Here is a 128,517-nt window from a genome sequence, read left to right on the forward strand (position 1 = left end):
CAGTGTAGTATGCAGAGATGGATTGCTGGCTTTGGCAGCATTCTGCAATTTCTTGTCGTATCTAATAGATCCTTAAGTCATCTCCTTGGGAAAATTTATCCTTGAGGTCGCTCCACACCACAACTGTTGTATCGAAAAATATCACGCTACTGGCAATGTCAAGATGGATCGAATGAAGGATTCAAGTCAACACCATGTCGTTGCAGTGTTGCCACATGGGGAATTTGGCATCAATGGATGATGGAGGTTGGATAGTCCCATTTATCAGCCTAAGTTTATTTTTGGCGCTAAGGCTGAGACACATTGAGCGGCTCCATTATCTGTAATTGTGTCCATCGAGTGGTGTCGTAACCAAGGTGAGTCCTAGTGTGTCGGAGTGATATAAGGTGTAATACCCAAGAATGATTTGAGGTCATAAATAATATTTAATGAAGGGCATAAATGGAATTTTTGAAAAAATGAGACTATAAGGTACACTATCGCAGCTTTGGACGACCAAATTAGTCGGAGGGAGTACCCCGGACCCTAGATAGCCAAATAAAATGGTATAGCGTCAACAAGTGATTCGAATTATGATTTTTAGTGATGAAAGAAATTGGATTGGGAATAGTTTTTGGTACAGCTATCGACCAGGTTGAGGAAACCGAATTGACGTAGGAGACATCCGAAAAGTCAACGAAGCGTGTCAAGGACCTATATTTTATGTATAGAATAACTCTTAAGTGATTTCGAGTTGAAAACAAATGGATTTAAGGTCAAAACGATCAATCGGGCCTAAGTGTAATTTTCTAAATTTGCCTAAAGGAGGTCAAAAAGATAATTTTTCAGGAATTTTAAGGGTCAAATGAGATGTACTAAACTTGAGGGACGTGGTGGTATATTTCGATTTATCAGGGGTGTTGTAAAAAGGGTAGAAGTGTTATTTGAAGAAAATTGGAGGTGAAAGTGCAATTTATCAAAAATTGCAATGTGAACACAGTAGAGAGAATTCGGCCGCCGTCTTCACTGCACGTGGCCGTCGTTTTCAGGCGATGGGACGGCCAAGGGTGGCTCGGGGAAGGTGGTATCCGGCAGTAGGAAGGCTTGGGGGCCAAGCTTGGCCGCTGATTGGCCGGATTTTGGCTGAGTTTTGGCTATAAAAGAGGGCCGAAACTTCAAGGATTTTGCGCGTCAAATTGATCGATTTTGGGAGAGAATCGAAGGTAATAGATAGAGGGCTTTTGCTCCTTGGTGTGTGGGCATCGTTTCTGGAGCATTTGGGAGGCAAAGGAGTGCGTTTGATGGCCGTATGAAGCTTGGCCGAAAAACCCTAGGCGGTCTGCCACCGCGACCTGCAACTGCCGATTTGGACCTCTTTCCGGTGGCCTTTCGGCCTGAGATTGGTGCCTCTAGGATCGACTTGACGAGGGCTTGAAGAGGGTACCCTCAAATCTTCTATCAGACTCGTCGTTGGCGGCCGAAAAATTGGAGAAAAATGTGGTGCGTGCAGCCAAGCGCCACACACCAACTGCACCCACGCGCTAGGCGCGTGAGAGCGCGTGAACAAGCCTATTTTGGTAATTTTTATTTCTGTATTTTCTATATTTATTTTAGGAATTATTGTGTTGAAATATTTGGAAAAATATTTGAGGAGATAATTATTTTGGAATTATCAAGGTGAAAAATGGGAGAAAAATTGAGGAAATTATGGAAAAATTGAGGAAAATGGATTTTAATACTTCCTTAATTAAATATGATGTCTAGGAAGTGTTGTGGCTCGAGGTTGAGTGTAAACTCAAATGATTACGACTTGGCACGCAAATCGAGGCAATACACAAGTATCGAGGTGATTCGAATTCGTTCGAGGTGAGTGGTTTGACTCTAGTTTTACCTTGTTTGGATATGTCTTGGTGTGAATGGGGTGAGTTCAGGTGAACTAGTGACACGGTAAGGCACTCGAGACCAGAACTCGGAATGTTATGCTTATGCGTTTTATTCATGTATATATGGCATCATTTACATATTGATCTTATGGTATATTACATCAACTGTTTTTACTTGCAAAAGAGTCGGTGCATGGCGTGTGATTTTCATATCATCGGGTATTGATTTTCGTGTCGTTATTGGGTCTATATGGGACGTGATTGGGTTTTCTTGAGAATGGGACAAGGTTAATCCTGGTGAACGAGTGACACGGTAGGGCACTCGAGAGATTAAGTATGTTGCGGCAAGGTCAACCCCATCGGTGTGTGGAATGGATTTTCCACGGGAGGTTGAGTATGTCAGGGAGATTTCTAAAGTTAGATGTGTTTGCATTTGTCGTTTTGTCTGTGTATGCCATGCTCGTATGTTTGTTCATGCATTATGTAAACTGTTTCATGCCATCACTTAGATGTTTTGTCATCTAACCTGGGTTATGCCCCTGGAACGTTCAATGTTCCAGTCAGGGACTGCTGCGAGGGCAAGGACATGGTCGGTTGAAGGTCAACGGTGCTTAGATTGATAGTCGTTGTAAACTTTGGGGTTTTGGTATGTATGTATTCCAACGTGTGTATAAGTAGTTGTACAATAACATTGTTATCATTTGGTTATCTGTATTACGTATTTCGTTATGGAAATGCTATGTAAGAATCACGGTGTTTGATATTAATGTATCCGCTGCATTATGATATCTCTCGTTTAGTTGTTAAGATTATTGATCTTGTTAAGTTAAACGGGCAAGACTGGGGTTTTCGGGGTCTTGTGTTTGCATGTGAATGTTGTTCATGAAGCACCGCGCGTGATGATGTTATTTAAAAAAAAAAAAGATTCCCGAAAATACCCTTATAGTGACACGTTCGGCGAGGCGAGGTGTTACATAAGGCCAGTGGATCAGGTAGTTTTGTTTCTTCCATGGTTGTGGATGCAGAGTTAGTCTTAGTTTCAACCATAGTGCTTGGTGTAGTGTTTCTGATCTATTTGTGGTGGAAGTCAGTGGGTTTCTAAAGACACCAAAATTGATGCTCTGATACCATATCAAAAAATGTGTATATATGTATGTATATTATAAATTATAATTGTACAAGAGGTTGGATTATATACATGCATCAATGTATTATTCTATGAAAGCTTTAAATACATATAATAAAGATCCTACAATCATTCCTAAATTGATGATAGAAGATTATTGATCCAACAATCACTCCAATTATGTGAATGAAGATCATTTACTTATTTATTTCCTTTAACATTTATTGCCACTATTTGACATTGTAGATCTATTGCTTAACATTTTCATCCTCTTAAGCAAAGCCCTGTTGCCACCATCATGCCCATAGTTGCGAGCCTTACAATGTCGAATAAGCACTACTTTGAGCATCTCTAGATCTGCCACTATGCTTTGTAACTTAGCCTTAATCTTTCCATTGTCTTTTTTATTTCATCCTTGAAGAAAATCATTGATATGGCGGTTTGGGTAATTTTTATTTTTTTTTTATATCGTAATCAGATACATGCAGTGGAATATAACATACATTCCATACACTACTTGGGTATTTAAGTAACATGCATATTTATCACGTAAATATAAATAAATACATACCTATTGTCCGATGTAAGGATAGAGTATAGAAACTGTTTCTGTACTGAGATAGATTCCACCTCAAGTTGTAATGGTCCAGGTCTATCTACACCTAGTATGCAATCTGGTACTATTCTAGTCACATCTTCCCGTGTTACACACAAAGGTTCCATGTATCACTGACACCTGCATCTCAAAATTATACGCATGACCTTCACATGTATTATTTTTCTGATAACATAATATTTTCAAATAAAGCAGAGGAAAAACAAGAAGCCAACATAAGAGAAGAATAATAATTAATTGAAACAAAAGGTCATATGCTTCTTTTTAATAATTATCTCTCTCTCCAATAATTAAACTATTCCCTTTTATATTAATTAAACTATTTCAATTTTCAATTACAATTATTAAATTCTTCCACTTTCTCAAATTCTTTAATCTTCCTCCTCTATAATTATTTCCCCTCCATATTAAGTTCAATGGTAAGTAAATATAATTTTAATGATAACAAAAATATTTTTTTATGATATCAATGTATTTTATTAGCCTCTTGTGAAGTAAAAATCTTATTTTTGTGTCTATGTATCTTAGGTCGACTAAGATTATAGCATAAGTTGACTGAAGTAAGGCAAAATGTTTGAATCTTATCGTATGCCTTTTAGGTTGATTGAAATTTTATTTTAGTCGTCCGAAGTTGGCTAGAGAGTTTGGTCTCATGTTTTAGGTCGACCTAATATTTGACCGAAGTTATGACTTTGTCTTAGGATACTAGACAACTTTGATAGGCCAAAATCGTCCCTTAGTCAACCGAAGTAGGCCAGAATGTTAGCTTCTTGCTTAGGTCGATCGATCCTTCGACTGATGTTGGGCATTAGCCTACTAGATGACTTAGGTTGACTGAAATGAAATTTCAGTTGATCGAATTTCAACAGTTGTTTCTATATGTATGTTGCTTTTGTGTCTTTTTTCGTTACACACCAATTATACAATTTTACTATGTGCTTTTATCGTGTACCTCAAAATCAAGGCTTGATTTTCCAATGCAAATAGTTAAATATCTTTTTGAGAAAATGTGCTTTTGACTTTTCTTTTACAGATTTTGATTTGGTTGTCTCTAACTCTCCTACTTTTTCGTTATTGAAAAATTTATGATTAATCTTGTTATCAGGTTGTCTTCTTAACTTTCTCAAGTTGAGTTTATTTTGCACAAATTTATTTTTTCTGATATGTTTGTATGCCTTGATCCCAACAAATGTTGAATTGTTCTAGTTGTAACTTGGAAAAGCTAAAGAGTTTTTTAAATCTTAAAAATGCTCAACATTCCTCTTTATAACAATTAGTTGTCTGAAGATGCTTGTTTAAATATGAGCTAAGTATGAAGTCCAAAGACACACAAAAAACAAACCATTCAAGAGCAGTCAAACAAAAGTGAAAGTTTAAGTGCTGGAAGTGTTGTTAGCTAATGGAACTCTCAAATTGTGACTTGTTTGTTTTTGCCTCTTGATTGTAAGTTTGTTATTTTTACTCATTTATTGTGTGAGGGATTTTTTGCTAACTACGTGCTAGTGGTTGTTCTTGCTTATACAAGAGATTGTATATTTGGTTATACCTCTAACTAAAAGGTAGTGTTATCTTTTTCCTAGTGATACCCTAAAGCTTAGTCTTGGGAGAGATGAGTAGGGTCGTAAGAGTTCGAACCTCTATAAAAATTTTCTTGCGTTCTTGTGGTTGCTTGATCTTTTTATTCATATTATTGTTGCAATCACCATTAACTAAGATCAAAATTTAAGAACAAATATTAATTTTCAAAAACCCTAATTCACACCTTCTTGAGTGTTTATCTGGGTAACACTCCCCAATTCTAATTCAAATTCACGTTCGCCACCCACCCTTACTAGTCTCTCCAATTTTGTGCCATATGATAGCCTAATTATTGGTAGTTGGAGGGCTAAAGGTCAACTTTTGACCAACAACTTTCAAAGATATTTTGGGCACATGATATTGATACTAAAAGAAACATTATATGGTGTATAACTTTCTGGGTTCATTACTCACTAGCAATCAGATAATACTGAAACTCTTTTCAATACCAACCAACCTCTTAATCCATCACCGGAATGTCTCAAAATCCCAACGATAATCCAAGAGTTATTGAATAACACTTAGCAGCGGTTTATGATAGTATAGGTGGCAATGAAGTCTCACTTCAAGTGAACTTATTATAGTTAACAATTATAGTGTGCTATAATCATTCCATCACTTAACGTCCCGACTAAGCAAGAGTCATGGAGTGACAAACTCACAAACTCAGTAATTATGTATTCGACCTTATTGATGTGACTAGATGACACATTAGGAAACATCTTTCCTGACTTTTAATCTGTCCTGGTTATGGACTGTCCCGTCACACTGATAATAGATCATATATGATGTTCACTTCATCAAATACCAACGATGGCGATAAATCATATTACCAACACATGTATTCATATACCAGAAATACGAAACCATATAGATGAACGTTTCCACATCCCAATCAGATGGTTTGACTTATTAGTAAATCTCGCATACCGATATATAAAATAACCGTGCCGGTTCAAGTCTAAAGATCAACATACCATCGCAACCTAATGACTCAACCATTATCCACCAAGCTATGTGGTCAGTCATCGACGTCACATTCGGTTGATCGTTCCCCAACGACCATCCACAGATCTACTAGCAACATCTCATGTCATATGGCACGTGACACACCATCTTTCCACATGTATCCCCATACCGAATAAGGTAATAACCCTTATGTTAGTCCATACACGATTAATCAGAGTCCATATCCAAATAATCTAAGGATTAGAAATAATTTAAGAAGTTTTGTTATCAGAAAATTCTATCACATAGTCTTAACACATTGAGAATAAGATTATCATACAGAAACTCTATGGACTAATTCATATAATTGATTTGATAAAATATGAATGAAGAAAATCTTGTCTTTTATTGATTTATATAAATATACAATGAATGCATAAAACAAGTCTACTAAATGTCATCCAAATATAGCATTAGGGAACATAACATTAACAATTCTTACCACCAATCTAAATCCTAAACCCAAATAGAAACTGGGTAATTTAGTTTTGAGTAAAAAGCTATATGATTTTCATTTTGATAAAGATAAGATGAGATGAGATAAAAGACGAAAAAGAGGTGAGAAGACAGAGAAAGATACAATGATTAGTTTAGTAATAATCATCTCCATTGTTAAGCAAATAATTTTACAAGAGATAAGAAATAGAGATTGAAAAAAAAAAAAAGAGATAAAAAAGAAATAGATATTAATTGGTTGGGCAACAATTGCCGTCTATTATCAAGCAAACAACTTGCAAACAACTTTACAAGAAATGGAAGAGAGAGATTTAGGGAAGATGAATATGAGATAGAAATAGATAAAAAAAATAATTTAAGTATATGTATAAATGGACAATTATGAAAATTTTATACAGTCAAGAGAAGTCTCTGCTAATTTTAAAAGCACAATAATAATTAGTATAATTTAGAAAAAAAATAGTAATAATACTTAAAATTTATCCTAAATTTAAAAAAGAAAAGAGAGCTTTTTGCTTTTATTTTCCTTTTTTCTATTTTTGGGGGTGAAAACGTCATTCTACTGGCACTCTGTCCAAGTCCAAGTTTTTGTAGCCGTGCTCGATCATCTTTAATCTCAGAGACGTGGCACTTCCAGTAGAGCAGCTTCAGCCGGAAGAGAACATCGCCGAGAAAATGGCCTTTTCGACGGGCTCAATTGTAAGCAAATTCGAACTCAATTTTACTTACCAGAATTAAACGATTCCATCTTTCGAGTTCTCTTTACTTGTTTACACTCACATACGCACCTGATTGGCTTATTTGTATTCGGTCAAAGACAATTTAAAATGATGTAAAAACTAAACCTAAGTCATAATCGCGTAAATAAGCTTGTGTTGGGTGGATTATTTATATATAGTCATTTTCATGTGATTGGATTTACAAATTGTGGTGATCGGTGACATTTCTGATTTGTGCAATGCCAGTACTTTCAGTGATAGTTCTTTCCAAGTAATTTTTGTTTTTGTTTCGTTAGACTCTAATCTATACGATAGAGTTCAATTTTAGTCAAGATCCACAATCAATGGCCAAATAAAAGCATGATCCACTTTGAGGGAATCAAATTTTTACTTGGGAGAGCTGAGCTCAATATCTGAACAGTTAATTGAACCACTTGGGCATTGGCAATTTAAACTATTTAAAAGGAATAAAAAATAAACATTTTTGGTGCTATGTACACATTGACATTGCTGAATTTCTCACACAACTAAGAGCACATTTATTTTCTAAATTTTGATGGATGCATGACATATTTAGACATTTTTCTGTTCTTCCGCGTAACATTGCTTGTGCATATTTTTAGTTGTTTCACCCTAGACGTTGCTTTTTATTTTCTCATATCTGATACTTGATTTCAGGAAGGAAAAGAATCCCATGATGAAATCAATATCCGTAGTTATGCCATCACACGGGTTAATTTACTTTTTTTTTGGGTCATTTTTTTGGATCTATTTCACATGCCACCAAAAAACAAGTAATGAAAGAACTTTGCATGCTGATTTTCAGAGGGTAAGTCCTCAAAGGCGAAGGGAACAGGTTTACATCGGTTGTGGAGCTGGGTTTGGTGGTGATAGACCTTTGGCAGCTCTCAAGTTGCTTCAGAGAGTGGACCTGAACTATATTGTCCTTGAATGCCTGGCAGAACGGACCCTTGCAGATAGGTGCCATGCATGGGAGAATGGTGGAGAGGGTTATGATCCTCGCAGTATGTTTTCATACTCTTCTTTCATTCAAATTCCATTAGTGCATGGTTCAGCATGTTGGAATGCTTCACCTGAAAACTGAACTGACTTTGCCAAAAACATGCTGCTCTCCTTTTTGGAAACCTAGGCTTAAACGTCTTGACATAAAAAAAAAAAAAAACATTTCATGTCAAACATTCCCCGAGTTTTACATAGTTTGAGTTTTTCTGGACATCTTATAGATGAGGGGATATTTATAATTTTGTTTCTCTTTTCACTTTTGAAAAGAGCGGACTTGTCAATATACTACAGACACCGAATTTTAACTTAATCCTTTTTTGCTTCCAACTTGTAATGTTTTCCAAGAATTTTACTTTGTTATCTGATGTTCTCAAATTCCAATGGTTGTGCAGTTGCAGAGTGGATGTCGTTGCTCTTGCCTTTGGCTGTAGCAAAAGGAACTTGCATAATTACCAACATGGGTGCAAGTAAGAAGGCATTTAAGAAAAGTTCAGTAAGCTTTTAATTGTTGATCCCCTGTCGATATGTTCTTTTGCTTGTCTAACCTAGTGTGCATGTTTCTTTTCTTCAATTGGAGTGAGTTCACTTGGTGCTCAGGAAAAAGTTTTAGAAATAGCAGCCAGCATGGGTATTAGTATTACTGTTGGTGTAGCACATCAATTTTCTATCACTAAATCAGGTATTTATTGACATCCATCTTTCACAAGTTGCATAATTATTATTCAATCTGATAACTGACTATTTCTGATTGGGATATTTTGCAGCTCCTTTTTTCTATGTCTTTTTCAAGGTCAAATGTTTCGCTGATTCACATTCATCTTCCTTTCTTTCTTTCTTTCTTTTTTTTTTGGGTCTTATTCAGGTGTAGACCCTTGCTTAAGAGATTCTGATGGGGTAAGAACTCCATACTCTTTAACTTTGTTTTTCAATTAAGTTGTGTCAGCGTCCATATCTGTGTTAGCTATGTATGTTCCTCTTCTTTTTGGTATTGCCATTGTATCTCATTAGCATCTTGTGTTGTGGTTGCTGTTAATTCCTCCACACTCCCCTCTCCCTTTATTTTATAAGAATTTTGGCTTTGCTTTTTACTATAATTTATGTAGTATATTAGCATCTATCTGGGAGCTGCTCCAATTGTTGAATGTCTTGAGAGGTATAAACCAGATGTTGTTATCACATCTCGAGTTGCTGATGCTGCCTTATTCTTAGCGCCAATGGTATGACTTTTTCCCCCCATGTCTCTTTCTGTTTTCTTTCAAATAATCTATGTGCTTTGTTTGAGTTTTTTGATATCAACACAATATTCTAAACTTTGTTAGTTAATTGGTATTTTCCTGCTGTGCATGTGCAGCAGTTTCATGCATGTTATTTGTCTACACAGATAGGTTTCATGGATTTGTCTACTTTTGACCAGTTATTAATATGTCTGACTTTAAGTTTGATTATATGCTAAGGTGACATTAGGCACAATAGGATGACCGCTAAAGCAACATGAGATTATGTGACACTGAAAGTTCATTCCCAAAACTGTTGATATTGCAAACTTAATGTCCATTGGATTTACTATATTGTACCATGCAAAAATTTTATCCAAAGATTATCCACAAATTGTCCTTTAATTTTTATATGGTTGACATTTTTGTTGCATAGGAAGTAATACAATTGTACTTTTACTTTTGTAGGAATAGGCTTTGGTACTCCATACTTTACATGATGAAATCTAAAAATGGTGTACCCCAGTTTCAAACAGACTTAAGACCCTGATACTCCCATTTTGTTGTGTTGTTACTTGCATTGGAAGTGAACCTCAAATATCTCATCAGTGTATGATTAGGTTTATGAACTAGGTTGGGACTGGGATGATTTCAACCTTCTCGCCCAAGGGTCTTTGGCTGGCCACTTGTTAGAGTGTGGTTGTCAACTTACAGGAGGATATTTCATGCATCCAGGTGTCCCATTATACTAGTTTGTCTGTGCAGGGTTTCCTTGCGATTCCTTTTGACTCCTATGGATCTCATCATATCACATTAACAATTTTTTTATGTGTTTTTCCTACCATAGGAGATAAATACCGAGACATATCTTTCCCAAGTCTCTTTGATTTGTCACTTCCTTTTGTTGAAGTGAGTTTTGATGGGAAAGTATGTGTTGCAAAGGCAGATGGCAGTGGTGGGGCTTTAAATTTTAGCACTTGTGCCCAACAACTCCTTTATGAAGTTGGGGATCCTGGTGCTTACATTACTCCTGATGTAGTAAGTTATATCTGCTTTTGCATGCAGTATTTGGCAGTGAAAAAGAAAAGAAAATCAGAGCTAATTTGAAAACTTCTGATTGAAGCAGATAGTAGATTTTCGGAATGTTTCATTTCAACAATTATCAAGCAGTAAGGTTCTATGTTCTGGAGCAAAACCCTCTCCTTCATTAGTACCTGAAAAACTGTTGCTGTTGGTTCCAAAGGTAATTTATGAATTTTTGTTAGTGAAACATTAGTAATTAGCTTCTGAGCTTCTGGACTGTATGCGAATATTGTTTATATTTGGTTCCTTGTTAAATATGAATGAAGAATGGGTGACATTTAACATTTCAACAAAGGTACCAATGGAACACAGCTGGGTGAAATTGGATTTCTATTTAAATATGAATCGTTTATCAAATGCAACAGTCGTATTTCATACCTAACAGGCTTGTTTTTGCCCAGCTTTAGCCAATTCCTTGGTGATCTAGTCTGATAGGAAACTATACTCTGGATTTTCGAGCCAATGAAACCATTGTCTTTTGCTCTAGAACTCTTCACAGTCACCATTCCATTTATATTTATTTATCTGACAGACCTTTCTGCGCAATTTTTCTTCCATAGCTGAGAACGAACATATTTGGGCTGAATATTGAGAATAGCTTCTTGTTTTATGATATTTTGTTTGTTAAATTGCAATTTTTCCATTGCAGTGCTTATCAAACTAATTAGTTTATATATGTTTTGAATGAGGCTGTTTGTTCTCAGGAAGTTTCTTTCATTGCTAATGTACTAATTCTTCTACTTTTCAGGACTGTGGATGGAGGGGCTGGGGTGAGATATCTTATGGGGGATATCAATGTATAAAACGTGCTGAAGCTGCTGAATTTCTGGTATGTAGTGTTATGGCTTCCATCCTGTTCCTAGATTTCCTTGGTAATGTATATTCTATAACATTTGTGACAATGATCATTTACATGAATGACTATTGAGATTTGCCTTAGAGGTGGCTTGTAGGGTAGGCCATTGCTTTCAGTATATGAATGTGAAGATGAAGATTGGCTGTTGAAGAAAGCGAGAAAAAGTATTTATTTAATAGGATTTATAAAGCGTCTACAGGACAAATTAGTTGATTCTATAGAATATGGGATTTGAAGTGGGGCCTGGAAGAAATATTGATTGTGGGCATATCTCTCTGTAGAAACTTTTTTTGCGGTTGTTCTGAATCATGATAATCGAGGAGATATGGTGGTGGATTACTTTGTTTAAAACACTAGGACTATCTGAATCGTACTTCTGTTAAGCCATCTCAAATGTTGGAAGTTTGAGGTGGTTATTAATCTTCTGGACAAGTCTTCTAGCACCAAATCCTTTTGATGTGAAGATGCCTAGCTATCTTTTGAAAGGGTCTCAAATTCTTGTTTTTTGTTCTTTTCTACAATAAGTTAATTACAGGCATGGAAAACTTAATTTACCATCTAATGCAGTTATATACTTGTGTGCTTCTAAGATGTCAAACTTTGCCCATTAACTATGGAATGGGAAATCTGTTATCAGTAGAATTTTCTAGCAGGCATAGGACTTGCATACTTTCTCCATTGTAAGATAGAGCAAGGAAAATTTCATATTTTTCTGTGTAAAGAGAGGATGCATTTATACAAGTTTTGGTTTCCTAAACTTAAACCAATCCAGATCCTACAATCAAGCTTCTTGATTGATGCTTGATATCTTACAGCTACGGCTACAGCTACTGCTTTATATTATTTTACAGCTTTAATCTTTCCATATTTACAACATCCAGTAAAGCGTGTTTTTAAACCATAAAAAAAAGTAAAATGGGGTTATTATGTAATATAGATCATAAAGAGTAGCTCTTTACTATCCATAATGCTTAGGTTATACCCACCCTACTGGATATGTTGAATGTGTATGCCCCTTCCATTTTTGACTGCTTCATGCTTCACTTAGGAATGTCTAGAAATTTGAACTGCCAGTATTAGGTAGATTCTTTTAGTCAAAAGAGGATCCTGTTACTGTTTGGCATCCAGGGAATGTTCAGCCTTATGCTTCATTTGTCTTTCTTTGTGGTGAATGGATTAAACCTAGATCCATCTCCAACATATTGTTATGTTTGGTGTCCCAAGGTGGGACCAAGGACTATTTTTATGATTATTTGGTAGGCTGCCCCTAAAAATTGGATTAGATGTAATATGAAGGGCTGCTTGATTATAAAAAATAAGCTGCGTAGGCCTTGAATCTCCGAATCTTGATTCCTTAAGAAGTTGTTTGAGCCAAACCAACTCATGTGTAGCTAAAGCGATGGCCCAATACTCTGCTTTTCTTACTTTTCCAAGGCACCAAATTACCTTCAACTAGATACATTAGCCTGAGGCAAAGTGCCTATCTATAGGACAACCAACCCAATTTGCGTTAGTATATCCAACAACCTATTTGTGTCCTTTGGTCTCAAACAAGAAGTTTCTACTAGGAGCACTCTTAATGTACCTCAAGATACTCACTATAGCATGCCATTGACTATCACAAGGGGTGCCCAAGAACTGACTCACCACATTAATAAGAAAAGAGATGTATGGTCATGTAATGGTGAGGTAATTAAGCTTCCCAACCAGTCTCCTATACTGCCAAGAATCCTCTAATGGCTCCCCTTGTCCTGGTATAAGTTTAACATTAGGATCCATAGGAGTATCTATAGGTTAAGAATCAAGTATGCCAGTCTTCTCCAAAATATTAAAGGCATACTTTTGTTGAGAGATGCACACACCATGTACAGACTGAGCTACCTCAATACCAAGGAAATACTTCAACCTGCCCAAATCCTTAGTCTAAAAATGAGAGAGCAAATGAGCCTTCAATTGTCCAATATTGATCTTATCGTCACTTGTAATAACGATGTCATCTACATACACCACCAAGAGTATTATTGCACTAGTGGAATGGCAATAGAAAAAATAATGATCAGCTTTAGTTTTAGTCATTCCAAAAGATTGGATGACAAAATTGAAGTGACTAAACTAACACCGAGGAAACTGAGTCAAGACATCTAAGGAGTTCTTCAGGGAACATACTAGGTTAGACTCCCCCTGAGTAATAAATTCAGGAGGTTGCTCCATAAACATCTCTTCTTGAAGATTGCCATGAAGAAAGGCATTCGTAATATCCAATTGGTAAAGAGGTTGCTGCTAATTAGCTGCCATAGCAAGAAAGACACGAACAAAAGCAATCTTAGCCATTGGAGAGAAGGTATCACCATAATCCAATCCAAAAATTGAGTATAACTCTTTGCAACCAACCAGGCTTTTGGATGATCAACAATGCCATCTAGACCAACCTTAATAGTAAATACCCACCAAGAACTAACCATGGACTTCCCTGTAGGGAGAGGAACAAGATCCCATGTCTCATTAGCTAACAAGGTAGACATCTCCACATCCATAGAAAGATTGCTAGCCAGGGTGAGAAAGAGCCTCTGCATTTGTCTTAGGAATAGAAACAAGAAAGTGCATATACAAAAGTAGAATAAGTAGGTGAATCGATGATAGCTCACAAAAGTAAAAATGGGATGAGTGTTTTGAGTGGAATGTGTACCTCGGTGAACAGGAGCATGGGCAGAATCGAAGGGAGACTGAAGAATGGCACCATTTGGAGGAAGACATAGATCTAAAGGAACATCATCATCTGCAATAGGTGGTGTTGGAGTTACTACAAGAGGCACAAATGGTTGCTTAGAACAACATTGGTAAGTTTGAAAAGGAGTAGAAATAGTAGGAACAAGAATAGGGATTAGGACTAGGAAAGGAAAGGATAAGTCAAGAAGAACCTCATGAAGAGAGGAAGAAGAAGCATCTGATGGTAAAGAGAAAAAGGGAGTAAACTTAAAGAATGTGACATCAAAAGAGAGAAAGTATATATCAATATCAGGTCAGTATCTCTTATATCCCTTTTGATGACAAGAGTAGCCTAGAAATAAAAATTTGATCCAACGAGGAGACAATTTATCATGACATGGGGAAAGAAGATGGACAAAACAAGTTAATTCAAAGACACGCTCGGTGGGGGGGGGGGGGGGGGGGGTTAATAGGATGGATGGGATCACAAGGAAAAAGTAAAGTATGTGAAATGTCCCCATTCAAGACAAGAGGATGGCATACAGTTGATCATATAACTAGAGGTGAGAATAACTGGATCCTAGAAAGAAATAGGAAAAGCGTTCGAGCAATCTTAATGAGATGACAATTTTCACATTCTGCCACCCCATTTTGTTGTGGAGTATAAGAGCAAGAGAACAACTGAATAATCCCCGAGATGGGTGAAAAGTCTAAAATACAGTAGGACAATATTCTTTAGAACTATCACTCTTGAAGAATCCAAATTGGATGATCAAATTGAGTGGAAATTTCATTTCAAGAATAAGTGAACAAAGATTGCAATTTAGTACGATATTTCATTAAATAGAGCCAAGTATAATGAGAATGATCATCAATGAATGTAACAAAATAGGAAAGACCCCATTTAGACTTGACTCTGCTAGGACCCCAAATGTTGGAGTGTACAAGATCAAAAGGAGCATTAGCTTGTTTATTAAAATGACTAGAATAGGAAGAATGGACATGCTTGCCTAATTGACAAGTCTCACATTCTAAAATAGTCAATCACAATGTAGGAACCATCGGTCAAAGAGTGGGTAAGTGAGGATGACCAAGTCAGGAATGAATCTAGTGAGGAGAGGACCTTGTAGTAGCATAAGCAAACACCATAGAGGATGGCAAGGCAAGATGGTAAAGTCAATTAAGCTCATGCCTGATGCCAATTATTTTTCCTGTACCTCAATCCTACACAAGAACAGAATCAAAATCAAAGATGACATGACAATTCAAAGATCAAGTGAGACGAGTAATAGAGATGAGACTATATAGACAACTAGAAACATGTAAAACAAAATTAAGAGAAATAAATAGAAGTGGATAAACCCTACCTATACCTAGGAGAATGGTTTTAGAATCGTCAGCCACAATGATAGGAGGAAGGGAAATAGATGAATCAAATTGAGAAAATAAAGTTTTATTACCAGAAATAAAGTTTTAAGCATCATAAATAGTTTGTCTCTTTCTTTCTCCTACTCAGTAAGATCGACTGTAACAAGGAGCATTGCATTAAAATTTGTCACAACGAACGAATATGATCCAAGTAAGTAGCCACATTAGAGTCTCCTATCTGAAGATAGAATAGATTTCTAATGATATTGTATAAGTGCACAATATCATTAGTGTACAGTTGCTGAGCATGAGACCAAATATCAAAACAATTCTCATATGCAGGAAATAAGGGATCAAATCAACATCTATTGACTGCCATAACAGTGCAACCAACTATGCATTCATGCGATCTTATATGTTCCTGTTAGTTTCAGGGATGTCAGTGAGCTTCGTAGTCAAGTGGTCAATCACACCATGTCCTTGAAAGCACATTCTTACAGAGGCTGACCCTGATAGATAATTATTGCCATTAAATTTGTCAGTTGTAATGGCAGGAATACCAGAAAAAGACATTACAGTCAAAGGTACAATCATAGTAGAAGAGAAACTCTCCACTCTAGGATTTGATGATGCCATATCTCAAGACCCAAACACTGAAATCTGAAGCAACAGAAATATCAAACCCAAACCAGCATCTGCAAGGAGGTTCTGCAAACCAGATGAACCAGATCCAAAGGTGTCACAGAATCTGGAGGAGGTGTCGCCAGAGCTGGAGAAGGTGTCGTGGGATCTGGGGGCATTGTGAAGGAGGTCACCAGATCTGGAGATGTCAAAAACTGAAATTGTGAACTGAAACCTCAGGTCCTGAAGTGTCTGATCTGAAACATCACACTATGTACAATACTAAAAAGCTATATCCTTCTAACAAAGGTAACTTTGTTGGGAGTTAAGTTCTTCCATTTCTGGGCTAAAATCTTTCATGCCTTTTCCTCTGGTAGTCTCTTTTGTTTCCCTGTGTTATATGCTCCACCAGAAGCATTCTTGATATATATATTTTTTTAATACTGTAGCAATGTCAATAATGTAAATCTTGTGTACTGGACCTTATCCTATCTCTATATTCAGTGTAATTTTTACTTATCAAAGATAATGAAGACATTTTTTCTACTGGAATTTAAAAGAGATTCCTTTTAACTATTTTGTCTCATAGATTTTTTTTCTTGTAATATAATTCTTAATCTTATTAGGTAAGATCATGGATGGAAGAAGTGTATCCGGGTATTAGCAGCCGGATAGTTTCTTACATAATTGGGTTGGATAGCCTTAAGGCAACCAGCATTGGTAACAGCACCACTATGCAGATGGCTAGTGAAGATATTAGGCTACATATGGATGGGATATTTGAGCAGAAGGAACATGCAGTTCAATTTACAAAAGAGTTTATTGCTTTGTACACAAATGGACCTGCTGGAGGTGGCGGCATCAGGTCTTTACTTTTAACTGTTTTTCCTTTTTCTTTTTGCTAATGTTTTGCCCTCTTTTTAGTAGCTTAAACCACATCATTTCATTCTTTCTTTCTTTCTTCCTTCCTTTTATTTGTTTTAATAGGTTAAGCCAATAATATTTTCTTGGTTGTGGTTCAAAATAGGAACCTTCTTAAGAGAATTTCAATGGACAATCATTTTAGTTTGTGGATTAACCAATTTGAACTGCAAGCAAATAATTTGTTGAACCAGGATAAATTCTTGTTTTTTTTTTTTCTTTTTTTTCCTTTTCTTCTTTGGCTATAAAATCACTGTGAATCTATGATTGTATTTGGTTGTTGTCCAGGTTTATATTAATCTGGCTCTCCTTTCTGTCCTCCTGAAACCAGGATTAAGCAATGTTGGATTGTTAGACCATTGACGTGAAATCTGCCAAGCTCACAAACCTTAATTTGACACAATATCCAAAAAGCATAGATAAATAAGCCTGAACACTGAGAGTAGTTCAACATGAGCACTCATGATACTTCTCAAAACTACATGGTAAACAGCTCAGAAATGCTTCACTGTGGTGTCCGAGCCTTGTGTCACTCTGTATTTGTCTAGCAAATTGGGTAAAGATCAGTTCATGTTGGCAGTTCCCAGACCATTGTTGGGCTAAGCTTGAGATGGATATTTAGTTATTAATTCTATCACAATAATTCTCCTCCAATGTTGAGTGTGGTGCCCATTTGTTTGCTAGTTTCAGGGTATTTTGATAGGCGTAGCAGTAAACGAGAGGCTGTGTAGGCTTAAATTTGAGCCATAAATGCAGGTTCTATCCTTATCAGAACTCATGATCTGCTGGTCTTTATGTCAAGCATCATATATTTACAAATTGTTCTTATTTGTCATCTTACTTTCTGTCAAATATTTTTTTCTCATTTGCCAAAGCATTTGTCTACTTCTCTGCATTCTAGATACTGATTCTCCAGTTCTCAAAAGCTAGAATTGTGGTTTGATGTTGTGCTGATATTATCTAACAACGATGATTTCAAATTTTCAAAATGAACAAATTGATTACTTATTTATTTTAACAGTTTGCCGTGCCAGTTATTAGATATTTGTTATGTGGATTTCTTTTTCTTATTTGAACTGTTAATGCTGTTTCTGTTTGTGTTAAAAAATGCAGCACTGGACACAAGAAAGAGATAATTCTTGAAAAAGGATTTGTATGTCTCTCTCTCTCTCTCTCTCCCCCCCCCCCCCCTCCCATTCAATGAACACGTATGTGAAATTATAAATTAATTTAATTTCACTCAAAGGATATGATCAGTCAACAACAACATATCAAGTTTTTATCTTGCTATGTGGGGTTGCCTATATGAATTCTAGGTTGCAAATCATTTCAATCTATCTTCTATCAGGACATTATGACTGATCATATTTAAGTGTCTCACACCAAGTTTTTCTTGGTCTACCTTTTTCTCTTTTGCTAGAGACTTATTCCAGTCAATCCACTCATCTTACAGAAGCATATGTTGGTCTTCCTCTGCCATGACAAAATTATCTCAATCATATCTCACACATGTTTTCTTCACATGTACTTAGTTAGTCCCAGTAAATGGATCATTATTAGTTGCCTCTTATCCCCATCCTTTCCATTCAACTAGTATCTATTTTCAATCTTTTTTTAGGACTTCGGACTTAAGACTTTGATCTGCCCCTAGTCATTGTTAGTTTTATGATTGCAATGTCAACTTCCTATAGTTTGTTATTGGAAATATCAGTGTCTAACAGAAGTTTGATCGTGCAGGTAGCTCGTGAACATGTTCATGTGAACATTTGTTCAAAGCGAAATGAAGTAGCAAACTCAGATAATCAGGGAATCAATCTTCAGGGTGATGTATCAAGATCCCGTTCACTGCCTGAGCCAGTTGCACCAGCAATCAGGCTGGAAACCACACAAAATTCCTGCTCACTGTTCACATTACCAGACTGCTCTGCTGCTGGGGCTGGTGAAAGGATTCCTCTGTATAAAGTAGCCCATAGCAGAGCTGGTGACAAAGGAAATGACTTAAACTTTTCCCTTATCCCATATTTTCCCCCAGATGTCAAGAGGCTGAAGGTGATCATCACGCCACAATGGGTAAAAGAAGTTCTCTCACCTCTCCTGAATCCTTGTTCATTTCCCAACTCAGATGCTATTAGTGAGCGAGATAGATGGATTAACGAACATGTTAAGGTGGAAATATACGAAGTCAGAGGAATTCACTCTTTGAATGTCGTGGTCCGGAACATTTTAGATGGCGGCGTGAACTGCTCTCGGAGAATTGACCGGCACGGGAAGTCGATATCTGATCTCATATTGTCCCAACAAGTTGTATTGCCTCCATCAATATTATAGGATTAGGGCGTGACTGATGGGTGATGGCTTGCGAACCTCTCAACTTTTTGACTGTGTTCTTACTTGCCCAGTCATGTATTTACCTGTCAAATTAGCTGTGTGAACTTACAGTGATTGGAAGTATGTTTGATTGGAGCAGGTTCAGCTCTTTTGTATGATTTCGATCAACTCATTTAAGTTATAGAATGGGCAGCTCTTGCCTTAACTCTGTTTCTTTATTCAATATTAGGGAAGCAACGTCCAATAGTTTATATAGTTCAAGGGATTATGATCAACCATGTCCAATAGTTTGTATGTATGATTTAAAGGATTATGGTTAACTATAGGAGACTTTTAGCTATAAGGGCTCTGCTGAAGATATAATTATAAGTAAAATTGATTGATGAGATAGAATTTGACAAATATAGTTGATCTAACCTAGTCAAATTAAGGTTCGTTATGTTCTAATTTTAATTAAGTGTGCAAGTGATCTTAAGTTTAGCACAATAGTATCATGATAGGTAGGTTTGACTAACTATTTTCATATGTTGTGTTGGTTCTGACATAAGTTACGTTACGTTATATGTATAATAAAATATGAATATAATATTTAAAAATTTCAAAAAATAATAATACATCGGAAATCCTTTTATAAGCCACGCATGTAGTGTCAATTGACCATTTGTAAATGAGTGTAATAATAATAATAATAATAATTAAAAGAAGAATTAGAAAATTCTGCTTCAGTCCCTTAACTTTTAGGAATTGCAATTTGGTCCATGCCACATGGTATACACAAATAAATAAGAAAGGATAAACTAGTCCAAGTTCTATGTTAGCCAGGACCATTAAACAGCCCAAGGCTTGAAGAATCCAAATTCTATTCATCTGCGGACCATTTGAACGGGGAAAGAATGCATTTCAGACTATATAACTAATAATAATAATCTTAAAAGAAATGCTTCTTAACTAACATAACTACCAGTATAGCAATAGCTACATTGTCTATCTAATTTTGGGTCCAAAAATTTCCTTGAATGGGTCAAGACGTGAGCCTTCTTTCACTCCATTCCAATCAGATATCTACGAAATTATGCTCCTGCAACTTTCCATTTTAATCTCATAATACTGGGATCTCCAATCACGTGTCCGATGTCCATCCATGCCATCCCATTTTAGCTTAGTCCATTGCAAGAGAAGCTCAAATTCTATTTCATCTGATATATATCAGTTTTCTTTATACAAAACAAAGTCTTTGTTTTGTCTCAGTTACCCGAGGCAAAGGGAGGAAGCTCCTCCAGCACCCTTCTCATCGAACAACACTTTGATCCTCAAAAACGCAATCGATCTGTTGGGCTTCTTTATAAACTTATAATCGAAAAAAGAAGAAGAAGAAGAAGAAACTGTTGTAAGAACTTTTTTCCTTAGAGAGGAAAAGAAAAACTTGTTCAAATTTTCAAGTAATTTGTGAATAAGAGGAGGAAATGGAGTTCACAGGGACTTTGGATAAATGCAAGGCTTGTGATAAGACTGTTTATTTTGTTGATCTGTTGTCCGCTGATGGAGTTACTTATCACAAATCCTGCTTCAAATGCAGCCACTGCAAAGGAACTCTTGTCGTAAGCGATTCTCTTGGTTTAATTCCCTTTTCATTCTCTTCTCTCTTTTTTGGGTTTTTGTGTGAGCAACGGATCATAGAAGTCCAGTTATATAGCCAGCCCTTTTCGGTTAACAGATGAGCAACTACTCCTCCATGGATGGAGTCCTCTACTGCAAACCTCATTTCGAGCAACTCTTCAAGGAGTCCGGCAATTTCAGCAAGAATTTCCAGACTTGTGAGTCTCCTTTCATGGCAAACTCACATTCAAGTTTCTTAAATCTTTTTTATTTCTACTCATTTCCTCGGCTTCTTGCTTTCTGTTGTTCGATGAATTTTTCAGCAGCCAAGCCTGATAAGGATTCACAGGTATGCCTCCTTAAAAATGGTCTCAGTTTTCTCTTCTCAACCATCTGAATCCATTATCCAGCCAGCTTTTTGAGTCCTGCTCACCACTTGGAATGTTTATCATTGCCGGTTTGCTCAGAAGTTGCCCTTTTTCTAATCCCGTTTTACACTCTACTGAGTCATGAATGATAATTGTTCGTGACATCGATATTCAATCAATCCATCTTTTGCAGGCAAGGGGCCCGAGCAAAGTCTCTTCAATGTTCTCCGGAACACAAGACAAGTGTGCAGCTTGTAACAAAACTGTGTACCCACTTGAGAAGGTTAATTTGCACTGTTGTTTGTATCAAGCATTCCTACTTTTCACAACCCATGCCCCTCCTACCCGAATGGCGTCCCCATTTTTCTTTCCAAAACTCTCCTGTGAAAGAGATGGACTAACAATTTGTGTATTGGATATGCAAAACAGGTGACAATGGAAGGGGAGTCTTACCATAAGTCCTGCTTCAAGTGTGCTCATGGTGGCTGCCCTCTTACACACTCTTCCTATGCAGCCCTCGACGGGGTTCTCTACTGCAAGCACCATTTCCAGCGGCTCTTCATGGAGAAAGGAACCTACAGCCATATCCTGGAGGCGTCCAACCAAAAGAAGAGTGCTTCCGCGCTGGCTGCGGCAGAAGCAGAGGAGGCAGCAGAGGACGAGGCAAAGCCCGAGGCCGAGCCAGCTGATCAGACACAAGAGGACTAGTCCTAGTCCCAGTCCTAGCTAATTAACTGCTATATTTCTGTTCCATTTCCTGTTTCAAGGGATTATCTTTTTCCCAATACTTAAAAAAAGATTCCTGACCAAATTTCATGTCAGTCTGACTCTTCAATTTTTTTTTTGTTTCATGTTTGTTTCAAGTCCTCAAGAGATCATGTATGTGATCTATAGATATGTAGCTGATACATTCAATAATCTTTTTGGTACTGTTGGCCACAACTTGATGCAATTAGATTATTATCTATGTCTCGGGCGATGGTTTTATACGTAATTGTCTTCTATATTTCTCATATGTATCTGTTAATTAAGGATATTCATGATATAGTTTGGTCGGGTTTAACCCTTTTTAATACGTCAAATTATAAGTGTAATTTTTTTATTATTTCAAATCATACGATCTGATTTGGTCTCCATAAATCACACCAGACCACACTAAAAATATAATGCAGTTTGATGCAATTTTTGTGATTTGTTCGAGTGAACTTTTTATTGAGATTGATAAATTAACAAATTGGGCCAAAAGTTTTTTTGGTCGATAATTTTAACATATTTTGAGTTTTTCACTTCAAAATTAACTTTTTTACAAGAAAAAAAAGAGAAACTATACTAATAAATAATTTAAACAAACTACAACATATTATGGGTTTTATTTTTTAACTTTCATATTGTTAGACTAGTTAGACGGTTTCATTAAAAATCAAAAATATTTTTATTAAATAGTAAATAACACGATTTATGAATTTTTCAAACCATCTCAAATCATTCTCCTAAAAGAATCTCGTGATACGATACAATGTGATGCGGACGATTTTTACAGTTGAACGATTATTTGAACACCCCTACTGTCAGTCTACTTCTCTTTCCCATCACTGCCTCTCTGGTTCTGGCTTGCCTCCATTTTCCCCAGAAAATGTTTAGCCACGAAACAGGTGAAAAATAAGAATGCAGCTAACCATTCTATATTTTAGAGTGTAGGCATAGAAATAAGAAATTTGATGGATTGTGATGCTTAACTGGTGGATGTGGATGGCCTTTCTCTTGCTTGAAACTATAGGCAGATAACCACTCTATATTTTAGTAAAGTGGTTAAACCATATGAATACTTTAATTCAACTTGTCAATAAATTTAATTAATTATTTTATTAACATTCGTATAGCACAAAAAAGATTGACCGTAACACTTAGTTTTATTAAACGACGAATATCAATAAATTAAATCCACTATTTTATATCAAATTCTTATTATTCATATGAATTAATTCTATAAAAGTACTTGTATTTTAAAATTCAATGCAAAATAAAAAAATAAGAAATTATCTATAAGGCATATTTGAAAAAAAAAAATAGTCATTTTATTTTTAGTAAATTGTCCACACATTCATAATTTGAGTTTCTCGTTCTCGTTCTGACATTCTTCAAAATAGAAGTATAGTCCATGATATGTCCGTATAAATAAAAAATAAAATATATTAAATACAAATTTATTAAGTGACAATTGATAATTATAGTCTAATGTTTATATTTTTAAGACAAAATTTAAACAAAAATTAAAATTAACACGTAATAAAATTAAATACTCTATCTTTACAAGGTCATAAGATTGAATGATTAATTATTATTTTTTAAATATAAATAGTATTTTAAAAATTCCCTTTATTGAATTATTATTTTATATTTTACTTAATTTTTTTTATTTCAAAATGAAAAATTCCAGTTATTACCAGGCATGTTTGATTTTGGTTTTCTTTTTTATACGTGCCTTTTGTTTATTTTGTTTTCTTTTCCGTTTTTATTAAAAAATACGAATTGAAAATTGCATTTGATAATATTGTTTTTTCAAATAAAAAAAATCATTGATGATAAATGTTGTGCACTCATCATATAATTAAACATATATACAAATATATTGATAAAAGAAATGGCCACTTACAAAAATGATTAGTTGGGTCATGAAACAACGTGACTAGCCAGTTGATCATTAATGGAAAAAATAAGTATTATTTTGGTGTTTTATTATTATTTTTAAAAAAATAAAAAATGAGACCACTTTTTAAATAATAAAAAACTAATAAAATATATATATTTTTTATCTTTTTAAAGAAAACCACATCAAATAATAAGATAAATGAGCAGAATAATAATTTTTTGTAAGTAAAAAGATAGGAAATCAATTGAAAGAGGAGTGCGACTTTGTTCACTCCTTCAACTGGGGTGAACATGACCCACGGTTAATGTTTTGGGGCTCATAATAATTTTGAATATTTCTTCCTCATTTTCTTTTCTCTTATTTCTCTTTCAATTTTTTTTTTTGACAAGTCTCTCATCATCTTTCTATCATCGTAGCAACTCGTGCGACAACCAGTGCCGGCCTTGAGCGAAGGCGATCAGTGCAATCACCCTGGGCCCATTATTCAGGGGGCCCAAAATGATTTTAGTAAATATTATATTATTATAATTATTAATTAATTTAATATTTTTAAAAAAACTCTGAACACCCAACCATACTAGGCGAACTTCAAGTCCGCTGAAAGCCAACGAAGATGAAGTTCGCTTAGTGCTAGCTTGAAGTTTGCCTTCAGCGGACTTCAAAGTCCGCCCAACACTCAAGTTCGCTGAAGGCCAGCGGACTTGAAGTTCGCTTAGTGCTTTTGGGACCCTGAATAATATATTAAAGTTTAATATATTGAAGTTTAAATCCACTCAAAGTCTAAAGTATTTCTAAATTTTAATATATTGAAGTTTGAATCGAGACAATTTATTTGACTTGAATGTTAAATTTTTAATTAATTTAGACAAGATAAATATTAATTGAAAAATAAAAATGAGTTTATCACTAAGTTTAAATATATATGGGGTCTAATTTTTATTTTTACTGTGGGACCTAAATAATTTAGGACTAGTATTGGCAACAACTACCGCTGTATCAATTCTCACTGCGAAGAGGCAGCGAGACGCCAAGCACTAAGTGATGAGACACCAAATGCAAGATGAGGCGTCAAGGTAGTGGCGATGAAAGGGTCGAGGACAAGAGGCAATTGCTTAAAAAAGGAAGAGGGAAGAGGAGAGAGAAAAATATGTTGAATTTGACAAATAATTATCTTCAAAAATTAATTTTTTATCCTTATACCAACCGGGATGTCATTCAATCCAATTAAAGGGGGGTACAAAATGGCACTCTCGGAGCGGAGGTAAGGGAGACTGAGAGTCCGCAATGTATTGGCTGTGCGTCTGATATGCTTATGATGAATCTCATATCCCGCTAAATTTGTAGAGCATTGGAATAACAGTTCAGTGTCGGTGTAATTGTAAAATGTTAAAATGAAAATGGTGAATTTGAATTTAATTTCAAAGGCAAAGCAGAGGGAGAGGAGAACTAGGAATTGAAAAGGGGGAGAGTTAGAAGAAATGGTCGTGGTTTGTTTTGCTTGTTCGAACTTGAACTGAAAGCTACGTCGATCTCTTTCTAGGCTCTGTCATTTTCCGGCCTCCCCGATATTCCCGAGAAAGTTCTCCCGTCCATTTTCTCGGCTTCCTCCTGCAAAGTGCAAAGTTCGCTTCTGAATAGTCGTGATCGGTCAGTCCCACTCTTCTCTGACGTCGCCATTCGGTCAATATACTTACATACATACATGTTGACATACACGTAACTATAGATATAGCTACTGTTACGCTTATGTTTGCCATTGCATACATGCACAAAGATATTGTATGTATTAATTCAAAGCTGTTTATTCTGCTGAAGGATCGATTTCGAGATGCGATTAGCGATTTTCGGTTCAGCTGTTGTCGATTTGATTCAGTTAGCTAGTTGCTTTTAGATATCTAATCTGGCTGAAATTGCTGTTTTGGCCAGGTGCTTGATTCGAGGCCGACAAGAGTGAGGAAATCCACAGTGGCACTTGTCGCTGGAAAACGGTGCATTTTATCGGTTAGAAGAGTTGTGAGATATGGATTTTGCTTCTACTTTTCAGCAGTCATATTTGTTTCCTAGCAGTGAAGTTACGACTTGCAGGACTTCAGATTGTTTGCATTCACATTTGAAGTTCGGACATAGAGGCGTTCCTTATAAATTTCTTGGTAATCCAAGGCTTATTTCAAGATTCTACGAAAATAACAAGTTAAGGAAAATAACTGTGTCTAATAACAGGAGTATCCATTCAAGTACAATTGCTAAAGGAGAGTTTGATAACCATTTTTGGGGTAATAATCCCTGTCGATCTTTCTCTTGTAATTTTCTTGATGTCTCTAAGAGATCAAGGAGAGTAGTTAGGCTGCTCTGCCAAGGCAGTGATTCGTTAGCTTGTATTGATGGCAATGGTCAAAATGTGGAATTTGGTGAAAGCCGTGAAGAAGAGACTAATGTCAGTCCCGAGTTGAATGGTTTAGGGGTGGAGGTAAGGGAACAGGAAGACAAGGGCGGGCCTACGTTGGATGAATCAAAGGATTTGTTAGAGAAGGCACTGAAGGAATTGGAGGTTGCAAGGATTAAGAGCACAATATTTGAGGAAAAGGCCCAGAGAGTATCAGAAGCTGCAATATGTTTGAAGGATGAAGCAGCTAAGGCTTGGGAAAACTTTAATTCTACTCTTATTACTATTCAAGCTATTGTGCATGAAGAAGCCATTGCTACAGAAGCTGTTCAGAAAGCAACAATGGCCCTTTCTTTGGCTGAAGCAAGGTGTCAGTCGGCAGTAGATTCATTTGAAACTGCAAAAGGAAGAAACAAGTTTCTGGAAGCCTCTAGAGAGAGTGGTTCAGAATATGAAAGTGGAGGGGAAGAATCAGATATTTTAAGGAAAGAAGAGGAAGCATTTTTGGACGCTGAGGAAGATATTAAAGAATATCAAGCTACTTTGTCAAATTTTGAGGCAGAGGTCAGACAGTTGAAAAGAAGAAAAGAAGAGTTGCAAAAAGAAGTGAACAGGCTAAATGAGGTTGTAGAGAAGGCTCAAATGAATGCTTTCGAAGCAGAGGAAGATGTGGCAAATGTGATGCTTTTAGCAGAGCAAGCTGTTTCTTTTGAACTTGAGGCAGCAAAATGTGTAAATGATGCGGAGATTGCCCTACAAAGAGCAGAAAAAGATTCTTCTATATCTCACATTGATAGCCTGGAAACTACAGTACAACAAAATGGATCTTCATCCCAACTGCAGGTTTTGGGTGAGGAAGAACTAGTTGAAAAGGGAAAAGTAAGTCAGGGAAATTCAGGTGAACATGTTGTTGAAAGCGATGGAGATGCACCAATTGCAAGCGCTTCCTTTGTTACTGAACTTTTACCGAGTAGCCAGTTTGATGGACCTGACCACAGTTTTGATGAGACATGTTTATCTAATAACAGTGATCAAGAAAATGGTGAAGTAAGTTTAGAATCATCAAAAGATGCTGGAATAGATTTGGAAAAGTCAAAGAACTTTGTTCAAACAAAAAAGCAGGAACTACAGAAGGATTTGGCAAAGGACAGTTTGCCACTTAATAGTTCAAAAGCATTATTGAAAAAATCTTCTCGTTTCTTCTCTGCATCATTTTTCTCTTTAGATGGGTCTGAGTTCACACCTGCATCCCTTTTCTACGGTCTTATTGAATCTTTAAGGAAGCAATTGCCTAAACTGGTCATTGGGTCTATGCTCCTTGGGGCTGGGTATGCAACCCTTTCAAAGATGGAATTTTTGCATGCTCCTTCTCTGACTAATATATTACAACATGACCCCATTTTTTACTATTTGGTATCAGTTTATATTCTTGAAATGAACTATTTCTGGAACAGTGTGTTAATGAATTTTTGATGGTCATAACTGACATAAAGGTTGCATTTCTGATATATTGCAGCATTGCCTTTCATGCCTGCCAGTCTGAGAGAATTAATCAGCTAGTTCTACAATCGAATATTATTACCACTAGTATTGATGAAGTCTGTACAAATGCAAAGCCTCTGGTCTGTCAAATACAAAAATTGCCCCAGAGTGTTAAGAAACTAATGGAGATGTTTCCTAATCAAGAGGCATGTTCTTGAAATCCCCTAATTTAATTGCTTTGTGCTTGAAACCTAGTAATTTATTTAGCCCTTTTTTGGTTTTCGTTTCTAGTCTGTGATCTGGTATTCATTGTTTTTATAGGTGAGTGAGGAGGAAGCTTCTCTTCTTGACATGCTGTGGTTGCTTTTTGCAAGTGTCATTTTTGTGCCCTTATTCCAGAAAATTCCTGGAGGTAATCAAATCTCCTGGTCTACTGTTGCAGTTATGGAATTATAGTTCTTTCATCCTTTTTTTTTTTTTAATAAGTGGAAGATTGGTGCATTATATAGCACGATTTCATCCCTGGATAATTTGCTAAGCATAGTTCATGACTGCAACTTATGCCATTTTTCATTTTGTGATTGTCAAATGGTTGCTTTTGTTAATTTATTCTACAAGTAGAAATCTGCAATTTTATCTATACCATTTAATTAATTTCATAGCAAGAACCATGTTTTTCTTGAACTGAAGACATATTTGTGTCTATTTTTTTGGTCTTTTCTCTAGTGTGTGTCTGAAGCTTTAATGTTGTTTCATTAATAGCATATCTTTTATCTGCTGAATGTTTAGGCAGTCCTGTTCTTGGGTATTTGGCGGCTGGCATTTTGATTGGACCTTATGGTCTCTCTATCATTCGTAATGTACATGGAACCAAGGCAATAGCTGAATTCGGTGTTGTTTTCTTGCTATTTAATATTGGCCTAGAGGTACGGTCTACAAAATCTTGAATTTAATTGCTAAGGCTGCCAGCTATTTACCTTGAAAATTGATCTGATTACAAATAGAAGAACTGAGCATTTCATCATCATTTTGCAGCTCTCTGTTGAAAGACTAAGTTCTATGAAGAAATATGTTTTTGGATTGGGTTCTGCTCAGGTGACTGGAAAATTGTTTCCAACCATTACCATCTGTGTTTTGCTCCAGCTTGCGGTTTATTTGTGTAATTGATATGTGTGTGTGTGTGTATATATATATGCCATAGTATTTCTCTCTTTTTGAAGTACACAAGCAATGTAGGTCTTGATGACTGCAGTAGTGGTTGGCTTAGTTGCTCACTTCATTGCTGGGCTGCCTTGTCCTTCTGCACTGGTCATTGGGAATGGTCTGGCATTATCTTCCACTGCTGTTGTTCTTCAGGTAACCATTGATAAGCAGCTATTGCTTTAAGTAAATTTACTCTGGTTGGTAGTGATGGTAGAATTGTCACCTATAAAAAGGCTGCTTTGAAGTGGTAGTTGACCTAATACAACATTGTGGCACCAAACTACTTCACTCCTCAAGGGGTTGGTTGTTTGAGTTGAGAGGGAATGACATGACCCATAAAAATGTGGATTTGTGACCAGCATCAATTCCAATGTTAAGATGAACCTACCACTAGAACTGACAAGCCTCATATACTTTATTAATCAAATATTCACATTTTGACAAAGATCACATGGCAAAAACAAATAACTTTATTCACTAAGAATGACTAGTCAAAAGTGCTGACCATTATGCGAAAATGGTTTTCCTCCTTGGGGCAAGATAAATCATCTGTTTCGAATATCAAAAATGTTAATTTAGTGACAAATGTATGGCTATATAAGAAAAGATAGAATTAGAAATGAGGTTATTTGTAATAATGTCAAATTGACTCCTATGGAGATAAGATGCGTGATACATAATTAAAATAGTTTGGTCATGTGAGTAGAAGACTAATAGAGGCTATTGAGAGGAGAGTGGTTGGAATGGAACAAATATTTAGCAAAAGAGATGGATGAAGACCAAGAAAACTTGGTGCTATGCTCTTAAGTATGATATGAGTTACAGGAGATAAAACTCAGGAGATAAGGAGATAGATACAATTGGAGAGCTAGAATTCATTTAGCTGGCCCCACAGTGACATTAAGATTTGGTGCGTTGTTGTAGTCATTTTTTCTTACTTTGATGGTATATGGCTTTGATTCTTTTCTTCCTCAAATTTTCTTTCATTCCTTTTTGAGCAAGTATGTTCATTTGGCTAAACAGAAATATTTTTCATATTGTCCTCCCCTGCAATGATTCACAACCATATGTTCTGTACATGCTATGTCAATGGGATCACACAACCTTTGCTCATATGATAATACACATTAAGAATTGATCTTTTTTTCTTTTCTTTGCTGATTTTTGTGAATAGAATTTTCCATGTTGCACTAGGTTATTTTTCAATCAATAGGATTTTATCTGCTGCAATGAAAACTTACCAAAGAAATAAACAACAACAACAACAACAACAACATATCCAGCCTTTATCCCACTATGTGGGGTCGGTTACATGAATTCTAGATTTCCATATATTTCTATCTTTTGTCATATCTTCATTGAGATCCATACACTTCATATCAAACTTTAATGTCTCCCTCAAAGTCTTCTTAGGTCTGCATCTACCTCTTTTTTTGATTAATTGTTCCATTTCATCAACTCTCCTCACAAGAGCATCTCTTGGTCTCCTTCTCACATGACCAAACTATCTTAGTCTAGTCTCTCTCATCTTCTCCTCTATTGGCACTACTCTTATCTTATTACGAATAACTTCATTTCTAATTTTATCTTTTCTTGTATGGCTGCACATCCATCTTAACATCCTCATCTCCGCTACACGTCTTTTGCTCATGTTGGTATTTGACTGCCCAACATTCTGAGCCGTACAACAAAAATGGTCTTATAGCTGTCCTATAGAATTTTCCTTTCAATTTTAATGGGATTTTACCATCACATAACACCCTCGATGCATTTCTCCATTTTAGCCAACTTGCCTTAATTCTATGTGTGACATCCTCGTGAATTTCTCCATCTTTTTGAATCACTGATCCCAAATATCGAAATTGGTCTTTTCTTTGTAAGATTTGGTCTTCTAATTTTATTATAACATCCTCCACTCTTGCATTCTTACTAAATTTACATTCCATATATTCTGTTTTCTTTCTGCTTAATTTAAATCCCTTAGATTCTAAATTGTTTCTCCATAATTCAAGCTTAGTGTTCACTCCTTCTTTTGTTTCATCCACCAACACTATGTCGTCTGCAAATAGCATACACCATGGCATCTCTGTCTAAATATCTTTAGTGAGTTCATCCATTACTAAAGCAAATAAGTATGGACTTAGTGCAGAACCTTGATGCAATCCTATTGTAATTTTAAACGGTTCAGTATCCCTTCCACATGTTCTGACCCTTGTCTCTGCACCATGATACATGTCTTTAAGGGCTTGTATATAGGCTATTCGGACTCCTTTCTTCTCTAAAATCCTCCATAATACTTCTCTAGGGACTCTATTATAGGCCTTTTCTAGATCTATAAACACCATATGTAGGTTCTTCTGATGATCCCGATACCTTTCTATTAGGTGCCTCAGTAGGTATATAACTTCTATTGTTGACCTACCGGACATGAAACCAAACTGATTTTCTGAGACCTCTGTTTTTTTTCTGAGCCTCTGCTCTATTACTTTCTCCCAGAGTTTCATGGTATGGCTCATTAACTTAATTCCTCTATAATTTTCACAGTTTTGAACATCTCCTTTGTTCTTATATGTAGGGACCAAAGTACTCTTCCTCCACTTATCTGGCATCTTTTTTGATTCAAGAATCGCGTTAAATAATTTCGTTAGCCAGAAGAAACCCTCTTCTCCCATGCATTTCCATGCTTCTATTGGTATATTATCCGGTCCCACCGCCTTATGATTTTTCATCTTTTTTAATACTTGCCTTATTTCATTTGGACTTATGCGTCGATAAAATGTATAGCTCACGTTCCCTTCGGAGTTACTAAGATGTCCCAACCTAACTCTTGTGTCGCTATCATTATTGAATAATTTTGTGAAATACTCCTTCCATCTCTCCTTAATCGCTCCTTCATTCACTAATACATTTTGATTTTCATCTTTTATGCATTTCACTTGATTTAAATCCCTTGTTTTTCTTTCTCTTGCTTTAGCTAATTTATATATATCCCTTTCTCTATCTTTTGTATCAAGTCGTTTATATAGATTCTCGTATGCTTTTGACCTTGCTTCACTAACAGCTTTTTTTGCTGCCTTTTTTGATTTTTTATAATTTTTTTTTGATTTTCTTCATTGTTGCATTGATATACAGCCTTATAGTAATTTTTCTTATTTTTAATTTTCAATTGCACTTCTTCATTCCACCACCAAGACTCCTTAAGGTTAGGGGCTCTACCATTTGTCTCTCCAAGCACTACCTTTGCTGTGTTTCTCAAGGCATTAGCCATTTCTCTTCACATTTGGTTTGTCCGTCCTTTTTCATTCCATTCTCTTCTACCCCTTAATTTTTCTTTGAAGTTTAGTTGTTTCTCCCCTTTTAAATCCCACCACCTGATTCTTGGATTTTGTTTTATGTGATTTTTTCTCTTCCAATTTCTTACTTGGACGTCAAGTACTAGAAGTCTATGTTAAGTAGTCAAACACTCTCCCGGTATCACCTTACAATCCCTACAACATACCTGGTTCTCTTGTCTCATGAGGAAGTAATCTATTTGGGTGCTTGATGTGACATTCTTATATGTGATTAAGTGTTCGTCCCTTTTTTGAACCTAGTATTGGTTATGATGAGCCCATATGCCATTGCAAAATCTAGAATAGACTTACCCTCATTATTAATTTCCCCGAATCCATACCCTCCATGTACCTCTCTATAGCCGTTTCCGTCTCTACCCACGTGACCATTTAAGTCACCTCCTATAATCACTTTCTCTCCTCTTGGTATCATTTGTATGAGTCCCTCTAGATCCTCCTAGAATTTTGCTTTTATCTCCTCACCTAACCCCGCTTGTGGTGCATATGTACTAAATATATTCATAGTCATTCTTCCTAGAATAACCTTCACCATAATAATCCTATCCCCTATTCTCTTTACATCCACTACCACATCTACTAAACTTTTATCTATAATGATCCCCACTCCATTTTTTGCTCGATCATTTCCTGTGTATCATATTTTATATCCATTTTCTGACAAAGTTTTTGTTTTTTTCCCTACCCATCTCGTCTTTTGAAGGCACATAATATTAATCTTTCTCCTAATCCTCACATCTACCACTTCCATAGCTTTGCCTGTTAATGTTCCTATGTTCCATGACCCAATCCTTAATCTATGATTTTGTTTTTGGCTTTGACTTTGAATTTGATTTTGTTTTTGTTTTTGGTTTTGGTTTTGATTTTGATTTTGTTTTTGATTTTGATTTTGGTTTTGATTTTGATTTTGATTTTGATGTTGGACTAACTTCTTTACTCACATCCGTCCAAGCAAATGCGGGAACCCTTGCTCATTTGTCACTACATCTGGGCGCCGATGCGAAGAACCTGCTTTTTGGCTGAACTTAACACTTCACATCTGTCTTTGATTTCCAAATTCCCGGCATCCCATCCGATGAACAATAAGAAACCCATATATTAGTTACCACTAGAAAACCATATTCATACTTCCTGCAGTCTCATTTGTGCTGGTGTAAGGTTATGAAGAGACTTCAGGCTTAGAGTTTAGTATTGGTTTGTAGATGGAATAAAGGGGGAGTTGATTTGATTCTCTATACATAATGATTTTTGAAGTTGGTTTGCTGGAAAATTTTGGTAGCATCTATTTGTGCAGTTCATTATCAAAGTAAAGGCAAAGAAAGGAGGAAGTGTTGGAGGCTGACCAGTATTTTGTGAGTGGAGTTTCTGGGGATTGAATAATGGTCACAAGGTCTGCTAGTGTGCTATAAGTTAGAGATTAAGAAATAAATTAAGGCTGATAAGGGAATAACTTGCATCAATATTCATAAAATAATTGAATTTTCTGTTCCAGGCAGTTATTCCTAGTAAGAGTGCTACACTGCTCTATTTTTTTCACAGAGAGAGAGAGAGAGAGAGAGAGAGAGAGAGAGAGAGAGAGGACTGGTGGAGGGAGATATGTACCAGAGTCATGTGAGTTTGAACTATGCTCACATTAGTTGTGTTGGACCCAGTCATAATCATTTCTGAAGTTTATTTGATTGTTTTAAAGCTGTCAATTTTAGATTCCTTTTCCTCAGTTTAAGTAGTGGATGTTAGTAATGATCCTGACCTAAGGGGTGCTGGATGGGAGACACGTTAATTACAAGGGGTGGTTGTTTAAGACTTGAACTCCAGCTCTCATAGTGTAATTATTCTCATAAAGGAATCATCGCCTTATGATGAAACTATATACTAGCACTATAATAAGATACATATTCAAATTTATTCTATATCTTTTTTTTTTTGAATAGCTGTATTGAAAATTATAGGCTTCATCAGTGAACTACCACAATGAATTTTGAAACTGCTAAAATATGATTTTGATTAGTAGGTTACTTCATTTTATTTGAGATCATTTAGTCATGATTTAATAAGTTTTGGTTGATACTGTTTCCATTGGAAGGTGAACTAATTAGTATTTGGGAAATTCTATATGCCCCCACCCTTTTTGCTCTCTACACCCACATTGAAAAACAACTAAGGAAAAAAAGTCATGTTTACCCTTGCTTGTAGCCACCCATCATTGCTGGCGATCGCCCATCATTGCCGGCTGCCCAAACTCTCACCGGCAACAGCGACGAACATGGCCTCCATCAGCTCCCACCTTTCACCCATCATCGCACCCACTTCTCTCTCTCTCTCTTGCCAGCGCCACTCCCACCGATGGCTGTGATGAATGTGGCCACCATCATCACACCCGAACCCCAGGGTTCGGGGTGCGTTCAAAGCCCCCGAACCCCAAGGTTCAGGTGCAATGATGGTGGCTACGTTCGTCGTGGCTGCCAGTGGGAGCGACACCGGCGAGAGAGAGAGAGGAAAGTGGGTGTGATGATGGGTGGGAAGTGGGAGTTGATGGCGGCTGCGTTCGTCACAGCCGCCGATGGGAGCTTGGGCTACCGACGATGATGGGTGGTTGCAAGCAAGGGTAAAAATGACTTTTTCCCTTAGGTGTTTTTCAGTGTGGTTGTAGAGAGAAAAAAGGGTGAGTGCATTTAGAATTTCCCTTAGTATTTTATTTTCATCTTTCTATTCTTCCTTTACCCTTTGGATTTCTTCTACAGGTACTACAAGAACGAGGTGAGAGTACCTCACGCCATGGACGTGCTACATTTTCTGTTTTACTTTTTCAGGTATTTGTCTTCTTGAATATTACAAGAATGAAGCAAATAGGTAGTCAAAAAACTTGCTGTTGCATACTGATTGTATTTGATTTAATAGCTTGTTATCAAATGCGTCAGGAATCAAGGCAGGAGATAGGATGTAATTAGTCAATATTCAGTAGGGAATTAAGGCTGTAATTAAGTTGTGATTATGTTTATATTACTGTAAATAGATGATTACCCCAATTAGGAGATTTGTTTCCATATCTATGTAAGCATTTATTGTGTATATTCCTACTGATTCAATGAATAGAGGATAGAAAATTCTACCATAATTTTCCACATGGTATCAAAACCTAGATTAGAAACCCAGGGCTTTCTTTCTTGGGCCTTCATTGCCGACGGATCTGTTGTCGTCGATAGCCTCTATTGCCACTGTCTACAACCCATCACTGTTAGCATTCATTGCTGTGATAGAGTCCATTGCTGTCGTACGTGTTCTCCCCTCATTCTCCCCTTATTCCTTTCCTTTAACCAGATATGTCTACCACCACAGGCGAGGGTAGTTCCCATGGCATAAGAGAAACACCAGCAGTCTTAGGGATTCTATCGTCGGGAGAACTACAACAAATCAATGTTGCCTACTGATTGAATGAGAAGAATTACCTAAAATGGTCTCAATTGATTCGTACCATTTTGAAAGGGAAAGGGAAGATTAGTCATATCATGGGGACCGAATCGAAGAAGGAAGATCCAACCTATGCAGCATAGGATGAAGAAGATTCCATGATAATTACATGGCTTTGGAGTTCTATGGCACCTAAAATCAATGACACCTGCATGTTTTTATTGACGACAAAAGATGTTTGGGAGTCTATCCAACAGACCTACTCGAAGGTTAAGCATGTAACCCATATCTTCGAGTTGAAGATCAAAATAATTTAAAACAAAACAGGGGAATAAGACTGTTACAGAGTATGCCAATCTCCTAAAAGGATTGTGGCAGGAGATGGATCACTATTGGATCATTGAGATGAAAAATAGTGATGATGCAGCAATGTTGAAGGCTTTCATAGAGAAAGATTGAACCTATGACTTCGTAGTAGGCCTCAACATGGAATACGATCAGATGAGGGTTCAAATCTTAGGCAAAGATGATTTACCTTCACTAAATGAAGTTGTTTCAATTATACTAGTTGAGGAAAGTAGGTGGAGTGTAATGCTAGAACCTAAACCAGTTGAAGTCTTAACAATGGTGGCTAATGGAGGACGCCATGGATATAAGAAGGACCAACTAAATAGGGAGAATGGGAAAATAGTCTCCAAATTTGTAGGTAGTGACAACCATGATAACCTGTGGTGCGCCTTCTGCAAGAAACTGCTGGAGGCTAAATGGTAAATCACCAAGCAAGGAGTGGGGAAATAGAGGCAGACAATAGCAACAGAGCAAGGGGCAAGGCAATGAACCAAAGGAGTTCAATAAGGAAGAGATTGAGAGGTTGGGACATCTCTTAAGTACTCTTGAAAAACTGTCATCTTCAAGTAACTGCTCATTGATGCATTCAGGTAAACCTCTAATTTCTCATGCTTTAAGTGCCTTGGATACATCCTTTAAAGACTCATGGATTATCAATTCTGGAACCATTGACTATGTGACTCATTCCTCTCGTTTTTTCCACTTGTACTCACTCTGCTCCAGCAAAAGGAAAATTGCTACTGCTAGTGGTTCCTTGATCACAGTAGCCAGGAAGGAGAGATCAAAATGAGTCCTACTTTAAAGAATGTCCTTTATGTGCCTAAACTGTCCACCAATCTTTTATCAGTATCCAAATTGTCCTATGATGTGAATTGCAAAGTGATTTTTCTGCCATATTGCTGTTTGTTTTAGGACTAGGATTCGGGAATGATGATTAGATGTGCTAAGGAATTGGATGGTTTGTACTATCTTGAGGAATCTGAGAAACCAATAGTTGGCAAGTGGAACCAGCCCTTAACCTATCTTTCTGAACTACATCTACCCAATAAAGACACAGTTTGGCTGCTTATAGGCTAGGACACCCTTCTTTTTTAACTGTTAAGATTATGTTCCCTTCTTTGTTTAGAAAACTAGATACTAGATAGTTTCTTTATGAGGTCTGTGAACTTGCAAAACATGGATGTGCTGTTTTTCCTGTCAATAATAAAAGAACTCATTTCCCTTTTTAGTCGTTTTATAGTGATATATGGGGTACATCAACCATTCCAAATGTTTATGGGGCACGTTGGCTTGTTTTGTTATTAATGCTTGTACAAGGGTTATCTAGGCATTTCTTCTCAAAAGCCAAATCTGATGTGAGTGACCTTCTCCCCAATTTCTTTTCCATGAAACAAAACCAATTTAGGGAAGAAATCAAAAGGTTTAGGTTGGATAATGCAAAGGATTATTTCAACCAAATCCTTTCCACAAATTTCCATAAATGGGGGGTTATTCAAGAGTCATCTTGTGTTTCCACTCCCTAACAAAATGAAGTTGTAGAAAGAAAAAATAGCCATCTTCTAGATACTACTCGAGCATTGTTGTTTCAGAAAAATGTGCCAAAACATTTTTTGGGGGGAAGCAGTCCTTACAGCCACACATGTTATAAACTGGTTATAATCCTGAATGTTAAATTTTCAAATTCCTATGGCAGTATTGTCCCAGTTTTATCTAGGTCTTCATACAACAAACCATTTTACCCTTAGAGTATTCGGGTGTTTTCATTTGTTCATGTTCATAGTCTAAATAGAGGGAAATTGGATCCTAGAGCTACTAAGTGTGTCTTTGTGGGATACTTTTCAACACAGAAAGGGTACAAATGCCATCATCCACCAAGAAAAAAACTCCTTATGTTACCTTTGTTGAAACTAAACCCTATTTTACCCAACCTATCTTTAGAGGGAGACATTAATTGTAGAAGATAAGGATGATTTTTTCCTTCTTGACTTACCATCATCATCCCCTAAATCTACACTCAAACTTGAACTTCAACCTTCTTCACAAACCCATGAACATGAGCCCTTCCTACAACTTGGTTCACAAACAGAAGGGGGAAAGGCCATTATTGACCATCGGTTTTCATAGATTTACTCAAGGACAAATCTAGAACCCGAACCAAGGTTGGGCTAATCACTAGACCCAACTTTTGAAAATGAGGTAATATCTCTTAGCTCTCCTTCTAACATTGATCCCTTGATTGACATTGATTTGCCCGTAGTACTCAAGAAAGGAACCTAAGAATGCATAAAACATCCCTTATACCCAATATCTCACCTTGTATCTTTTAAAAGATGCTCTCCATCTCATAAAAGTTTCCTTGCAAACATAAACATAGCATCCATTCCCACAACATCATCAGAGGCTTTAAATTGTGAGAATTGGAAGAATGCTGTGAACGTTCAAATGCAGGCCCTGGAGAAGAAAAATACTTTGGAGATTGTGGATTTACCAAAATAAAAGAAACCGGTGGGATGCAAGTGGGTCTTCACAGTCAAGTATAGAGCAGATGGGACACTTGAAAGGTACGAAGCTAGGCTGGTAGCTAAAGGATACACCCAAACGTATGGGATAGACTACCAAGAAACCTTTGCCCTGGTAGCCAAGATGAACGTGGTGAGAATTCTTTTGTTCCTAGTAGCTAACTTTGACTGGCTTTTACAACAGTTTGATGTGAAGAATGCATTGTTGCACGAAGAGCTTGAGGAGGAAATTTACATGGAAATACCCCCAGGGTTTAATAGGAAAATAGCTAGAAACAAGGTTTGCAGGCTCAAGAAGGCACTAAATAGCCTAAAATAGTCACCAATAGCTTGGTTCGGGAGATTTTCCAAGGTAATGTTGGCCATGGGGTACACCCTATTCATAAAACACTCGGGTTCAAGTTCAGTTACTGCTCTTGTTGTTTATATTGATGACATTATAGTAACAGGAAATGATGAAAAGGAGAGGCAGAACTTGGGAAGATGTTCGGCTAAGGCGTTTGAGATCAAGGAACTAGGGAATTTGAAATATTTCTTAGATATTGACACGGCACAGTTTGGACAGGGGATATTTATATCCCAACATAAGTATATCCTTGATCTTTTGAGACATAGGAAAATAGGCATACAACCATCCAACATCCCAGTTGATTCTAATCACAAACTTGGTGACATAGAGGGAGAAAGGGCCATAGACAAAGAAGCATATCATAGATTGGTTGGCAGGGTAATTTACCTATCTCACACACAACTGAACCTAGCCTATGTAGCTAGCGTGGCGAGCCAATTCATGCACAAACCAAGGAACTTCACCTGTAAGCAGTCTACAGAATTCTGCATTACCTCAAGGGAACCCTAGGAAAGGGAATTTTATTCAAGAAAAATGACAAACTCACCCTAGAGGTCTACACCGATGCTGATTTCACAAGCTCAATGATTGATAGGAGGTCCACCACTGAATACTGCACTTTCTTGTGAGGAAACTTAGTTACTTAGAGGAGCAAAAAGCAGAATATCGTGGCAAGATCAAGTGCAAAATCAGAATTTGGGGCAATGGAACAGGGTATATGTGAGCTGCTATGGTTGAAGATTATTTTGGAAGATCTAAGACTCAAGTGGGATGGTTTTATGAAGCTTTATTGCGACAATCAGTTGGCAATCAGTATTACACACAATCTTGTGCAGTATGACCGAACAAAATACATTGAGGTTGACCAACATTTTATTAAGGAGAGGCTAGACAATGCTCTTATTTGCACGCTTTATGTACTGGGTGAATCACAATTGACAGATGTCCTAACCTAGGGACTCAATAGTTCGGTCTTTCACAAGATTATAGTTAAGTTGGGAATGAACAATGTTATTCCCTAACTTGAGAGGGAGCATTAGGAATCAAGGCAGGAGATATGATGTACATAGTCAATATTCTGTAGGGAATTAAGGCTGTAATTAAGCTGTGATTATGTCTATATTACTGTAAATAGATAATTACCCCAATTAGGAGATTTGTTTCCATATCTATTTAAGCATCTATTGTGTATATATTCCTACTGATTCAATGAACAGAGGACAGAAAATTCTACCATAATTTTCCACAAAATGATTTTCATATTCTTGCTTTTTGATGGAATTTTATGCTGTCTTTTGATACTGTGTTATTGTGTTCTGCCATAATAATGTGTCCTCAAGGTGAAAATTTCTGGATCTAAAATACATCCTAGTTGTAGATTATTAATCTAATATGTTTGCACCATTTCCACTTGTTAGGTATTATAATCCAATCCCTATACCTAATGACTAATGACTTGAAGTAGCAGAAAGATGATGCACGAAAAGTGATCCTTTTTTTTTTTTTTGTTTCTTTTCAACTTGATTTTGTTGTACTTTGTTAGCTGTTCATCTTTTTTTAATTTCCATTGCCTTCAGGATTTGGCTGTTGTGGTTTTGCTGATACTCATACCTCTTATTTCACCGAATTCATCCAAAAGAGGGGTAAAGTTATACTATTCCTCGCACTTTTTTTGTTTTGGTTCTGTACCATGTACGTTAATGAACAGCAGGCTGTCATACCATCTTTTTTACTCCCTTGTCTCATAGCATGTAAATATAATCTTCTTTATTCCCAGCTGGAAATGTAAAATAAAATTATTTTTGCTTCAGTTTTAGTTTCCACATGCTTAGGTCCTTAGGGTAGCTTTAATAGTGCAGCAGTTTTCACCAGTGGTATTATTTGTGCTTCTGCCTTTGTAATGATTCTGACATTTTTAGGTTGGTTTCCAAGCAATTGCTGAAGCTCTTGGGCTGGCTGCTGTGAAGGCAATTTCTGCAATTGCTGCTATAATTGCTGGAGGACACTTGGTGAGCTCTATACTTAGTTGAGTGTAGCCATAAGATCAGGAGTGATAAAACCACACTGTTTTGCTGCTGCTCTGCATCTTGTATAATTATTTCCATAGCAAGTAGCTTCTTGCTAGAAGTAAGAGCATTTTGTGATGCATCCTTTTTTGTGTTCTATTGAGATTCAAGTCATGATATCATCTTCTCAAGTTTTTACAGAGCTATTTTGTTGCTTTTGACAACATACAAGCCAGTAAATTTGAATTTCTCTGCCTTAAAGTTCATTCTTGTGCTAATTTTCAGCTGCTTCGGCCTCTTTATAAGCAAATTGCAGAGAATCAAAATGCTGAGATATTCTCTGCAAATACACTCCTTGTTATTCTAGGGACAAGTCTCCTTACGGCTAGGGTATGGTGACACATTATTAAGTTTACTTTTTATATTGTTTGTCAAAGAAAAAAAAAAAAGGTTACTTTTCCATATTTTCATAATGTTTATTGTATGCATTTCGTAAGTGGAACAGGCTGGCCTTTCAATGGCATTGGGAGCATTTTTGGCTGGTCTGCTTCTTGCCGAAACAGAATTTTCTTTACAGGTTGAATCAGATATTGCTCCGTATCGTGGCCTGTTATTAGGTCTCTTCTTCATGACGGTAGGCCCTTACATTTATCTACTCAAACCATTTATTATCTAATCTGATTCATGAATCTTCTTTTATGGAGATTTATTTATCTGGCTAGAAGATAATTCTAGCTTACATCTTATAAAGAAGAACATTTTTATTTCTTCTTATAGTCTTGTAAAATTGATCTTCTTACTTGGCATTGTGAAAATGGAACTTGTTCATCGGAGTAATATATTCAATTTTAGCATTTTATATGACCATCGTTTGATATTGTTGGAGAGTCCTAGCTGCTAAGGAGTTATCAGAAAAGAAGAAGTTGTAGCTGATATACAGCAAGAGGAAGCTAATCCAGCGAAGATAAGGGATCAAGTGCAGTAAAGATAAAACTCCTAAAAATCAGGATAAATAATAGGAGAAGATAGGAGTAAAAAAAATAGCAATTATCTTGATTAATTTGTACTCTAAAATTTGTTGTTTTTTATCTCTTAAATAGTAGGACTAGATAGCATAGAAACTTGTATAAGTAGAGTTCCTATCTTTGAATGAAAGTATCGAGACTTTTCATCTCATTGCTCGATCCAAATCTTAGGTTCCTGGTTTAGGAACCGATTGTGTTCATGGTATCAGATCTCGGTTATCATAACCAAGTCTCTTGATCAACATGGTTGGTTCCAATCCAGCAACCCCAGCTCCTACGATAGAAGAATCCTCTCGTAGCTCAGTTCCTCAACCACCGATTACACAGACAACCATAACTCCTGCCAACATTCTCACTATGGATAGCTAGACGTTGCAGATTATACAACACAAGTTAAACGGAAGAAACTTTAGGAAATGGTTTCAGTCCGTGACCCTGGTGATCAAAGGCAAAGGGAAGTTCGGTTACCTCACCGGGGCGATCCCAACTCCTCCAGAAGAGTCAACAGAATACCAACGATGGGAAGTAGAAAACTCTATTCTTATGGCATGGTTGATCAACTCAATGGAATTAAAGATAGGCCGAACCGATTTGTTTTACAAGACTGCAAAAGAGGTGTGAGATGCAACCTAATAATTATACTCTGATCTTGAAAACATAGCCCAGTGTTTTGAGATCAGAGCAGCCATTAGGACTGCAAAACAAGGTGGTCTTGGGGTCACCGAATACTACGACAACCTAGTAGAGCTTTAGCAAGAGATGGATTTGTTCTATGATCCAAAGTGGGAGTGCTTGGGTGACAGTCAGAAGTACAACAAAATGTTGGAGAAAGAGTGGGTGTTTGACTTCCTCCAAGGCCTAAATTCAGACTTGGATGAAGTAAGAGGTCGACTTCCTAGCATCAAGCCATTGCCAACTCTCAGAGAAGTTTTTGCTGAAGTTAGAAGAGAGGAAGGAGACAAGTTATGCTGACTCAAACAGAACTAAATACCGGTTCTGCACTTGCTGCATCCAAGAGGGAAGAAGTTTCTAAGGCCAAACAGTGGTGTGAATACTGTAACAAACCCTATCATATGAAGCAAATATGCTGGAAGCTTCATGGAAAGCCACCCAATTGGCAACCAAGGGGCAAGAAGGAGAAGGAAAGACCAGCATATGCAGCTACAAGTATTCAGAATGCAGCAACAGCAGGTGCTTAGACAGCAGAAAAGGGTATGGGGTTAAATCTTACAGCTGATCAGGTGGAGTTCTTACAAAAATTGTTGAATGACACCCATATTTCAAAGGAATTAGATGGATTTACAGCCAACACATCAATGCCTGTAGCACAAAGAGGTGATTTAGTGATGTCCTTAACTACTAGAAGATGAGTGAGTGTTATTGGGTTGTAGATACCGGAGCATCTGATCATATGACTAGATCTACTACCATACTTGAAAATTTTCAGGTGAAAGAGAAGGAACTAACGGTTTTAATGGCAGATGGAACCGTATCCTCAGTTAAGGGAAGAAGAAGAGTGTGTGTGGCTAGTTTAACTCTTGATTCTGTTTTGTATATGCCAAATTTAAAATGTAGCTTGCTATCAGTGAGTAAACTCACTAAGGATTTGGATTGCATTGTAACTTTCTTTCCTTCATGTTGTATTTTTCAGGACCAATCCACGGAGAAGATGATTGGCAGTGTTGAGGAAAATGATGGTCTTTATTGGATATTGGACAACAAGGCTCTTCCTAGTTAGTTAGCTCCTAGTTTTTCTCTTTCAGTTAGCTTGAATTTTGAAATTTTGTTATGGCATAGATGTCTTGGTCATCCTAGTTTTCAATATTTGAAACACCTATACCCTGATTTATTCATCAATAAAAACAACTTGGTACTCAATTGTGATCATTGTATTTTTGCCAAACAAACTCATGGTTCTCATTAACCAAAACCATATACTCATTCCAAACTGTTTTACTTGATCCATAGTGATATTTGGGGACCAGTTAGGGTTCCAAACTTGAGTGGTGCTAGATGGTTTGTGTCCTTCATAGATAACCACACGAGTATGTTGGGTATACTTAATGAAGGAAAAATATGAGGTTTGTGCAATTTTTCAGAACTTCCACAAGTTGATTCTAAGCATATTTCAGTCCTCTATTTGCATTCTTAGGACTAATAATGGCCGGGAATATTTTTCATACCCTTTCACTCAATACCTCACCACAAATGGAATCTTACATCAAAGCACATGCCCTTATACACCCCAACAAAACAGGTGCTTTCGTGATCAAGAGAGATCTGCCTCTCAGTTGGCTCATTAGATTCATTGCGTTGTGAGGGCTCACTTGACGACTCTCCGATTCAGACCGTCTATTTAGAGTTATGCTCTTCGTCATGTTTGGTGGCTTTTGAGGGACTAGGTTTTCCCTCCCCATTGAGTTGCTGCTTGCTTGTTGTTGGGAGTTGGCTTCTGTGATCTTAGAGTCTCTTGTTCAGTGCTAGTCCCTTTGGTGCCTTGTGTTCGATGTAGCCTCTCCAGTTGGGGCTCGCTTCGTTTTCAGTTTTCCTGCTCGTGATCAGCACAACAGGCTTGTTCTTCCGAGATGGATTGTTGCTTTCGATCACACCCAGGCTTTTGTTTATTTTATGTACATAATGTCTTTTATTTTTGTTCTTCCTATGTTTTTCTTATCTTAGTTTATTTTTTCTTCTTTTGACCCAGAGGGTGATCGTTGTTGTGTTCTTGCCCCTTGTTTTTTTGGTTGGTCTGGGGTCTGCCTTAGTCTTGGTTTGTAGTCGATTCGGGATTGGTTTTTTGTTCTATGAATATCTCACTTACAAAAAAAAAGACAAAAACAACCGGATCCTCAAATCAGCCAATCGTTAGAACCAAGGACAAGTCCACCAAGTGAAGAAAACAACGATTTGAATCTGCCAATTGTCATCAAGAAAGGGGTAAGGTCTTGTGCAAAACATCCAATATCAAATTACCTAACCTATTCCAAGTTATCTCCTCAGTTTAAAGCTTTAACTACAACCATGGATGGAGTGTCTATCCCAGGCAGTATACAAGAAGCTTTGAGAGATCCAAATTGGAAAAAAGTTGTGATGGAGGAGATGAAGGCATTGGAGAGCAATCAAACATGAGAACTAGTTGATATACCAAAAACCAAGAAGATAATAGGCTGCAAATGGGTTTTTACCATCAAATACAAATCAAATGGAAGTATAGACCGCTATAAAGCAAGGTTAGTTGCCCAACGGTACTCTCAAACCCATGAGATAGATTATGAGGAAACCTTTGCTCCGGTGGCAAAACTAAATTCAATTAGGGTGCTTCTATCTATTGCTATAAATTTAGATTGGGAGCTGTTCCAATTCGACATCAAGAATGCATTCCTAAATGGTGAGTTGGAAGAGGAAGTATACATGAAGATTCCACTCGGTTTTGAGGATCAAGGAGAAATTGGCAAGGTATGCAAATTACATAAATCTCTTTATGGTTTGAAACAATCCCCTAGAGCATGGTTTAAGAGGTTCAACTCCACTTTGAAACAATTTGGCTATAAGCAAGGTGAGGCCGACCATACTCTATTCATTAAAACTAGAGATGGAAAAAGATGCATCTTAATAGTATATGTGGATGACATTATCATTATAGGGGATGATATTGATGAAATGGCAGCCCTAAAACAGAGACTAAAAGAAGAGTTTGAGGTAAAAAACTTGGGAAAAATGAAAAACTTTCTAGCGATGGAAGTAGCAAGGAGCAAAGAAGGCATGATAATATCCCAGAGAAAGTATACACTTGATCTTCTAAAAGAGACATGAATGTTTGGGTGCAAATCAAGATGTACTCCACTAGAAAGAAATTGGAAGTATGAAAGAAAGGATGATGATCCACTAGTTGACAAGGGAAAGTATCAACGGCTAGTTGGAAGATTAATTTATTTCTCCTTGACACGACCAGACATAGCTTATTTAGTGAGCATCATAAGCTAGTTTATGCATGCTCCAACTCAACAACATTTGACGGCTGTTTATCACATTTTGAGATACCTAAAAGGCACATCGGGGAAGGGATTGATGTTCCAAAAGACTAATGAAAGAGGTGCTGAAGGTTTTTCCAATGCAGATTGGGCAAATTCGGTTACTGATAGTCGGTCTACTTCAGGCTTCTGTACAAAGTTATGGGGAAACTTAGTCACATGGAAAAGTAAGAAGCAAACAGTTGTGGCAAGAAGTAGTGCGGAAGCAAAATTTAGGGCAGTTGCCCAAGGGATTTGTGAACTAATTTGGGTAGTGAGACTAATGGAGGATCTACAAATGCCTCTAACCAAACCAACGAGGCTATATTGTGATAGTCGACCATAAGTATTGTCAACAAGCCGATGCAACATGATAGAATGAAGCATGTTTGGATTGATCGAAGTTTCATCCAATGAGAGATTGAAGAGGGAGATATAAGGCTGATATATATTTCCATAGCAGATTAAGTAGCAGATGTTCTCACCAAATCCATGGCGCAAGACCAGGTTTCAAGACTCTCATTGACAAGCTAGGAATGAGAGATATCTATTCCTAGGCTTGAGGGGGGGGGGGGGGGGGTGTTGGAGAGTCCTAGCTGCTAAGGAGTTATCAGAAAAGAAGAAGCCATAGCTGATATACAGCAAGAGGAAACTAATCCAGCAAAGATAAGGGATCAAGTGCAGTGAAGATAAAACTCCTAAAAATCAGGATAAATAATAGGAGAAGATAGGAGTAAAAAAAATAGCAATTATCTTGATTAATTTGTACTCTAAAATCTGTTGTATTTTATCTCCTAAGTAGTAGGACTAGATAGCATAGAAACTTGTATAGGTAGAGTTCTTATCTTTGAATGAAAGTATCGAGACTTTTCATCTCTTTGCTTGATCCAAATCTTAGGTTCCTGGTTTAGGAACTGATTGTGTTCAGATATGAATGTTAGTCTGGTAACTCCAGTTAACAGATATTGCTCTTGGCGTTTCAGGTTGGGATATGTATTGATCAAACTTAATGTTATTCAATTTTAGCAGTTTATGTGACTGCTATGTTTGAAATGAATGTTGGTCTGGTAACTCCAGCTAATGGTTGTTCTTTGGATTTCACTTTCAGGTTGGAATGTCTATTGAACCAAAACTTCTTATTTCAAACTTTCCAGCTATTATGGGGACATTGGCTCTTTTAATTGGCGGCAAGACTATATTGGTTGCTCTAGTTGGTAGACTTTTTGGTGTTTCAGTTATATCTGCTATAAGAGTTGGTCTTCTACTTGCTCCTGGAGGAGAATTTGCATTTGTGGCTTTTGGTGAAGCTGTTAATCAGGTTTGGCTCTCTATACATTAGGTACTTTGCCTGAACATTTTGTGCTTTGTAGTCAATACTGATGTGGCTTTACTTTGCTGCATTATTTTGGGATTAATTCCTGTTTACTGGATTTGAAATGTTGCTTTATCATATCATGGGCCCTGATAGTAAAGACTTGATTTAATTTTACCTAATTCAGTTAATAGTGGTTGGAAAAAGTGTTTGGTTTCTAACAAGTCTAACAAAAAAGACAGATGCTTAAGAGTATAGTTCTGTCAAAGTGGGGGCTGCACATGAAAACTAGAACATTCTGTGCTGTAAAGAGCTGTTTGGGTTTATGAAATGGAGATAAAACATCATTATCATCATCATCTTTATCACAAGTCTTATTCTTACTAGGTGGGGTTGGCTACATGAATCGTAGCTCTTCAATCACCTTTATCCATAGCCACCTCTTCTATTATGCTATTATATCTCATGTCATGTCTAAGGGGTTTTCACCATGTTTTATTTGGTCTTCCTTTACCTCTTTAGTTGCAAACTTCTTACACTCTATTCACTTCATTGCTGCATTTGGTCTTCTTCACACATGGGGAAAACATGTTAATCTTGCCTTGCTCATCTTGTTTTCATAGTCATTCCTTCTATTATCCTATTATATCTCATGTCATGTCTAAGGGTTTTTCACCAAGTTTTATTTGGTCTTCCTTTACCTCTTTGGCTGCAAACTTCTTACACTCTATTCACTTCACTGCTGCGTTGGTCTTCTCCTCACATGGGGAAAACATCTTAACTGTGCCTTGCTCATCTTATTTTCAATAAGCATCATTTCAAACTTATTATGGATAATCTCATTTCTGATTACGTTGTCGTCTTTTTTTTTGTATGGTTGCACATTTACTATAATATCCTCATCTCAATTGCATTCATACTTTGCACATATGGTACTTAATTTCTCTACTTTAATCATCTTGTATGGATTCTGTGAGTAATATCTTTAATAATCTTCCATTATTTTTGGACAATTGACCAAAGATATCTCAATTGATTTGGCATGTTGTGAGAAACTGTGACTTTGGTATCATATATGATATTGGGTTACTGTGAGAAATTGATTTGGCATGGCACGATTATGTGCAAATGGATGAAATTGATAAAAATAAGGCAAAGAGAGTGGACAGACAGCTGGAGACTTGAGTTTAGGGTTGCCTGGACCTAGGAGCAGCTGATTGACCGAGAGTCAATTGTTAGGTCGACTATGGAGAACATGGAAGGCAGGACAAGTGACAAATTGAGGAAGAGTTGACTGTGATTTTCCAAAATATTAATCTAAATAGATCAACTGCTGAGGGAAGAATGGACTGTCGGTGAACTGTTTTGGCAGATTGACTGATTTTGGGGTTTATCTTGAAGATGATTTTGGAGATCCATTTTTGGCGATCTTAATGAATGAGGTTATGCTCCCTATTTTAATATGTTGTATTCCATGTTATGAAGAGTGAGTGATGATGATCAACACCCATTTTGACAGGCCAATGGCTGATTTAATATATGAGCAAATGTGGCTGCCAAGAAGAGTAAGGGCCTGATTGCCATGCTTTATCCAGTGGCTTCCATGAGTAAATTGGCCAAGCAAAAAGCATGTAGAAGAGGCTGTAATAGGATGAAAGAGAGATGGTTTTTATAATGCTATTGGCTGACATAAAGTGGTATTTTGTGCGTTGGTATGTGTTTGAAAGGCCAGGCATACCAATTGAGTTGAAATGACAAAGAGACCTCAGCATATGTACAGTTAATATGTGTGCTATGTGTAGGCTGATGTGGCTGCAAAATGTGCTGAAGTGAGAAAATTTGATTGGCCAGTGGAAGGTGAGTTGTGTATATGTTTATGTGACTAGGAATTCTTGGGCATGGCTGAATGCATGCTAGAGTATATACAAGTTGAGGTGGCTGATTTGAGCTTTAAGGCGAAGCTTGTAATTGGTAAGGGAAAATAAGCTTGCTGGAAAATGCTGGTAGGGACTGCTCAAAGCTGAGAAATTCAGGGATTTGCTGAGAGAGACTGAACTGTGCATGCAAATGCAAAAGGGAACATGCCAGCGGCATGTGTGCATATGCATATATGTTCATATGGCTACTTAAGACTAAGAGAGGGGACAAAGACAAAAATGGTGGTCCCTGCCGAAAAGAGTTGCTAAAGACCAGAAAGGGCTAAAAAGAAAGAAGATATGCTGAATCGTGGGGAGAACAAATCCTGATGCATGCTGTATAAAGTTGCAAAGGACTGTGGGAGCTAATTTTCTGTGGATAGAAGGAAGCACCTGAATATAGCCAAATTAAAGCTGTTGTGGGCTGCTAAGGCTGATTGATACACGCAAAAGCTGAAGTGAAAGTTGCAGCCAATGGAATGCATGGATTTCTACCTATCATTTGCATCCCACTTGCCTATATAGATGGTTGCGTTGGGAAGAGTGTACATTTCTCCCAACATTTTGTGCTTTTGTTTTAAGGAGCCTGTGTATTGTGCTGAGGTGTGAGGAGTTGTGCAGTGAGTTCTAGGTGAGCAGTGCTTGTGCATGCATGAGAGGGTGTTCTGGGTTGCTTTGTGCTTGATTATTGTGGGTATGTGTCGTGTGTATCTGTCAAGGCTAGGTGTTGCTGAGCTGTGTTAGTTGATTGAGGACGGGTTGAGGGAGCTTGCTATTAGGTTGCTGTGCCTGGACTTGCTTTAGGGAGCAAGTTGTGAGGGATTTGGCCTGTTGCTGTGTATTTCAGCTTCATATTACTCATCTTGTGGACAGATCAATCATCCTTATAGGTGCATAGAATGAGCATGTTGGTAGTTTGCATGAGATGTGATGTGTGTTGACTTGTGATGCGTGAGTATTCATATGTTCGTTGTTATGAGTATGCAATCTGTTTTGGCTATTTACATGGGACCAAGGTTTGACATGAATACTAAGTGCCTCTATAGGTGTTGGACATTTAGGCATATGCTGCCTGGGGATGGGGGCTTTTCAACCATAAAAAGGAGAGAATGTCACCTTGTGGACTGTGAGCAGTACTTGGCGTCATCAGAAATGGTTTTATTCCCTTGGCCCTGCTCCTGGGTGCACGTGATCTTAGTGTTCTCGTGTAGCTGATTCTTGCATGATTTACTCTTGTCACATTTGGACCATGGGTTAGAGACCAAGCTTGTGACGTCTAGAGGCTCACCCTTGCGAAGGTGTAAAACTATCCTAGAAGCATGCATAATTATTTTGAGATCCACAGCTGTATTGTTAAATAGCACGTTATATGTGGAGGAAGCTATGACCACTGATTTTGAATATTTTATTTGGCTCGTGATGTATATAAGGCCTATGATGAGTTCAAGATGAGAGCATTTGTTTTGAGGTTTGTAATTGCGTTCATACACTGTTACGTGAGTTATGATGCATGGCTAATGATTTTTGGTTGCATATGCTTTGGATGAGGTTGTGTTTGGGAGGCATGTGGTTGAGAGCTTAGGAATGAGCCAAGAGAGCCATTTAATAAACAAGCCTAATGAAAGATAAATGAACCTCAAAATGGTTATATGGACCAAATGAAGTCATGAGAAGCAAGAATGGGCCAAGTGAGTGAATCACTGAAGTGATAGTGAAGGACAGCTGGGGTGAACAATTGACTCAGGTGTTGACTGTGTTATCTAGGTTGAAAGCTCGACTGCAAGTCTGGTAGTCAACTGTGGGCTCAACTGAGGAGTCCCAGCTGCTGTGTAAGTCGACTGAGGTGAGAAGTGGTCACTGCATCATTGATTAATGGGCATGTGAGGGAGGGTGACGGGGGATTTTAAGTCACATTTTCCGTTATACCATCATCCGAGGAGGAGGATATCTGGCCATGGTGTTAGAAGGTCAACATGGGGGCAATGAGGAGTTAATGGCATCAAAGTACTAATTGAGGAAGTCAAATAAAGAAAGTTTTTACCGTGGATTAATTAAAAGGAATAAAATGGCTTAAAATTAGGGTTGGGCTGTTACAGGACTGACTGGTGTTGCCAACTTTCCATACTAGACAAATAACATAAAGCAATATAAATTGCTGCTGTTACCTTTATCATTATTATTGACACAACTAATTCTTTTTCTAATTATACTTCCTTGCAGGGTATAATGTCTTCTCAGCTGTCATCTTTGCTGTTTCTTCTGGTAGGGATTTCGATGGCCCTCACACCTTGGTTAGCTGCTGGAGGCCAGTTAATTGCCTCTCGTTTTGAGCTACATGATGTGCGGAATTTGTTACCTCTGGAGAGTGAGGTAGAATTCATAATTTGAAGTTTTTCTTGTGTTTGATGATATATGAGCTAGTATTTATATTGTGACTGGGAGAAATTATCTCTTTCAAACAATAACAAAATTGTTTTTTGTGAGTACTATTTCAGTTATGGTTTAACTTGTTAATCAGGATCGCCTGAACGATAGATGAAAATGGTGAAAGCTGCTGCCTAAGGTTCTCAGCAGTAAATCAATTCTTGCAATAGGTCTAAGAGATATGATTAGTCATCAAGTTGATAAGCATGGACCAATGAGAGGTAGAGTGATGATAGAGCTTCATAAGAATCAACCCATAATAGCTTTACCAGGAAATCAAAAAATGAATGTTAAGAAAATAAAATATGTCACGCTTCATTCTACTGTTCTTGCATTAGTGCTTCTGACCATCATGGGGTGATCTAAAATCAGGTGATTACTAATATGATTTTCCAATATTGGACTTTTTTAGAGGCTTAGTGGTGTATGCTAGCTGTTTAATGCCAACTCCTAGTATTTCCAATTTTACCTATGTTTGACTTGTTTTTATTCAATGCTTTCTAATTGTGTTTATAGGTAGCATATTTATGTCTTCCATATGAATTATCTATTCGTAGTTAGGTTGGAATGGCTGTAAAACTGTAATATCTACTTACACTATTGATTGTTGATTACCTTTGGCTTGTGCTGTTTCCAGACAGATGATTTGCAGGATCATATCATTATTTGTGGGTTTGGACGTGTTGGTCAGGTGCTTTTACTACTTGCAGATTTTCTTTGACGAATTAGGATAAAATTGAATAGATGGAGTTATTAAGTAAGTTTATGTGTGGATGCATGTACCTAAGAGGAGTAGCTTTTTTGTACTTCTCTCAGATCATTGCCCAACTTCTTTCAGAACGGCTTATTCCCTTTGTTGCTCTTGACATGAGGAGGTATTCTTACTTTACTTTGAACATAAATTACTCAAATGGAGAATTTTTGGATTGATAGAGAGAAATGGCTTATCACTCAATATCCATAGAAAAGTTTAGGGCCTGTTCAGTTGTAGAAAACATTTTCTTTTTTCCAACTCCAATTTTCTATTGAATAATTGAATCTCCCATTAGAAAATAGAAAACTCAAATTTCTTATTTTTCAACTTTATATTGTGAATTAGAAGATGTCATTTTTTATGTTTTCTAAATTTTCTGAAAATGAATGATACAGGTTTTTGAAACATAAAATGTTAGGCATCTTTAGTTGTAAAATTGGAGCTGAAAACTAAAAAATGTTTCCTAAAACTGAATGGGGCCTTAATTTTCTTCATCGTTTCTGCATGTGATGTCCACACTTCATGATAATATCAAGTGAAAGTGAAAGAACAAGGGGTATCAATCGCCTGGTTGATTTTTTCTATGATGTAACTATCCAAAATTATCATCCTTTTTTTCTGTTTTTTTTTTGAATTTATTCCTGAAGCATATCTGTAAGCCTTTTAATATCAATTCAACATACTGAGAATGATAAGGTAAAATGTAAAATTCTTAGCCATAGTATTTTTTACTGAGAATGTATTAAATTCTTAAGATAAGGATGAATTTAAGAATATTTTGTAGCAGCGTCCAGATAACTGATTCTGGATGTTCCATCATTTCAGTGACCGAGTAGCGGTTGGCCGTGCTGTTGATCTTCCTGTGTATTTTGGAGATGCTGGTAGTCGAGAGGTATAGTGTATTGTGCTCAAACTTAAAATATGTATTACATGTATTTTTCTGTATTTCTAGTATAGCTGGAAGTAGTAGTTTATTATTGTGCTGGTTAGTTTGTTAGCTTAGCTTTACTGTTTACTATTTAAACTCTGACTTTTGGCCGATTATTACGTAATGAGAATTGAAGGCATTCTTCCTCACTTTCCTTCTCAATAATATGCTTCTTGCAAGTTCACAATCTGACACACTTGTATTCCTGGACACCAGGTGCTCCATAAAGTTGGTGCTGAAAGAGCTTGCGCAGCAGCAATTACTTTGGACACTCCTGGTGCAAACTATAGAGCTGTTTGGGCTTTGAGCAAGTATTTCCCTAATGTCAAGACATTTGTCCGTGCTCATGATGTGGATCACGGCCTCAATTTGGAAAAGGCGGGGGCAACAGCGGTATCTATCTGTTGCCGTGCCCTTTTTGTTTTTTCTCAGTTCTCCAATTCCCAATATAAGTAACTTTCACTTTCATCAGCACTGTTCTATTACTCTATCTTGCATCATTTATGCAAAGACTTGTTTTCAAATTTGAGAAGCTCCTCTGGAACTGAGTTGAAACTTTTACAGGTTGTCCCCGAGAGCTTGGAACCAAGTCTCCAGCTAGCAGCTGCCGTTCTTGCACAGGTAAAAAGCAGAATGACACTCAATTTTGTGAGATTAGCATTATGTATACAAATGAAACTCAAGCTTCTCTGGTTAGAATTGATAGTTGGTCAAATGTGGTGCGCAGTCATAAAGAGAGGTTTTTAAGGAAGCTCAAGATAATGGGCTACTGATCTTATCATTTACATTATTATTGCTCAGAATAAAAGATCTTTTGTAAAAAAAAAAAATTGTGTATAGGTGATCAATTTTTTTGATTAATGGTACAAAAAACCTCTCCAAATTAGTGTTTTTACTGTAAACTCAATGGTCAGTTTCCATGATGGTTGGATATCTTATTGGTCCCAATGAAACTATAAATTGAATAAGTAACTTATTAACCAGGAAGAGAGGATACAGACGTGTGTTATGGGTGTGACACAAGGTGGACTTGTTGACATGATAATTTTGAAAAAATTTGGGTGATGACATTGGGGTTACATTGTAATGAATAAAATATATTTAATTTCTTTTATGTATACATGAAAAACTAAAATTTCTTCCTTTTATTACAAATACATTTTAAAATAAAAAATAGTAAATTTTTTTTTCTTGTCTTTTAGAAATTGTTGAGGGAGAGAGTGGAAAGAAAAAGAAGCATATCTCTTTTAGTAATATCTATTCATGAGCAAAATTAGAATTTTTTGTTTCACATTTCTTGAAGTAGAAATTAGCAGTATAATCTATATTTCATACTTTTAACTAGAAATTTAGATTCCCCAAACTTAAATCTGTTTAATTTGTGTATCAAGTAAAGGATATGTGTGTCTTCCAAGCGTCCAAAAGGCATCCAATCATAGGTAAATCATAAAATAGTGGGCCATGGTTAGGTGAGCGATGAACATGGATATATTCATGTGATTGGAACTGTTCAGGCTTCTTAGCTTATTACCTTCTTGCTTTTCTGTCTTTGTTAACTGTATATGTTTAACCATGGTTAGAAAACTGTTTCATTTCCGTTTTGGTTCTTTGATTGTAAAGAACTGGTTGTCGCTTCCCCATAAACTTACGCTTATGCACTTTAATTGATATAATTCATTTGGATGTATACAAGCATATGCGTAAACCATATAATATCTACTTGAAGAACGGGAAAAAAAGCCATCTGAGTTGGTTAACATATGAAAAAGTGCATGCCATTGGATTTGATCATGTGGATCTGCCAGATGCAATGTACTCAAATCTCTGGTTATTGTTTATCCTTGCTTGTGGAATTGTTAGCTTGCATTATGTTAAAAGGCTAGTAATTTAGTTAGATTGGCTTGTGTTCTTTCCTTTTTTTTTTTCCCCTTAGGCTAAACTGCCGATGTCAGAAATAGCAGCCACAATCAATGAATTCAGGTCTCGCCATCTTGCTGAGCTCACGGAGGTACTCACCATGTACTCTCTTAGAACGGATTTCATATTGGTCTTCTTTTGCTAAATGTTTAGTATAGCACCAATAGCTATTTTCTTTCTCGGATATCCATCCCTGGTTTTGGACTGAGTTACCACAATCCATTATTGCATTCAGCTCTGTGAAGCAAGTGGAAGTTCTCTTGGCTATGGATACTCTCGGGTCATCAGTAAACCCAAATCTCAACCCTTGGATTCTTCAGACGAGAATCAAGTCACCCAAGGAACACTCGCAATATAACCCATCGCCCACAGACGAAGACACAAATCGGAAATAAAGAAAAAACTGGCGAAGAAGTATGCAGTTTACTCGAACTTCCGGAATATATTGTACAGGTAGAAGGGGTTGAATTAGTGGCAGTTGCACACACATTTGTTCATCACTCAAAGAAACCTTTTTGTTTGATAAATCTTACTAGGCTAAGGCAGCCGGCCTCGAATTTTGTTTAGTTGCAGTTGAAATACCGACCAAATTGCATTTGAGAGTATTGCAGGAAGTTCTTACCAGCTTTGGGCTGTGACTCTGGATGATGTCGTACAATGCAAGTTGTCCTAAAATAATGCTTCGTGTGGCGGACGGTTTTCTTCTTGCTTGGAGCTGAGAGAAAAATGGACCCACACTTAGTTTTGCTCTCGGTTTTTTCTTTTTCTCCTTTTTTGATAACAAGAAATTCAAAGTCACTATTTGAGAGGTTTGATCCCTAACCCACTTGATTGTTTTTATCTTGCACGTTCATGATTTTTTTTTAGTCATAATAACAAAACAATCTTACTATTGTTACAAACAATAAGCTGCACTTAAATAAGAAGATTGATATTTTTATTCAATTTTAGAACCGTATTGATATTTTTATTATTAAAAAATATAATAATCTATCGGTGGTGAATGGATGTGTAAGCATTACATTTTTCTGATTGTTTGTTTGTCTAGTAATATATAGTTTCAAAATATGTAGGTGAAGGGTTTGATTGCAATCAGATTTTTTTTTTCTTCTGGTTCATTTTGAAAAGAATGTTTGCTAGTAATCTGAATAATTTTTTATTTAAAAATTGTAATGATACCCTTAAAATATTTGCTTAAATATGAAAAAGTATGTAATATATTTACTATTAAAAATGGTTTAGTTTAATTTAAAATATAGTCAAATAAAAAATTTATAATTTATTTTTATATATTCTTTTAAATCGAACCAAACTGGATGGTCGTCTTTTTAGTGAGGAAAAAAATTATTTTTTTTTTTGTAAAAATCAAGTGGCTTTTAACATTTTCAAAATTCAAGTGAAATAAATAAGCTGGTGTCTGACGAACTGGGCACGACTGAAAAGCAGGCTGCGCTCGTTCACAGCAACGTTGCTGCTTGTATTTGCAGCAGCGCTCTCTGCTGCCATTTCCCTTCTCTCTGTGCCCCCCCTCCCTCTCTCCACATACATACATATATATATATATATTTGTGAAGGCTGCGAAACAGTGCACACTCTTTAAAGAACAAAGCAATAGGGTTTGTGAGACGCCGACTTTTTAAAATGGCTTCGACGCTATTCACCGACTGCTGGTGTTCGTCGTCGTCGTCGTCGGCAACTGCCAATCGATTTGTGCCTTTTCACAAATTCGAAGACGGCCTCCTCCGTTCTCGCCATATCCGATTTGCAACCACGACCAATCCTTGCCGTCTCAGAATCGACGCCTCCGCCTCCGCCGCCGCCGCCGCCTCAGGTTCTCCATCTGGTAATCCTCTTTATTCCTTTATAAGAATCCGAGCTCTGGTATTTTCTTTGGTTTCGATTAAATCTCTGACGGCGTGTTTTCTTGTAATTGCTGCATTCTTTCCATTGGCCTCATATTAGTATACTATTTATTCTTTTTGTACCGTATATGTGTTTTCTTTCTTTTCTTTCTTTTTTTGGTTCGGAGCTTCTTTAGATGAAACCTCGTTTATGAATTTGAAACTTAGAGGCTAACCATTGGCTGAGTTGCGTGAGTGCGTGATTGGTGTGGGCTGTTCAAGCTTGCTCTTTAACTTGACAAGACTCAAGGCGTATTGGTTGGATTGTCCTCTGTGCTGGTCTGGAAAGGGCGTGAATTGGACAAGCTTGAGTAGCAACTCTTGCAATGGTGGTAGCATGTCAACTGTGGGTCAGAATATTAGCATGTTTCGTAATGTGTCAGACCTGACTGGTTTAATTGCAAAATTTCATTAGTGAAATCCAGTATTGGTTATGCGCTGCTGTGTTTAGGTATTTAATTGGTTAGAAAATTGAAAAGTTCATTTTAATTAATAAGTTTTAATTAGGGCCAGCAATGCTATGTAACAAGCTCTCAGCAAGCTAGACCTAAGTTGGAGTAAGTCTAGTTCTATAACTCTAGTGAATTTGGATGAATTATTAGACAGTTAAAATATATAAGTGAGAGAAGATTGTAAATGTAGATGTGAGAAGCACACTGATCTGAGTTTGAGCGCTGAGATTACTTGTCTAACATGTTATGCTTTGGGGATTGAAAATGAGCATGAAGGAAATTGATCACTGCTATTGACTAGGATTCTTTGTGATTGATAGTTTGTACTCTAGCTAAAGTAAAAGAAAGAAAAACAATAGATTTGAGCTAAATGAAATGCATGAAAATGAAAATCAGAAGGTATTAATAAATTAGAGTCCAACCATTGAAAAATGGAAAGAATATTTCTAGATGTTATTCAATCAAAGTAGAGAAATGGGTTTTATGTTGGCTCATTTTAGTAACTTTGAAATAGGAATTACATTTTCTAGATATTTATTTGTCCACTTGAAATAGAGCAACAATATACCAATCCTTTATCCTACTATGTGGGATTGATTGCTGTCTTGATATAAATCATAAACAAGGGAATAAGACATGCTAGTGGCAGGCTGTCACATGCACGGTTAGGAAGTTGGGTAGCTAATTCTAGAAGGGGGCACTAATGTAAATAAAATTTCCCTTTGGCGGGAATGGAAATGCGGGATCCTCTCTATATAAAGGACCACTCAAATGTATTGATGCTATGTTGAAATTTGAATCAAAGTCATTCTAATTCTTCCCCCTATTATTTCTCTCTCTCTCTTTCCCTTTCTTTTATGAATTATATCTCCCTAATTCTAGAGAATTCTTTGGAGTTCCTTGTTAGATTCGTCAAGATATGACAAATTTGGTATCAGAGCTCGTTTTGAGCCAAAGAAGTAAAGATGGTAGAAGGAACTCGGATGAAGAATTTTGAGTCGTAGGTGCAACAATTCCATGCGACGGTGACGGACTTGCAAGCTCGGGTAGAATTGCTGGAGATTAGATCCAATCGCAACCATGAAGTGATCACGGCGATGGGTCGAAAGGTGGATGCCTCTCTTGGCAATTTGGAAAGGAGGTTGGATGGGATCTGAGATGAGGTGGGGAATCATATTCACAAGCAGTTGCAGAGCTTCATGGTAATGCTTACGTGCCAGAATCAGGTAAGTTTATCACTTGATTTTCCACCAAGAGAAAGGATTGAACCGGTCCTTACCGGTGTCGGAGGAAGGAATGGGAATGCTGGGGCCTTTGAAATCGAGATAGCCCTGAGAGAGGAAGAGGATGTAGAAATAGAACTCAGGCGAGAGGGATTGGTTGTCCATAATCAACTGGGGTTCCTTATGCCTAAGATGGAGATTCCCATGTTTGGTGGGAGTAACCCGAGGTGGTGGGTGAGAAGGTGTGAAAGAATGTTCGAATGGTACAATATACCAGAGGGACGTAGGGTAGCCCTGATAGCCGCATACCTCAATGATGCGGGGGATGCTTGGTACCAAGGTTGGTCACATAATAGGAGAGAGTGTCCTTGGGGGGAATTTGCAGACAAATTATGTGAAAGATTTGGAGACAAAAATAGAAATGATGTAGTAGAAGAATTCAATAAATTGCGACAAGAAGGGGGCGTGCAGGCTTATCAAGCACAATTTGAGTTAAGATCCATTATGGTCACCTTGAACCCCCAACTCTCATAAGCATATTTTTTCTCTAACTTCTTGAGCGGCTTGAATGAAGAGTTTCGACCTATAGTCAAGATGCTCAGGCCAAAGACCGTGGAGGCGGCAACAAAGAATGCAAGGTTACAAGAGATCATGGTAGAAGCGATCATGAAGAAACAGAGGCAACAGAACAAGGGGTATTAATGGGGGAACCGTTGTGCCGATGACGAGAGGGTATGGAAGGGAGTTGGTAAGGGTAAACCCCGAGGTGAGAGGAGTGGCAATGACTGCACCTGGTAGCCATTCGACAGGCTAGGGTGGCAACTTGATAGATCAGTGGAGGCAGGCTGGGCTATGTTTCAAATGTGGTGACCGATATCATCTCGGACACCAATGCAGGAGGCAATTACACTTGCTAGAAGGCGAAGAAGAAGCTGTGGAAAAAGAAGAGGAGATTGTAGAAGAAGAGGAGTTATAAGAGGAAGATAATGGAGAAATCTCGTTGCATGTACTCAAGGGGTTAACCAACAACAAGATTATGAAAGTGGAAGGTAGGGTACCGGAGGGTAGTCTAATGATTTTAATCGATAGTGAAAGTACCCACAGTTTCTTGGACGAGAACACTGCCAAGAGGCTTCATTGCAGGATGATAGGAACCCAACCCTTGTCGGTGACCGTTGCCAATGGTCACAAGGTGCTAAGCAAATCAGCTTGCACCGGGTTTTGTTGGGAAATGCAGGGTTAGTTGTTTGAGGTGGATTTGAGGTTACTCAAGCTAGGGGGCTCTGATGTGGTGTTGGGAGTGGATTGGATGAAACTAGTTGGTCCTATCTATTTCAATTTTAACCGAATGGAAGTGACTTTTGAGAAGGGGAGCAAGAAGATGACTCTCACGGGCAGTAAAGAAATTGGGGCTTGTAAGATGATTACGGGAAGGAAGCTACAGAAGCTACTCAAAAGCAAGTGGGCTCAAGTAACCCAATTGTTTTCGATCCAAGCTTATAAAGGAGGCAGATGAAGGAAGCAAATTGCAAGGAGAATCTTACCTAACAACCCTTAGTTGAGACCAAAATCAGTTAGAGGTACATCAACTAGATTGTCTTAATATGCTTTTGGCTGAGTATGAGGAATTGTTTGTAGAACCTAACTCCCTGCCACCCCAAAGATCCTTCGACCACTCAATCAACCTAAAACCCAACTCAGAACCTGTTAACATCAGATCTTATTGATACCCCCCTCACCAGAAAATTGAAATTGAAAAAATGGTGAAACAGATGTTGCAGCAATCCTTAATCCGACCAAGCCAAAGCTCATACGTATCCCCTGTCCTACTTGTCAAGAAGAAGGATGGCTCATGGCGCTTCTGTGTTGAATATCGTCAACTTAATGCTTTGACCATCAAGGATAAGTTCTCAATCCCTATAATTGAAGACTTACTTGATGAACTAAAGAGTGTTTTCATCTTTTCTAAATTGGATGTACGCTCAGGGTACCATAAACAGATGTTGCAGCAATCCTTAATCCGACCAAGCCAAAGCTCATACGTATCCCCTGTCCTACTTGTCAAGAAGAAGGATGGCTCATGGCGCTTCTGTGTTGAATATCGTCAACTTAATGCTTTGACCATCAAGGATAAGTTCTCAATCCCTATAATTGAAGACTTACTTGATGAACTAAAGAGTGTTTTCATCTTTTCTAAATTGGATGTACGCTCAGGGTACCATAGATTCGCACGAAACCTGATGATATCCATAAGACAGCCTTTCGAACCCACCATGGTCACTATGAGTTTGATGCCATTTGGGCTCACCAATGCCCCCACGACTTTTCAATCACTCATGAACTAAGTCTTTGAGCCCTTCCTGCGTAAATTCATCCTAGTTTTTTTTTTATAACATCCTAATTTATAGCCATAGCCAAACTTACACCCAACATTTACAACACCTATGGACTACATTCGATAGCCTCAAGTCCAACCAATTGTATATTAAACGGTCTAAATGTGCCTTTGGTCGAAAGCAGGTAGAATACTTGGGCCATGTTATTTCAGGGGTTGAGGTGAGTACGGATTTGTGGAAAGTAACAACCATGATGAATTAGCCTAAGCCTACCAACTTGAAGGCTTTGAGAGGCTTCTTGGGGCTGACAGGCTATTACAAGCACTTTATAAGAAATTATGGCCTCATAAGTTGACATTAACAGAATTTTTGAAGATGGGTTCAAGTGGGGATCAAAGGTAGAAAAGGCATTTGGACAGTTGAAGGATGCCATGTCTAAGGCGCCGGTGTGGGGATTATCGGATTTTAGTAGACCTTTCACCCTTGAGACGGATGCTTGTGGCACAGGGAGAGGGGCGGTGTTAATGCAAGAAGGAAGGCCCTTGGCTTATCTCAACTGGGCCTTATCTTCCAGACATGAAGGGCTGAGCATATATGAGGAGGAGGAGTTGGCGGTGGTGATGGCCGTGGAAAGATGGAGGCATTATTTAGAAGGAGGTCAGTTTATCATATGCACTGATCACGAAAGTTTGAAGTTTCTTCTCCATCATAAATTGCACACACATCTTCAGAGGAAAGGGATGGCCAAACTCATGGGTTTGGACTACACCATACAATATAAGAAGGGGAGGGAGAATGTGGCTGCTGATGCCCTTTCTAGGTGCTATGAAGAAGTGCAAACTGCTGCACTCACAGTGGTAACTCTGGATTGGTACAAAGAGGTGGGCGAGAGTTATGAAAGAGATAACAAGATGAAAGAATTAAAGGAGCAGTTGATCCTAAGCCCCAACAAGACTGGATATACCTTGAATCAAGGGATAGTGAGATATAGAGGACGACTAGTGATTGGGATAGTGAGGTTCTAAAGAAGAAGATATTGAGCTCCCTACATGAGTCACCCATGGGGGGCCACTCAGGCATCCAGAACACCTATCATAAGGTGAAGCAAATCTTGTATTGGCCCCAGCTAAAAAGGTATGTGACTGAATTCGTCATGGCCTATGATACTTGCAATCGTTGTAAACATGGAACAGGAGTCCTTCCAGGTCTATTACAACCCCTACCTATCCCTGCTCAAGCATGGGCTTTATAGAGGGTTTGCCTAAATCAGAAGGGAAAGGTTGTATTATGGTAGTAGTGGACAGGTTCACGAAGTTAGCACACCTTGTCTCCTCCTTTGTTGGTCAGAATCCTACCCAGCTTGATCGGTTGATACTTTCGATCGGGGTGGTCTTCAATTCGTTAGCCCGGACTACTTGGTTCACCGCCTTCGATTCTACCCTCCTTTGTTGCGGAATCCTACCCAACTCAATCGATCAATACTCCCGATCAGGGTGGTGTCCAATTTGCTCGCCCAAAATTCTGTCTCAGGTTGATGACCGCCTTGCTTTGATACTAGTTGTCAGCGTCTCAGAGTTGACAAGGGGTATTTTAGGATTCTTATGGCTTTGGTGAAGATAGAAGACAATTTGTTAGGACCCTCGTTATTCATACCTATCAGAGGCGTAAAAGGAGGGGGGGAAATCAAGGGTAGCCAAAGAAATTGAGTAAGGGACAGAAGAGTCCAAAGTGGTTAGGGGTAGAATATTCCTTAACCTAGCTGCAACATAATGAAGATAAGGTATATAAGGCGAGGGGAAGGGAGAGAAAAGGAGAGAAAAATTTGGACAACTATCATGGAGAGAGAGAAGGCCCTCTCAAATAGGCCGATTGGTTGTTTTTAGCTTATACACATCCTAGCAATTGCTGTAATTCTTGTAAACATTGATTTTTCTACTGTTTTAGTATTGAATTCAATCCAAAAAGAGTGAGTTTTTATTATTATGGTATCGAGCATTAATCCATGGGGATATCTGTTTTTGAGAGAGTGGGGGAGTTGGAGGGAAGATTGGAGACTTATCAACAACAGATAGAAGGGTGAATGGAGGGATTGCAAGTCGGGTTGGATTCTATGAGCAATGAATTCCAGAAGGTGCATAACATAAAGAAGAACATGACAATGATGTTGGACCAATTCAACTTATTGATAGAGAGGTGGGAGGCGCAGGAGAAGGATAGGAAGGGGAAACGAGGTGAGGACAACGTACCATGGGTTCCTCTTTTACAGTGGACGAGACGTCGGGGGTGGGAGAAAAAGGGAGAGACGAAGGCGGTGTGACCGAGGGCTTCAGAAGACTGGAGACTAGAGGTCGACGCTTGGAGATGCCACTATTTGAGGGAGACGACCCTGATGGGTGGGTTTTTAGGGTAGAGCGCTACTTCATCGTGAACCGATTGATTGACGCAGAGAAGTTGGATTCAACGACTCTGTTTTGAAGGGGTTGCTCTCGCCTGGTTTCAATGGAAGCAATGACGACGTCATGTGAGGAGTTGGGAGGAGCTCAAGGCAATGCTGGTCAATCGATTCCGATCGACTCAAGAAGGCACCACAGAGGAGAAGTTCCTCGCGCTTAGGCAATCGGGGTTTGTTAAGGACTACTGCCTTTGTTTTGAGACTCTGGCCTCATCACTTGAAGGACTGCCAAAAGCATTTCTAGAGGGTCGTTTTATAAATAGCCTGAGGTCGGATATCTGGGTAGAGATGAGGGTACTGCGACTAATCAGACTGGAACAGATGATGGAGCTGGCCCAAAGGATTGAGGAGAGGAATCAGGTGGTCCATGGAGATTATTTTAGATCAGGCCCAACTCGGTTATTGGCCCCTTCCACCCCAACAACAAACACTCAGCCGGTGGTGATTTGTCCCCCTCCACTAGCACCACCGAAGTTGGCGACACCCAGCCCTGCCTTCTCACATCGACCACTAGTCGTCGGTAAGTGGAGCAACCCTTCTTTTAATGGTTGAGTGAGAGTAAGTTGCAAGCCAAACGAGCAAAGGGTCTCTGTTTTCGTTGCAATGAGAAGTACTCAGTGGGCACAAGTGCAAGAACAGAGAGTTGCAGGTGATGGTAATCTTTGAAGAGGAAAGGGAAGAGGGAGAAGAAGAAACAATGGATGCTGAAACATGGGAGAATTCAAGGGAAACAGAAAACATAGTCAAAATGGGAGAAGTGGTGGAGCTATCTCTAAATTCTTTAGTGGGGTTAACACCTCCACAAACCATGAAGATCAAGGGAGAAATTGATGGCCAAGAAGTAGTGGTCTTAATTGATAGTGGGGCTTCCCACAACTTCATAGCTACGGAATTGGTGCAAAAGTTGGGGCTGTTTTGAACTCAAACGAGAGATTATGGAGTGATCATGAGGTCAGGCATGGTTGTTCAAGGGCTGGAGTGTGTAAGGGGGTTACTCTAATGCTGCAAAATGTTGAGGTAGTTGAGGATTTCCTACCATTAGAGCTGGGAAACTTAGATGTAATTCTTGGAACGAAGTGGTTAGCCACGCTTGGGGAGACCCAAGTAGATTGGGGCGCATTAGTTATGAAGTTTAGATCGGGGGGTATGACGATAACATTGCATGGAGACCCTAGCCTCAGCAAAACATTGGTAACCTTGAAGTCGATGATGAAGGTGTTCCAAGAAAACGAAGGAGTGCTGTTAGAGTCGGGAAGTTTGATAGCTGAGGACGAAAGGGCGGAAGAGGTGGTTCTTGGGGATTTGCAGGAGCTATTGGTAGATTTTAAGGAGGTGTTTAAGGAGCCTTGTGGGCTGCCCCCGCACTGGAGGAGGGATCTCATGATTACGTTGCAATCCGGAGTCCCTTTGGTAAGCGTATGGCCTTATCGTTACCCCCATCTCCAGAAAAATGAGATTGAGAAGCTGGTTCGAAAAATATTGGTAGTACGTCTTTTTAGGTCGAGTATCAGTCCATTTTCTAGCCCTGTGTTGCTAGTCAAGAAGAAGGATGGTGGCTAGAGATTTTGTGTGGACTAGCTTTAAACAAGGTAACAATTCTCGAGAAATTTTCCATTCTCGTCATTGAAGAGTTATTGGACGAACCACATGGGGCTTGCTGTTTTTTCTAAGCTGGACTTGAAATCGGGATATCATCATATACAAATCGCACGTAATGACATTCCGAAGATTGTTTTTCACACCCATGAGGGTCATTATGAATTCTTAGTCATGTCGTTTGGCTTAACAAATGCACTTGCCACTTTTCTTTCCCTGATGAATTAGATTTTTAAGGAGCACTTGAGACAATTCGTTTTGGCGTTTTTTGATGACATTCTGGTCTACAGTAAGAATATGAGTGAACACAAGGAACATCTGAGGTGTGTATTAGGGGTCCTAACTGCTCACCAGTTGTACGCTAATGTTAAGAAGTGTATGTTCAGACAACAGGAAATTGGGTATTTAGGGCACGTCATCTCCCAAGAAGGTGTGTTTGCTAATAATGCTAAAGTGCAAGCGGTCTTGGAATGGCCCAACCCCAAGTCATTGCGAGAACTCCGAGGATTTTTAGGCCTTATGAGGTATTATTGGAGGTTTGTAAGGAATTACGGCAAACTTGCGTGGCCATTAACAAATCGCCTACGGAAGGATAATTTCTCTTAGGATGAGGAGACGAAGTAGGCTTTCCAATCTCTTAAAAGGGCGATGATAGAATTGCCGGTGTTGGTTTTACTGGACTTTTCTAAGGAATTCATCGTGGAGACAGATGCGTTGGGGCATGGATTGGGGGCAGTCCTGATGCAGGGGCAACAACCTATCGCTTTCTTCAGTCACGCCCTAAATCCCAATGGTCAAAACAAATCAGCGTATGAGAGGGAGTTGATGGCAATAGTTATCATTGTGAGGAAGTGGAGACATTATTTATTGGGTCGAAGGTTTGTTATAAGAACTGATCAACGAAGCCTTAAATTCTTGATAGAATAGTGGGTAGTCAATCCAGAGTGTCAAAAGTGGGTTGTGAAACTGATGGGCTACGACTTTGAGATCCAATATCGCTCGGGGATGGGGAATTGAGTTGCGGATGCCCTCTCCCGCCTCCATTCACTTGCCACACTCATGACCCTTATCATTCCCCGAGTATTGCAGCTGGACCAGCTCAAAAAGGAGGTTAATGAAGATGAGACACTTCAGGAAATTATTAGGGAGGTGCTGGAAAATCCTACGAACAGACCCGAGTTTATATGGGTGGATGGGCAGTTGCTGTACAAAGGGAAATTGTATCTCCCTAAGGGCTCCACGCTCATTCCTCTGATGTTAAAGGAAGGACATGATGGACAGATTGGGGGCCATTCCGGGTTTCTCAAGACTTATAAGAGGATATCAGCTAATGTGTATTGAACAGGGATGAAGCGGGACATTTAGCGATATGTTAGACATTGCCCTGTGTGTCAGCAAAATAAATATGTGGCGCTGTCACTGGGAGGGTTGCTACAGCCCCTTCCAGTCCCTCGTCAAATATGGGAAGTATCCATGGATTTCATCGAAGGGTTACCCAATTCAGTGGGGAGGGATTCTAGCTTAGTGGTGGTGGATCGACTCAGTAAATATGGGCATTTTATTGCTCTAAGGCACCCGTTTACAGTAGCGAGCATAGCAGGGGTCTTCGTGAAGGAGATTGTCCAGTTGCATGGAGTTCCAAACTCGATCGTTTTTGATAGAGAGAAAATATTTGTCAGCCATTTTTGGGAAGAAATATTTAGGTTGCAAGGCACTCAGTTGAACAGAAGCACCTCATACCACCCTCAGTCTAATGGTCAAACTGAGATCCTAAACCGCACTTCGGAGATGTATCTCCGATGTTTTTCCTCCTCCAAACCCAAGGCATGGTGCAGTTGGCTTCCTTGGGCAGAATATTGGTATAATACCTCTTATCATGTTTGCTCAAAACTAACTCTGTTTCATATAGTCTATGGGTGTGAACCTCCCCCGTTGCTATGTTATGAGAAAAGGACCATGACAGTTTCAGCAATCGAGCAACAGTTGTTGGGGCGGGATGTAGTTTTGGAGGAGCTGCAGGCCCAATTGCAACGAGCGCAGGCAAGAATGAAGAATTTAGTAGATAAAAGGCGACGATAAGTGCACTTTGAGGTCGGCGAATTGGTTTATGTGAAAATCCGCCCCTACCGACGAAAGACGTTGGATGCTAGGGTGAACAAGAAACTGTCACCAAAATTTTTTGGGCCCTTTGCTATGGAGAAGAAGATCGGAAAGGTGGCGTACAGGCTGTCCTTACCACCTTCCTGTGCGATCCACCCCATCTTCCATGTCTCCCAGCTTCGCAAGGCGGAAGGAGCAATGCAAGAGATGGAAAAAATTCCATACCAGCTCATTGCCGAGCTGGAGATGAAGGTTGAACCGGAATTCTTGTTGGGAGTAAGGCCGGGCACGGGGAAGAATTTGAGAAACCTTGATGTTCTAGTCCAATGGAAGGAGCTGCCACCCCTAGAGACAACTTGGGAGCCCTACCATCAGATACAACAACAATTTCTTGAATTCCATCTTGAGGACAGGGTGTGTCTCTTTGGCGGGGGTAATGTTAGGACTCCTGTTATTCATACCTATTAGAGGCGTAAAAGGAGGGGGGAAATCAAGGGTAGCCAAGGAAATTGAGTAAGAGGCAGAAGAGTCCAAAGTGGTTAGGGGAAGAATATTCTTTCACGTGGTTGCAACGGAATGAAGAGAAGATATATAAGGTGAGGGGAAAGGAGAGAGAAGGAGAGAAAAATCTGGACAACTATTGTGGGGAGAGAGAAGGCCCTCTCGAATAAGCCGATTGGTTGTTTTTAGCTTATACTCATCCTAGCAATTGCTGTAATCCTTGTATACACTGATTTTTCTACTGTTCTAGTATTGAATTCAATCCAAAAAGAGTGAGTTTCTATCACAATTGCCAATAATACATAGCCTCTATCCTCAAAAATGGTCTTTTATAGACATCAATTTTTTTATTCAAATGCTTCTTTACGACTTTGAATTTGCCAAACACTACTAACAACTTTGTTTCAGTATTGAACATATGATGAATGGATGACTTTAAAGAAGATTGCAGTTGCACAGGAACACAAGATGTCACTTTGGACCCCATCTGTGTTTAAGTGTGCTGTTGTGCAATTGCAGGATTTGGTGAGATTTTGACTTAAAAGATTTATTAATGTTAGTTGATATTAGCTTTCCCATTTCTAGAAATTGGCTACTTACCACCACTACATTGTTAAGTGAAGATTTTACGAGCATTCTGTTAGCAGGCATGCATCTTAACTGCTTAGCTCTGTAAATTCTTGGAATTCCAGCCCTTAACGGACTCGGCCAAATTTGCTTATCAGCAACAAGGTCGTACAATTGAGTAGTTTTTCTTAACAGATTTGCTGCAGAACTAATGGTTTAAGACAACTTTTTAACTTTCTTTGTGGGGGCAACTCTTGAGGGTGCATCGGACTGTAAGTTTGGTGGAATGGTGGTATTTTCCCCTAATATATCTTCACTTAGAAAACAAAGGGAATAAAAAAAAGGAAACAAAACAAGTGTAGTGGACAAGTACCTCTGTTGCCATATTCTATTTTATCACATCCAATATGGGATGTCTGCAATATTGAAATACCATGTGGACTTTGGTTGTCCAATTCTGTAACTATTGGGTACTTCATAATAAGGTCTAGATTGTAAATAAGTGAAATAGGAGTTTTATTTTGATACATCTAGGCTCTGGTGGATGGTTATTGGAGAATAGCGTGTATATATATATATATATTTCAGTTTGTACTGATATGTGGCCTTTATTTTAATAACAATATTGTTGTTTGATTTAATTGATCTCTCAGCTGCAGTGGCTGCTGAAACAACTGCAAAAATCATTGATGGAAAATCTATTGCAAAGCAAATCAAAGATGAGATAGCTGCTGAGATATCAAGGATGAAGGATGCTATTGGTGTTGTTCCAGGATTAGCTGTTGTATTAGTTGGTGATAGGAAAGATTCTGCAACATATGTACGCAACAAGAAAAAATCTTGTGAGCTTGTGGGGATCAATTCTTATGAAGTGCATTTGCCAGAGGATTCCACCGAACAGGAAGTGCTCAAGTATATCTCAGGTTTCAATGATGATCCTGCAGTGCACGGCATTCTTGTTCAGTTACCTCTGCCTGCTGTATGTTTCTACTTCTGTGTGCTAGATTTTATGCACAAAACTTTGCTATTATTAAAAATTTAACAGAACCAAGTGCTTATGAAAAAAAAATGTTTCAAATATTGAAGTACTGGAAAATTCTAACAAATCATCGTATGTAGACAGATATTGTCGTTGAAAATTTGTTGGGATTGAGTCTGGCTTAAAAAGTGAAAAAATAAAAAACAATAGATATAATTTGCTAATTATTTCAGATTTGTCATGAAGAAATAATTATTGCAAATAGATATTTTCTTTAAGTCTTTATGGTTCAAATGTTCTTTATGCATATGCTTTTATATGCATGTGTGCTTATTTTGCTAATGTTGTTTCTCTAAGCAATGCATGTATCAGGGAAACTGGAACTTATAGGTCATCATTTGTTTAGCAATGGTTCTTATAGTGCTAACATAGCTTGCATGTCTCAGCTTTGACTTTTTTTTTTACACAATATATGCATGGAACCTGTAGCTCATTTCATTTACCATATTATAAAGTGTAAAATCTTTACCCTAGACTATTTTATCATCTTTATGTGGTTTCAAATGATCACATTCACATAAGAATCAATCATATCATATGCCTATATTGCTGTAGTAAGAGTTGATTGGTATGTAATATATATACAAAGTGATTCCAGAATCCTTACCCAAGGCACTGCTATAACTTAGTCGGTTTCGGGTACATGTACCCTTTTTTTTTTATATACTAACTCAGTTGTGTTATTTGATGGGGGAATGTGTTAAAAGATTAAGTAATCTCTTTTCATCCATTCCGCTCATGTTGAATTGAATGTACGTTTACACAATTGTACAAGGAGAAAGGTGAGCTGAGAGGTTATCCTTCCCCTCCCATGTTTCTGTTTGCTTCTCCTTTACTTGTTAAGGGAATTTATTGACTGTAACAACATATCGACCCTTGCTTCCACTAAGTGGGGCTAGCTATATGAATTTTAGCTTGTCAGTCATCTCTATGGCTATCTCTTCTGAAAGGCCATTAAAATACATATCATGCCTAAGAGTTTTCCACCAAGTTTTATGTAGTTCAATTTCTCTTTTGCTAAAAACTATTCAATTCCATCCATTATCCTAATAAGAGCATCTATTGGTATTGTCTTCACGCATGACCAAGCTATTTTAATCATGTCTTACCCATCACCCCATTTCTAGTTCTATCCTTTCTTATATGACCACACATCCTTAGTAACATTGTTATATCTATTACACTCATATTTTTATGTATTGGTGTTTTATTGCTCAATAGTTAGTGTCATACAACAAACTAGTCTTATAGTCATTTGGTAACATTTTTATTTTAGCTTTAATGGGATTTTGCTATCACATAAAACATAGGACAGACCTCTCCATACAATCATACTTAATTCTTTGGGATAACATTCTTAATAATGATATTGTTGGAGATCTAGAATTCGTGTAGCTAACCTCATTTAGTGGGATTAAGAGTCGTGTTGTAACTTTCTCAATAATGTGCCCTATTTCTTCAACAATTGATTTGAGATATCTAAACTAATATTTTCTTAGAATGACTTGATCTTTAAATCTCATTGTATCTCAAGCTTAGAATTTTTGCCTCCTTTTGTCTCATCTACCAAAGATAATGTTATGTGCAAATAACACACATCGAGGCACCTTTTCTTAAAATGAATTTAAGGAGTCCATCTGTCATAGAGCAAATAGATAAGACTTAAGAGTGCAGATTCTTGATGCAATCCAATTATAATTGAAAAAGTTCCAGTATCTTTTTTTTCAAGTTTTAACATATGTTTTGCTTCATGATACATGTATTCAATAACTTTACATACAAGCAGTCAGCCTCTTTCTTCTCCAAAACATTCCATCATAAGATTTCTCTGGGATTTTGTTATAAACTTTTTATAAATCTATACATACCATGTGCAAGTCCTACTGTTTATTTTTTTAAAAACATTCCATAAGACTTCCATTATTGACCTACCAGGTGCGAAACCAAGTAGATCTGTAGAGACTTTGGTCTCTCTTCTTGATTTGTGCTGAATCTCTCTCTCCTAAAGTTTCATATAATTTAATGCCTTTGTGATATTCACAATTTTAAATATCTCATATGTTCTTATGAATAGGCACTAAAGTGCTCAGTCTCCATTCATTAAGCATTTTCTTGATTTAAGGATCACATTGAGTAAGTTTGTTAAATCAGAAAATGCCTTATTCTCCAATGCTTTTTCATATTTTATTGGCAAATTATTTGGTCTAACTGTTTTATCATGGAAGATTTTTAGCAAGTGACTCACTGTATTATGTCAGCATAACAAAGATTATAATCCTGGTTGTTTCCATTGGTTCATACCAGCATATGAATGAGCAGAACATCTTAAATGCTGTTCACATTGAGAAAGATGTGGATGGATTCCACCCGGTGAACATTGGTCGTCTTGCCATGCGCGGTAGAGAACCCTTGTTTGTTCCATGTACACCTAAAGGCTGCATAGAGTTGTTGCACAGATATGGAGTGGATATCAAGGGAAAGAGGGCTGTTGTGATTGGCAGGAGCAACATCGTTGGAATGCCAGCCGCTCTCTTATTGCAAGTAATGTTCTTCTTGCTGAATCTCCTGTGTGTTAATCTCTGTACAAGTTACGATAAGAAACTTAAATATCTTGCTGTCTATGATTCCTGCATCTTATTTTATTTCCTTGCATTGGCGTTGGTGTTTGATAAGAGGGAAGATGCTACTGTCAGTGTTGTCCACTCCAGAACCAAGAATCCTGAGGATATCGCCAGAGAAGCAGATATAATGATTTCTGCTGTAGGACAGCCGAACATGGTGAGGGGCAACTGGATAAAGCCCGGTGCAGTTGTTATTGACGTTGGAATTAATCCAGTTGAGGTGAGCAGGGTGTTTTCTCTCTCTCTCTCTCTCTGCTTTTTCAGTTCCCAGTGTAGGAATACCGAGCTAGTTCTGATAAAGGGGGTGGTGGTCTGTGACCATGGCAGGATACAAATAGCCCACGGGGTTATCGTCTGGTTGGAGATGTGTGTTACGAGGAAGCTTGCAAGATTGCTTCAGCTGTTACTCCAGTCCCGGGGGGAGTGGGTCCAATGACCATAGCTATGCTACTGTCCAATACGCTCGCCTCAGCAAAGAGAATGCATAACTTCAAGTGAGGTTTTTTGTTTTGCCATCTCGTCATATAATTATTAGGGGTACACTATTATTATTATTATTATTATATAGTTTTACCCGCATACAGATACAGTTGAGCTTCCCCGCTTAAGCAAATGTTTCAGTTTTTGAGCTTTTCATAGATATTATGGGAGGAATAGTTTGGAGACAGGAAAATTTTTATAAGATTGGTAGTTAGTAGTAGGATACTGCTTCTGCTTCTGCTTCTGCTGCTGTTATGCTGCCAACAGGGCTACAATTCGACTGCACATGTGATGAGGTGAGCGCGTTTACTGAAGAGGACCTCATGTGGTGTGGGGAATGATGACTAATCCCTTTTCACATGAGGGATAAATTTGTATTTGAAAAATATTATTTAGACACTAAGTTTGACATTAGCAGTGGCATTCTATATTAATAGTACAAGATGTAAATGTCAAACTTAAAAGTGCTTAAATAGTATTTTTGGTTTGTGTTTTATGCATTTTCATCTTCTGATGATGCCAAGGGTAAAAAATAATTAAATAAATAGGAGCAGCAACAAGTACTTTTCAATATATTTTTATCCAAGACCTGTAGTCGTTTAAGCGGTAAGTCCTCTTGTGTTTGTTTGTTTAAGGTTACAGAAAGCAATGGTGATGCCACATCGAAAGTAAATAGTTGTTCAGTTTTTGTTCTTATTTCTTGTTAAGAGTACTACATTACCAAAGTGACTTCTTAAGCCAATAATTACTCCATCTAAAGAGGGTTAATATATCTATCTATCTATATACTGGACAACGCTTCAAAGATGCAATATCGGACTTTATTGGGGTTTCTTTTGAAGATATATCATCATAAATAAATTAGTAATATACTTTTATTAAAAATGTGCAAGCATAACAAAATTGTGCATAAAATGATATTAGAACGACATAAAAAATCATAATTATTATCAAGAACGAGTTATGAATGAATAATGCAACATAAAAAGATAATATATGCAATAATATTTTTATAATAACAGAGAAATACTCAAAAAAAGAGTGAGAGAACTATTTATTACTTAAAAACTTTATTTTTTTATATTAATAATTATATAATGTTATAAAAATAAAAATAGTAAGAAGCCTATAGGCTCACTGCACACACAGCTCTGCCTCTGCAAGCATATCGCAATGTTTATTATACTTGGTAAGTCGCTATCAGGCTTTGAATGGTAAGGCGAAGCTGAAGCTTTTAAGGTTGATATTTCATCTTGATACAACACCCGTGGACAGACTAGACTTGTCCGGCAAACCCAACCCTTCGGAAGGGGTTTTTGTTGCCCTTTAGACGCAAAAGAGTGGGGAGGGGGGGAACGTAAAGCTCCTACGAAGTCATTGTCAAATGATACATGATATAATCACATGAATAATAAAACCGCTTTATGAAAGTAAAGATTAACCAAATAAATAACTTTATTATCTGAGTCAAATGCCAACGAAATTAATCCCAACTGTTTTATTCGTTTGCTAGATAAAAGTTCATAGTCATCGTATAAAGTTAATAAAGTCATATGGAAAAACCGGTGCTGGAAGGATCCAAAATTCCTAAACTGGATTCACATGCTATAATAATCTTTGAGCTGCTGCAACATCAATTTGTGCAGCAAACTGTTCAATGCCCATCTTATTTTGCAGTTTTCTACTCCTGAGAATCGAGGCCTGCACACAACACAAGCAAACAAATGAAAACAAAATAAGAAGCATAACTATGTTTTCATTGGAGCAAAGTTTTCCTAATCTCAAGTAGTTGGCAAAACTCAAGAAATCTAACATAAAGGCAACTTAAATCTAACATGATAAAGCTTAATAGGGAAGCAATGGGTCCGCTCTATTTTGTGTATTTCAATTATATGAGTTCTAAACCCTCAACCATCTCTATCCAATGGAGGTAATATATTCTATATCGTTCGTGTTTAAAGGAAATCCTACAAATTTTTCAGTTGCTCTTCCTCTCTCTTATATACAAACTTGTCTCTTGTGCATATGTTCTTTTTTTGTCTTCTTTTTTTTTTTTTATCTGACTGCACATTCCCTGTAACGTCACATGTTGGTATTTAACTGTATAACATTTTGAACCATACAATAAAAATGATCATTATAGCTTTCTAATAAAACTCCCCCCCTTTTACTACACTTCATTATAGCACTAAATTCGTGGAGAATTCATTATGCTTGATCTGATAGTTTTATGCTGGATGTCAGGTACCTAATTCAACCCTTATCTCCTTTACCCGATTGGGACCAACCATAAATAAGAGGGGAAAACCTTCAATGCTAAAAGTACTAACGTGATTATTCAATCCACAAGCAAAGTTGTAATTGTGAACAACAATGCAATAAAGGATACGGTGTTTCACTTAGCAAAATAAAAAACTGAAGTTCTGGATAAGTTCAAGTCTGATCCAACTGAAAAACTAAAAGAGGATAGCTCAAACACAAGAACTGAAGCTTCAAATATTACAACAGAACGCAATACCTTGGGCCGCTCCATAGAGCTTGCAAAATATCCTATTCCAAAGGACTGGGAAGTGTAGGCAGCTGCGATCTCTATAGCTTTCAGCTTATTAGATGAAGTCCCAGAAAGCTAAATAAGAAACAAGCAAATAAAGTAAGTTATTTTCCTGCTTTGTCATTTATAAATCAATGGAGTCGAGAATAGGAGCTCACTGTTAGAGGGGCATCGGCCTGAACAACTAGAATTCCAGCACTCTTATCAGTAGTACCTTGCTGGCCACCATCTTGGACAACAGAACGCAAAACCTTCACACAAGCAGAGGCTGGACCTGCCTGTGACCTGTACAAGCCAACAACTATAATATATTGGGTTCACAATCTGGGTGATAAATTATTTGAAGTGAACAATATGTTAATACTAGCCATTTTGAGCACAATTAGCCAAAAGAAAATTTTATTCCAGAATCAGGTTTCAAATTTCAATCCAATCTAGCCTTAATTCAGTCCATAATTCCTAAGCTTATTTTATGTGCATCCCTACACAAATTTTCATTACTTTTGATAGAAAATATTTATAGAAAACAAAAACACAAAGAACATATGCAACCTAATGAATAGGTTTGTTTGAGGGGGTTTGGGGGATGGATTGTCAGACCCATGGGCCCCACCCACCAATGGTAAATATTGTCCACATGCAGCATTAGGTTACCAACTCATGAAAGAGCTAGGATCACTCACATGTACCAGTGCTGCTCCATGTCCTGAAAATTCAAGGAATATACAGGTCGATAACTGAAGACTAAAATTCTAAAATCAGTAGAGATATTATTCAAATTTGTGGTGTCTATTGAGGGTAGTAGTTCTATTTGTTCTGTACAAAGGAATATTACCTGTTTGTTAAGTGTAGTTAACCTTGTTAGTTAGCACTTGTCCATTTGTACAACTGTCAAAGTTAGTTGTATCTCTAATAGAATCAGTTGAGTTCGCAATCTATAAATACTCAACTGCTCTTCTGTTTCTACGGTTAAGAATCATTTTCAGCAAATTTCAATTTCAGTTCTCTCTTTTCAGTTTCTTTTTCTTCACAGAAGCTCTCACTTCATGGTATTAGAACCAAGGACCTGTGTCAATGGTTGGAAATCAAGAACAATCAAATTCTTCTCAAAGTCGATCCTGCTCCTTTTCTTTGCCTTGCAATATGATTTCTCCTTTATAGTGAGAGCTTTCAATTACAGTCCTATCAAACTAGATAGTAATAACTATCTGTTTTGGAAAGCTCAGATCTTAGCAACAATTAGGGCTTTCGATTTGATCTCCTTCATCAACAAATCAGAAAAATCTCTAGTCAAATATCTACCAGATCCAGATTCTGGTGACCCTAATACGCAGAAACTAAATGAAGAATATCTCACCTGGCTCAAATTAGATCACTTACTCCTAGGGTGGTTTTTCTCTACAATTGACAAAGAAGTTCTAGCTCAGGTGATTGTCATGTACTTAGGGTTTGACTAGGGTTTCGATAGGAAATTAGAAGAAATCAAGGAGGAATCAGATTGAAAGGGAGGGAAATACAACAAGAATTGAGGGATGATTACAGATAAATCATAGGGATCGGGGAGAGAATTCAGAGGAAAATTGAGAGAGAATTGATGAAAGGAAAATGGTTGAGTTCAATTATCATTCAAAAAATGTCCTACAAACAGTCTTCAGTAGCTCTATATAGCTACTCTACAGAAAAAATATAACTAGACGAAAATACAAGTAAAATGTAAAATAGGCTAATCACTATCTTAGCCCTAGAAAACCCTTGGGTCCTAACATTTTCCCTCGCCTTAAAACGTTTCTTCTCCCCAAGAAATGCCAAACCTCCACAACTTCCAATATGCTTTTTCCTTCTCTTCCACAGCTTGGATGGAGGAATTTTGAAAAACCTTAGTATGCATAACAAATTTGTAGTAGCTCTCATGTACACCTTGACTGGAACACAACCAAAATCAATCACTCTCCATTGGTCAAAGTGAGAAGCTGAAACTTGCAAACTGCTGTTCTCACCAACTTTCCCCATCACAGTTCCTTTGATGTGGACTGGTTAGAGTCCAAAGGATTGGCTAACTGTGACCGCAACTTCTTTTCATATTTCATCACCATCTACTGAAATTAAGGATGTCAGATACGCATCTTTAGTTGCAGTTAATGTGTCCTGGACAGGCCAACTGTCATTCTCTATTGCAAAAATATCTGCAATAACCTCTAGATGCTGCAATTGAGAAATGTAGACTCGCTTTGAAAACCTAGACAACAACTGTTTGAGAGAGTCAAAATTAGGGGTTGCTACAACACCAATTCCAGTCATCAATCCATCCTTCAATACAGTTGACAGAAATCCTAATTGGCCAGGTGGAGTAAGAACAAAGACAACAGCAGGCGCTTTGTTCTCAACCACTAAACTTTTGACTTCACCAACTATCTACCGTAGCTTTCCTCCAGCTACAAACTGTCCACAAAATTTCTTACAACTTTGAACATGCTCTTTATTGAGAGGATTCCTGTTAGGTTCATAACTCTCAAAAGACTTCCCCAGGCTGCTACACTGACGGTAGCTTCGGCTTTGACCTATAATAGTCATCAATAAGGATCGCACACCAAGGCATGCCTTGAATAATTGTGATTCTGGAGATCGAGCAATCAAAATTCTTCTATTCAAAATCATGTCATGCAGAACACACATGGTGCCCATCTCTCTTCTTGTCTCCATCTCATGATTGAAATAGAAATCAACATCTCTCTTTTTTAACAAGTACGTCCTGCTCTCTTGAGACATTTGCTTCAGTTGCCTTTGTTAAAATCAACATCAAAAGCTAGGCTGGACCTTCAGAAATCTGGCTTGCATCTTCTAAAATGACAGCAACACTGCCACACTGTTTAGGATTAGTAAAATTTCCTCCTGCTGATGCTATCTTCACTTTCTCGTTGCCTTTTTTAACCAAAGCTAAGGAATCATCAGCCTTTTCCGAAATCAAAGGCAGTGGAACAATTATCCTTAAGAACTCCAATATCAATTCCATTCCCCATAAAATTCTGATCCGGGACACCAACCATGGACTAGTCACCAGGGGTAATGTGTTGGCCTTGGGCTTCTCCTCTGTCACTTCATAAAATACTCTCCCATTTTCTTCTTGCAACCTTTAAGTAGGTGCATCTTGAGGTATTATTTCTTCTTTTAACTTCTCAATCACTGCAACAAAATTCATCTCAACACTATAGGTTTTAGAAGTTGATTGAGCGTGTATCTCCTTGAGAAAAACCAGACTAATTTTAGATCCTAAAGATCTAGAGGTGTTTATCTCCAATTCCAAAAATTACCTATTGCCTCCTGTTATTCTTGTCGTCTGATTGTTTTTGACTTTTGCAAATATCATCTAGAATATCCTCATCAAGAACTTCTTTTTCAAAGGAATAGGGTGTTCCTTTAATTCTCCTTTTGCCAAAACATCCTGGGTCAAACCTCCTAAATTACTATTATTGCTGCCAACACTGTCGTTACAGTCACCCTCCTTGTCAATTTTGCCTAAATCATAATATTTCTTCTACTCAAAACGGAGGTAAGCAGTGAATCAGTTTTCCACAATCTTGACTTCTCCTTAGAATGCTCCATTTTAAGGAACTCTAGAGGCCGTAATGTTTCATTAACAACGTCTTTCTTATTATTGTTTTCGTCCTTAGACATTCCAAAATCTATTTCTATAAAAAACAGTTTTGTCTTCTAGAGTTGAACTCTGAGATTTGACAATGGAGTTCTGATTCCATGGACAAGTAGGGTAAGGATTTCCAATTGAAATAGGATCTGATCCAGTTCTTCGAGGAGAGTAAGGATTAATCATAAAATCTGGTAGCTTTCCTATAATAATCGATCATAATATTCTCTGAAAAGCAAACAAGCAGGTAGTCTAACCTGATTCTATCTAGAAAACATTATTATGTATTGGTCCATCATCCAACTTTTGAATTCATCCCAAATTTCACACATGTGATTGTTCTCCTCTTGCAATGGACCGAAAGCACTGTCCAACTTCTTATCCATCGATGATTGTACAAATCCAATACGGATCTGCTTCTTTGTCATCGTTGCTAACACTTGCTGCCATTGAGATTCCATTTGCTTCATCTCGATGTCATCTGCCATCAGAATTCAAATCGTTGGTGGAATCGCTGACCGAGTAGCTAGGATACATCGCCTAAGAATGAGTGGCTTCCAATAGTTGCCTAGGTCTTTAAAAGCTTAATCCACCTCAAGAACTAAATCCGCCTAGATCCTAGTGGATAATCGATTGCCTCGAGGTCAGATAGCCGAGAGACCACCTCCGCCGGAATCAATGAAACTGAATTTGCCTAAATTCAGTTTGCTCCACCTAAAGCTTGCGCCACTTGTAATTGATTGACTTAGTTGTTCAATCAATTCAACACCTACTTCTAGGAACGCCTACTACAACTCGATCAGTTCCTCAATCTATTGTCGATCTGTCTCGTCACTACTGTGGTTTGGCAATCCAAAATTCCAAGCCGATCGCTATGGATACTTGCAATTTGTTGAACTCATGCAATAGCTGAGGACGGGTGCTTTGTCGTGTGTTGAATTAGGAACACTGGAAATACTCAATCTTGCCAATACACAGCCACACACACATGGTTCATTCTACAACACAAAATTAATAAGAACAAAAATGAAAGATAGAGTAAGAATATGCAAACCACACGATGAACACAATGTTTTTATCCTTATTCAAATCACAATTGTGATCCTACATCCAACCTCAGTCTCGAGAGCAAATCCACTAAAAATCTTTTAAGAATCAGTACAAGAACCCTCTCACGAGTACAATTGATTTATGAGATTACAAGGACTATATTGAAATCTAGCTTTTTCTCTCACTTTACAACACTCACTCGCATAGAACAACATAAATGATCAATTGTGACCCCCCCCCCCCCCCCCTATGCCTCTTATTTATAGACAACTAGGGCGGATAATACAAGGTTTAAACTACACTACTCAAAGTCTAATATACCCCTCATACATACAACATAAGTTAGACTCTATCTAACTTAGTTTATTTCTACCCCTTGGATTATCCTTTAATTCTTCTAATTTCTTCAAGTACTCCTAGGCAATACTCGGTGAAAAACATAACACAGTGGATTTAAGAATTCGACCAAATTGTTCTCTGAATTTCGCCACTAGGAAAGTCGAAATTGAGGAATCAACAGGAAATTGATCATAGAGAAATTGTTGAGAACTGTCGCAGTTAAGGAGTTCATTGGAATTACAATTGGAACCACTTGGCCTACTCGTCTTCAGTTCTAAACAAAATTACCAACACTCTTAGCTGAGAGCCAATCCTCCTGCTTTTCCTTTGAAATTCAATATGAGAGACGCTCACCCATTCCGAATTTGCTGCTAGAAGTTGCAGTCAGAATTCGACGGTATATCACCCGGAATAGTCAGAATTGCACGAGCAAAAGAAACTAAAGGCTAAGTAACTGCTTTGGGTGTGAGCACAACGGAATCAACGGTCAGAAATTTGCTAGTCTGCTTCGCCTTCACATTTCAGATAAGAATTGCCAAAGTTCATAGCCTAGAATCGATTGAAATCACAGCCGATGATTGACTACTCTAATACCAAATTGTCATGTACCTAAGGCTTGTCTAGGGTTTTGATAGGAAATTGGAATAAATCGAGGGGAAATCAACTGAAAGGGAGGGAAATACAACAAGAATTGGGGGAGGATTACAGAGAAATCAGAGGGATCAGGAGATAATTCAAAGGGAAATTGGAAGAGAATTGATGAGAAGGAAATGGCTGAGTTCAATTATCATTCAAAAACATGTCCTACAAACAGTCTTCAGTAGCTTTATATAGCTACTCTACAGAAACAACAAACTAACAGAAAAATATAACTAGAGGAAAAGACAAGTGGGCTAGTAAGAGCTATGCTATGTTCTTGAGAACTTATATCCTCAACAAACTATTGCCAAATCTTTTCAATTAAAACAACAATTAAGATCTATCAAGAAAGGTTCTCTATCTGTGAATGACTATATCTTGAAGATTAAAACAATAAGACATGCTCTTGCAGCAATTGGTGAACCAATTAGGGATAAGGATCTTTTATTGACTATTTTGAGTGGACAAGACAATGATTATGAAACTGTTGTTAATCTAGTTACCTATCAAATGGATGATATTAACTTAGAGAAGGTTCAGTACTTACTATTGATGCATGAACAAAGGTTATCTGTTAAGAATTCTTCTTCATCTTCAGCCCTAAATTTTGAAGGAATAACTTCAATGAATTCAAATGTTGCATCTCACTGGTCAAAGAACGGCAGTGGTTCAATTAACAGTAGAGAAGGTTTTTCTAACAAAGGAGGTAGAGGTCAAGGCAGATGTAACACTAGAAAAATATATTGTCAATTGTGTGGGAGACTAGGTCATTTTTGCTGACAAATGTTACCATAGATTTGATAGAAATTTTCAGTGTTTTCCTAGTCAAAATTCCGGTAGAGAAGGATTATCTCAATCTGATTCAAAAGCTTATCTTGTAGCTTCTAGTGATCCTACTGAAGTATTTCTAAGTGAGACTGGTTCTATTCAAGGTTCTCACTATAACAATTCTTTGGATAATCAATTTACTTCTTTAGCAATTTGTACTGATTCATCTTGGTTTGTTAACTCTGGAGCAACAAACCACATTACCTCCAATCTTCAAAACCTTACTCTTCACTCTCCTCATCAAGGCCTTACAGTTGGCAATGGTAAGAAACTATCCATTTCAAATGTTGGTTTTAGTCAACTTTATACTCAAAATAAACCTGTTTCTATTGCTTCTTTACCTAATGTTTTTCATGTTCCCCACATGACTAAAAACCTTATAAGTGTTTCTCAGCTTGCAAAAGACAATAATGTGATAGCTGAATTTCATTCTGGTTTCTGTTTAATTAAGTAAGAACAAGGACAAAGGAATTGTACTACTTTGAGGGCTGCTTAAAGATGGTCTTTATCAATTGATACCTGCACCCAATTCTATTTTTGCTTCAGCTTCTTTGTCTCATTTGTCTGAATGTTGTAAATCTACCAAGTCTAAAATGTCAGTTTTGCGGTCCCTATCTTGTCATGACATGTCTCTAAATAAAAACAAAGTAACAAATAAAATTGTGTGATCAGTGGCATGCCCAATTGGGACATCCTTTTTTTTCTGTACTACTTGTCTTGAATAAAATTCATATTCCTTGTTCCAATTCTTCTCTTCCTTTTTTGTGAATCACGCAAACTTGGCAAACTGCATCAGCTTCCTTTTTCTAATTGTGAAATTACAGCCAAGAAATCATTAGAATTTGTTTATTCAAATCTCTAGGGTCCAACTCCTAATGTATCTATTGAAGGCTATAGATACCATATCATCTTTCTAGACGCTTATATACTAGGTATACATGGCTATATCCATTGAAACTAAAGTCTGATACTCTTTCTATTTTCATTGCCCTTCACAAATTTGTTGAATTACGATATCACTCTAAAATAAAGGCTCTACAATCCGATAATGGAGGGGAATTTCAAGCCGCCTTGCCATATCTTAAATGTCATGGCATTCAATCTTGTTTGACTTGTCCCCGCACTCATCAGCAAAATGAAGTTGCTGAGAGAAAGGATAAGCATATAGCTCAAATGGGTCTTACACTATTAGCTCATGCCCATATGACTCAAAATTTAGGGGTAGATGCTTCTCAAATTCAGAGTATGTTTCTTCTTTTTCCTACAGTCTTCCCAGTCCATTTCTTCATTCCTTTTCTTCTTCTAATCCTCATATAGTACAATCTCCTACTCCTTTAATCTGGATACCTACTATGCAACCATAGATGTAACATCCCGTATCGAGCAGTAGGAAGAACCAGATCAACTTACCTTGATGGGCCTACGCGAACTTCCCAGAGATCACTCATCCTAGAGCTACCCTAGCTCGAACACGCTTAACCCGGGAGTTCTTTATCCACCTTCAGCCCGAAAGGTATCCAACTGGTGTTGTTTCCTTTCTTACTTATTCTCGATATATACTATCCTTTTCTGGGCGTCTGGGGTATTACATTCTCCCCCCCCCCCCCCCTTGAGCACATGACGTTCTCGTCATGCGACCTTACAACTGGTCACAGATCTTCTTACCTTTGGAGGCTGTCATCCTAGAAGCCTGCCAAAAACCGCTCCTTGTACAGGCCCTCGAGCCCCGACAACACTCCCCACCCTCATCAGACCGCCTTTACAAAGAGTCGACTCTGATACCACCTGTAACATCTCTCATCGAGCGATAAGAATGACCGAATCAACTTATCCTAATGGGCTTACGCGAACTTCTCAAGGGTCACCCATCCTAGAGCTACCCTAACTCAAGCACGCTTAACTCGAGAGTTCTTTATCCACCTTTAGCCCAAAAAGTATCCAGCTGGTATTGTTTCCTTCCTTACTTATCCTTGATATATACTATCATTTTCTGGGCTCTTAGGGTATTACAATAGAGTTCTCCTTCATTACCTACATTATCTAGGTCACAACCTAAGCAACCTCAATAGCATCCTCTTCCTTCTGTTCATCCTATGATCACTCATTCCAAATCTGAGCAACTTCTAGCCTTTTCACCCTATGCTCTAGCGAGTATTATAAAACCTAGCTCAGTTAGTGATGCTATCTTGGATCCTAGGAGGGTTAAGGCTATGCAAGAAGAGTTTAATGCCTCGGAACATAATGGTAAATGGGCGCTCACCCTTTCTCTTGATATAATTTGGTTGGCTATAAGTAGGTGTTTCATGTTAAGTATAACCCAAATGGGTCAATTCTAAAATTTAAAGCTCGGTTAGTGGCCAAAGATTTTCATCAAAAGCCTAGTATAGACTATGTTGAAACGTTCAATCTAGGGGTTAAGGCACCTATTATATGTGTTCTCCTTTCATTAGTTGTGACTTTTGGTTGAGATATTCAACAGGTTGATGTGAACAATGACGTTCTCAATGGAGATTTGACTAAAAAAGTCTACATGTCCCAACCTGAAGGTTTTGTTAGCTCAGAGTTTCCTTTCTATGTTTGTTAACTAAAAAAGTCTCTATATCGTCTTAAACAAGTCCCTTGTGCTTGGAACACAAAGCTTAGGACAACTTTGCAAGATTGGGGCTTCGTAAGAGTAGTTTCTAATGTTTCTCTTTTCATTAAGAAGTCTATTCACTTTGTATTGTTCATTCTTGTGTATTTTGATGATATTCTTATTACTGGTTTAGATCCTAAGGATCTTCAATCCTTTATTCATGATTTGGCCACTCATTTTGCTCTCAAAACTCTTGGTTTTGTGAATTATTTTCTAAGTTTTGAAACATTCAGGGATAGCAAAGGTCTCTATCTTACTCAGTCCAAATATACTATTGATTTGTTGAAAAAGGCAGTATACAAGACTGCAAGCCATGTTCTAGCCTAGTTAACCAAGGAACTCCTCTGACTAGTGATGGTGAAGTGTTTTCAAATCCTTTTCTATATAGAATTATTATTGCCCCCCTACAATATTTGACTTACACCCAATTTGACATTGCTTTTGTCGTGAATAAACTCAATCAGTTTTTATCTTCTCCTAAACAGCAACATCAGTTGGCCTGAAAAAGGTTGCTTAGATACTTAAAAGGGGACTATTAGATTAGGTTTATTGTTAACTCCTTCCTTTGATCTATCTAATGAGGTTTATACAGATGTAGACCATGCTAGATGTAGAGTAACAAGAAAACCCACAAGTGGATTGTGTGTCTATCTTGGTATTAATCTCTTAGTTCGGAGTTTTAAGAAACAATTAGTGGTTGCAAGGTCAGTTGGGTAAGTCAATTATAGAGCTCTAGCACAAGGAGTTACTTAAGTTTTGTGGCTAAAGTCTCTATTTGCTGAACTAGGCTATACATTTTCTAAGATTCCTATCATCTAGTGTGACAATATGACAGATAAAAAAATTATTGAAAATCCTGTCTTTCACTTATGCACCAAATCCATTGAATTTGATGTTCATTTTGTTAGAGAGAAAATTGAAAATGGTGAGGTAGAGATCAGATATATTCCCATGCAATATCAAACAGCCGATATTCTCACCAAAGATCAGCCTAGAGACAGGTTTCTCTTTTTATGTAATAGACTTTGCCTAACACTCTCCTAACTGTGTTGTTCAAGATAAACTACAGCTGACTTCTAAGAAGGATGATTCAAGAATAATACTTTAGTGCAATCAACAAAAGACTTGCAAATCTGCATAAGTTCCATAGTCTAATTTGAGGGGGGGGGGGGGGGGGTTGGGAGAAGTAGTTCTATTTGTCCTATACGAAGGAATATTAGTTGTAGTTCTGTTAAGTATAATTATAGTTAGTTAAGTTTTTTAGTAAGGACTTGTCCACTTGTCTTTGTACAAATGTCAAGGATAGTTGTATCTCTAACAAAATCAATTGAGTTTGCAATCTATAAATATTCAACTGCTCTTTTGTTTCTAAGATCAAGAATCATTTTCAGCAAATTTCAGCTTCAGTTCCTTGTTTTCAGTTTCTTTATTTTTCTTCATATAGCTCCCACTTCAATCTCCTCCAAGGCAGGGCTTGCTTAAGAATATTTGTGGCCCTAGCCAAGAATTATTTTGGTGGCCCTTTAATAATATAAATAAATATTAAAAATTATTTAAAATTTACTTTCTTTACTTTTTGAGATGCAAAATCACTAATTAAATTTTTGTATTCAAATTTAGAAAGTAAATCTTTTTCAATTGACAATATAAACAAGAGCAAAACGTCTGGAAATGTAAGAGTTGAATAACCAAAAAATGTGGAAAGTCCACAGCCAAGTCTTGCAAATTAAAAAGTCATCGATTTACTTTTGCTTTTTTCTTTAATGCCCAAATTAGTACGGAATCCCAAATGAAATTTTTCCATCCAAAGAATTATTTTATCAAACTGTCATTCTAAAATAACACCACTTCTTGCTTTTCTTCTATTGCATAATTGGTTTATACTTCACTATTCATTACCTAACATTGAAAAATGATCCGTGGACTTGAAGAATAGGGAGGCCTCCTTGTCTAAAAATGACACCTCACTATGTATTGCCTAACATTGGAAAATGATTCATAGATTTGGGGAGTTGGGGAGTATCCTTGTCTAAATGACACCTCATTATTCATTGCCTAACATTAGAAAATGATCCATGGACTCGAGAAGTTGAGGGCCTTCTCGTCCAAATGAAACAACAATATAAACAGAGTATGAATTCAAACAAAAAACCATCATGAAATAGAATTAGTGATTTTGCATCTCAAAAAATAAAAAAAGTAAATTTTAAATAATTAGTGATCAGATTTTGGGGCCCCTCTTTTTTGGGGGCCCTACGCATAGGCCTTAATGTCCTATGCCTTGAGCTGGCACTGCTCCAAAGAGTACAAAATTCTAGGAAATTGAAGAAAAGAGAGAGAACATCTCAACAAATGCTTGCTTTAACTGTTGCTCTAAACCAGAAAACCATTAGTTTGTTGATACTTTTGGATGTTTCCAAGAGATAATTTTATTTAGTCATCTATTCTATTAGCTGAGGGCAAGCCTTGGTTACGGTCGTCCTTTGTGATTGGCATGTCATGAGATAGAGAAGCCTTTGTGGAAACAGCTAACTTGCAAAACAAGCAAGGCTGAGTACAATAACAGCCTTCCCCCAACTCTTGCAAAGCGAGAAGCCTCAAGCATTGGGGATACCTTATTCTATTCTGTCAGTTGTATTTCCTAAAACAAAGCAAAAACAGTATTGAACAATCAGGACATACAGCGATGATGATACACAGCATTCCCTGGCAGCAAAACCTTTCATTAAATACTCTCCAGCACCACTAACACAGCATCCAATTATAAATGGAGCACCAAATGGACCTTTTGAAGATGCCCAGCAACCTGAGCCATACATGGCTGCTAAACCCACACGTCCGCTTACCTGTTAAATAATTTTCAAGAGAGTTTCAAACTCTAACTGAATATTAATCTGAAACAGCAATGATTCATCAGGATGTTTGAACTTCCAATCACGAATCATGATCAGCATGGTCATCAAATCTAAATAGGCATCATCAAATGATTTCACTGGTGTTAAAGTGACAAGGAAATATTACCGAAAGAAGTATTGTTTAAATCAAGATCATAATTTTTCAATATAGGCTGGCACAAGAAAGACATTGGTGCTGAATTATAGAAAATAACATCTAGGTCCTGTAACATAAAAAAAAACACATACACACACAATTGATCATATATAGCTTGTGGCCCACGTATTGTATCAATTCACCAAGCATCTTTTCTATTGTAAATGTAGAAGAAAAGCTACAGGGTGTCTGACATGAATTAGAATGAAAAATAATTAAAGAAAACAAAACTAAAGAAGATACTTTTGGGAAGAGATCAAGGGAGTAGAAATCAGTGACTTGTGGGTACACAGTGAAAATAATAGGATTGTTTAAACAGCTCGGTATATCCATCCCTCACAATGCAAATCATTATTTGGGAGGAAAACAAAGATTGATGCACATATAAAAAGTATCAGCGGAAACAGAAACAATGAATGTGTCATGATAGAAAGAGCATAAAATCTCCAACTTACAACAACAATCATAAGCCATAATCACACATAAAACTCCATTTCAGAAGTAAATAATTCTTTTGCAGTGTTTCACTTCAATACAAAGCCTTCCCACTAAGTGGGGCCAGCTAAATGGATTTTATCTCACTAATCATCCCTATTTACGGTCCCATATTCTAGAAGGCCATTATAATGCACATCATGCCTAAGAGTTTCCCACCAAGTTTTTCTTAGTCTTCCTACACCTCTTTTGTTGAAAAATTCTTATGTTCCACCTAGTCTCCTCTACCCTACCCCCCCCCCCCCCCACACACACACACCTAGGAGAATCTATCAGTTGTCTTGTCACATGAGCAAACTGTCTTAATCATGTTTATATCACACATTATTTTTAAGTATAAGCCATTTTAACCTTATGATGTATAAACTCATTTCTATATATTACCCTCAAGGGTGCAAGTGATATGAACTGATAATAAGAACCTCATGAATCGCTCCAGTCAGTAAAAAATCTCAGTATTTCTTTAAGGGTAAATTAACCAAACACCCTTGAACTTTGATTATTTAACACGAACAACCCCTGAACTTTAAAATTGGCCCAATTAGTCTCTAAACTTTTCAAAATTAGCCACAACTCTCCTTCCATTACTAACAACGTTACCATTACTAACAACGTTAAGTAAATTGACCGTAAACTCCCTAATCTTTGGGCCTTTGGCCTACACACCCTGTGAACTTTTATTTTTTGCCAAATCAGTCTTGGCCTATTCAGGAAAGTTGGGGGTGTCTAGGCCAAAGACACAAAGTTTAGGGGGTGTAAAATTAATTTATTTAATGTCGTTACTAACAGAGGGGGTGTCGTGGCTAATTTTTGGACAGTTTAGGGACTAATTGGGCCAGATTTAATGTTCAAGAGTGTCTAAGTCAAATAGCCCAGTTTAGAGACCCGGGGGGGGGGGGGGGGGGGGAGGTGATCAATTTACCCTTTCCTTAATTATGGTAACCACCTCATATCCAAAAATCTTATAGCAACCAGAATTATACTATTGCCTCAATAACTAGTGCAGGCTCTAATACAAGAACCAACCTAACTTAGTAGGAAATTCTATTTTACTTTTTCCCAATATTTTAGAAGTTTTCCTTTTTTGCTCTTTTTCTAACATGGTAGATTTTTTCTCTTTTTCTTTTTAGCTTCCTATTTGAGTCAAAAGAAATGCAGAGGAGGTCGACCTTAACAAATGAACTGGTTAACCACTAATCCCATGCAGAGACCAACAGCAAGCTCTCAATGTGCTTTAGTAACCCACAACTGCAATAGCCATCTGTCAATTACTCAGAAAATTTCAATTTGATTCATATACATGTGCCAGTGAACTGTAGCAACAATAATGATTCAATTAAAAAAATAATGATACAATCTAAGCAATTTGCGCCAAATAATATAGGAAGATGTAGGACATATAGCAAGAAATTGTCATCAGCAAAAAAAAAAAGAAAAGAAAATTGTCACAAAAACAATGCAGACTACAACCTTCAGTGCAATGCCACCACTTGAGGCACCAGACGCTATATGTCCTTCAGTGTCAACACAAATAACCCCAACAGTATCCATAACACAGTCATCTTCTGGTGCACTTGATCCAGCAGATTGATCAGGAACCCCATTTTCTGTTGAATAATTCTGTGGTTGAGCTTCAAATAGCATAAATACCAATCAAATTAATATAAAAACTTCAATAGAGAAGCCGCACCAATAAAAGTAGTAGAAATTTATATATCAAGCATGACCAATTAGGCACCACAAACTGTGGAAATGGAGAAAAAAATAATAATTGTAAAAGATTAAAGCCAATACATATTCAATGATGTGAAACCATTAATGCCCATGAAGAAAGTACCCAATAAAATATTAAGTATTTGGCAAATGAGTTTGGAGAAGCAGCAATAATATATTGAACTAGAGGATAGCAGGATACAGAATTGCACAGATTTTTTTTTTTTTCGGTGCAAATTGATTTCCACTTAAGAATGGACATGCTTAGTCTAGAAATTGAAGATTTATTTTAAACCTAATTACAAGACTTACTCAAGCATGTAGTGGAAATAAAGTTGGGGACTGCAAAGTGCATGTTGCACTTGCACCTAATGTGATATGCTTTTCACTACTCATTCCATCAAGAAAATTTTATAGCACTAGTGAAATAACTCATTTCATGAAGTGGCAACTTCCTTTTGAATGAATGATCCTTATTGTTTGATAGGTCAATGAAATGACACACATGACCAACCCTTACGCTGCATTGGATCTCAGATTTGTTCAGGGAAAATGTAACAACAGAAAATGAAGTGAAAGAAATTACATTCCTTATCTTGCTTGGTCATCTTAGGAAAATTAATTGCCTTTGTTGGATAATGTCATTTATTTTACAGAAAGCAAAATTGGGACATTGAAGGTGTATTTCAGATTTCTTTTTGGAACTCCTCAAGAAGTGAATGAAAATGAGGCTAATGCCAAAACTGCAACTTTCACCTACTATGATTCTTGTCTCCTATTAACTGTGACAAGAGAGGTGTTGGTGAAATAATTCATTTTTTAAATAATTTATCAAAAAGAAAATCCTTGTCATTTAATGGTTGAATGAAATACTTGTGTGCTGATCTGTGCTGATCTGTGTTAGGGGATCTTGCATTAGTTCAAAGAAAATATAAGACCAGAAAATGAAGTGAAAAAACTTAATTTTTCTATCCTATTTTGTTGTCTAGGAAATAAGTAGTCGAGTTATTTCCAGAGGTGGATAGCAACCATAGTCAAGTCATTCTAGATCAGTACTTCCTACCTCCAAAAACTGACCTAATCAACAAGTGGTCACTAATTTCATTTCCTGGACCACATAAATTTATAGGAAATATGTACTGATAATGTATTGTCGGCTTTGAAAGTTAAGAGAATTGTTCCATCTAAAATCTAAACCAGCTGGATTACCTAATACAGCAGCATTCTTTTGTAGGCTAGAAGAAAATTGTATGTCAATTTCTGCAGTTGATGCTCTTGCATCATCAAGCATTGCTTTGTATCTTTCCCACTGTCTTTTCGCCCTCTCTGTAACCAGCCACTGTTTTTAAAATATGCACAAGGGTAAATAACTAAATCTAGAGCAACTGAAAATACTATTGAAACCATTAAAAACCAACATATTCAAGAAAAAGACATTGAAAAACAGTAGAATCAACATTAGAGACAAAAAACAGAAAATTAGGAGGCCTTACTTCATCAGCCTCTTTTATACTTGCTGGCAAAGAAAGGCCCTTCGACTTTGCCCAAGAACGTGCACCTTCACCAACCAAGAACCTATGCAACATGGGAATGTATCATGAGATTACAAAACAATTTTAGGGAAAATACCAAATGGCATGCCAAAGAGAGATGCAGCAACCCCTTACCATGGACATTGCTTGAAATCATGAACTGCTAAAATAACTTATATCAAACTTGATTTTTATTTTTTGGAACAAAAAAGAAACTAGGGAACTCCCCAAGGGACCGTGTCTAATGCAAACCAAAACTTGATCCTTTGTGGTTTCACTAGATTTTGTTTCCATAAGCACTAAAATTGTGAAGGAACGCTTATCCATATTGATAAAGTATGGCAACTAGCTTCTTTAACAAAGCAGCCCCAAACACAAATGTCTGGCTCTAGAACAATTTTGCATGATTCCTAATGATGCATCCAAAGATCTAACTTATGCATCTTATACAGAAGAACTGGTAACTAAAACACGAGAGATATTAACAAATTGTCATGGTACTAACTGAAAGAGGCTGTTTTATAAAATGATTAAAAGACAAACAAGAAGATGTTAACCATACATGGGAGGTATCCGACCCAGTAGTGACAACCCCAACATTTGTTCTTTGGCTAACAAAGCAGCAATTTGGATACCATTAATGACACCTGCTAATATTAACTTCACAAAAATATAAAAAGCATAAGTGAAATAGAAGTTCCATGATAATAACCATGGAACTAAAGAAATTGGAGCATATAACCATCAACTACAATTTGGGAATACCTGGCACTGCTCCAACAGCCCCGAATGCTCCAGAATCACCATCCATGATACTGGCATCAGATTCCACATGACCATCTTCAGTCAAATTTGATCCACGCCCAGCATTTGTGCTTGGATCATCCTTTAAATATAAAAGCTTGATCAAGTATAAAATATAAAGTAGGCATAGAGAAATAAGAGAAGAAACAGAAGCAGCAGCAGCAACAAACACCAAGCCTTAATCCCACTAGGTGATGTTGGGTACATACATAGATTCTACCTTGCCAATCACACTGTCTATCACTATTTCTTATCAAAGACCAAAATATTCCAAAATAAGAGAAGAAACAAAACAAAGAAAAATTCAACTCCATGAGTGGCAATTTTGCAATTGATAGATAAGTGAAAATTTCCAGAGCCCATAACCAAACCAAACACAACACCATCAAAGTGCAAGCGTGCCCCTGGTCCAAGGCCATATTGCACTGTCCTCATACTTTGAATCACTCCAACAAGCCTAGGCAGCCCACCATATATATATATATATTGAATGTGTGCTTCTCTGATTACTCCTTAATTTTGGATGTGCCAGTATAATTGCCTAGTTCCTAGTTGGAACCAGTGAACCCCTTCTGCATAAATAAGCTATGCCTATTTTTGTTTATTATTTTATTATATTACTTTTGGTTTCATCTTCTTTCACTCCTCTCATGATTTCCTTTGCTCTCCAACTGTAACTACATCTGTGTTGCTTGGTATTGTTTCTTATGAACAAAATCTTAGAAAAACAAAAATATAAGAATATATAAATATATATCTCTGTATTTCACTTATGCCAAATGAAATTATTTTTGGGTCTTGTTGCACATGACTTTGAAAGAAACCTCTTTCATTTCTCTTTTATATAGACCCAATAGTATCAACTTTAGCCACATTTCCTATTGGTGTGTTGGAAAGAATAAAAAGGAGACTGCTGTAACAAGTTATTTTTAGTTTTGGATTTTAAAAGGACTAATGTGATATTTTATAATAGTAAATGTGCAAAATTAAAATAATCATGTCATACGTATATAGATATGTCTGTATAACATATATGTTATTTGAATATGTGTATGCATATGTAATTCAGAGCAACAGATGTTATTCACGAATTTTATAAATAAAACTAACTTTGAACAAATAGGACCCTCTTCACTGGTCACGTCACAGCCCAAGGCTAAGGGAAAATCAATAAAATGGATGATAAAATAAATTAAAAGAAAAAAAAAACAATTTCCTCAAGCATTGAATCTTGGGTTGGGTTGTGACACTTAGTCTCCGACCAGAATTTCAGGCCAATGGACTGTGAACTAAGGGAGTTATTGTTCAGAGTCTTGGGCATTCTGCTGCACAGATGGAAGAAGCTCACACATTGGTGACTCTGTGAGACATGGAGATGATGACATGTGGAGCACATGAACAGTTAACATGAGAGATGGTGATACCGAGGACCCATTTCAGGACAGGACATGGAGCAAACACTTCTGAGCTCAACAATCAGTTTGTCTAGGAGCCTGAAGTTTGTTTGGAGAATTATAATTTGAAACGAGCAAAACAGAATGCTTAATTATTTAATTAACTGAGAGGGATAGGAAATATATATAGGATACAACTCTATCTCTTTCCTATAGAGTAGGAAAGGATTGGAATAATCTAATCCTAAAAACTAGGAAAGACTATCTCCTAAACTTTAGGAGATAAAACAGATAAAAACAAACTTAAACTAATTTAAATACAATAATATAACAACAAGATAATCTACAAGGATAATTCTCTTTATCATTTAATTTATTTGAATCTTCTTTTCTCGTCCAACACTCCCCCTTAAACTGAGGAATAGATGCAGGTCATTCCCAGCTTGCTAATCAAGGATTCAAATCTTGGTTTAACCATGACTTTTGTGAGCACATCTGCTAATTGATCAGCAGTTGGAATATAGGATAGAATTATTCCTCCTTCATCAATTTCTCGTTTTATAAAATTCATGTCTATCCTTACATGCTTCATGTGATCATGTTGGATTGGATTTCTTACAATACTAATTGCAGATTTACTATCACTGTATACCCTTGTAGGTTGAGTCAAGGGTATCCTTAGGTCTTCCATTAGCCTTTCTAACCAAATAACCTCACAAATTCCTTGGGCTATGGCCCGAAATTCGGCCTCGGCACTGCTGCGAGCCACCATAGATTGCTTTTTACTCCTCCATGTTACTACATTTCCCCACACTTTAGTGCAATAGCCGGTTGTGGACCTGCTGTCCTCTAAAGAACCTGCCCAATCTACATCAAAAAAATCTTCAATTCCTCGGTCATTGGTCCTTTTAAACATCAACCATTTCCCAGGTGTCCCTTTAAGGTATCTTAACACATGAAAAACAGCATTCATATGTCTCTTTGTAGGAGAATGCATATACTGACTAATTAAACTTACTACATAGGCTATGTCTGGCCTAATAAGAGATAAATAGATTAATCTTCCTACTAGCCTTTGATACCTTTCTTTTTCCACTGGGATATCATCATCCTTCTCCTCATATTTCTAGCCTTTATCTAATGGTGTTCCAGCTGGTTTGCATGCCATCATCCCGGTATCTTTGAGTAAATTCAAAATATATTTCCTTTGAGAGATAAACAGGCCTGCTTTACTCCTTTCCACCTCCATTCCTAGGAAGTATCGCATATACCCTAGGTCTTTAACCTCAAATTCAGCCCTCAGTTGTTTCTTTAATTCCTCAATTCCTTGCATATCATCCCCTGTCACAATTATATCATCAACATAGACGATTAATATAGACTTCCTTCCTTCTTTAGTGGATTTAATAAACAAAGTATGCTCAGATTTCCCTTGTTCATATCCTAGCCGGATTAAAGACATGCTGAATTTTTGGAACCAAGCTCTAGGAGACTGTTTTAACCCATATAAAGATTTCTTGAGTCTACAAACCTTTCATTGTTCACCTCATTTTCAAAACTAGGTGGAATTCTCATGTAGATCTCCTCATCTAGATCCCCATTGAGGAATGCATTTTTAATATCAAATTGTAACAAGGGCCAATCAAGATTAAACTATAGAAAGAAGTACCCGAATAGAGTTGAGTTTAGCTACAGGAGCAAAAGTCTCCTCATAGTCTATCCCATAGGTTTGAGTAAACCCTTGGGCCACCAATTGAGCCTTGTACCTTTCAATACTCCCATCGAAATTGTGTTTGATAGTAAAAACCCACTTACATCCAACTGTTTTCTTACCTGGGGGCAGCTCAACCATCTCCCAAGTATGATTCCCAATTAAGGCCTTCATTTCTTCCATAACTGCATCTTTCCACTTAGGATCATCCAAAGCTCCTTGGATATGTTTTGGAATTTCTGTACTATCAAGTCTGGCAATAAAACCTCTGAATTTGGGAGACAATTTTGCATAAGATAGATGGTTTGACATAGGATATTTAACCCATGACCTTACCCCTTTTCTTAGAGCTATAGGAACTGCCCAATCGAGACCATCTCCTTGAGGAGCATGAATGTCCGTGCTGTTGTTTTCAGTGCTGTTTTCAATTTCCTCCCTGCCTTCACTGTTATTTTCAGTCTCCTCCCTACCTCCATTGTTATCTTCTGCTGATGCATCCCCTAAAGAACTGTCACCTTCCATTGGACTAGCTTCAAGGGTAGATGATTGACCATGCTGAGTCTGTGGAAGTTCCTTAGGTCTCCTGGAATATACAAACAGTGGGGGATTTTGATTTTTGTGCTTAGGAGTTGATGCTGCCAGTACATTGTCAAAGATAGATACTTCTCCCCCTTGACAGGATGCTGGTAGAGAAGTAGGAAGAGGCAAAGAGAGAGGCACAAGGTCATGCAAGTTGGAAAAAGGAGCTGTTCTTGAATAATAAGAGAGGTTCTCATAGAATGTGACATCGGTAGAAACATAGAATCGACGAGAAACAGGACAATAACACTTGTATCCCTTTTGAAAAGGAGAGTACCCAACAAAAACATACTTGAGGGCTTTGGGATCTAATTTTGTGCGGGATACATTGTAGTTATGAACATACACCACACATCCAAAAATTTTAGGATCAAGAGATTGTAGAAATGGTGCATGAGGGTAGATGTCACAAAGAGTCTCAAGAGGGGTTCTAAATCGTAGAGGTTTAGAGGGAAGACGATTTATCAAATAAGTGGCTGTAAGAACAGCCTCTCCCCAATATGAATGTGGAACATGGGAGGTAAACATCATAGCCCGAGCCACCTCTAATAGATGTCTATTTTTTCTTTCAGCCACACCATTTTGTTTTGGTGTGTAGGGGCAAGAACTTTGATGCAAAATACCATGTTCATTCAAATAATTAGTCAAGTCATGAGAAAAATATTCGCGACCATTATCGGTACGCAAAATATGAATATGAGCTTGAAACATATTCAAAACAAATTTATGGAAACGTTTGAATAGGCAACTAGCTTCAGATTTATCCTTCATAAGATACACCCAACATGCCCTAGAATGATCATCAATGAAGGTAATAAACCATCTAGAACTAGATATATTAGGGTGTTTAGAGGGTCCCAAATATCACTATGGATCAAATGAAATGGTGTTGAGGGCTTGTAAGGGTGAATAGAATGATGAGTTTTGGACTGTTTTGCAAGAGTGCATTGCTCACAAGAAAAACTTTGGTCTTTATTGATAAAAATGTGAGGATACAATAATCTAAGATAAGGAAAACTTGGATGTCCCAACCGTTTATGCCATAACATGGCTTTGGCATTGGTTGTAACAGTTAGAACAGATTTATTCAAAGACGAAGAAGCTGAAATGTTTCCAGTTAGCCAGTAAAGTCCATCCTTAGCTTCAGCATTGCCAATCATCATCCCCGAAGCTTGGTCCTGAAATAAACAGTAGGAAGGGAAGAATATCACTCTACAGTTCATGTCATTAGTGAGCTGGCTAACTGACAATAGATTGTAACTCAATCCAGGGACATATAATACTGATTTAAGTTGTAGTTTCGAAAGACGAATAGTTCCACATCATAGAGCAAGAGAGGTTGTTCCATCGGCCATTTCAACCTCAATTAATGTATCACACGGCTTGTATTCAGTCATATGTCTTTTGGAACTAGACATATGATCAGATGCACCCGTGTCTATTATCCAAACATCCTTAGGAAGTTTTTGTGATATCAGAGAAAAATGAGAGGTACCTTTCTGGACTGTTGATGCAGTGGGTTGAGGAGTAGAAGGACTGGCAGGGGTAATACCTTGATTTATCAGTCTGTAAAGGACCTGGATCTGTTCTTCTGTCAGATTCAGATCAGTTTTGCTTCCAATTTCTCCAGTTGTTTCAGCTACATATGTTGTGCGGGTGTTTTCTCTCTTGTTTTTAGGCTTCCAATTGGCAGGTTTGCCATGGATCTTCCAACAAGTGTCTTTTGTATGGTAGGATCTGTTACAGTGGTCACACCACTGCTTCTCCTTTCCTACCCCTTTTGAAAAATTGTCCCCCTGTTTAACAATTGCAAGAGCAGAATTCTGATAGGTTAGATTTGGATTATTGAGTTGGTTGAGCATTACCTTTCGCCGGCTTTCTTCTCTTCTTACTTTAGCAAACACTTCCTTGAGAGATGGCAAGGGTTTAGTGCCCAAAATCCTACCTCTTACTTCATCCAAATCAGTATCAAGCCCATAGAGAAAGTCAAATATCCTATCCTTTTCAATCATCTTGTTATACTTGAAGCTATCAATAGTACATTCCCAACTAATGGTCTGAAACAAATCTATTTCATGCCATAACTCAACCAAAACATTAAAATATTCTGCAACACTTAAGTTATCTTGTTTGGTTGTTCTAATGGCTAACTTTATTTCAAAGTTTTGAGATGAATTCTCCAAGTCGAAATACATCTCCTGAACCGAATCCCAAATCTCCTTGGCTGTTTTGTGGAATAGATAAGTTCTCCCAATCTGAGGTTCCGTAGAATTGATTAACCATGCCATTATGGTTGAGTTTTCGGCCTCCCAAGTGCCATAGGTAGTGGTTGTAGCAGGAGGAGCAGGAACTTCACCGGTTAAATAGCCGAATTTTCCTTTCTCTTTAATCACTAGTAGCACAGATTGGAACCACTCTCTAAAATTACTACCATTCAATTTATGGTGAGTAATTTGTAGAGGATGATTATCAATTGAAGTAGTTGGTAGATTTGGAAAAGAGGAAACCAAACCAGATGAAGGAAGACTAGGGGTGTGCATTCGATTATAACCGAACCGAACCGTCCCCATTTTACCTAACCGAACCGAACCGACCTTATAGATATAACCGAACCGAACCGACTTGACACACTAACCGAAATAACCGAAACCGAATTAATCGATTTAAACTTTGAACTAACCGAACCGAACTGAATACAGTTTGTTCAATGCCCACAAATGCCTACTTGTTTTCCCCATCCAATTGATTGATTATTGCTTCTATTCTCCTAACTTATTTTGGGTTATTGATGGCAAACATTGAAAACATTTAGTTTCCATCATGTTAAGAGGAGAGGATGGAAAGATCAAAAAACTTCTTGTTTCCTCTGTTCTCATAATTGAATCAAACACAATTCCCACAGAAAAAGAGAAGAAAGTACACAGGAATTAACATTGTTAGGTTGTCTAGAATTTTTAACATGGCATGATCTCTAAATAAATTGTTAGATTTAGTGGGGCTGTAACAAAGGGCAAAGAATAAAATTACTTAAAGAGGAATTCTACCGAACACGTGATATGCAGAAAAAATGGGCTGCTGAAACTCTAATTCTTTATTTGATGAAGCAGCCTTTATATAGGCATTTTAATGTCATGAGCTTGCAAGTTGCAGCTTCATAGAATTCTAGGCCCGGTTTGTTGTAAGCATTTTATCGAACACTTAAGGAGCAACAAAATAGAAGCCAAGCTTATATCATCCAAGTAGACTTAAAACTCCAGAAATTAATAATCTGTCACAGTATGAGCAAATTAACCATTAAACCCAATAGAAATAGAAGCTGTATTTCAAAAAGGATCCAAATGTAGTCACAAATATTATGTATATAAATTCTGTATAGAATATTGATTTCGTTAATTTAATGTTCTTGCTTATCTGTGCATCAATTTGGTTTCAACATGTTACAGAGCGAGGAAATGAGGTGGTCGACTACATACCTGGACTTCTGCTAACCTGCTTAGCAGATATTCCAGCATTCTTCCACGGCAACAGACAAAAGGTCTTCCATATAGTTATGGAAGCTACGTCACGGGTGTGAAAGGCACAATTTCTCCTCTTCACTTCCACCCACGAGATCGAATCCCACACCATCGACGTTTTTAAGGCAGCAATCCCCGTCCCCATTCACCCCATTGGCGACGGCGATGGATGGTGGAGGGAGAGAGAAGTGATGAAGATATGAGGCAGTCGGCGGCCAGATCTATGAAGACTCCAAGAGAAAAGGGGACAAAATGGCGAGAAAGAGATAGAGCGAGAGAAGGACGAAGAGAAGTACAGACGTGGGGTGCTGCGCCAGCGTGTGGGCCGGGGGGGTGGGAGGCGATCGGTTCGGTTCACGGGCACAGGGAAGTTATTTGCAACTTCGGTTCGATTTTTTGGTTACTTTTATTAAAATAACCGAACCGAACCGAACAACCGATTTTTAAGAAAAAAAATAACTGAACCGAACCGCTCTTTTTAAAAAACCGAACCGAATCGACCTGAATTTATCAGTTCGGTTCGGTTAGTTCGGTTTAACCGAACTTTTGCTCACCCCTAAGGAAGACGGCCTGGAGAGCTGGTAGCGGATGCCTCCGTTAGGGTAGGGTTTTGGTGAACATCAGCCATGATCTTGAGAGATGAGAAAAAAAAAATAACTACACAGTTTTTGATCAAGCCTGATGCTCTGATACCATGAAACGAGCAAAACAGAATGCTTAATTATTTAATTAACTGAGAGGGATAGGAAATATATATAGGATACAACTCTATCTCTTTCCTATAGAGTAGGAAAGGATTGGAATAATCTAATCCTAAAAACTAGGAAAGACTATCTCCTAAACTTTAGGAGATAAAACAGATAAAAACAAACTTAAACTAATTTAAATACAATACTATAACAACAAGATAATCTACAAGGATAATTCTCTTTATCATTTAATTTATTTGAATCTTCTTTTCTCGTCCAACATAATTCACGAGGACTAGGTTTTCCTTTGGGAAGATTAGGGCATCCTCAGGCTCACAAGAGGGTTGGGTTTAACAAGCCCACATCTATATTTTTAAACTCATTGAAGGCTAAATCTCTAAACCTAGCTAGCTGTGGAGATAAAACAAAGGTTCATTCTACGGCACAATGAAAACCCAACCTGACAAAAGCAAAGAACTTCAATTTAGGAAGGCACAGTGCATACAGACATTGGAAAGAAAGCTCCTCCAGAGTTGGGTTTACTCATACAAGAATGATTTCTGCTCATTTGACATTTGTCCACAGCCTCTTATAATGAAGTACAGATGTTGACTAGATGAAGCATTTCATTTCACCAAAAGGAGACTGGAGAGCTCTCCCCTCACTATAGGAACTTCCAGGCAGCACCAGGTGCTGGTAACAGACAAATCACCATGAAAAAGGAAAATTAGGACAGCTAGACAGGTTAGAGCCTTTCTTGGCTGTCAAGAGTGAGCTCATGGCGCAGTATGACAATGATGCACAGAGTTCCCTCTGAGATAGCACCTTTTGATAAACAGCAACCCATCACTTGCAGTATCTCTTTTTCTAAAGTAGATTATATCCCACTGGCAGCTGTAGACCCAACTAACTACCTAAGATTAGGCACAAGTTCTGACAGAGGGGTAGAAGGATTTCCCTTCCCTGGAATTCAAAGATAGGAAATATACCTATTTTTGGGTGCTAAGGAAAATAAAAAAATTTACAGAGTTATGGGCCTTTCTCCCAACCTACTGGGATTAAGCCCTGTGTTGGTCGTTGCTGTGTGGGTCTTTCTCTAGAAAGTTGACAGACAGAAGCTATCAAACTCTTCAAAATAGAGGATAGGGGATTTTTTAAAGAATTGGGGGAAATTGGTCAAAAGACAAACACCGGGTAACTCTAGAAAAGATAGAGAACTTGCTTATGGTGTCAATTATGAGAGAGGCAATCAGAATCAGCTAGTGCTAGAGGAGGTGGAGTGGCATAGATTCCCTGTCAATCATGACGCTGACTTGTCACGACTGGGTCTGTGATGTATGTAAAGGGTGATGAGAAACTCTCATAACAAAAGTCACCTTTAAAAAAAAAAAATACATGCATTCACTTCTGTGTTTCAAAATCGCTTTAACATTAGAAGTTTGTTTGATACAAAGTTTTCCCAGAATGAGAAAACGAGTTTGAATTTTGAAAAAACCCATTTACCAAAACTACTTAGCATGGAAAGCAAGTATGGCAACATGGAAATTGCTGAGCGGCATCCAGGAAAATTATTTTACTGATTATCCTTGTGTAATTCGGGTCCGTGAATCTCATCTACTCTAGTGCACAAACAAGACAACAACCTATTTGACAAGGGCTATTTTTTAATCCATGCAATACTTTTTTTATTTAGAAAAAAGGTTCAGAAAAAAATTGACTAATACATTTGCTTGAGAAATTCTTTCCAAATGAATTGCAGAGAGACATAAATTAATGACTTAAGTTACATAACTACCCACCAAGTGCCCCTATATTCCCTCTTTTCAGTCTCCCTTTCAACTTTTAGTGCTGCTATGTTTTTTAACTTCCATCTTTTTTCTTTTTGTTCTCTTCTTCTAGTCTAATTCTATATATGAACTGTTGTATCAACAAATGAAAATCAATCTCTGTCATATAAACAAAATTAAAGAAAAACGTAAAATATTTAGATCTCAAAAGCCTAATGTGGCACACCCTTCTAGTAAATATAGGATCGAAGCTTCTATCATCCACTGCACTATTTAGCCCTTTAGGACATCGTTCAACCAAAAATCAAACTTAAAAACCCTAAACTACAACACTGATTGCCTATCCACCCTCGGGCCTGTTTAAAAAAGAAAAAAAAACTGTATGCCAGGTGCCATCTCACTTACAAACACACACAAAGGAAAGGAACATACCTCTAGCACTTGTATTGCAGCTGAAACAGCATCTACACACCCACCAGGACCCTAAAATATAGCAAACATGTCCCTTAAAATATTGTATGTCAAAATCATAAAGCAAACTGACGAACATCAATAAAATTATTTGATAAGTAACATAATGAAGTCATTAACATTTGGTACAAAGAATGAGGTTGAACTATAAAACTTTATAACACGATTAAAATTTTTTAAAGAGGATAGAATCCAAAACCTGGAGGTTGAACTCATTCATAAACCCTACAAGGGTTCACTTGAAATTCCTTAACAATAAAAATGAAACCATGCAACACATCTCTCTTTTCTACAGAAAACAGTGCATCTTCAAAGTGCAGCAATTTCTTTAACGCAACAATCACCATATGATACATACAACTCTCCTACTGGCATCTTCAACCAACATACAACTCTCAAGAGTCCAAAAGAAGTGCCCGAAATTCCTTAGAAACATCACAATATCACATCAATGGGTTAACTGAACTCCACTGCCTCTTGGCAAATGTTAGAAATTGTTGTCTTTTTGTTTTTTTTATTTTCGATTTTTCAGAAAACAGAAAAACAATATTTTGAGTGCTATTTTTCTTTAAGCAAAAACACAGTTCTTTTGTCAAAAGCAAGAAGAAAAACATCAAAATGGTATTTCTTATTCATATTTTGTTTCATTCAATCGAATAACTCCCATCAATTTAAACTTAAACCCTAATAACTGACCAGCCACATCTCATACATTAACTAACATCGACTAACCAACCAACCCTGTTTTATAAGAAATTAATACCTTAATTAATATATATAATTTTTTTAATCCTATATACATCGGAGTGGAAAAGATCCATTCCTATAGTAGCAGCTGACAAATCCCTTCCAAACATGAACTGGACACTTCGAGAGCAGGCATTCTCTAAATCTTTAATTATCACAGAACAGTTTGGTACTTCCACCTTTTAAACAGAGAGTCTAGTACACGATTCAAATAACCTTCAAATTTGTCGCAGTTCTCGACTAGCATCTAACATTTTACACACAAAATTCCATCAAGAGACAGAACAGAACAATAGAAGCGTGCACGTTGACAATTATTCTTCTGATTAATTCGCAAAAGCGGAGCACTGCACCGTGGTAGAACTTATGTTTCACTTTCTTTTCTACTTTCCTCAACATTCCGGGTGACGAGAACGAGAGCAACGAGGAGATCAGAAGGAAATACCTTGCGGAGAACAGAAGCAGCAGCGAGGCAGGCACGTTTCATGGCGGACCTGAGAGCCTTCTCGTTGGACGGCGCATGAAATCCAGCGCCGACGTGGAGCGCCACGAAGAACCTAGGGTTTGGATCACCTGTTTCCTCCGCCATAAAACCTTTTGCTGTAGTGCTGTAGAACGCTTTAGAACGACCGAAACCAGTGTTCTCTGGTTTTTAAATGCCTGATTATGGTCGGTTGGCGTGGCAGTGGCAGTGGCAGTGGCATTGGTAAGGGCATTTCCGTATTTGCCAGTTTCTTCATTTTAGTTGGGGTATGGAATATATTTTTAAGAAAAAAAAAAGTCAGAGAGACTCTATTCACAGCGAGGGTTTTACTCTTCGCAACTTTTCTCTATTAAATTTTTTTATTATTTTTCAAAAATCCTATTTTACCCTTCTGTCACCCTACCATATCATCTTTCTTTCCTTTTTACTCTGCACAGTCACTCCATCTCTCTTTTCTCTCATTATACTCATTTTTTTCTCTCTCACACCCATCTCTCTATCTCTCTATCCCAATGAGCATACACACAAATATGTATATATATATACAAACACACACACAGATAATTTATTATAATAAAATAAAATTAAAAATATAAAAAATAAATTATTTTTAAATATCTATATTTTAAATAATTATAAATTAACTAATTATAAATTTTTTAACTAATTTTAAATTTTAAATTATCTTGAGTTAAATTTTTGATACTCAACAAAATTTAAAATTAGTTAATTTATCTTATTAAATTACTTAAAGATACATATACTTAAAATTAGTTTTTCAATCAACTAATTTAATAAGATATATATCTTTAAAAATTAGTTGAATTTATTTAAACATATATGTATCTTTTTAAAAATAATTTATTAAATAAATTCAACTAATTTATTTTTAAAAAGAATTAACTAATTTATTTATTAAATAAATTCAACTAATAAGATATATGTATCTTTTTAAAAAGAATTTATTTATTTATATTTTTTATTTTATTTTATTATAATAAAAAATTAATTAAAATAAAAAAAATTCCCCAAAAGCCAACTTTTGGGAAACATTGGGTTCCCGAATGCTAGCTTTCGGGGAACAATTTGATAGTCAAAAAAAAAATTAAAATTAGTTATTTTATTTTATTAAATTACTTAAAAATACATATATTTAAAATTAGTTATTCAATCAACTAATTTAATAAGATATATATCCTTAAAAATTAATTTAATTTATTTAAAGATATATGTATCTTTTCAAAAATAATTTATTAAATAAATTCAACTAATTTATTTTTAAAAAAAATTAACTAATTTAATTTATTTAAAGATGGATGCATCTTTTTAAAATAATTAATTAATTTATTTATTAAATAAATTCATTTAAAAAGAATTTATTTATTTGTATTTTTTAGTTAATTTTTTTAAAAAGAATTTATTTTTTATATTTTTTTATTTTATTTTATTATAATAAAAAATAATTAAAAAAAAACTTCCCTGAGAGTTAGCTTTCTAAAAACCCAGCATACCCCGACCTCCAGTTTTCGGGGAACCCAACGTTCCCCGAAAGTTGGGGGTCAGGAACGCCCCCTGAAAGCTAGTTTTCGGGGAATTCAGCGTTTCCCGACCTCCAGTTTTCGGGAAATGCTGGGTTCCCCGAAAGCTGGAGGTCGGGGCACGCTAAGTTCCTAGAAAGCAAGCTTTCAGGAAAGTTTTTTTTACTTTAATTACTTTTTTATTATAATAAAATAAAATAAAAAATACAAATAAATAAATTCTTTTTAAAAAGATACATATATCTTATTAGTTAGATTTATTTAATAAATAAATTAGTTAATTCTTTTAAAAAGATACACTCATCTTTAAATAAATTAAATTAGTTAATTTTTTTTAAAAAGATACATATATCTTTAAATAAATTCAATTAATTTTTAAAGATATATATCTTATTAAATTAGTTGATTGAATAACTAATTTTAAATATATGTATTTTTAAGTAATTTAATAAAATAAAATAACTAATTTTAATTTTTTTTTACTATCAAAATGTTCCCCAAAAGTTGGCTTTTGGGGAAATTTTTTTTTTTTAATTAATTTTTTATTATAATAAAATAAAATAAAAAATATAAATAAATAAATTCTTCTTAAAAATATACATATATCTTATTAGTTGAATTTATTTAATAAATAAATTAGTTAATTCTTTTAAAAAGATACATCTATCTTTAAATAAATTAAATTAGTTAATTCTTCTTAAAAATAAATTAGTTGAATTTATTTAATAAATTATTTTTAAAAAGATACATATATGTTATTAAATTTGTTGATTGAATAACTAATTTTAAATATATATATTTTTAAGTAATCTAATAAAATAAAATAACTAATTTTAATTTTTTTTTTTACTATCAAATTGTTCCCCAAAAGCTAGCTTTCGGGGAACCAATGTTTCCCGAAAGTTGGCTTTTGGGGAATTTTTTTTTATTTTAATTGATTTTTTATTATAATAAAATAAAATAAAAAATATAAATAAATAAATTCTTTTTAAAAGATACATATATCTTATTAGTTGAATTTATTTAATAAATAAATTAGTTAATTCTTTTAAAAAGATACATCTATTTTTAAATAAATTAAATTAGTTAATTCTTTTTAAAAATAAATTAGTTGAATTTATTTAATAAATTATTTTTAAAAGGATACATATATCTTTAAATAAATTTAACTAATTTTTAAAGATATATATCTTATTAAATTAGTTGATTGAATAACTAATTTTAAATATATGTATTTTTAAGTAATTTAATAAAATAAAATAACTAATTTTAATTTTTTTTTGACTATCAAATTGTTTCCCCAAAAGCCAGCTTTCGGAGAACCCAATGTTTCCTGAAAGTTGGCTTTTGGGGAATTTTTTTTATTTTAATTAATTTTTATTATAATAAAATAAAATAAAAAATATAAATAAATAAATTATTTTTAAAAAGATACATATATCTTATTAGTTAAATTTATTTAATAAATAAATTAGTTAATTCTTTTAAAAAGATACATCTATCTTTAAATAAATTAAATTAGTTAATTCTTTTTAAAAATAAATTGGTTGAATTTATTTAATAAATTATTTTTAAAAAGATACATATATCTTTAAATAAATTCAACTAATTTTTAAAGATATATATCTTATTAAATTAGTTGATTGAATAATTAATTTTAAATATATGTATCTTTAAGTAATTTAATAAGATAAATTAACTAATTTTAAATTTTGTTGAGTATCAAAAATTTAACTCACAATAATTTAAAATTTAAAATTAGTTAAAAAATTTATAATTAGTTAATTTATAATTATTTAAAATACAGATATTTAAAAATAATTTATTTTTTTATATTTTTAATTTTATTTTATTATAATAAATTATCTATGTGTGTGTTTGTATATATATATACGTATTTATGTGTGTGCTCATTGGGAGAGAGAGAGAGATGGAGAGATGGGTGTGAGAGAGAAAAAAATGGGTATAATGAGAGAGAAAGAGAATGGAGTGACTGCGCAAAGTAAAAAGGAAAGAAAGATGATATGGTGGGGTGACAGAAGGGTAAAATAGATTTTTGAAAAATAATGAAAAATTTTAACAGGGAAAAGGCTGTGAAGAGTAAAACCCTCGTTGTGAATAGAATTTCCCAAAAGATTATTTCGACATTTATTTATAATATTTTTAAGACATTTTTTTAATATATTATATTTTGTGTTATAATAATATAGATATATTTTGTGTTTGATTTTTTTTTGGTCAGTTTTTAAATTTAAAATAACATTTAATCAGTACAATTTTAATCTATAATTACTTCATAAATCTAGTGATTTATTATAATCTCAATAAACCCTTTTTTTTTCTTAAATCTTAGGAAGATAATTTCAAGAGATATATTATTTTTCAAATCTATATAGAATAACTATTTTTATGTATTATTCAACAAAGAGATTTAATCATAAACAAAAGATTATATCTACTCTACTAAAAATAGAGGAGGACATCTCCTCCAAAGTGAACATTTCCAATTATAATATTTATCTACTTTGTTTTATTTTTACCATTGTTCCTTGTATGACTTGGAGATCAAAATAGTTTTCTTGGCAAGTCTCTAAGTACTCCTTATTATATTTGTTTTGCAACTTCGATAATCCGAAATTATACCCGTGGCCGAAGCTAACTGTCATGCTCTTCAAACAAATACATTGGTAGTCAATTTTCTACATCATTAGTTTCAATTGTATTTTAATAAATAATGGAAAGCTAGCTTGCATCAGTCACTGCAAAAACTGTACATTTTTTTTTTTTTGAAAAGATTCAGAGTAATTTCTTTTTTTTTAATTACGCCACATTATTGACGTCATCAACCACTCTATCCCTAAAGTTACACTGAGGAGATAAATCACGATATGTGCCCTAATGATAAGAGTGGTAAGTGTTAACACCACTGATGTCACTCCCAAGGTCCTCTCCAAAATGAAACATTATGCTTCTCACACAAATCGAACCTATATTGGAAGCCCTCAGACAAACTTTCAACATGCTCCTTTGCCACTAGGCGGGGTAAAATGCATGAGACACAAATAATTTCTTTTTTAATCATATGCAACATAAGATGCAGTGTGGAGAAGCAACAAAACTTACTAATTGTTTCACTATAATACAATTGACCTTGAGATTTACAAAGTAAAAAAAAAAAAAAAAAAACGAGGTGAAGAGAAACTTTGATATTTGAGAATTAATATTGGCAATGGCCACTAGTCTTGGGATCCTATAGAAATGGCAGGTCGAGACATGAAATGAATAAGGGAAAGAATAAAATGCTGATTAACTCCCAATAGAAATTAAGCTAATGAAGCTGAGTTACACGTTCAGGCAGCTACGTCTGCCATCCCATTATTCTCCATATCAATAACTTAAGAATAACAAACAAATGAAAGCAACAAAGTTGAAATAGGGCCAGGAGCATTAAACCTTCCCTGATAGGAAGAGAGCTGTGCACTGCTTTAGGGTATCCCCGGGGCTGGTGACTGCAAATGGAACAAACACAGAGTTGACTTTATCATGATTGTGAAATTAAAAAATGTCACAAGAGCAAGTTAAACCAATCCCAATGTCCACTGAAAACAGTATTTGGAGGCTGAATGAGGAAAAGAAACAGAAGCCATCTCGGGTTACACCTTAATCCATTTTGGGCATCATAGGATTTAAAACAAACACCTTTTCTTTTATGTAACAACCCTTGGGTTGAGAACATAAAAAGTTCCCACTTTTTTTCCATGATGGGATTTTTTTTTTTTTCTTTTGCAATGTATGATTTTTGACAAACTAAACGGATGCACCTCAATGCTGTTGAATAGAAAAATGCAACAATTAGATTTTTTTTTTTTAATGGCACCACATCAATCACACATTTGGCGCTTTAGATACTAAGTTACTAACCCAATAGAAAGTGGTCTACTAATATGCAAAAACAAGCGGGAATATAGAGCACACCTGTATGACCCATGGTTCGTTCCGACTCATATATCTCATGGTCATTTCCTCCCTATTCAAACAAATAGCCGAACTCATTGTTAAGTCTCATCAGAGTACTAAAAACTACTCAGATAAAGAAAATTCAACTTAGAAGATTTAATGCAAAAAGAAACGACGAAATTACTCCAACAAGCACCAGTAGCAAGTTCATACATGGAAAAATATAAGTCTTTACCTTGTAAGTCTTGTCTCCAAAGAAATGAATTTCACTAAAATCATCCAGGAATCTCAAGCAGTAAGTCTTGTCCCAGCCTCGAGGAAATACCTGTTACAACATATGACATTATGCTTAAACACATTCAACTGAATCAATTATTTGAATAGCTTAACAATTAGAAATTACAAACAAGGAATAATATTCACTCACGTCAAAACTTATTTGTCCCCCTATGGAAAAGCTGAGGTTAAGGTGAGCAAATTTCTCTCGGAACACAGATACCATCTTTGGTCGAATGTTGTGAACCTGATTGTCATTTCAGTTAAGTAACTTTAAAGAAGTAAACATCAGAAGAACCAATAATAGAGACCGAACTGCAAACTTAATCTAAATCACGATTCAGTGTATCATACCTTGTCATACTTTTCAAACTCATCCCGCTCTTCTTGGCTGCAGTTCCGGCCAATTGGTGATACATTGAGCATCCCATTTCGGAACTCTATAAATGTACCTCTAAGAAGGAAATCAAATAAGACATGGACTCAAATGCTTAAAACATAAATGAATCTCATAACTTATGCTTCCACTTCACTAACCTTTTTATAGGGATATCCAAGTCAGCAATGTAATGCAGAGTAAAATTAATAAATTCCTGCAAACATTGGCAAAATGTCACATCCACATGCCCAAAATGTACTTAAACTCCTCAGTTTCTGTTAGATCAAACCTGTATTCAGTGGTTAAAACCTAAATTGGCCTAAAAGAGAAACAGGAAATTCTGCTCTCCTACTATTTCTGAGCATAAAACAAACAATTTGGAAATAAAATGGATGAGTCTAATGAGGTTGTAGATTTATAATTATCATTAAGGGTAGAGATAAGGACATTTTCTTGGTTATATACTTCATAGTATATGAAAGATCTGATCCTCATTTTCCTAATTTTGCAGTGCCTCCGGCATTCTGCAAATTACTAAATTAAAACATCACATTTTCACTTAGCAAGTTCTTGAGTCTATTAAATATGATGCATATTAATGTATATGCGGTATTCAAAGACAAATATGCAAATCCATACACAGAATTTCCGATGTACATATATTACTTCTTAAACAGAATACAAGAATACTAGCAAAAATTATGAGAAAAGTCTTACCTTGAGTTTTTCTTCTCCAAGAAATGACTTCAAGCTCTGCAGAGAAAATCCATCCAGGAATAAATGAAAAAGGAAAATGGAAAGATAACATGATAGACCTCAAGTAAAAAAATAGCTGGAGGCACCTATAACCTTCAGCACAAAAGATTACAAATGCAATCCAGCAAGAGTGTGCTCATTGAATAGAAAAACAAATCCAGATGCATAGGGAAGACACCAATCATTTACAAGTACTAAGCCAAGAGTTGACATGCAGATGGTTTTTTGCTCAGGAACCTTAAGCAGCTTAGGGGATGACTTAGCAGATTTACGTTTTTATAATACCGGAAAATGTTAAGCACGTGGAAAACTTAATGGGCCTTATGTACAATATGTTTGTAGTGCTTAGTCTTCCCCTATATCCGAGAATACTGCATTAGCTCGGCCTCTTTAAATTAATAGTTTCAATGAACGACACATCTAAATAGATAAATGTATAGTTGTATGCCTGTGTAACCATTAAATTCTCCCACCAAAACATTAATCTTCCTCCCAGACATTATTTTTACTCTTCCATTTTAGAGCCAAAATGGAACACAAGAGAACCACAAGGAATCTAGTGTATCATCTTTCAAGAGTGAGACATTTAAGAAGGCCAAATTGGACACTCAAATTCCATGCCTGATCTCTGAAATGTCCAGGTCATTTGCTGTTTTTGAAACAATAGGAATCATCATCAACATATTTGTAAAATATCCTTGAATTAACTTCATATAGATGATTCTGTTACAAGTCAGAAGAATACCTGGGTCTCAATAAGCTTCCCGTCCTTATGGGCCACAAGACCATTTTCCGAAAATACATAATCATAGTCATGTAAAACTGCATAAATAGCAATCGTGGAGTAAGAAGCCAAGCTGAGGTGCATAATGTCAGTGCTAAAAAATTTACAGACAGAATGTAGGCAAGAAATAGAAGATCAAATAACTAACTAATATAAACATCACAGAATAATCAGTACTCAATATTCACTCTGATCAATTTATGCCACAAATGTTTGGACCACATATGCTTGATAAAAAAGTAAATTACAGAAACAAATATAAGTTCCAGAAACAAATAACCAGCACAATCTTTGGTCATAACACACCAACTCTACCAAAGCCTACAACAACATAGTCAAACCTTAATCCCACTAGGTGTGGTAGGTTACATGGATTTTAGCTGTCCCACCTCTACTGAAGCCTATATACAAAAATTAACTGCTGACATTTATACTCAGCAAAAGATGCAGAAAGGAATTTCAAGTGCCTTAGGTTCTTTTGGTTAGTGTTTTCATAAGCATACGAGCTATTGTAGGTAACCTGACATTCCAAGCTGCTCTGATATCTTAACAAGGTCAGACCCGCCAACAACACCAACTGTGACCACCTGCAATGGGAGCATATCTGTGAAGGGGTCGTCATTGTAGAAAGCAAACATCATATAGCATATAGCATATCATAGCACTTCAAGAAAGCATGATTCAACCATAAAAAGTACTTATGAATACCATCCACTCTGCATTCAGGAGTAATCAGAACAATCTATGCAGTACCTTTCTAAGTTCTTGCATGAACTTCAGCATCTCTGGAGTAACCACCTAACATTGGAATGGAAAATATATAGAATGAGAGAACGTCATGAAAACCATAGCATTTGATATTATCTTAATGAAGTGATAAGTTAACACATATGAGATATTAAGGATGGATTTAGTGCTCTAACTATCAGATAACACCATGTTATACCTATTATAAGAAATCTTTAACCATGATTTTTCTGATATTTTTTATTGTCTCATAAGTACAATATCCGTTCATGCTCAAGACTTTAAAGTGTGACAAAAACAGTCTTATGCTAATGGAAGACAGCCTAAAAACTGGATAAGTACTGCAATTTTTTTATGATCACAGCCAATTTGGTCTTAGTACATTGTACTTGACCTTCAGAATGAACAAAAACAGACAGCCTATGAGCTCTTTCTTTAATTATTTTTTGGCATAAAATCAGTTATCAAAACCAGTGAACTTATGAGAGGATTATGAACATCATATATATGTATCCATTCATTTATTGAGCATCAAAACCAATGAACACAATTGCATATTCTTATAACACTCTAGAAGCTTTATTGAAAATAGTAAGGGGTAAGCGGCATTCACTTTGTTTTCAATAATTAAGCTTCAAAACTGAAGTTAGTCAAAATCCAATTTATAAAATTTCACAGCTACGATTTACGGGTTATAAGATGTTTTTTAGCTCATTCTACAACGAAGGCAATGAGTTGCTTAGAAATGAAATGCAGGGAAAAAAAAAAAATGGAACCTTTCTTGGAGCCGTAAGAGTCCCATCAACATCAAATAAAGCAATCAAACCAGGCTTCCTTGCTGCCATTTCAGTAAACACACTTTTCTGCCATAAAAGACGAGTTCTGAAGGTCAGCTAAAATACTTATAACACAAAAGGAAAACAAAGAATTAAGTAAAATTAAGCAGTCAAAGAAATATGAGAACTAGAGTACACATATAATCTCACGAATCACAGCCTTCCACATACTTTACCCAACCAACTCAACCATTACTGGAAAATCACTGAGTCGACTCACTTAAAATCGTAAAATCCTTACAATTCTCCCTGGAAATCCTAAAACTGACGGAAGATTCAAAACCGCCCGTTTGTACCCCCCAAGGAAAATCATACCAAGAAACACAATTTCCAAAAGAAAGAAACGGCATATCCATATCAAGCTAATAGCTCAAAAGATTACTCCCATTTTGACACCAATTTTAACGCAAACTAGCTGCATTAATCCCTCAATTCCACAAGTCGGTCCGCACAGGTCGCAGATCAAAGCCACTGGTTTGTTTCCAAGGCAAAATCACACCAAGTAACAAAATTTCCGGACGAGAAAAGAAGGCTTATCCATCTCAAACAGAGAACTCAACGATGGATGCAATTTCACAACTAATTACGACGCAAGGTAGTTGAAAATACATACAGAAAACATGAACCACGAAGAGAAACAAAATTCACCTGAGTCTGAATCACAATGCGAATGCGGAAGCCGGTTCAGATCTGCAATGAAGAGCAAGAGTTTCCCAGGGATCATAGATATATAGATAGATATCGGCGTACATGGTTTTGAGAGTCCTGGAGCAGCTGCTTTGTGCGAAAAGTGACGAAAGATTGGGTGGGTTTCACTCGAGGGGGTGGGTTCCTCTGCTACGCGACTCTTGTGTTGTTGGTGTGCTATCACCACCACGTGTCCTTCCAGTCATCATGAACCGTCAGTTGTTATATCTCGCCGAGTGCGGGGTCGGATGTATGGTATGGCGGGGGAGACGATTATCACGCAACAAAGGTTGCAATTTTGTCGGCGGTGGGGTGTCTCACGCTATTTGTGTATTATTTATAATAATCAAATTCACAATTTGAATTTTTTTTTTATATTTTTTAATGACAAAAAATATAACCATAAACATACTCAGAATCATAAGGTCTTATAGTGCCTCATTATGTGGGGATATGACCCCTAAATATCTTATGAGATTATCATCAGTAGCAATCAGTCCCCCACCCTAATGAATGATAAGAAGCTCAACACTGCACGAGCACAGGGGGCCGCAAGGGCGGTCATCCCAAGCAGCTGAACACCAATGGGGGTGCTCCCTGATGTCTCTTTACTTGCAATAATAATGTTCTTCTCCTTTTTGGTGTTCTTAGACTTTCAGCACAGACATGGTATTATAGCTGGGTATGAGTAGCAGTAGGCTGGCCAACATCAACATGTGGCTGATAGAACAGCCAGCCTCTGGCGAGAAGGGGAGGCACAAGAAGGTACTAGTATTAGTTCATACTTTGGCATGTAGCTAAAGCTGGAAGCTTCCTCTAGCTAGCCAGCACCCATCTCAGATAACCTGTCCAAAGTTGGCATTTTAAGATCAAGAAAGTTGATTAGTCATAAGCCAAATTGAACAATTCCAGTGCTTGTCCTTTATGGGGTACAAGGGGTACAAGCGTCATGGATAATATTTGTATTTGTTAGCAATAATAGATTCTCGAGAGTCTTATCAAATGAAGACTTTTATTTTTATCTTTTCTTAGTATTTATCCATGTATATTATCAATTTCTTATTTTCTATTTTATTATATTTTGTAATCTGATCTCTTCCTACAAATTAGGAGAGATATTAGGGAGTAGTATTGAAGTAGAAGTCTTTAGGGTCCAAGAGTGTGTGTCTGTAAGAAAGCTCTTGTATCAGTTTTTCAATATATGAAGAATTAGATTGATTTTTTCTACATGGTATCAAAGACAGATTATCTAGGGTTTTAATTTTACCCAATTTTTTCATTACCTGGTACTGTTTGGTACTGGTTTTATGTGGCCTTCATTGTTGCGCCTCTTGGTTCGTGACCGACCGTTGCCTTCGTGGTCTCCTTCTTCTTCTTCATCAATCGCCTGCCTTTATTGCAGATTTTTTTCTTCTTCCATCAGTGAGTGATCTCGGAAGCCTTTGACAATATGATACAGACATCCAAGGTAAACCCTGCATCCTCCATTCCTTCTCTTGAGCATAATTGGAGATCTAAATCTGGTAGACTCTACTCCTATGGCTGCCGAATTGCCAACTCTTCATCAATCTTACCAATTAGATGGTAGGAATTATCTTCAATGAGCTCAACTGGTCAAAACTCTCCTCAAAGGCCGAAGTAAAGGAAGTCACTTAACAATAGATCCACCGAAAGAAGAAGACCCATCCTTCTAGCTTGGAATGTGGAAGACTCAAGAATTATGTCATGGTTATGGAGTACAATGCAGCTAGACATAAGTAGGAACTATATGTTCCTAAACACAACCAAGGAAGTGTGGGAAACCGTCCAACAAACCTTCTCCAAGGTTAGAGATGCATCAGTGATCTTTAAGGTAAAAAAAAAAGATCAACTCCACTAAACAAGGGCTGCTAACAGTGATCGAATGCTACAATCAAATGAGGGGCTTATGGCTGAAAGTCGATCAGTATCAAGCAATTAAAATGGTGTGCAAAACAGATATTGCTGCCCTTCATCAAATTGTGGAGAGAGATCAAATTGTAGAATTCCTAGCCGGCTTGAATCAAGAGTTTGATCAAGTTCGGGTACAAGTCCTAGGTAAGGACAAACTTCCTAGCCTAAATGAGGTTTTTGCCATCGTTTAAAGTAAGGAGAATAGAAGAAGTGCGATGCTTACTGATTATAGTCCTGAAGGATCAGCCCTCTTTATCAAAAACAAATAAAGAGATGGGATGAGGTTTGGGAGATCAGTCACTCAAACAAGGAATACAAGTCGAGAAGGACAATGGTGTACTCATTGCAAGAAGCCCTGGCATATCAGAAAAACTTGTTTTAAATTACATGGAAATGAGGTTGTGTTGAAGAAGATTGAAGGATTCAAAAATATGAGATCTCAAAGTTATCTCTCAAGCAAGGATCCGGAAGAAAATGGTGAAAAAGAAGAGCCAACAGAGGCTGATCTAAAGCTGTTAAATGTAGAAAAACTCAGCAAACTAAAAGCCTTCCTAAGAACCTTCCAAGATGGAGCTTCATGCTTCACTGATTAGCAAGGTATATCTCTAACCAATTGTTTTTTTTTAGCTTCGAAAGTTGATAGGGATAACATGTGGATCCTTGATTCGGAAGCCATGGATCACATGACACCTAATCCCAATTTTTTTGAGACCTATGAGCCCCTTACCATTGCCAAACAAATCACCATTACAAATGATGTATCAGTCCCTATTACCGGAACAGGTATTATTCATATTAACCCTTCTTTAACCCTCAATTATGCTCTTTATGTTCCAAATTTGACTACTAATTTGATTTATATTCATCAATTAACTAAAGATCTATGGGATATCATCAAAGCAGGGGGGATCATACTCTCTTTATCAAGCATCATGGTGATTTGATGACAGCTTTACTTATATATGTGGATGATATTGTGGTTATTGGTAATGATACTACTAAATGGGTAATCTTAAAGCAGAACTTGGCTAAAAAATTTGAAATTAAAGAACTTTGGGTGCTGAAATATTTCTTGGGCATTGAGGTTGCATACTCAAAAGATGGCATATTCTTGTCACAAAGAAAGTATATTATGGACTTACTTATAGAAATAGGGCTTCTAGGAGGAAAATGATCTAGCATACCAATGGATCCGAACCTAAAGTTGCAAGCAAATACCAAAAATGAGGTGATAGATAAAGGGAGGTTTCAACGTCTAGTGGATAAGCTGATTTATCTCTCACATACTAGATCTAATATAGCATTTGCAGTGAGCCTTGTAAGTCAATTTATGCATAATCCCTCCTCAGAACATATGCAAGCAGTAAGGAGGATTTTGAATTATCTTAAAGCTACACCAGGTAAGGGAATCTTATTTACCCCAGGGGATGTTTTAAAGATTCAAGAATATGTGGATGCTAACTATGGGGGGTCTCTAGTTGATAAAAGATCCACAACTGGGTATTGTGTGTTCCTAGGAGGTAATCTGGTATCTTGGAGAAGCAAGAAGCAAGGAGTTGTAGCAAGATCAAGTGCAGAAACTGAGTTTTGAGCTATGGCTCTAGGAGTATGCGAACTTCTATGGCTGCAAATAGTACTAGAAGATCTAAAAATTCCAGTACAAAGACCGATTAAGTTGCTATGTGATAACTAATCAATGATCAGTATAGCTCATAATCCGGTCCAATATGACCGGACAAAACATATTGAGATTGATCGTCATTTTCTCAAAGAAAAGCTTGATTCAGGTCTTCTCAATATCTCATATGTGCCATCAAGGTGTCAAGTGGTTGATATTCTAACAAAAGGATTGCCTAACAAAAGGATTGCCTATAGCACAGTTTGAAGACCTAGTATCCAAGTTAGGGATGAGTGATATACATTCCCCAAACTTGAGGGGGAGTGTTGGCAATATCAAATTCCCAAGAGTCATATCAAATGAGACTTTTATCTCTATCTTCTCTTAATATTTATCCATGTATATTATCAGTTTCTTATTTTCTATTTTATTGTATTTTGTAATCTGATCTTTTCCTACAAATTATGAGAGATATTATGGAATAGTATTGAAGTATGAGTTTTTAGGGTCCAAGAGTGTATGTCTGTCTATAAGAAAGCCCTTGTATTAGTTTTTCGATATATGAAGAATTAGATTGATTTCTTCAACAGTATTCAACCTTTTTTTTTTTTTTTTTTTTTTGCTTTACTGCAAATAGACTGTTTTTTTCAACTTGAAAGTGTTAATCTTCCTTATTGAAACATTAATGGTTTTAGATCAACTTAGATATGAACTGTAACACCAATAATCATTTGTTCAAAGTCTTTTAGGTGAAATTTCCTTTCATAATCTCCAATTACAGAATGATGGAAGGCTGAAAGAAAGAATAAAAATCAGATCCATGATTGATAGACAAGCAAGAAAGATTGCATTTCACCAACCTTGTCATTATGATCGAGCAGAAGGTGTTGACTGACTCATTTGATTGCTTTCACCAACCCACCATGCCTCCTACAAGGCTTTCGGCATCAATTTTAGCAGAGTCAAGGAGGACAGAATTTGAAATCAAACTTGTGGATGCATTCTTCAAGGCAGCTTTTAGTTAGTACATTGAAATCTTTCAGAAACTCATCTTATAACTACACCAACATCCCACTCTCTCTTCTACAAGGCCTTCTGCATCACTTAGAACATTTCATTGGCCCAACCATTGGTTATATTCTATGTGGGGAGAGTTGAGTTTAAATGGCATACAAAAACTATTAACAGTTGAGATGGGAGTTACCTGATTTTGTAGCGGAAATGAAACTGAATCTTTGGTTGAGTTACTGGTTCGAAAATCAAATCACAAAAAAAAAAAAAAAAAATTGTTTGTAAACCATAGCCTAAAAGCCACACTTACACAGAGAATTCGTTTGAGAGTTTGTTCCCTTCTACACAATATAGAAAACCACATGAGCACGGGTTTCTGTTTTTCTTCTTCAAAATCTCAATAGCCGTTTTCATTATATATATCACATATAGGCATGCCTTTTTGCTATCTGCTCACTTCCTCCACACTTGGAGAAAGTGGGCTCAACTCCAGGGTGGCTTAAGGGTTGGTGCACCCTAGACAAATGCTTATTTTAGTGGCTTTCTAAAATATAATAAAAATTATTTTTTTTTTGTTTTTTGAAATATAAAATCACTAATTATTTTTTTTTATTTTAGTTTAGAAAGTATTTTTTTTTTCAATTGACAACATAACCAAACTACTTAATCTTTTTTTGTGATATAGTTAAATGTAAATAAAATTTTATTAATTTTAATTTTAAAAAAATTATTTCTACTAAAATTACAATAACATGAATAGTTAATAATATTTTATAAACTATTCATGTATTTAAAAAATAATTTATCTTTTTTTATAAAATTTAGTATTACAAGTGGTGTTTTCATTTTTATGGTTATAATTTTTTTTTTAAACTTTTAATTTTGAAAATAAATCTAAATCATTAATATCAAAGAGCATATCTTATTTTAGAAAAAATTTAAAATTTAAATATATTTTTTTTAAATTATCATCATCAAGCAATTTTAACTTTTCTACATTATAAAAAAAACTAAAATTATCTTCACAAATTTTAAATTGTTAAATCTATTTTGAAAAGAGGGAATAATATGATAAACTAAATATAAAATAATTAATTCTAAAAAAAATTTCAATAGATAATTTCATTTCCTTATTTCCATTATGATTAAATTGATATAAATTATCTCTTACTTATTTGTGACTTTTAAGTTTGGCATTAAGATTTTTCCAATCTCCACGCCATTCATTTACTAATTGACTTGTATTTAATTTTGAACTAAATAATTTATAACAATGATAAAATATTTTATCTAATTTTTTTAATATACTAGCCATTTTTTTATCATGTTTTTCTCTATTTGGTAAATTTTGAATGTAATAAATTGTAAAAAAAAAATTATCTCTTAAAAAATCTAAAACATGTCTAATTGGATCTTTTTAAACTAATAAATCTATTAATCTTAAGTCTAAATTTTTTTATTATGACAGATTATAAATATTTTTAATAATATAATTAATAATTAAATATACAATATTACTCATACAATACATAAATAAATAAAAATTCACAAAGCAATCTAGAATTTGAACATCAAGCCGAGAGTAGGGGCACCGCCACCGGTTGTTCTGCTTGGATAGAGGAAGTTTTTGTGACCCTAATGATGGAAATGGAGCAGCATGACTTTGAAGTCGCCCATAATGTGGTAAACTAGTACCATAATTTAATTAAGATGTCATATCCCTGAACAACAAGCTCTACAGGGAATGTTAAAATGAGAAGTGGATTTAGGGGTTGTTTGGCTTATGCTCTTTTTAGTAGGTTTTAAGCTATTTAATTTTTAAGTTGTGTAAAGTTTAAAAATTGAGTAGCGTTTAAACTAATAATATATTTAGATAAATATACTCTAAACCTATCAGTTAATAATTATGTGTTTGATTTAAAATATTTAATAAATTATTAAAACTTGATAAAAAAACGAAAATAGATATGTTGTTGAATAATTTAAATAAAATTTATAAAAATATTAATTTTTAATAAAAATGTTAAGTGTATATATATATATAGTGAATAAAAAAGACGATAGGGGCAACAACGATGGCGAGAAGAGGCGACGATGGAGACAATGAAGGAGAAGATGGAGGCTATGACGATGGACTAGAGGCAACAAACTGGGGTGACGGATGACGGTGATAGAGGACAATGGTGGTGGAGGTAAATGGAGGACGACAAATGACAACGGCGGTGGCAATGGGTTTACCTAGAGGTTGCAGCCGGAGATGGGTCCGGCGACAACGACGATAAAGAAGGCAGATGGATGAAGAAATGTAGAGGTTAAAAATATGTATTTTATTTAAGGATAAATCAATAATTTCTTTGGTCAATGCAAAAAGCTCATGTAAGCTTATTCAGAAAAGTTGGGAGAACTTTTTCTCAAATGCTATTGATTCAAAGGTTGCTTGATTTTTTTTTTTTTTTCAGCAGCTTTTAAGTTAATAACATATTTAGATAAATATATTTTTAAGCTATTAGTTAATAGTTATGTGTTTGATTTGAAAAAGTTAATAAGTTATCAAAACTTGATAAAAAGATAAAAATAGACATGTTGAATAATATAAATAAAATTCATAAAAATACTAATTTTTAATAAAAATATTAAATATATATATATGTATGTGTGTTATATATACAATGAACGGAGGAAGTGCTAGGGGCGACGACAACTGCAAGAGGAAGCAACAACAGAGGCGACAGACGATAATTCGGGCAACGACAATAACAACAAATGACGATAACGGTGGCGGCCAAAAATGGGTCTAACGGTAGCGAGATCAAAGAAGGCATAAAGATAAAGAAGGGTATAGATTAAAAATTTGTATTTTATTTGAGAGTAAATATGTAATTTAATTGATGAACACAAAAAATTCCTTTCAGTATTTTTAGAAAAGCCTGGGGGGAGGGGGCGCTTTTCCTAAACGTTGGTGTATTAACTTTTAAGCTTAATAACTTTTAAACTGTTAGAGGTTGCCAAACATTTTAAAAAATAATGTACATAACTTATAAGCTAAATCAATAGCTTATAAGCCATCAAAATGATAAGCCGAACCCCCTAGCTTATAAAGTTGATAGCGTTTAACCTTTTAAATATTATAAAATATGTAAAAAATAAATAAATAAGACATGTATCTTATAAATTAATTTAATCAAACCAGTAAGCCAAACACCCTCTTATTTCAATGTTTGATTGGTCAAAACTCAAAAGTTGCCAATCTTTTCACCCACCCACTCCTTTCAGCCTCAGGTATACTTTCAATCTGATCTCCTCGTCCAAAAGATCGAGGGACGGTTGCATGTTAGAGGAATATGCTCCCACCCGCATCTTATCTTTACCTAGAAGCTGAAAGGTTAGGCTTGGATAAGGCTATGCACAAAGTCATAAAAGCCAACACTTCCCATTAAACTTAAGAAATCATTTACGAGACTTGAATTAGGGATTTAAGTGGATCAAGTGGACTTAATATTTTTGGATCTGCAATCAGCCTGACCTAGTTTGACTCATGTACTCGGCCCACTAGGCTGGCCAAAATTTGATTTCAATAAAAAGAATAAAATTATAAATAATTTAATTTTGAATTTACATTTTTAATATTTAATTTAATAATTTTACTACTTTAAAACTTATATAAACTATATCACAAGTTCATACATAATTTTATATTTTTTTATGATAAAATTTATATTTGATGCACAAAAAACCATAATTACTTTAAAAAAATTCTAAATATATAAATAAATATGTATCTTATACACAATTGTTTGGAGCTCAAATTCAAAATATGAAGTAATTTCTATAAGTTTTAAATATTTTTAAAATTTACTGTTACTTTTAAAAGTGGAATTAGAAACTATTAAAAATTTTAACTTTCAAACTTTTAACTTCTACATTCTAAATTTTTATTTTATAAGTAGAATGTGCATTTTCAAAAATATTTTATATCTTAGAAATTAATTAATCAAATACTTTTTAAAAATATTTTTAAAAATACATAAATTAGCAAACTTTTGTTGTGTTTGACCAGTAAAAGCTCGAAAACTTAAGAGCTTGATTGGTTGGCCCAGTTTACTCTACAATAGGCGTGCTCACAAACTCACCTAGACTCTCTTTTACACTAACGGACTGAACTAAATTGAATTTTGTCTCCGTCCCTCTCATTAAAGTTAATGGTAGAGTCAACCCATTTTGCATTACTAAACTAAACACACAAAATCTTTGAGTGTACCAACACAAGCATCACCACCAAGCCTCATCATAAGGGATTGTCTAAGATTTTCACTGCCTCAAAGTTTGATATTGTTATCTGTTTTTGTATGTAAAAAATTTGATAATTCCTTCAGACGAGAGAGAGGGCTTGGTTCCTCCATACCCAAATGTCAACAAGCCTTTGAAGTTCTTTATTACTTTTTCAACATACCTTCAAGGGCCCAGCAAATATAAATCTTATGGTTGTGGATGGCTTGCTCGAGATTTTTCTTCATCTGGAGACTCTCTTCATATTGTGTGATCAAACACAATCTTCTCTTGAGGTATGATGACAAGTTACTAATTCCATGCATTCTCTTCTCTATATTCAAGATTTTGTTTTTAATTCTCTTGGCTTCTCTTCTCCATGCTGTTAACCTAAGATCTTAGGTTGCCAAATTGCACTTTGCCCATCAATTCTACTTGTGAGTTTCAGTTGTATCAAAAGTTGAAGGCAAGAGAACAACTTTATGGCTGAAACGAATACATTAACAAATGCAGCTTTTTGTTCAGAAACTCATCATCTAATTCTAGAACGGGAGAACTGTTTCTGAGAATTTACTTCTCCATTTGGAAATACATTCATATCTTCAACATATTTGGAGGAGGATATATGGTTTCTTCACGATGGGGAAACTTGTTTCTGAGAGAAAAATAAGCCAGAAGGCCCCTCATTAGGCAAGAGGGCCAGCCTAACTATATTTTGGGATCCTTCTTCAACAGTTAAGATGCCGTCTTGGCAATTCATATCTGTTTTAACGTAGCCTGGACACACAGAATTGACGATGAAATTCGGGTGCCTCTTGGCTAGTATTCTTGTAGACGCATTCATAGCCGCTTTTGACAATGCATATGCTGATAGAAAAGGCGGCCACCCTTTGGCTTCTATCTCACCCTCTTTGAAATCGTTTAGAAACTTGCTCAGCACCTCATCAATTCTCTCTTCGGAGAGGCTTTCATCATCAAGAAACACTCCTTTGGCCCATTCATTGGGTACGAACTGAAACATCAAAATGAGACAAGAACAGAAATGGATTTGAAACGGTTCGTGGACACAATAGGCCTTCAAGACAAGATATAACATATCATATTATGTGTTTTTAAGTAAAGATCTGCTATTTCCTTACCTTTAGCTTCCCAGAGCTGGATGAAACATTAACAATTCTTGCTGAATCTGATAACTGGAGGAGAGGGATAAGTGCTTCAGTTGTTCTTTTCGCACCATAGTAGTTTGTTTCTAAGCAGACTTTTGCCAAGTCGTAGGTTTGTGCCGTCACCTCACTCCACTTGATGTTTGCTCCTTCCTGCATCAGTAGTGGAAGGACTGTATCAATCCTAGACTCCTATTAAGCCCATAGCTATACCAAGTAGTTCTGGATGAATGATCACTAGAACGAAACAAGGCCCATAGGTTGATGTCATGCATCTGGTATATATACTAATTTATGCTCAGTCATGATATATGGTAATTTTTAGTCATTAAGTTCCTAAAGGCTAAATATAGTGTGCGGAACATTTGAGTTCAAGAACGGGAGATACAAAGAGGCTACATTGTCTCTGTGGGACTACGGATCAATTACCTGTCTTTGTTAAGAAAAAATAGGAGAAGATTCAATTAAGAATATTTTCCATTGATTCTCTGAACTCTGAATGGTTGTTCTATAACCTTTTCCTCTAGAGGTTAATGTGGGTTGTGGCCAAGACATGCCGAATAAACAAGGAGAAAGAAGATATCACAATTGTAACTACAGTTCTGAGACAAAGCATGGCGTTCAAGTGCAGGATCTGCCTCAGAGGTTGCAAATTTTTGAAGAATTATCTCCAACTTCATCATTAACCAACCAAAGTTTCTAGAGGAGAAATGATATCAGGTTACACTTACCCCATTAACCGTGGATGCTCTTACAGCATCAGTGTTGGTTATAACACCAGTAATTGCTGCATTGTTCACCTGCGCAGGATGCCAATTCTTCTGTCCAGTCATTTCTTGACAAAACCAATAATTAAAAAATAAAATAAAATCATTGATCCTTCTGAAGTCTATGCTTCAACATACCGCCAAATAATTACGCTTTGAAAAATCCAAGATCATAGAATGATAGCAAAAGTCTATTATCTTTGGTTCTCCGTTACCAGCAAACGTCAATTCAACCTTGAAATGTAACCTAAAGACTACATACAGAAGTATAATGCCCAAAGATCCTGCAAACTTGAGTCTATTAATAGAACTAAGAATACGATCCTCTGAGTTTCAAATGGGAAGGCCAAATTAAGCGAAGCTCACTGTTTGTACATGGCTGATGAATACATCATTAATAGAACTCATTAAGACAAGGTGGCTAGAGTAATGAAGCAGCTATCTAAATGCACTGATGAAAATAACTCAAGCCACGAAGCATCAAGTTGGGAATAATTCATTATTGTCTTATCTTTCTGATGGGATTTGTCTAATAAGTTCAGATTGATGCATTAGATGCTGTTGTTGACTGCTTCAACTAATTCATAAAATCATAGATTAATCTTGAAGAAGCAAATGGCTTTTAAGGGATCAACTATAACCCATAGACAGTTTTTTACAGATTCAACTGAAACCTCCACTTTTCATGGACTAAGTAAAAACTCCAACTTTTACAAGAGTATAGTTGTAACCTCTGCTTTTATAGGCTAAGCAGTAATCTTTACTTTTAAGGACAAAGCAGTACTAATACATATCTTTTACGGTGAAGGGAGAATCCTTACAAACACTTGTTGGAAGATGAAATAAAAGTTAAGCTCACAATAAGAATTACCCTCAATAAATAAGAAATACAGCACATGAGGGAGAGAACTGAAAATAATATGAATGGTAAAGCACTCCACTCTAATGTTCTTAATTTTTGGTTCAAGAAGATCTTCATGAGACTAAACCAGATAATGGCTTGAGGTGAAGCAATATGAGCATAAAAGACTATCACTCAAGCAAGTAGTCTGGCCTGAAAATGGATTCAGCTTGGTTTTTTTCTGGAAGGCAGGAGAAAACTATTAAGATATCTCTCAAACAGAGATTACACAGCGTTATAAAAGCAGTCAGAGGATGAATGGTAGAGCAAACTAGTTGATTGATAAGCACAAAGTTCATACCCTCGTCTTCTCATTTCAGTCAATCTTTTCAACTGAACTTGGAAAAATCTTAGGCATCACAGTATCAGGATTTATTTCTATATGAAAATCATCGGACTAAGCCTAAGATAAGTAATAAGTGACACGGGGGGGATTGGACGATCCTTTCTGCATTTCTTGTAAAAATGAAGAGTTCAAAATACAAGGCAATATGATCCAGAGAACATACTAAAATGTCAAGCTTTCCAAATTGGTTCCTTATGAAATCAGCAAGGGAAGCAACACTGGAGGTATCGGCAACATCAAGCTGATGAAAGATCACATATTCAGAAAGAGCAGAGCCTTTGAATTTATCAAGAGCTTCAATACCCTTTTTCTCATCTCTTGCAGTTAGCACCACCACAACCCCATTAGAAGCCAACTGCTTGCATGTTTCAAACCCCATCCCTCTGTTTGCTCCTGTGACCACAGCATACCTGACAACGAACAGAAAATATGAAAAACGAATAAAGGAAAGAGACAGACATACAGTGGATAAAGACTATTTGATTCAAATTCCATTGAAGGTAACTTCTTCCTCTTTGTTGCAAGAAAATTAGATGCTTCCTCCATGGTTGGTTGAGGGGATATGAATCCGACTATAAGAAAGAGAGTCTGGAAGAGTTATCGCTAGCAGAGGGTTGAAGGTCAGAAAGCTTTAGTTTATTTTTTCCTTTTTTCATTGGGATTTGACTAAGGGAATCAGAATCGCCTCCCGATTGCTTTTTCCATCTGAATGGCATTATATGCAATGTGATCTCTCAGTGACATGGGATGTGTAGCCTGGAAGTCCTGGCAAGTAGTTTTAATAATGTTTTATCAGGATTTCAGTGTCCCCTGTTCAAATAATTAATCATCGTATCTTTAATATTCTTCTCTCTTGAGGGAACATTGATGTCATCCTTGCTTGTCTTCCTCTGAGTTCTGGATTTGTTTAATATAGCTCAGAAATCAAAGGATGCTCTAGAAATTACCTCTACACTGTAGATAACTGAATCCGGACATCTGGGAAAGCTCATCCAACACCGTAAGAAGGATCTTAGGAAAGTTTACAGTTCACTTAGAGTGAAAAGAATATATGTAATATAATATTTGTAGGTACTGTTTATAAATTAAGATATAAATTAAAAAAAGTGAGATATAAAAAGTGTCTCGAATAAGAGCGATTTTCATTAGATTTGTTAAATTTATATGAAAAGAAGTCATATGACTTCTTATTTTAGATTTTTTAAATATATTTATCCTTTATCCCTTACAAATAAATTATTTTAAACCTTACAAATAAGTTATCTTGACGTAACATTATCTTACTCATTTTAACAAATACTATCTTAAGATGCTTGTTCCATTTTCTTTTGTTTTTCTCTCTTAATTGGATTGACATGTCATATTTAGCAGATCTCTTATGTACAAAATTGGAAGTTGAAGTGCACAATACGTCCAAATAGAGGCGGAGCTAGAATTTTAATTCAGTGGGGGGCAAACTTAAATACAGAAATGTAATTTTAAAAATAAGACATTAAGGATAATATTAAAAGGCAATTTTTTTTATTTATTTCCTATGGCTTTTCATATTTTGATAATGCCGTATAATGATCTCATTATCAATTTTATTAAATACATCATTTATAACATACACAACTAAGCTATCATTCATTCATTGGTCTCCAATTCTATTACGTAATCGATTATTCACAATAATCATTATAAAAAATACTATTTCAACTGTAACAGTAGCAATCAGAAGAAAAAAAATTAGGTGAAAATTAGAAAAGAAAGCAAGAAATGGGATAAATTTAGAAATAAAATGGGTTAGGACTTAGGAATTAGTGAATTTGGGTCATTTAGCCTATTTAGACTAAGTTTTAATACAATAATTTTGCATTTATTTTGAGAGTTGGACTTGAGTTAAAAATAATATAAAATTAATTTTTTTAATCTAGCCTCTGCTGGGACTTACTTGACACTGCCCTTACATCCAAGTTTAAGTGAAGGGTGCCAAACGGCCAAAATGCCAAAGTTGAGAGGCACTTTTATGCTTTATGCCTTATAAGTTAAACCTCTAAGGGGACAAATTATAATGTACATTCCAATGATGTTTGCCAGACATGATTACAGATTTTTTTATGAATTAATCAATTTATACCCATCCTTGGGCAAAAATGAGGGGTGACATAGCTCTGTTAATATGGAATTATGAGATATTAATTTTTGATTATTTTAATTTAGTCTTTTTATATGAAAATGTTATTTAGAAATCTAAGTGTGACATTTTTTTATGGTATTTGTGTATTAATTTATTATATTTTATATCACATCATTACAAATATATAACATATTATTACATAAATATCATTAAAAATATTACAGCTGTATAATTCATTATTAGTATTATATAGTATATTATTAATTTAAATAGTAATCTATCTTTTATAATAAATATAAAATAGTGAGTTTAAATCTTTTGCTATCCTTTAATATATCACAAGGGGAAATTAACCTTTTTCATTCAAACACCACTCCACAAACCACTTTGTTATATAATAATGGAATCAATATTTAATAAACTGAAGTTATTCATCAATTGGGAGTTGAAAATAAATTCATTTCTCCCCAATTAACAATGGTTCCAACAACAACCTTTGAGGTAGTTAGATAAAAATTTAATCAAATTAATCTTAATTTAAATTCTAAAAATAAATCTAAAAAATAGAGGCAAATCTAATCTAATCTAAAAAGAAATTCCTCCATAATTCAAATTGACATCTTTTATGGCCATTTCAATTTCTGATAAGGAAACATAAAAAACGGTGTTATTTTGACGTTTTCATAATGTTTCCTATCTTGAAACATTAAGAAATAAAAAAAAATCTGTTGAGTCAAGCTCCAACTCGTGACAAGGTTCTTAAAACAACAAGAGAAAGTAAGAGAACAACAAGAGTGTTAACTGCGATGGATGGCGAAAACAGCAACGGGGGCTATGGAGAAGGATGGCGAAGTCAACAGAGGTAGCAAAGATGAAGGCCACTAACAATGTCAATGGCAAGGAAGACGAATGACTACGATAGCAAAGAAGGCGAGGGAGACGACTAAAATCGAGAAAAACGACTGAGGTAAGATTGAGAAAAATAGAGAAAAAAGGAAGAGATTGGGGATTAAACTCCAATCTCGTGTAGAAATAAAAATTATTCTATCTCTACGTCCGTCTTAGGGATGGAATTTCAA

General features: G+C 36.4%; 7 protein-coding genes across 19 annotated transcripts; 4 read left to right on the forward strand and 3 right to left on the reverse strand.

Annotated features, from left to right (window-relative positions):
* The first annotated feature begins 7,235 nt into the window (after window positions 1-7,235).
* Window positions 7,236-19,640, forward strand: LOC127801811 (uncharacterized). 2 transcript variants are annotated; one of them, XM_052337234.1, is made up of 14 exons: window positions 7,236-7,345; window positions 8,044-8,097; window positions 8,192-8,390; window positions 8,781-8,855; window positions 8,966-9,067; window positions 9,251-9,282; window positions 9,492-9,605; window positions 10,223-10,337; window positions 10,450-10,640; window positions 10,729-10,845; window positions 11,434-11,514; window positions 16,863-17,101; window positions 18,271-18,310; window positions 18,895-19,640. In XM_052337234.1, exons 1-14 carry the CDS (start codon window positions 7,322-7,324, stop codon window positions 19,483-19,485), a joined length of 1,974 nt encoding a protein of 657 aa, XP_052193194.1. In that variant the 5' UTR covers window positions 7,236-7,321; the 3' UTR covers window positions 19,486-19,640. The 2 variants fall into 2 exon arrangements, with proteins under 2 accessions (XP_052193194.1, XP_052193195.1); XM_052337235.1 differs by lacking the exon at window positions 9,492-9,605.
* Window positions 19,641-20,521: 881 nt separating this feature from the next.
* On the forward strand, window positions 20,522-22,389 carry LOC127802458 (LIM domain-containing protein PLIM2c-like). The gene is made up of 5 exons (XM_052338292.1): window positions 20,522-21,083; window positions 21,200-21,299; window positions 21,405-21,430; window positions 21,643-21,732; window positions 21,879-22,389. The coding sequence occupies exons 1-5, from the start codon at window positions 20,949-20,951 to the stop codon at window positions 22,155-22,157; spliced, it is 630 nt and encodes a 209-aa protein (XP_052194252.1). The 5' UTR covers window positions 20,522-20,948; the 3' UTR covers window positions 22,158-22,389.
* A 2,965-nt stretch (window positions 22,390-25,354) lies between these two features.
* Window positions 25,355-56,725, forward strand: LOC127801751 (K(+) efflux antiporter 2, chloroplastic-like). The gene is made up of 21 exons (XM_052337131.1): window positions 25,355-25,746; window positions 26,026-27,810; window positions 27,999-28,170; window positions 28,286-28,376; window positions 28,754-28,890; window positions 29,000-29,059; window positions 29,201-29,320; window positions 35,259-35,327; window positions 40,719-40,784; window positions 41,061-41,150; window positions 41,433-41,537; window positions 41,653-41,781; window positions 47,291-47,500; window positions 51,631-51,780; window positions 52,472-52,525; window positions 52,651-52,709; window positions 53,414-53,480; window positions 53,733-53,909; window positions 54,081-54,137; window positions 55,450-55,524; window positions 55,669-56,725. The coding sequence occupies exons 2-21, from the start codon at window positions 26,120-26,122 to the stop codon at window positions 55,789-55,791; spliced, it is 3,702 nt and encodes a 1,233-aa protein (XP_052193091.1). The 5' UTR covers window positions 25,355-25,746; window positions 26,026-26,119; the 3' UTR covers window positions 55,792-56,725.
* A 150-nt stretch (window positions 56,726-56,875) lies between these two features.
* LOC127801750 (bifunctional protein FolD 4, chloroplastic-like) lies at window positions 56,876-73,201 on the forward strand. The gene is made up of 5 exons (XM_052337130.1): window positions 56,876-57,276; window positions 69,215-69,540; window positions 71,905-72,141; window positions 72,274-72,441; window positions 72,549-73,201. The coding sequence occupies exons 1-5, from the start codon at window positions 57,075-57,077 to the stop codon at window positions 72,717-72,719; spliced, it is 1,104 nt and encodes a 367-aa protein (XP_052193090.1). The 5' UTR covers window positions 56,876-57,074; the 3' UTR covers window positions 72,720-73,201.
* Window positions 73,202-74,128: 927 nt separating this feature from the next.
* Window positions 74,129-103,501, reverse strand: LOC127801622 (putative threonine aspartase). 11 transcript variants are annotated; one of them, XM_052336898.1, is made up of 12 exons: window positions 102,086-102,130; window positions 97,158-97,458; window positions 95,206-96,840; window positions 91,940-92,060; window positions 91,737-91,834; window positions 91,136-91,217; window positions 90,852-90,981; window positions 89,400-89,560; window positions 87,066-87,229; window positions 75,411-75,537; window positions 75,220-75,327; window positions 74,131-74,402 (listed from the first exon to the last, which is right to left on the reverse strand). In XM_052336898.1, the coding sequence occupies exons 4-12, from the start codon at window positions 92,012-92,014 to the stop codon at window positions 74,307-74,309; spliced, it is 1,041 nt and encodes a 346-aa protein (XP_052192858.1). In that variant the 5' UTR covers window positions 92,015-92,060; window positions 95,206-96,840; window positions 97,158-97,458; window positions 102,086-102,130; the 3' UTR covers window positions 74,131-74,306. The 11 variants fall into 11 exon arrangements, 7 of the variants coding, with proteins under 7 accessions (XP_052192855.1, XP_052192856.1, XP_052192854.1 ...); XM_052336895.1 differs by lacking the exons at window positions 95,206-96,840; window positions 97,158-97,458 and adding an exon at window positions 103,317-103,501 and having other exon boundaries at window positions 74,129-74,402; window positions 89,400-89,536; window positions 91,737-91,821; window positions 102,086-102,136; XM_052336896.1 differs by lacking the exons at window positions 95,206-96,840; window positions 97,158-97,458 and adding an exon at window positions 103,317-103,501 and having other exon boundaries at window positions 74,130-74,402; window positions 91,737-91,785; window positions 102,086-102,136.
* Window positions 103,502-108,172: 4,671 nt separating this feature from the next.
* Window positions 108,173-113,439, reverse strand: LOC127800999 (phosphomannomutase). Its single transcript, XM_052335738.1, has 12 exons — window positions 113,277-113,439; window positions 112,569-112,655; window positions 111,799-111,843; window positions 111,566-111,632; window positions 111,007-111,083; window positions 110,223-110,258; window positions 109,664-109,719; window positions 109,481-109,580; window positions 109,278-109,373; window positions 109,086-109,175; window positions 108,869-108,920; window positions 108,173-108,402 (listed from the first exon to the last, which is right to left on the reverse strand). Exons 2-12 carry the CDS (start codon window positions 112,635-112,637, stop codon window positions 108,341-108,343), a joined length of 750 nt encoding a protein of 249 aa, XP_052191698.1. The 5' UTR covers window positions 112,638-112,655; window positions 113,277-113,439; the 3' UTR covers window positions 108,173-108,340.
* A 9,155-nt stretch (window positions 113,440-122,594) lies between these two features.
* LOC127802855 ((+)-neomenthol dehydrogenase-like) lies at window positions 122,595-126,032 on the reverse strand. 2 transcript variants are annotated; one of them, XM_052338911.1, is made up of 5 exons: window positions 125,825-126,032; window positions 125,623-125,729; window positions 124,037-124,140; window positions 123,282-123,458; window positions 122,595-123,154 (listed from the first exon to the last, which is right to left on the reverse strand). In XM_052338911.1, the coding sequence occupies exons 1-5, from the start codon at window positions 125,863-125,865 to the stop codon at window positions 122,777-122,779; spliced, it is 807 nt and encodes a 268-aa protein (XP_052194871.1). In that variant the 5' UTR covers window positions 125,866-126,032; the 3' UTR covers window positions 122,595-122,776. The 2 variants fall into 2 exon arrangements, with proteins under 2 accessions (XP_052194871.1, XP_052194870.1); XM_052338910.1 differs by having other exon boundaries at window positions 122,596-123,154; window positions 124,037-124,105; window positions 125,483-125,729; window positions 125,825-126,030.
* Between the last annotated feature and the right edge of the window lie 2,485 nt (window positions 126,033-128,517).

The sequence above is a fragment of the Diospyros lotus genome, chromosome 5, assembly GCF_014633365.1.
Source record: "Diospyros lotus cultivar Yz01 chromosome 5, ASM1463336v1, whole genome shotgun sequence".
Taxonomy (NCBI): Eukaryota; Viridiplantae; Streptophyta; class Magnoliopsida; order Ericales; family Ebenaceae; genus Diospyros; species Diospyros lotus.

Excerpts from the sequence above, each read along its gene's own strand:
- LOC127802458 (XM_052338292.1), top strand. The coding sequence starts at position 20,949 with ATGGAGTTCACAGGGACTTTGGATAAATGCAAGGCTTGTGATAAGACT. Across the intron at positions 21,084-21,199 it reads ACTGCAAAGGAACTCTTGTC|ATGAGCAACTACTCCTCCAT; the intron begins GTAAGCGATTCT and ends TTCGGTTAACAG. Across the intron at positions 21,431-21,642 it reads AGCCTGATAAGGATTCACAG|GCAAGGGGCCCGAGCAAAGT; the intron begins GTATGCCTCCTT and ends CATCTTTTGCAG.
- LOC127801622 (XM_052336894.1), bottom strand. The coding sequence starts at position 103,460 with ATGGCGGAGGAAACAGGTGATCCAAACCCTAGGTTCTTCGTGGCGCTC. Across the intron at positions 92,061-102,085 it reads CTGCAATACAAGTGCTAGAG|GATGATCCAAGCACAAATGC; the intron begins GTATGTTCCTTT and ends TTATATTTAAAG. Across the intron at positions 89,561-90,851 it reads AAAGAATGCTGCTGTATTAG|CTCAACCACAGAATTATTCA; the intron begins GTAATCCAGCTG and ends TGCTATTTGAAG.
- LOC127801751 (XM_052337131.1), top strand. The coding sequence starts at position 26,120 with ATGGATTTTGCTTCTACTTTTCAGCAGTCATATTTGTTTCCTAGCAGT. Across the intron at positions 47,501-51,630 it reads TTGGTGAAGCTGTTAATCAG|GGTATAATGTCTTCTCAGCT; the intron begins GTTTGGCTCTCT and ends ACTTCCTTGCAG. Across the intron at positions 53,481-53,732 it reads GAGATGCTGGTAGTCGAGAG|GTGCTCCATAAAGTTGGTGC; the intron begins GTATAGTGTATT and ends CCTGGACACCAG.
- LOC127802855 (XM_052338910.1), bottom strand. The coding sequence starts at position 125,865 with ATGGAGGAAGCATCTAATTTTCTTGCAACAAAGAGGAAGAA. Across the intron at positions 124,106-125,482 it reads TTGGAAAGCTTGACATTTTA|GTGAACAATGCAGCAATTAC; the intron begins GTATGTTCTCTG and ends CATCCTGCGCAG. Across the intron at positions 123,459-124,036 it reads GAGCATCCACGGTTAATGGG|GAAGGAGCAAACATCAAGTG; the intron begins GTAAGTGTAACC and ends CTACTGATGCAG.
- LOC127801750 (XM_052337130.1), top strand. The coding sequence starts at position 57,075 with ATGGCTTCGACGCTATTCACCGACTGCTGGTGTTCGTCGTCGTCGTCG. Across the intron at positions 69,541-71,904 it reads TTCAGTTACCTCTGCCTGCT|CATATGAATGAGCAGAACAT; the intron begins GTATGTTTCTAC and ends GGTTCATACCAG. Across the intron at positions 72,442-72,548 it reads TTGGAATTAATCCAGTTGAG|GATACAAATAGCCCACGGGG; the intron begins GTGAGCAGGGTG and ends TGACCATGGCAG.
- LOC127800999 (XM_052335738.1), bottom strand. The coding sequence starts at position 112,637 with ATGGCAGCAAGGAAGCCTGGTTTGATTGCTTTATTTGATGTTGATGGG. Across the intron at positions 109,374-109,480 it reads AGTTTGAAAAGTATGACAAG|GTTCACAACATTCGACCAAA; the intron begins GTATGATACACT and ends AATGACAATCAG. Across the intron at positions 108,921-109,085 it reads TTGGAGACAAGACTTACAAG|GGAGGAAATGACCATGAGAT; the intron begins GTAAAGACTTAT and ends TTGTTTGAATAG.
- LOC127801811 (XM_052337234.1), top strand. The coding sequence starts at position 7,322 with ATGGCCTTTTCGACGGGCTCAATT. Across the intron at positions 9,068-9,250 it reads ATTTTCTATCACTAAATCAG|GTGTAGACCCTTGCTTAAGA; the intron begins GTATTTATTGAC and ends GGTCTTATTCAG. Across the intron at positions 11,515-16,862 it reads CTGAAGCTGCTGAATTTCTG|GTAAGATCATGGATGGAAGA; the intron begins GTATGTAGTGTT and ends TAATCTTATTAG.